At 39.9% G+C, this 144179-nt stretch overlaps 1 protein-coding gene across 2 annotated transcripts; it reads left to right on the top strand.

Moving 5' to 3' along the window:
- Window positions 1–34323: 34323 nt before the first annotated feature.
- Window positions 34324–124539, top strand: LOC137189203 (glutamate receptor 3). Of its 2 annotated transcripts, none has more exons than XM_067598935.1 (16): window positions 34324–34555; window positions 35023–35181; window positions 58436–58675; window positions 83913–84100; window positions 96108–96161; window positions 97179–97340; window positions 98136–98303; window positions 98739–98843; window positions 100926–101030; window positions 102882–103088; window positions 105390–105763; window positions 106302–106500; window positions 114870–115117; window positions 118947–119061; window positions 120521–120768; window positions 122741–124539. In XM_067598935.1, exons 1-15 carry the CDS (start codon window positions 34471–34473, stop codon window positions 120764–120766), a joined length of 2655 nt encoding a protein of 884 aa, XP_067455036.1. In that variant the 5' UTR covers window positions 34324–34470; the 3' UTR covers window positions 120767–120768; window positions 122741–124539. The 2 variants fall into 2 exon arrangements, with proteins under 2 accessions (XP_067455036.1, XP_067455035.1); XM_067598934.1 differs by lacking the exon at window positions 118947–119061 and adding an exon at window positions 115903–116017.
- The last annotated feature ends 19640 nt before the right edge of the window (window positions 124540–144179 follow it).

The raw sequence follows: 144179 nt of genomic DNA, 5'->3' as shown, positions 1-144179 counted from the left end.
TAGACCACTGCCTTCCGAGTCAGCACACCAAAGCTAAATTCAAAGCCAAATTCTTAACACTAGTTTAAAGAAAATCTCCCTCCAACTCCCTTTGAAACCATTTTTTTCATAATAATGTAAATACAGTAGGGCCTAATACTGAGCTGTGCTTGGCATCAGCTTTGCCATAATATATGAAAATGAGCCAGTTGCATCTTTTGATTCATTTAAATGAGCTCAACGAACTGTGCAAAATGTTAATTTTCTTCATGGGGGCCTTTTGTGCTCCACATCCCTAAGGAAAAGGCAAGAATACATTTCAAAAGTTAGACCAGTTTAAACTGGGTTCAAATTCAAAAGTGATGTCACTCTCTGGGCACGGTAAAGCATGTCCTTATTTTAGGTGAGTTTTGCCTCACTGACCTTACATAACGGTTGCCTTTTGAACACATGCTGATACTCAGAAATAGCAGAAAGTACCAAAATGTAAAGACACAGCAGTTTATTTCTATTTAAAGAAGAAGACACTTAAAGTTAGGATACAGTGTAAACTATGTCAGAGAATGTACACACAGGTGTGTATTGGCTGATCAATTTGCTATATTTGAAACTCTATATTCAAATTTAAAAATACTCCTGGCAATACCATAATATCATAAAGTGTATCACCATATGTTGTGCATGGAGGTTGACATTTTCTTACTGCAGATCAAACTTCATACATAACAGCCATGGCTACTGAGTTGTGTGCATTGTGGTATGGCACAAGTTCACCAGTTTTTGATGAAATTAAGATTTAAATAAAATAATATTAAGTAATTGACATATAGTATTTTTGCTTAGATTTTATATTTTTTTCCTCCCACTTTTTACACGCATGCAGTGTAGTGCATAGTTCTGCTGAGGATCAAAGTCTTATTTTCTGACATAGAATACAAAGCACCATACAGCGTACACCCCCTCATATCTGTGTACATTGTAATGAGCAAAGTGTTTAAGCTGTGATTATAAACTATGGATGTTCACGATCAACTCTGACATCTATAATTATCATTATATAATCCATCAAAGAAAATGTGACTCTTCTAAGACCTTTCATCATTTAGTTCAAAGAAACCACGTCAGCCCCATTTGATATGTCTTACACTTTATCTGATGGCTTCGTCTGTAAGAGGCTTTAAAGCTATGTAAAACTCACTTGAGTGATAATGACACTGCTTCTCACTTTAGGTCCTGTTCTCATCACAGTCAAAACTATTGTGCTCTTTTAGACAAACAAAACCCACATTACACACCCTGTACCCTGCAACAATTGTTTTGACAAGGACAGTGAAGTATAAAGAGGATTAATGCGGCAAGAGGCAACAAAAATGGTTGAGGACAGCAGAGGCATTTATTTTACTGATAAATATGGGTAAGCAGTGACTGAGGTCCAGAATTATTGAATTCATATAATAGGCCATCAGCAATATGAAAATTATTGACTATTTTGTTTGTTTGTTTATTCAGTCAAGCTGCAGTTTGTTTAGGTCATTAAAATAACCTTTTACAAGTCTCACTTTTTCATATAATTGGACAAAGGGTAAGGAAGTTAAGGCCATATTTAAGAAAAGGGAATATGAATCTTCTTTTATACTAAATCACTATAAGGTGAATGACTAAATTAATATGACCAGTACAATTATCAATCATTTCATTAGAATAATTGAGTTTTGATTAGTATTAATAAGACACTGTGTAAAATGGACTGGCCAGGCTGTGATGTTCTACTTGCAATACATAACGTACACTTATGCAGACCATTGGTGCAGCCAGAAACAGAGAGAGAGTCATTTGGAATTTGTAGACCCAACTCAACTCAACCCAAGTCCAAAGCTGTGCAAAACCTAATTGGCCAAACTAGACCGTGTAATGGTATTTTGTTGGTACACATTCTGTTCATGTTTGGTACCAGAACTCTCTGCACTAAGTGTTGTGAAAATTGAATAAAAGGTTGAGAAGTTTGGCCATTATGTCACACATTGGATACCAAATTAGGATTAGGTAATATAGCTCATTGGCTATCTGACTGATTGCTACAACAGGTTTACTCAGTTGCCTCTCATTAACTTAACTGTCTAATTTGACAACTGATCACTAAATTATGGCCAGTTATTGTTATGAATAAAAAATAACATAGATAGTTAGATCTAAGGGTTGGATTGTCTAATTTGACAGGGGAATAAGTGTACCATGTTTAGCGTATAAAATAGTTATGGCTGTTGCAATAATGATCTGTGGAATAATGGCATAATACCATATTAATACTGTATTTTAAAATGTATGATGAGTCTGAGACGGAAGTCCATCATTTACTGTCACAGGCTACCCCAAAACCCATACAAAGCAGAAGGAAGACAGGGGTTTGTTCTGCTGTTTTACACTTGAACACTATAAAATTAGCCACAACCAAACTGTATTTTCACCAAATCTTCTGAAACCCAAACAGCCCTCTGCATCAGTGCTTTCATCACGCCAAAACAGCTGGAAAGTCATTAATTTTTTGAGGACAGTTAGTTTCCTTTAATGGAAAAAAGACAAATGACCTTTCTTGTCGGTGAGAATATTAATAGAGATTTATACCTTTAGGTAAATTTGAGTCCAGCAGTCTTGATGAATGTACATCAGACAACCATTCAGGAAAGCGTTGTAAAGGTCTCAGGTTTGTGCTCTTTCAGACTCCTGAAGATGAGAGAGGGTTCATGTGGTGCGGTCTGTGACAAGGCAAGGCATTGATGAAGGAAACAGCGGGGGCCACACACTCTACGTCCCATCTCCATGGTGCAACATATTAAACTCTCATTTACTGACAAAAGACATTCAGCCCTGCTGTTAGTCACACTAGTGCTACAACGAGTAGTGGCAGAATGAGAGATGGCCTCTCTTTGTCTTAATCACTGTTCAACTATATCTGGTCTCTGCTTTAATCTTTTCAGCTCCTTGAAACCTAAAATATCAAATGCACAAATAGTAGGGCACAACATTTCACAAAATTCTTACTGAAACATTTGCAATAACCAGCAGGAAGATAGGGCATGCTGCTGAGTACTGTAATTGTTTTTTTTAGCATGTTTCACATCCAGGAAATGTAAATTTGCTCCACACATTTTGGTTCCTATGTTGATAGAGTTGCTATTTTCCATTTCAAACGGGAATTAGAGAGAGAATCCTTTTAACAGAGCAGTCTAAATTCCTACAGTACAGTAAGTGGTTTAAAAGCTGTGGACAGGGATAAAAAATGGCTGTCTGTTTAATGAGTGGATTTTGACATAGAAACACCCTAATCTGCTGTTACTTCTGTTGTAAACAGAAGTGTTCAAGACAGCTTTGTCAAAGGAAGTACCATCCTTTTTTGCTGCTTCCTCTGTAACTGATCAAAATGCTGTCTGGTATTTTCCTAAATGTATATTTAATAACATAATATAAATGTATATATCAGTCCTTGAATGACAGAGGTTGTTTGTATATTCTAGCAAATTCAAAGCTCAGTTAACTCTGAAGGGGCATACCCAAGACTTGCGTCATGTTTTACTGTCAAAAACACATATGACATAAGCACTTTCCCTTTTATATTTTGCCATATTCAAAAAACATACAGTAGATGGGAGTGCCTGTCAAAAATGCTCACTTACAGAGAAGAATTTGACATAGTGGCCAAACTATGTAATTACAACACCATGTGACACTACTGCGCCCAAAAAGACTTTTTCCAATGGACTTACATTGCAAAAGAGACATCTGTAAATCCGCAGATAATTTTTTTGAGCATCACAACCCCTGAGAAATGACTCGTTTCACCATTCGGTCCGATCACATTTCTAAAGTCTAGAAGAGCTGCACGATTGAATTGTTTTATCCCTTTCAAGTTAGTCCTTGACTGGAAGTTAGCTGACCCTAATGCTAGCTAATAGCTTGGTTAGCACGGTGCCTTTACAGAGTATGGTTAACTGTGATAATGCTAATGCTAATGTTATTTTTTTGCTAGCAAAAAACAGGCTTAAAACCAATAAAATATGATGTACATGCCAGAAAAAGTGAACATCCGACTCCTGGCATCGGATGACTCCTGGATCTTTTAGTACAACCAAATGCTGAACAAGACTTTTTTAGGTGACCAAAATGTTCAATTAACGTTCATGAACTGCAAACACACTTAAATACCACCGGCTACAACTACAACTGTACTCTGTGAATCTGGGGTTATGCCATGGTTACATTAGCTAACCAACATTGTCACCATAGTAGCGACTTGTCAATCTCAATGTAGCCATGCCCTAAAGCATACCCTGCTTTATCATAAAATTTAAATTAAATGTGACCATAATTTTCAAAATGAACATCATGCTGTATTGAGGAAGACTTGAAACTAGTGATTGAGACCATAAACTCATTAGCAAAATGTTTGCTGAGGTAATAAATCAAGTGAGAAGTAAGTTCATTTTCTCATAGACTTCTATATAATCTGACTTCTTTTTGGAGCCAGTGGAGTCATCCACCATTGGCCATTAGAGAGAATGCAGGTTTAAGGCACTTTGGCATTGGCTTCACTTTTCAGACCCAGAACTGACCCACTTTGTTATTCTACTACTTTCAAACACAGCATGAACATGAAATATAAGAAAAAGAAATAAAAAAACTGGAATGCTAATGTAAGTAACGAATCTCCCTTTCTGTAGTCTTCAGATATAAATCTGCTATTTCTGTATAATAAAATTGATTTTTTTAAAATAATATAAGACCCCCACCCCCCAGGATGAGACACTGCATTATGTCTCCAAAAGTCACAAAATGTGATTAGAATCTTCTATATGGTTACAAACCTGGGTGTGTCATGAGTTTATAATAAATGCAAATCAGTCATCATGTGCCACCAGTTTGAAATAATTATTATTTTAGGGAGATTAAAAGAAAAAAAAATCATGAACATAGAGAGTAATGTTTGTTAACTTTCAAGTTCATATTTTTGGACTATTTGTTTTTGCACTGAATGTCTTCATCAAATTATTTTTTGAAAGAACTGCAATAAAACTCATAGCTTTTTTTTCTTAAACCATGACAATGGGTTTAATGAAGGCCTATATATAACAGCATTAGTTCAACCATATTCACTACACACCTGTAAGTCACCATATGTCCAGCTTGTAACCAGCATATGCTGAGTTGTTGAAAGACATTTCAATTTGACTTTTTTACTTTCCTAGAGAAATCTTTTTGGTTACTATGCAATGAGTGGTTACTAAGAGTGGGAATTTTAACATGACCTGCAGCTTATAAATTTAGATTATATAGACAGGGTTTAGTTATGTGGACTTTCAGATTAAAATTGCAGCATGAATTTGCACATTTTAAAAAGAGAGACTCAATAAACCCAAAACAAACAAAACATAGCAACAACAAATTACAAAATGCTTCTGGCAAACTTTGGACCATTCAAATAGACCACAAAGGAGACTGATCATTCAAAGTTTATCTTATCTCATCATGCAGGCCTAAGTCTGCAAGGTCTCTAATTCTGCAGAATAGTGCAATACCAGTATTTTAAAAATGTCTTCAAATGAGTGCCATGTTTTCTTCAACATGAAACAGAAACAAATGTTTTTGCAAGATAAACAGACACAATAGTCAGGTTCAACAATAACAAGCACTAGTTTCCTCACTATGCCAAATGATTACCTCTGGCTAATCAGTATTGAAGCTTTAAGGAGTTGTAATAGAAAAATATAAAATAAAAATGGCAAAAATCCAGACATAGAAGGACAAAGTTGACACAAAGACAAGACAATTTGAACACACATTTGTCAGCTAATGATAATGTAAAAGTTCCAGTTCCAGTAAAAGTCAGGACCTTCGAACATTACAAATAAAAGAAATAAAGGATGTAATGTAAACAAACTGCTCCTTTCGTGACTAAGTCACACTATGCTTTATGTAACATGAAATATTATAATAGGAGAGTAGGAGGAATAGTGATGAGACTCTATTGCAAAAAATTAAATGTGATTTCAACATTTCCTTGACTCAAAGCCCAGTGTAGTCTGTATTCCAGGCTGGAATGATACTGTGCTATTGCCTTGTCTTTACTCATTCACCTTGTTCACAGCAGCTTTGGGTGACAAACCCAAACTGAGCATAACACACGGAGGAGTGTTGCAGGAAGGGGGATCAGTGCCCAGGGAATGAAAGCTGTTCGCTTCAGACACGCTCATGTCAATGAACTGTGATCGCTTAAAGACACCACAGCCCCACTGGACACAGTTTCAACATTGTGAAACCTCAAGAGACCCCACGCCTGATGGTGTGTGCGTGCTACACTGCCAATCTATGCTTTAAGGTGGATGTAAAATTCATAAACATGGATCTTTTTTTGTAAGATTTCATGGAATAAGCATTATTTTAGATTAGCCTGCTTATTATGTGATCCTGAATTCTGATTATATTATGTGACCAGACAAATAACTGAACTCACCATTTTCACCTTTTTGTTAATTAATTATTAATCAACTGCTAAGCTTAGGCAAGTAAACAACTTTGACAAGGATTTAATTTACATATTTAAAATGTTCATTGAGATTACATCAAGGTTTGTTTTATGGCCAAAATTAAAAAGAGATAAATAAATATAGCTGCTGATACTGGCTTATTGCAGAGAAATTGATTTTGTGTTTGTCTTAATTTGTAGTAATTTAGAAACAATGTCATCATAATGTAGTTTGACCATCAGAGAACATTTTTATTTTCAACTGTAAAATGTCTCATTCAGTACATATCTTGGTCACAGTTATTTAAAAGGATAGTTAGAGGTTTGCTTTTGTCGAGAGTTGGATGAGAAGATCGATAAGACTCTCATGTCATGTCAGTAAATATGAAGCTATTGCGAGCAGCCAGTTAGCTTAATGTTGCATAAAGACTAACTGGGACCCAGCTAGCCTCATTCTGTCTGAAGCTAACAAAATCCATCTATGAGCACAGCCTGATCTCACAGAAATACATGAAATGACCAATAAAGTCAATTAAGAACAACATCACGCAATGGGTGGCGGTTAATGTTGTTTTCTAGTCTAGAAAACCTTTATTGTATTTTTATTGTCACTTGACTGAATTTATTATAATACCTTAGTTATGATTTTTTGTTCTCTAAAAACATTGTATTGTTTGTGATATAACTGTCATTTGAAATAAAGAGGTAGGTTTGAAGGAATGACAGCTTCAGCTGTGTCAAATATATTTTCTTTTTATTGTATTACTTTATTGACAGGGACAGAGCATAATAATAACATTTCTGAAAATATATCAGAGTTAGCTAGAAAGGCTAATGAATAATAAATGCATTGTTCCCTTTACTTTATGTTATAAAAAAGATTCCTTGTTTATTATTTTCCTGAATCAATGAATCAGAAGAAGATAAATATTTATAAGAGTCAGCCGTTACCATGGCAACATCATGTGACACATGCTTCTCACTCATAATCACAGCACTTTCATAGACGCCCAGAGCAACTGCTCCTGCCATTCACTGACTCCAGTGTTAACCCAACCACGGCGCTATGAGACGCTTTGAGCATCAGTTCTATAGGAGAACTGAGGGGGGGAGGACCCACCGTCCGGAAGTATTTTCTCCACTGTCATTTCTCATGTTAAGGTTTTCTTTTAATGATATGATATCCTGAACATTTCTCATTACAAATACATAAAAGTCTACTTGATAATTCAACAATACGATAGGTCAATGTTATGGTCATCAGTTTTAATTATTTCTCTTTTGATTCTGAGAAATTTTTTCTTTTTTTTTTTTGGTCAGTTTTGGACAGCGGAAGGCTACATTAGCCATGAATTTATTCCATACCGATTAAGATTTTGTGTGCACCTGTTTCATGGATTCTCCCCTTACAACACACGCACACACACACAACGTTGGAGTGCTTTATTGGATGACGTGGCTTAATATGCATTGAGAAAGAATCTTATGTTTTAAGAACGATGATTTAATATTAAATAACCTCAGCCACATATTCTTGAAAATATATTCTTATATTCTATATTCTTAGCAACTTCCCATTTTACAATCACAGGCTATAAAATGCCTTTTGTCAACAGAGATAGTGACATTTGGATTTGTGATTGCAGCCAACCAGTGGCAATTTGAAATGAAATGAAGCCCACCCACAGCAGACAACTCAAAACAGGAGTCAAAGGCTCCAAGTCCACCTACAACACAATGCCCTTTCCTTAACCCTAACCTGCATTTGCACTAAATTGCGTTCATTTTTGCTCTTGTCACCTTTATATAGTATTTCAGTATTTCATTTCAAGTTTTATATCACATTTCAAAACTATTATTATTCCGATCTGTAAATAGATTTAAAATTTAAAATTTAATTTTACTATACTTCGTTTGTTTCATTATTATTATTACCTTGCTTTTGTCTATCTTTATTCTTCTATGTTGCATTTGTAAGAGCAAACTTCAAGACACATTCTTTGTATGCTTGCATTGGCTAATAAAACTGATTCTCATTCTGACTGAATGGACTATGTCATGCTGACATATAATCCCAAAACCAAGAGTCATAAACATAGAATAAATCTCAGAGGTTGTGTGAACAGCCTATTCATTCCTGTCAGAAGCCTACTGAATATGCTTATATATCTAGACATCTTTGCAGCCTTGTTTCTTCCCTTAACGATAATTTAAGTGATCATAACACTTTATACACTGATACTGATGCTTATAAATTGATAGCATAGCTTCTGACATTTTGTTGACAGCTGGCCATAGTATAGGCAAAGCGGGATAATAAAGTTCATAATAATAAATAATAAAAGTAAAGTCCATGTACAAATAATTTATTCATACTGCTTGTTTTAGTTTATTTGCACACAATTAGAATTAAAAGTACATTTTTTATCTTAATTGCACATATTGTGTTCCAGATGTTTATAAAACAGGTTTGTCAGTTTAAGATAGCGGAAGATTCTACAAAAGCCATGAGCCTCAGCCACCATTGCTATGGAGAAGAAGCCAGTCCATATTGTGGAAACATTTTTCACTTTTAAGGTGAAATTTTCTGTAGCATATGAATACAGAGGACACGTTTCAACCTAGATATTCTCATATGTCACAACCATAGACTGTATAAAATAAGGACGTACTCACCGTGACGTCACGCATTGGTTTGCGAACTGCTGTTTTGAAGCCATCAGTGCATGGATGTATTATAAGAGCTCTTATTGTACATTCATGCTCGAGTGTAGCGATTTGACCGTCACCATCTTGGATTTGGTTGTCGCCATGTTTGATTTTTGGAGCCAGAAGTGTCCATATTTGAACAAGAGAGTGGAGCTGACCATAGCGCTAGCTGCTAGTTTGGTTAGCACGGTGCATTTACAATCTATGGTTAAAAGTAATAATGCTAATGCTAAAAACAGGCCTAAAACCGTTAAAACAAAATGTACTGACCGAAAACTGATCATCCGACTCATTGGAGGGTCTTTTATTACAACCAAACGCTGAAAAAGACTTTTTTGGGCAACCAAAATGTTACAATTAACTTTAGTGAACTGAAAACACACTGTGAGATAGCAGCAGCTATGCCCATACGCAATGGTTACATTACATAAGCAACGCTGTCGCTGTGGTAGCGACCATGGACTGTAAAAAAAATAGTAGCAACTTGTCAATCATAATGTAGCCACGCCTTAAAGCATACGCTGCTTTATTGTCTATTTTACTCTAAATGGGGCCATAATTTACAAAATGAGCATCATGCTGCATTGAAGAATACTTGAAATTAGCAATTGAGACCATAAGCTCATCAGGAAACAGTTTACTGAGGTAATGAATCAAGAGAGAAGTAGGGTCATTTTCTCATAGACTTCCATACAATCGGACTTCTTTTTGCAGCCAGTGGAGTCTCCCCTTGATAGCAATTAGATAGAATGCAGGTTTTTGGCACTTCCACATTGGCTTCATTTTGGCAAAGTGTGGGATGACACCTGGGAGCCAGCACAGCAATATACACAACAAGCCCACAATAACTGTACAAGCTGGAGTTCACATTTATTTTTCTGTTTTGACGGTTCACGGTGGCACAACAGTGGTTTATGTTTCTTTCTTCCCTCCTTGTCACCTGTGTTGTCACCTGTCATGTTTATATACAATTACGTTAATTACACATTCGGAGTTCCTCTCATATTTCGAAAAATGTTTTTTTAATAATTTCAAAAATGTTCACACACTGCTATTGATTAATTTCTTTTTGTGTACTTTTTTTCCCTCAAAATGTCATATCGATTTGAACAGGAATTAAAAAAATATTATTTATTTAGATTTGTACTTTAGCTTTATTCATGCAAAAAGATTTTAATAATAAAGTTTATGCACAAATCATTCACTCATGCTACTTACATTTGTTTATTTGCACACAGTTATCAGTTACGCAGAGACAAATCATATATAAATATAATGCCTCGTGTGTTGTAGGATTTCAGATAAATGTAGTATTTTTCTTATGGAAGAAGATGCAAGAAGTACATTTGTATCTTAATTGCAAATATTGTGTTCCAGATGTTTATAAAAGGGTAGCCTCACAACTGAAGGTCCTCAGCCAGTAAAGTGATGTCAGGGAGTTAAGTTGTTTGTAATTTGTTGTTTATAGCCTGTGTACTCTGTGAGGTCACCTTTAATTATCGTCAAGGGAAGAAACCAGGCTGCAAAGCTGCCTAGGCATACAAGTATATCCAGTAGATTTCTGATAGGAATGCATAGGCTACTGCTTACACAGCCCTGGAGATTTCTTGGATCTTTATGATTCTTGGCTTTGGGATTATTTGACAGCATGACATAGCCGATTCAATCCCGTTTTCATCCCGTTTGTGCGGCCATGGTACAAGATTTGATGCAATTTAGTGCAAATGCATGTTAGGGTTAGGGAAAGGGCATTGTGTTGTGGGTGGACTTGTGAAGCCTTCGACTCTTGTTTTGGGTTGTCTTCCGTGGGTGGGCTTCATTCCATTTCAAATTGCCGCCAATCAGCCGCAATCACAACTATCCGAATCCAAATGCCACTATCTCTGTTAACCAAAAGTGTTTTATAGCCTGTGATTGTAAAATGGGAAATTAGTCTTCCCAATTATTATCATCATCATCATTTTTAAATTATTATTATTGAGGGGAAAATGATAAAAGAGGAATATAATTGCCCTTTTAATAATGTAAAGTAAAGGGAACAATGTATTTGACACAGCTGAAGTTCTGTCATTCCTTCAAACCTACCTCATTATATCAAAATGACAGTTGTATCACACAAAATACAATATTTTTAGAAAACTAAACATCATAACTTAGGCATTATAATAAACTCAGTCAAATGACAATAAAAATAACAATAAATAAACTTTTCTGACTAGAAAACAACATTAACCACTGCCCAGTGCGTGACATTTTTGAACCAGGACTTTCGTGTGTCTACCATGACAATAATATCTATACACAGATATCTGCATATGAGTGTAGAATCTGTAGGAAAGGGACAAGATTTGACGCATTGGCTGAAATGTCATCTGGACCTAGAACACCTACAAAATGTTTGTTTGATTTTAAACTGTTAACTGACTGTAAACTGGTTACTTATGAAACAGTCCAGTTGTAGATGTTGTCTCTCAACTCCAACTCCACTCTCATGTCTCAAGTTGCTAATCAAAAAAACAATGACTGGCGCCCGGAAGAGTCTTGGCCTGGATATCTGTTATCTATTGTCTGGATACCCACTGGCTACACCAGAACCCCCAAAATATTGGCTTTTGCCCTCACAGGCTAAATCATCATCAGACGATAGCTGATGGGTTCTGATATTGCCATGACAAAAGATTCTAATTGACTTTCTATTGGCATTCTTTCCATGGTACTGGCATGTAATCACAAATTAAGACATAAACATGCTACTTTCTTTTAAAATCACATTGCTCAATATTTCTTATTTATTCACCTGCATATAATCCATTTATGGTGGAAAAACTATAATATTTTTGTCAATATGTGTGTTTGTCAAGCCGTTTGGGACATTTTTGAGATGTCATGCTTAATTTGTGGCACCTTTCTGTTTTCGTTATGCAAACACAATGTGCATTTTTCTTTCCTAGAATATACAAGGCATACCCTCCCACTGTGTGCATATTATAGATTTACATGGGATTACATTATGTTTCTAAGCTTTGGATGACTACATTTGTCTTTTTTGAATAAGTACAATACTTCACAGTGATGTGTTACTCAAAACACAACCAAAAAGCTAATTTTAATAGACTGTAATTTGCCTTTTTTCCTCCTATTACATAAAAAGTTACTTTGCCCCGACTGATTTAATGGCCTTAATTTGGAAACATTCCAGTGCACAGCTGTGGGTGACATGTGTCATACAGTTTGAGTTCAGTTACTTCCATGGAATAACAAAAGTGTTGCATTTGGGGCCTATGTAGAAATAAATCATTTTGTAATGTATTTTTGTTTTGACATGAGGGTAAAGCCTTTATTGTAATGTAGGTTCATTATTTAGACAAAAAATTATGCAGCAACTACAGGCAGGGCCAACAATTTATACAAATTATATTACTTATGTTCCTTGGAGAGGCATGAACCACATAAACGACAACATTAAACAGCAAATACGAACATATTTGTGATTATACTGTATTGGTAAGAAATGTCTGAGTACAGAAATAAATGCACAATGCATATTTACAGTGTTTCTTGTATAGTGTCCACTGATGGATATAACAGCTGTATGTTGTAATTATTGTAATACTTATAACACTTATTATTAGGATTATTACTAGCAATTATATGGTCATACAAAGGACCACCATTAGAGACCAAAATTAGAGTGAGATTTAGGATCACATACTGTACTGTGGTCTATGTTTAGAAGTCTTAAGAAAGTCTAGGACTGAGAGGCAACTGTCTGTGCAATATATTCTGCTCTACCTGTTTCAGATTTCATCTAGATAGACAGATTTTCTGTGGCAAGCTGTGTATTTATAGCACAGAGGGGGAAAAAAAGCTTAGCCAGGCCTCAAAAGCATAGACTCAAATATCTTCATATTTAACAGTCCCTGCCCAAATGAAATACAGAGCTGGATCATAGACTGTATACTAAATTTACCTGCTAGATGAAGTTGATCACATTCATCATCAACATGTTAAAGGAGCCTTTGATTCATGGGACCTTTGGTGACAAGAAAAGCCAATGATTCAGAGGTCTTCAGAGAATGAAAACAATAGCATTAGGATTTAAGTTCCAGTTTACAAGTTTTTTGATTTGATGTAAAACTCAAATCTGTGTTGTCTTGATCTATTAAAGTTGCACTGATGCAGAATGGTAGGAGAAACTGCAGTCATCAGTGTTCTATATGGTTTACCCCCTAAACAATTTGTTTAATTTAAAGTTACTTGAATCTTAACTTAAAAATATGACTAAAATACTGATCAGGTGTACATTTATTTTTAAGTCACTATTCAATCATATTGTATGTTACATAACTCTGTCTGAAATAGAGCTTTTTCTAGAGATGTGGCATCATGTCTCAGTATCTATTCTTTTATCACAGCTGTTATTCACCATCATGTTTCAGTATTGAATGGCAATATGGCAGAAGACCGACTGACATTTACCTAAAATCATCATCATAGAGGCTACAATAAGATTAACACTGAAACACAGAGGAGAAAAATAAGAGTTACTCAAACACGTGAACATGTCTTCACTGCATACAGTTACCGTTCACTCACAGGCTTGAAGCAGCCTGCAGCCGTCCCTGTGTCTCTCAACAACATCAGAAGGCTAAGCTCAACAAAAAAATGTCTGCTTTCAGTTTCAGGACATTTTCTGCAGGCAGGTGCCCTCTCTGAAGTTGCAACAGCAGCCTCGATGGTGCTCAGGGCCACTGCATGGACAGATTATATAACGTCTTGATACTGGACAGCGAGGCAAATGAAGTCTCTCAGTGATGGTGTCTGTTTATTCCTTGACATAGATACAATATGAAAACTAATAACATTAGACAAACAAAGGAAATGCCAAAAAATCTAAAGAAACATTATTCCTACAGTGCATTCAGTTGTTGTTAATGGTACTTTATGTTAAACATATGTGAGTCTTGTCATTCATTGACTTTTGAATTTTAAATGAAGTGCGAAATGTCAGACCAACATGCTGAGATTTACTACAGATGGCTGCTGGTAAAATCCTTTATTTCCAGTCACTGAGTATTCCTGCAGAGTAGTGTTTTTATTTCTAGCATCGCTGCCACCAGCACTTTTTCCAGGAAATACACACACACACACGCACGCAACCACACAAGCCACCACACATAACCTCTACTCCTGTGCTCCAAATAGTCAACCACCAGTAGCCTGCAAGGTGACAAATGAATACTGTCACTTGGGTAAACATCCACTTGCACTTTTATTACAGTTATGTTCTATACTTCAATATTTTGTATTGGGTTTTTTTTATTCATGGAATGCTCAAAATAACATTTTTCTTTCTCATAACCTTCTTCCAAATGTTCACACACCAAACCTGAAATCACAAAAATAAAAACTCTATCTTTAGCAACATGGTGAATAGGTTTATGTTAAATTAGGATCTTGTTAGGAACTTGTCTGCTGAGTATCTAAATATGAATACTACAATAACAGGAGACATTGGACCAGATAGAGAAATGGTTGAATAAACCTGTAACCTTGTGCCCTTCACGCCACCCAGTTTGGTACGTCTATCTGTGGGCCATTACGGGAGTCACTGAGAGAGTGAGTGTCACTCTGCATTAGTCCACTGGTCTTGTTCGTCCATTTCATCCTGTCTGATAGGATACAGTCTTATATCATAACCTGCTGTGTCAAATCTGAAATCACCTAGACTGCACCGAGTATTATCGCCCCTGCACTGATCTTAATCACATTAATGCATTATTTTATGCAAAGGCTAGGACACAATGTGTCTGTGAAAATATCAAGATGATTTTCATACATGAGGATCCTGGTTAATCTCTGCATCTGTGGCTGGCCAGTGTTGCTCATGTCCAGACAGCAAGATGAATCTTAGTTCTGGAAATCAGAGTTTATCTTAAATTGAGCAGAAACCACACAAGTGCAAGAGGCCTGAGTAAAACACCATGAAAATACACCAATTTGTTGTAATAATTCTGCATGTGTGACAGTTGGAGGCAAGGTCATAGTGTGGCAATGATTAGTGCGGTTTGTTTGTGTAGGTGTCTGTGAGGAGGGCACACTATGCAGGGTAGGACCTAATATGAGTATGATTAGCTTCTCAAAAAATGTTGCATGGGGTAGGGCTGCAACTAACATTATTTTCATTATCATTTAATCTGTTGATTATTTTGTTGATTAATCAATTTGTTGTGTGGTCCATAAAATGTCAGAAAATGGTGAAAAATGGCAATCACTGTTTCCCAAAGCCCAGGATGACATCTCCAAATGTCTTGTTTTGTCCACACCCCAAAGATATTCAGTTTACTGTCATAGAGGACTAAAGAAACCAGAAAATATTCACATTTGAGAAGCTGGTATCAGAGAATTTGGACATTTTTTTTCTTCAAAATGACTTAAATGATTAATTGATCTAGAATGAGGATAGAATTTCTAATACTGATAGTTAAAAAACTGTAATGAAAATACATTTGGTTATAATTACAGTATTTCCTCCCTGTACTGTATCTTCAATCTGATATGCTGTCACTGATTCCTCTAAAGTGCCTCTAAATGATGATTTAATGTTTGTGAAATATGTCTCCACTATGATTAGCTGATATTTTTTTTTCCTCTTTCAGAAGAAATTATTTAATTAGCTTGCCCTTTCCAGAGAGCTTAACCTTTTAAAATGTCAGGTGAAGAGGTTTTTAAAATAAGTGTGCCATATTCTCAGAAAATTCCTGTTTTAGGGGGCTCATCATGACCTATAGAAGTGAGGCAAAACAGAAGGTCTGACAGTGATGAATCTTACAGCCCAGACCAATTTGTTATTGTTCAGATATGTTTCTTTTAAAGCAGAACTCCCACTGAGCTGGACTGACCTGTCTTTTGACTTGCATGACATGCAACCAGCTGTCCAGACTTTTTAAGAACTTAGAGAATTTGTCACATTAGGTTTGTGCTCAAAAAGGTGCTTTATTTCTACATATTAAACAGAAATCTAGGTTTACTAGCTAAGCAATAGAGGATAAAGTATAACTATTCCCCTCAGTGACAGGGCAATTTGTTTGCTCTGAGGCAGATCAATTCAACTCTATCTTCTCTGGATTTCCTCTGCCTTTGTTGTCACCACTCTAGCTGTCTTTAGTAATCATCAGCTTTCATGTCAAATAAATGAGCTGTTTTATTGCCGGTGTTGCCGCGGCTCCACCACTGGTCAAAATTAATGGAAATGAATAAGGGTTATTTTGCAAGGACATACGTACATGTGGAGTAAATGTGGCCAAGCAATAAAGGCTTCTGTCAGAGTGAATTGGATCACATGGATGACACATCCAGTGCACTTTATCTCTAGAAGAAATGAAAAAAAAAAAGTGAAAATTTAATGACTCTAAGAGGAATGTGGTGTTCAGGAAAAGTGATGTGAGAAGTGTGATAAACAGCAGCATGTCATAGAAATGTCACAAGCACAGGATGTTAAAAATAAAACAAAAATTGTGGTACAAAAAGTCCTCTTTTAGCATGGCCATATTGTGATTTCAGTTTTATTTCAGTGATTTTTAATAATGGCTCTGTATTACAAGTAGATCAATTTTACAAAAACCAAAAACCACAGCATATGCACTCATGGTATGACAGCTCTGCGGTTATCAGTTAAACAGCATGCAGTAATCTAAATCTTTATGAACACATGAAGTGACTCAAGTGCTTATAGAGCAGCTCCTCCAGCTGTCAGGTGTATACTGGATGTTCTAGACATACAGTAGGGCATCTGCATTTATTCTGCTGGCATCAGTAAATAATGCACTCCTGTGTATCTGCAGCCTGACTTAATATATAATTTAAACAACGTATGCAGCGAGGCAACCCTTGTGCCATTCACACAAGAGATGGAAACGCTGCTTAAACCCACCACAATAGGTTGCTGCTGACTTTTATTTGCTCCTTAAAATGCTTTGTGGCAAGTTTGATCAATAGCACCATTATCATCAGCTTTTTGTTATCCGTCACTGATCTGTACACAAACAGTGCACAAATAGAGAAAGTTTTAAGGCTATGTTTATTGTTTTGGTTTCTTTTCTTATTTCACTTTATTTTATCTCACATGAGTCACCACTGATGGAAATCTTTCTGAGATGACTCCAGCTCAGACTATGTTACATTATATTACAGTCACAAGCATGGAAGGCCTTATATTCTGCAGGTGGTGTTTATAGGTTGACAGTGGCCTTGCAGATGTCCTAATATAATTATAGCAATAGTTGTCTGGTGAACTGAATGAACACTGAAACCTCTCTGCGCTCTGCCACCACCTGCTGCCGCCACTGACAGCACACTACATGAGAATATGCAAATATGCGTCAAAACGGAGAGAATTTACATTAGACTTAATATTCTGAGGTGATGTTTCAAATCTAGCCACTGATGATGCACAAGCCAGTGCATTCTTAGTGCTGGTCCCAAGAGGGACGATTGTGTCAGGAAGGGCATCTACCGTAAAACCTATGCCAAATCAAATATGCGGATCATAAATCAGATTTCCATACCTGATCGGTCAATGCCCGGGTTACCAATGGCCGCCAGTGGTACTGTTGATCAGCAGGGTGCTGGTGGAAACTATGCTACTGTAAGCGAAGGAGAAGGAGAGGGGGAGGACATGTCTGGAGGCAGTGGGAGAGGAGGAAGAGTAGGGGTGTGGCGGTGAGAGTTGGAACTTTGAATGTCGGCACTATGACTGGTAAAGGGAGAGAGCTGGCTGATATGATGGAGAGAAGGAAGGTCGATATACTGTGTGTACAAGAGACAAAGTGGAAGGGGAGTAAGTCCAGGAGCATTAGAGGTGGGTTCAAACTTTTCGACCGTGGTATGGATGGGAGGAGAAATGGGGTAGGGGTAATCCTGAAGGAAGAGTATGTTAAGAGTGTGTTGGAGATGAAGAACGTGTTGCACAGAGTGATGGGTATGAAGCTGGAAATATGGGGTGAGATGATGAATGTTGTCAGCGTATATGCCCCGCAAGTTGGCTGTGAGATGGAAGAGAAAGAAGAATTCTGGAGTGAGTCGGAAGAAGTGGTGGAGAGTGTACCTAAGGAGCAGAGAGTGGTGATTGGAGTGGATTTCAATCACCATGTTGGTGAAGAGAACAGAGGTGATAAGGAGGTGATGGGCAGGTATGGTGTCAGGGAGAGGAATGTGGAAGAACAGATGATGGTGGATTTTGTGAAAAGGAGGGAAATGGCTTTGTTGAATATGTATTTCAAGAAGAGGGAGGAGCACAAGGTGACATATAAGAGTGGAAGAAGGTGCACACAGGTGGACTATGTCTTATGCAGGAGGTGCAATCTGAAAGAGATTGGAGACTGCAAGGTGGTGGCACGGGAGAGCGTAGCTAGGCATCATCCAATGGTGGTCTGTAGGATGACTTTGGAGACCAAGAAGAGGAAGAGAATGAAGGCAGAGCCAAGGATCAAATATTGGAAGTTGAAGAAGGAAGACTCTTGTATGGAGTTTGGGGAGGAGTTCAGACAGGCTCTGGGGAGTAGTGAAGAGTTGCGAGATGGCTGGGTAACTACTGCAGAAGTGGTGAGAGAGACAGCTCGGAAGGTACTGGGTGTGTCATCTGGACAGAGGAAGGACAAGGAGAATCGGTGGTGGAATGAGAAAGTACAGGGAATGGAAATGGAAATGTGCGGACTAGCAAGGAGAGTGTGTTGAGAAGGTGGAAGGTGTACTTTGATGGGTTGATGAATGAATAAAATAAGAGAGAGAGAGATAATGAATCAGAAAGTGCGGTGGAATAGCAAGGAGGAAATGAGGGCAGCTATGAAGACAATGAAGGGTGGAAAGGAGATGTTAAGAAGAGATGGCAGTGGAGTTCTTAAGTAGATTGTTTAACACAATCTTGGAATGTGAGAGGATGCCTGTGGAGTGGAGAAAAAGTGTACTGGTACCAACTTTCAAGAATAAGGGCACTGTGCTGAGCTTTAGTAACTACAGAGTTATAAAGTTGATCAGCCACTGCATGAAGTTATGGGAAAGAGTAGTGGAAGCTAGGTTAAGAGGAGAGGTGATGATAAATGAGTACCAGTATGGCTTCATGGCAGGAAAGAGCACTACAGATGCAATGTTTGCTTTGGGAATGTTGATGGAGAAGTATAGAGAAGATCAGAGGGAGTTGCATAGTGCCTTTGTGGATATAGAGAAAGCATATGACAGGGTGCCAAGAGAGGAGGTGTGGTATTGTATGAGGAAGTCAGGAGTTGCAGAGAAGTATGCAAGAGTGGTGCAGGATATGCATGAGGGCAGTGTGACAGCGGTGAGGTGTGTGGTTGGAGTGACGGATGGGTTCGAGGTGGAGGTGGGATTACATCAAGGATCGGCTCTGAGCCCTTTCTTGTTTGCAATGGCGATGGACAGATTGACGGACAAGATCAGGCAGGAGTTTCCGTGGACTATGATGTTCGCGGATGACACTGTGATCTACAGTGAGAGTAGGGAGCAGGTTGAGGAGAGCCTGGAGATGTGGAGGTATGCACTGGAGAGAAGAGGAATGAAAGTCAGTAGGAGCAAGATGGAATACATGTGTGTGAATTGGAGGGAAGACAGCAGAATGGTGAGGATGCAAGGAGTAGAGGTGGTGAAGGTGGATGAATTTGAATACTTGGGGTCAACTATTCAACTAATGGAGAGTGTGGAAGAGAGGTGAAGAAGAGAGTGCAGGCAGAGTGGAGTGGGTGGAGAAGGGTGTCAGGAGTGATCAAGAGCAAAGGGGAAGGTTTACAAGAGGGTAGTGAGACCAGCTATGCTGTATGGTTTAGAGGTGGTGGCACTGACGAAAAGTCAGGAGGCAGAGCTGGAGATGGCAGAGCTGGAGATGCTAAGATTTTCATCGGGAGTGACAAGGATGGATTAGGATTAGGAATGAGTATAGTAGAGGGACATCTCAGGTTGTATGGTTTGGTGAGATTGAGATGGTTTGGACATGTGTGGTGGAGAGATGCTGGTTACACTGGGAGAAGGGTGCTGAAGATGGAGCTACTATGCAAAAGGTAAAGAGAAAGGCCAAAGAGGACGTTTATGGATAGGGTAAGGGAAGACATGCGGGTGGTTGGTGTGACAGAAGAAGATGCAGATGACAGGAAGACATGGAAACGGATGATCCACTGTGGTGACCCCTAACAGGAACAGCTGAAAGTAGAAGAAGAGGAAGATTCTGAGGTGATGTTTTGGTGGTGATTTGTTTATTGAAAAATGCTTCATTGTCATTCCCGTGCAGACAAGATGCCTCGTCTCAGCCTTGTCAAGCTCTCATCAGTATCATTCATGAGAAATGTTGCAGCTGAGACTTGGACGCTGCCCAGCCAGGAAAAAAGTAAAAAGTGGCTTTATTTCAACTTGAGCTGCTAAACTATTCTGTTGAGAGCATTGCATTAGCTTGATTACAGTTTTATCTGTCAAATGAATGCACAGAAATAGCTGACATAACATTATGTTGCAAATCCAATTTTGTATTGATTGACAGTGCGAGATCCATCGGGCCCGTGTTATGGCTTCCTGCACTATTACAGCATATTGCGGTGTTATTTGCATTGGAAAGAGGGGGCATTTGCTGGGAGTAATTAGTTAAGCTCCTCTGACTTTGGAAATTTAATTGCAGGTACAGTAGAACCGGCTAACAATGGGATAACTGAAGCATTACAGTCTGAGGGACTAACAAACAGCGGGAGTGTCCCTCCTGACAAACAACATTTGAACACACACAGACAGACACACAACCATACTAGAGCGGACACACACACCAAAAAAAGGAAGAGGCATACATAGGCTCCTGACCTCCTGATTCTTTGATCCATTAATGACATGCAATATTCATTCCCCCAGCTACTGAATGTTTCATTATAACTGCAGAGATGTGGAGTGCATTATTAAGAACTATGGCAGTATGGTATGTTTATCATTTATCATGCGCTGTTGGCTTAGCATGCTGTTTCTATGAAAGGCTTGACCTTGAATCCTGCTTTCATGAATATGTTGTATGTGTTGTATATTGTATGTTGGAAATCAAAGTATAAGGGGGTGCCATTAGGGTAATATCATGTACTAAATGAGTCTGGAAACCTGTATTTGTGTTATGTAATCCAAGATAAATATTTTCCTTGCTTTTCTAATATGCCTGTGGTTATCATCAGTCACTACAATATTGTGAACATGTACATGCAGTGCTGTTCTGCCTACACAAAACCTTATGTAACCATGTTGTTAAATCACCTTAAACTGTAGCATTTATTTACATACGTTATAATATGTAAGATTGATTTCTCTTTGCATTAGCAGGTTTATCTTAACACCCGTCATAGCTGGGACATCAATCACAGGAACAGTGCAGTAACGTGACACAGTGGACACTGGTAATTATTTAAAAGGATCACTGACTATTAATGGTATTTTGCCTCACCTTTCCCATTATCTGTAGCAACCAGTTTGTTTTCCTCTCAATTAGGCACGCAGGCAGTGAGCAACACCCATCTCCTATTACTGGGAAATGGCAACAGAGGCCATGGGGGAAGGGAAAATAACAGGCTACTGTTGTTGTTACCACCACCGCTGCTGCTGCTGCTGCTTAGGGATTGTATTGAGCATTTTCTTGGCTGCATTTCATTTCTTTATTCTCGTCACCATAACTTGCTCCAGTATTAAACCTTTGTCACTCCCTTTTGGAGGTCTAAAATGATGGATCACTGAAACCTAACCTGGGTCAAAGCCATGATGTGCTGTTTTTTTCTCTTTTTTTTAACCTATTTGCAGTGCAGAGGATATTAAGAACAAAAAAGGCAAACCAGGAGTATAATCTGAAATCTTTTGACTTGAAAAGGAAAAGTGTTGACTTTTTCTTTTAGCTGTAATTATAGGTAGATCTATTTATTAGTAATTTGAAAATGGCCAGACATTCATATGATTAAACAGATCTTACATAACCGCATACAGGATCTGAGAATCAAAGTGTTCCACAGAAAACAGGTTTTGTCCTGTTAGCTCTTGAGTAATCTGTTTATTACTTTCTTGATTAATCAATTAGTCGTTTGGTACATAAAATGTCAGAAAATGGTGAGAGTCCATCACAGTTTCATCCTCAGATGTCTTTTGTCCATAGCCCAAAGGTAGTAAGTTTACTTTCATAGAAGACTAAATAAACATTTTGAATATTTACAATAAAATCAGACAAAATCAGACAAGATAAAATCAGGGAACACTTTCTCTTAAAAAAAATGACTTAAAATGATTAATCGATTATCAAAATAGTTGGTGATTCATTTTTATCAATCGACTAATCGATAAATCGACTAATCGTTGCAGCTATAAATTATAGTATCTGGCAAGTCTTTTAATATTAATATTATCACTAAACATATCAATAAAATATTAGCAGTATTTCATTTGGTTTTCCTATAATATATCTCATTGTAGCTTTTGCAATACAATATTTGCTCCTAGTAACTAAAACATGATTCAACATTTTTATGGCCAGGTCTAGCCACTCACATCAGGTTAGGGAAGGATCATGGTTTTGGTTTAATACAGAAAAAATAGCACAATGACTTGAGGCACAAGACACAGCTTCTTTCAGTAACCTTAACTAAAGTGCTTTTGTTTCATAAACCCACAAGCAGGACTCAGTACACCATCCCTGTCTCTGGTGTCTGTGTGTCCACCATCCATTCTGACCAAATAGTTTCACCAGTAGATTGACCAGAGTACAGAAATGTAGTGCTACCTTCACTCGGAAAAAAAGGTTGCCTGTGAACAGAATCCAGGCAGCAATTACTTACCTGATAATTGGGAAACAGATAAATCTAAGATCTAGGCGACAGTGTTGCCTGATCCACTATAATGACCACATTTGGTCTGAAACAGGGGTTTGTTACTGATTAATCAACTGATTATTTATTTGAATAATTAATTAATTAGTTCATCAATACAATGTCAAAACAACAGCCAAAGAAGCCCATTACAAGTTCCCAGAAATCTTCAAATTGCTTGTTTTGTCCTAAAACAACAATCTAATTGCCAAACATATTCAATTTATAATGATAAAAAGAAGCAAAAAGCAGCACACCCTGAAACAGGCAAATTTTTTGGCATGTGCGCTTGTTAAATAACTTGAGTGATTAATCAATTGTGTTAATCAACTGATCGTTTCTGCACTAGTCCACACCCAATGACCTGTATGACGACTTTTGTCAGTACAATTCTCCACCATTCTTCACGCGGCGAAGTCACCGCCTTCTTTCTGCAGAGTCACTGCAAACCCCTCTCAAAGCGACTGGGGTATGTTTCCTCTCCATACAGACAGGGAAGAAACAGGTCATGCACTTCGTGAGTGTAATCCCTTAACCCCACCCCCTGTTCTTCATGGGGGCGGACCTTCTTTTTAAGCTTGGCACCCAGCTGGATACAGTCAACCAGGTTCTGTGGTCCCAGGCTAGTTCCAGAAAATATCCCCTGACCACTGAACCAGCACACATACTATCAGGTCAGACCATTCCCCAGGCATGTCAGGTTGCCAGCGAAGTCGATTTGACTATTCCCGCATGAATAGCAGGTGTCCCCATCCACCTCATAATCCTTAAGGGACAGTTTGCAGGCATTCTTCCAAACCTCAACTTGACAGTCTGCAGCACACCCCTGCTTGAGTTGAACAATGTATATCAACGTACCTGTTAGTTCAGAATCTGATGCATGTCCCAAAGTATGTGAAGTGAAGCAATCTGCAGCGTTGCTCTGGGCACTGGAGGTGACGTGGTTGTGTACACCCTTGTGACTCAGCCAGAAGATACAACCTCAGGTGGTGACAGAACCTGTCCCCCACCAGAGGAACCTCACCTCACTTTTGAGTCCAGGATTGATCAGCAGCTTGTGACAGGGAACCAGAGAGACACATTTCATTTGGTTTTCCTATAATATATCTCATTGTAGCTTTTGCAATACAATATTTGCTCCTAGTAACTAAAACATGATTCAACATTTTTATGGCCAGGTCTAGCCACTCACATCAGGTTAGGGAAGGATCATGGTTTTGGTTTAATACAGAAAAAATAGCACAATGACTTGAGGCACAAGACACAGCTTCTTTCAGTAACCTTAACTAAAGTGCTTTTGTTTCATAAACCCACAAGCAGGACTCAGTACACCATCCCTGTCTCTGGTGTCTGTGTGTCCACCATCCATTCTGACCAAATAGTTTCACCAGTAGATTGACCAGAGTACAGAAATGTAGTGCTACCTTCACTCGGAAAAAAAGGTTGCCTGTGAACAGAATCCAGGCAGCAATTACTTACCTGATAATTGGGAAACAGATAAATCTAAGATCTAGGCGACAGTGTTGCCTGATCCACTATAATGACCACATTTGGTCTGAAACAGGGGTTTGTTACTGATTAATCAACTGATTATTTATTTGAATAATTAATTAATTAGTTCATCAATACAATGTCAAAACAACAGCCAAAGAAGCCCATTACAAGTTCCCAGAAATCTTCAAATTGCTTGTTTTGTCCTAAAACAACAATCTAATTGCCAAACATATTCAATTTATAATGATAAAAAGAAGCAAAAAGCAGCACACCCTGAAACAGGCAAATTTTTTGGCATGTGCGCTTGTTAAATAACTTGAGTGATTAATCAATTGTGTTAATCAACTGATCGTTTCTGCACTAGTCCACACCCAATGACCTGTATGACGACTTTTGTCAGTACAATTCTCCACCATTCTTCACGCGGCGAAGTCACCGCCTTCTTTCTGCAGAGTCACTGCAAACCCCTCTCAAAGCGACTGGGGTATGTTTCCTCTCCATACAGACAGGGAAGAAACAGGTCATGCACTTCGTGAGTGTAATCCCTTAACCCCACCCCCTGTTCTTCATGGGGGCGGACCTTCTTTTTAAGCTTGGCACCCAGCTGGATACAGTCAACCAGGTTCTGTGGTCCCAGGCTAGTTCCAGAAAATATCCCCTGACCACTGAACCAGCACACATACTATCAGGTCAGACCATTCCCCAGGCATGTCAGGTTGCCAGCGAAGTCGATTTGACTATTCCCGCATGAATAGCAGGTGTCCCCATCCACCTCATAATCCTTAAGGGACAGTTTGCAGGCATTCTTCCAAACCTCAACTTGACAGTCTGCAGCACACCCCTGCTTGAGTTGAACAATGTATATCAACGTACCTGTTAGTTCAGAATCTGATGCATGTCCCAAAGTATGTGAAGTGAAGCAATCTGCAGCGTTGCTCTGGGCACTGGAGGTGACGTGGTTGTGTACACCCTTGTGACTCAGCCAGAAGATACAACCTCAGGTGGTGACAGAACCTGTCCCCCACCAGAGGAACCTCACCTCACTTTTGAGTCCAGGATTGATCAGCAGCTTGTGACAGGGAACCAGAGAGACACACTTCGGAAATTATTCTGTGATTTCCAGCCAATCTTCTCAAAAGACTCTCATGACTGCAGAGTCACCGACCTCCACACAGTTTGCATTTCTACCAATTCAAACAAGCCACCAATGTTTGTACACCATTACAAAATCCCGTCCCAATCTTACGTCAAGTGATGCCTGGTCTGCTGCCAGTTCCAGCTGTCCTGACCACCGGATCGGGCCCAACTCCAAAGCAGAGGGATCATGTTCCTGTGGTCTCACCTCCAAGTTGACTGGATCGGACCAGTCCCCGGGTCCTCATGAGGTAACAAGTACATCCTCACCATCACCTGCGCTTTCACCAAGTGAGTTGAATGCCTCTTAGCACCCAACAACACAGCCGTAACGATTGCAGTCTTGCTGCTGAACCATGTGTTCAGTCACTGGGGACTATCCCTCTCCATTGATTCGGATCGAGGCATCCACTTCACCTCAAACGTCATGACTACCATGTATGAAGTCCTGGGCATGGAAGTCAACTTCCACATCTTTGTATCATCCCCAGTCATCCGGTCAAGTCAAACGTGCCAACCGTACCATTATCAACATGCTCGAAAAGTCCATCAGATCCACGGGAGGCTCCATTGGAGTCACACCCTTCAAAATGATGACTGGGAGAGAGATGACCCTTCCACTGCACCTCCTGTACTGCCCAGAACACGTCAGAGTCATGACCGCCTAAACAGCACTCAAATATATGGCACTTGACTTGCGTGATCATCTTCGGGCCATGTTCACACAGGCCCAGATGAACCTGGAGGCCAGCGTTAAAGGACCCAAAGCCTACTATGACAGGGAAGCATCTCACTGCAAGTACCAAGTAGGCTACAGAGTTTTCTATTTCAGATTTGCCAAACTGGTGGGAATCTCCAAGAACTTTCGAACAAGTTGGTCAGGCCCCTTCAAGATAATGGGAAAGCTCTCACCGGTAGCCTACCGAATCAGGGTCTCAAAACCAAGTCAGATACCTTCATACAAATACTCTTTAAGCGGTTTTCACCCCCTGAAAAGGTGGAGCAGTCTGTACTCCAAAGGAAAGAAGACACACCATAGTAGCACCACAGGAATAACGGCATGCCTCAACTCACCCTTGTGGGCATGCAACTCCTAGCACCATTCCCCTTTTCATACAGTAATCAAACTCGCTGTAAATTTGCATTATGCTCTCCTCAATAACACTTTGCATGCTTTGGGACTTTGTCAGAAGTTGTCAAACAAGACATAACTTATGTGCAAATAGCTAGAGATATAATACAGGACCTCATTAGGGAAATTAGCTCCTCAATCAACAGCTTGGGCGGTGGAAGGATTCCAGTCTATCAGGTCTCCCTAGACTTTGTTGAACAAATCCTTAGATCTGCTACTACCACTGTTGTGCAATCTTCACAGATACATCTGGCATATAGTCTTAGCAGTGCAATTCCCATGTTTTTAAACCCTCAGAACCTAAAAATAAGATTCATCCTCAATCTACCCATCATATCAAGTTAGAAGCTGGCAATCGATCATCAGCACACCTGCCACCAAAGTCCCAATGTCCTATGACCGCCACAATAAAGCCACTAAACAAACCCTACCAAACCAGATGGTGTTCTTAACAGTTCCACATGGAACCATGGTATACATTGACAACATTGTCCTCCATCATCTCAACCCTTACAAACACGACAGAGATTGAGATTATGGATGCTTTCAGATGTCACAACCTCATCATCTACGACACCCTTCAGCAGCAGCTCCTGGCTGAAGGGACTAAATTAGTGAAGTTCAATCTCAAACCTACTGGACATACCACCACATCTCTTAGTCACATAAACAGATCGTCATCTTATCAAGAACACCCCGTTGGTTTGATCACTCTCGGGCTCCTCCTTAGTGGTTGGATTGTCACGGTAGTTGTTGCACATGTCATATACAGGTGCATTCAAAAGCTACAGATTGGCCAGACTGGACTCCTTCCTTCTCATTTAGCCATGTTTTGCACACCAGTCTGCACACATTCCACTGGCTAACTCCAATCTTTTCCAGGGGTAAGCCTATTAACCCCTAACCACCTTTCCCCCTTTCCTTTGTTATTTACCTTTATTTTTTTCTATTTTATGATTTTGTGTCATCACACGAGGGTTCCTGTCCCTGGGCCGAGAGTATAAACACCTGAGACACTCTAAAAACCATGCTTCCAGCTGTTCCCACAGCTAATGTTGGAAGTAACCCCATACTTATGTTAACTCTAACTAGGCCTCACAATCTCAACCTCGCTGGACGAGTTAAGATTTTCTTTGTGTTCAACCGAGCACGTTACTGGATCTGAAAAAGAAGACCACTGTGCAACCCAGCACACATTTTCCTACAGAAGAGAAAAAGGAGGATTACCCCGCATTTCTTCAACTGAGTTGACTCCGCTGTTTCTCCACAACCCCGCCAAGGATCAGCTGCTGTAAAACCCACTGACAGAGCAAGAAGACGGCCCCGTCAGCATCCGAGCCCCAAGGAACCGACTCAGACCCAAAAAACGGACTGAAATACACTTTACCTGCTTCCTTAAGCAACACAAGTAAGAGGCTTAAGTCTGGGCAGAGATAGGTTACTAAGTGTGTTATTTTAAGCTTCATTGCTGTTGTTGTGAAATTAACAGACCGTTATGTGACTCCAGTTATTGGTACTGGTTAATATCATGGAAGTATTATTACTGCTTGCTGCTTGTTTTGGTTATGTTTATCACACTAAGCTCATTTGTGTTTTGCCCAGCTTCACTGGGCTGCTTTGTGTTTGTTTGCCACCATGTGTGAAGCCAGTAAATTGTATTTTATCTGTTAAAAGGCCAGCGACCGCAGCGGACGGATCACAGTCCGTTCACGGCATCTCTGAGTGATAAAAGCAATTATTGCGTCTCCCTGTGGCTGCTAGGATCTCTCTAGCTTTTCGTGCTTTCACCCACTTTCTCCTCTTACTAACCACGCACATACATGCTCCTAAAATCACACACACACACATTTGATGAGCAGATAACTAGGTATTATGTCTCTTTGCCATTGTCTCTGTTCAAATCTCACAGTCACCTCCTCTGATGAGACCTCTCGCGTGACGTATTCCTCAAGAGGGTCACATCCGTCATCTTGCTCCTCCTCTTCTTCTCTCACACACACATACCCACACACACACCCACCCACACACACACACACACACACACTCACTCACACACACACATCTAAATGTGCCATATGCTTGCTTGTTGTTTATAGTTGCTTGTGTTTGATAGTTTGCAGTTGGATGATAGATGTTTATTGATTGAACTGCTATTTATTGCCAATTGATATTGCTAACATCAGTAAACTCTGTTATACCTTCAAGAGAAGTTGTTTTGGTATTATTTGTATACATATTGTGTTAAGGCTGGTAGAGAGAGAGTCAGTGCCTGAATACAAACCTTCACTCTTCACTTTATGAATATTACTGCCTCTCAGATATTGACATTTTTAAAGTGAACACCTCTCTTTGAGACTGTATCCACTGTTTGGTTAATGGTCCCTGACCCCAGGTCGGTGCCCCATTATTATTAATTCTTATTCATTTTTATTGATTTTAATAATTAATAATTATCTTTGATAATCATTAATTAATGCTGATAACCAAACCTGCTCCTTACCAAACCCCAACACCACCCGCAGGTATGTACTGATAGCATGATTAACCAGAAAGGTCTTGTGATTTACCCTGTGTACATGTGCATAAACATGTTTGTCCAATACATATTTGTGTTACGTTTGTGGGTACCCTTCTGCACGCAAATGTAGCCCAAACCTCATGTGGTGAAGATGTCTTCCTGACACGCCGCACTGACTGCTGTGGTCGCATGATTCTGATTGTGCAAAGCCCGGGGCAAGAGAGTGAAGTGTGTCAGCTTGTGCAGCTGATAACACCGCCTCTGTCACACTCAGGCCAAAGAGTGTTTGCTGGGGAGCCAAAGTGCATGATGGGTTTTGTGACGCAGCACGCAGTGGTATTCAAATTGGGAAATTGGGGTACACACTTTTTCTCATCCCTTGAAGTGTGTCACGTGATTTAACTTATGCCACATGATGCGTTTTCATTTTCCTCATGGGGAGCTCACAGCAGTTCAGTTTTTCCATCACTTGACATACACTGAGTTTTATCTTTTTTACACTTTGTTAACCAAATGTGATTTCCACATTGTAACAGAACGTTTTATTCAACTAGATTTGTGGTTTCTTTACATCTGTGTGACATGCTACCACAATGGCAAGTGCTTCTCTATCTCCTCAGGCCATTGCCTTCCCACAGTCTCTTTCATGGGAAGAGGCACTGACAGAATAAAAAAGAGCTCCTTGAGAGCAGTCCCTTATCAGCCTCTAACATCTGGCCAAGACTGATAGGCTGTTGGAATAGCTCTCCAAATATCATTGAGTTTTAGCTGCATAATGCTTGTTTAACTGCATCCTTCCCTACAATGCTAATTCACCCCCTTTCATTATGTGTCTTTCACCAGAGGAACCCATTTCTATGATTACTGAATTTAGCTCCTCAGCAGGGTAGGATTGATGTGAGGCAAGGTACTAAATGGTTAGAAAGAGAGAGATTGAAAGGTGAATCAAGTCATATGTGAGGGAAAAAAAAAGAAATATGATGTGACCAGTCTTGATTAGACATTACAACTCTAAAAAATATTGAATTTCCAAGGTGTCTAATGTTAAAATCTTTGACATGCAATTTTCTCCTGATATGCTCACAATTTGAGCAATCTTTTTGCATAAAAATGAGTCTTGCTCAATTGGAGTCATCATTGTTGATTTAAAGCATATGGCCTTGATGCATTGCAACCTATTAGATTAAAGCTCTGAGGTAATCTGCGCCAGATTTCAGAATTTATCGAAACACCTGCTTCTGTATCTGTAAGTCACTGGATGCCAAGCTACTGATCATACATGAGGAGAATTTTTGAGCAGATGTGTGGCAAGTTTTGTTCTTGTCACATGAGCAGGATGGACCAACTGTCTTGTAGTAATTAGTAGACTTAAAAAAAAGAAGATTCTGTTGTGGTTAATAGATAACATCTGTACGTGTATGTATAATTTAAGGTCACTCACTATATTTTAATCAAAACATTAATAAAACATTTCAAGAATTTATAAGAATATTTTACTGATGACAGGGACTTCTTGGTTGGTTGCAGCTGCAGTAGTCTGTAATAATGTTATCTGCTGATGTTATTTCATCGATAGTTTATTTTTGTGGCATTTTTCTCCCTGTTTTCTCCCACTGGTAAAGGCCAAATCCCCAGTACTGCAGAGCCTACTGTGCAAACTCCCACTGCTTGCCTGGGGAGGGTGTAGACAGCCATGTGCTTCCTCCGATACACATGGAGTTATCAGCTGTTTCTTTTCACCAGACAGTGAGGAGCTTCACCGGGAGGGTGTGGTGCATGCAGAGGTTCAGAGAATCTCCCACAGATCTCCACACAGACACTCTGACCAACCAGTAGGAGTCACTAGTGCAGCTGCAAGGAACACTGCCAAATGGGTTTTATGGAGCTGGAAGCGCTGGGGCCAGGGATTAAACCTGGGTTGCTGCAGCGCTGGGTGAGTATTTTACCTTCGCACCACCCGGGTGCCCGCTGACATTAAATTTAAGTGATAACATAAAGCAGTGGTCCCCAAACCCCAGACCCCAAATTTTTTTTCTTGTAAAATGTTTTTCTTTCACCTGCTCAGGTCTTTGAAAATCCTTGAAAAGGAAAAATGATTTTTCGTTTTGATCCACATCCACATTAATACCATGATCTGTGATATTAAGACACAAGTATTGATTCATTTTAAAGGATCCCGACTAGACCAATATTAAGTTACTGCTTATGGTATCAGTGTCCATGCCAACTGAGTAACAAGAAATGGACATACAGAAATGCCAAAAATATGTTTGAGGTAGTTTAGAAACAGGGATGCAGGTTTATTTTTCAACTGTACAATGTCCCTTTTCTTTCTTTTATAACTAAATTTAAAGGGTTCTTATCAAAACTTTCACACATTTATGAAAAATGAATATGTGCAGATATAACATTATCAAATAAGTTAAAACTCTCAAATATTAATATCAGTATCCACCTCAAAAATCCAGTATCAGTCAGGCTATTATCACAAGCCAAACAATCTGTAGCCAAAATGTCCTTGCACCTGCTGGTTACGATTACCACATTACAATGACAAGAAAACACAAGCTTGTAATGTCAAGATGATTAATTATAGAGTAATCTTGAGAAAATCAAACCTAAAAATAATTACACTCATGACCTCTAGACTCCCACAAGGACAGAGACTGTCATTTTAAAATAAATGTTATAGTTTTCTAACTTATTTGCTCATGTATCCCCAAAAAGGCAAAGATGAAGATTTCATCCTGTTGTGTTAGAAGGAGAAAGCAGGGAGTAAATGAATAATTCTTCCTGGTGAGGCTTGCACTGCTCAGAGCTATAGCCTGTGAATCATCATCATCATGAGATAAAAGGCAACATCTTTTCATCTATTTTTCAGTCTTTTTCATTTTGCCTGCTAGAGTAACACTCCTATGAGTGTTTTCAAATCCAAAAGGCATATCATATAATTATTTGTTTTTGTATAGATCATATCTGCGAATTTTTTACACTTGTGACAAAATTGAATTCCTGCATAGGTTGAGCCGAGAGGATAATGCAGCATGGCCAGACTGTCCTAATAATGGAGCACAATTATCACCATTTAATATCAGTTATATCAAGGCCTTATCTCAACCACTCAGGCTCCCCTTGTAGCGAGTAATGTTTTTTCTTTATGGGTTTTGTTTGAAATGATGCACGATTAGCTAGTTCACACCGAGAACCAGCATGCACAGTAAATGACCAATTAAATTGCTCCTTTGGTAGTTGAAAGGATTCTTTCAGTTAATTGTTTTACACATCATTTTAGTAAACCAACATCACAGGTGGCCTCTCATTTCTTGCTCCGCTAAAACAACCATGGTGATGCACTGACATCTCCAATTCAGGTGTGACGTGAAGAGAGTTTGTGGAAATGAGGGTCAGAGTTTGACATTGGTCATTATGACTTCAGCCATTAAGGTCATGCAACCAACGTCCTACGACTCTGACACAGAGGCTGTGCAGACCAGAGGATCAATGTGATGTCATCCCAGATTCATCCCCAGAGAGCCAGTGAGTTTGGGAATAGGCATCAACTTTGACCCCATTTGGAAAAGGAAATCTCCCCCTCTGATGACTATAGGTCATACCACATCATCACTTGATTGACATGAATGATTAATAGCACCTTCAAGCACATGATCCCAGTTAAAAGGTGTGAAACGCTAGGTTATGCTACATAATAGGTTATTTCTCAGATTTTAAACATGAAGACATAAACAAGGGATTTGTTTACTGATGCTTTCTTATCTTTATTATATCTTAAAGCCCTAGTCACTTGCTCTTACCAGTGAAAACAGTCTGTCATATTTCTTTAAGATCATGTTACTGCACATCTTTTGATGCTAAAAAAGTTTATAACAGGACACAGTCTGTCCTATGTTAAAGGAAACTTGGGGTATCAATAGCCGAAGCGTTAAACATTTGCAATGCAATTAAAAACTCAATTTTCAAAGCGCTTTGCCGAGGGTGATGAATGGGCCAGTAATCCCTTAATTGTTCTCTTTTAGGCAGAATAACAGGAATGATAGATGTTTCATTAGAGACGAAGCAAAACTTAAAGTAAATAAAATGAGATGTTGATTTTAAAAAGAGGTGTCAGTCAGTCTTTTATCATCAAACCTCCAAAGAAAGTGTCTGTATGTTTATATCACGTGACAACTTTCGGCACAGTAAAAGGAAAATACAGTGAGCCAATGTTTTTGTTCAGTCGCTTGATCATTTTCAGGACCATAGACAGTTCTGTCGGCTCTGTGTTCCTGCATTCCCCTCTGCAAGCTTGTGTGTGTGTGTGTGTGTGTGTGTGTGTGTGTGTGTGTGTGTGTGTGTGTGTGTGTGTGTGTGTGTGTGTGTGTCAGTGCTTGTTCGTTTGAACTAAATTTTACAACTTTTCATTTAATTCCTGCGACTCTTTCAACATGAAGATCTTAACATGAAGATCTAACATGAAGGTTTAACATGAAGATCTAACATCCAAACATTAAGCTCTAACATGGAGTCTGGTGAAGACAAACTTTTCAGACATGCTCCCACTGTGGAAAATAACTGCAGTTCGTGCTTGCCTCATATGGTGCAAACGCAGCCTCTCCGCGGATCCTTAAGATATGCAGCAGCTGCCGCAGCTGGAAGTGGTCGGGCTATTCGGAGTCATTGGCCACCTGAGATTGCTGTGTGCTTCTATTGATTCGTCCAACAGTAAGCTAATATTGACAAGTGCAGCGCTTATTCCAAGCTGTCGTAATCTAGCGGGTTGAGGCTGTTTTAATTTAACGTCAGATCAAGTTTGACCAACATTGGCCCGCCGCGGCGGGTCCAATCGGAGTTCAGATCAGCTCCTTCCCCCCACTCGCCCACCCCTCCCCTCTCCTTCTCTCTCTCTCTCTCTCCTTCTCTCTCTCTCTCTCTCTCTGTCTCTCTCTCTCTCTCTCAGTTGCAAAAAACGCTCTGCAGCTGGGCTGCACCTCAATGAACCTAATTGGCGCACTGTGAGCGACCATCATCTATCCTCTGGATTTCCATCGTGCCCGGCTTTCATCCAGAACATATGAATTTGCTTAGACAGACCCCTTTAAGGAGTTGAACAGAAATGAAAATGGCACAACGCGTGGTTTTGTTTCTACTGTGGCTCTTTGGCAGATCATCCGCAGGATTTCCCAATCAGATCAATATCGGTAAGTGTTTTGCTATTAACGCTGCAGATTGTGAGAAATGTGAGATTGCAAAAAAAAAATGTACCGGTGAGATCTGTAAGGAGCGCGGAGCTCTGCGCTATGATAGAGACCAACTTGATTTTATATATTCTGCAAGCTTATAACCTCTGATTCTAGAAACTATCTATATGAAAGGTACAGCTAGTGATAATGTCTTGACTGTGCTACTGTAATCACTGCCTGAAAATAAGTGGAGTGTATAATAAAGAAGACGGGAGACGATCAGTCCCCCCGCTCGATCTGAGGAGTTTGAGACAGGCGCACTGGTCAAGTGCTAAAATACATGACACTCATTTTCACAAGTAACCAATATCCACCCTTATAGTTCTATTGGTTTAGAGCTCTTCCTCATAAATAAAATGTAATCTTAAACTGGTACAGAGGCGACAGTGAAAGCGTTGTCTGATCTTGGTTTTCATCTCTTCAAGGGGGACTGTTCATGCGTTCCACGGTGCAGGAGCACAGCGCGTTCAGGTTTGCTGTCCAACTCTACAACACCAACCAAAACACCACTGAAAAGCCTTTCCACCTCAACTACAATGTCGACAACCTCGAGTCGTCCAACAGCTTTTCAGTCACCCATGCGTGTAAGTGTGCTTCTATTTCAGTCATGTCCGGATTCCCACCACTCCTGTCCAAGCAGAATGAGCAGAATTATTTATGTCAAACTCATATGGACCTTATAGAGGCTTACAGCTCAATCCAGGGGAAGCAGTCAAGTTCAATCAAAGATGGGGCCATCTCACCCCGCTCACTGGTTCATGGAGTCTCTGGGAATACAATTACCAACAGTATTTTTATAATGTAGCTATACATTGTTCTTCCTATATTCAGCTCACATAATATTCTTGGGTTTTACCACTTTACGTATAAAATTGTTATTAATTTATTCATTACAGCCAAGAACATTTTACAGACAGTGACTATGGATAGAAACCACAGTGCTGTTGTCACATTTACAGTATTTTTTTGCCTGTCTTGAGTTTTACTGAGGTGATATTTTACAAATACACGAATTCCATGCTGTAAAATAAGTTCCCTTGGCAACATGCTGTATACATGCTGGCCTTGAAAGGAAAATGCAGCCACTTACACAAACGCTGTGTCAAGGATTGCTGGAGGAGTGCATACGTTGTGGTGGGAAAAAAAAAAAAAATTGGATGGATGGATGTGTTTTGTGAATGTCTTTAATTTCAACACATTCATGATTCACTGGAGATGAAATGGTACAATATGTATATTATGTATTATGTATATTATATACAGCACCTTATTTCCATGTTTCTGTGTGGGCCCTATTATGTGTTTATGGTCTTCCCATGGTGCAACTGGTGCACAGAGCTGCTTTGATTTGTGGCTGATCCAACAAATAACCTCTATACCCCATTTTGGCTGCAGTTTCTTGAAATCAGCAGAAACAGAGTGGACTAACAGGGAGGAAATAGACTGTCATTTTGTGATGTCATTTTAAAGGATGAGTTTAGTTTGGCTGAACAGACGACTTTAGAGAAACACAGCTCTTTTTGATCGGTGTGGTTCAGTCCATCTAACCTCTGTGTGGCACGCTCATAATGGCCCCTCTGACTCTCCGTGCGCCAGAGCATCTCCGCCTGCTCCGTCCTCTGACTCCCCCTGTGTTACAGAGCATCTCCCCCAGCATTGCAGAGTCAGCTCATTAGCACCCAGCCCTCATAGCACCTCACCGTGCTGTCATTGGGTGAAAGGGGGAAAAAAATCCATAGCTCCCCAACCAACGCCAGCAAATGAGTTGGGCTCAGACCTGCAGAGGAGGTGGGTCTGAGCAGTGAAGGAGATGAAGCAGAGCGTCATATCACAGGCAACAGAGCTGCAAGCACCCTAACGAAGGCATCCATAAGAAACAATAAGCAAATGAGAGTGAATAAATAATAGATAGTGCCGTGCAATTTCACGCATGTCGAAGAGGAAGGGAAGCATAGGAGGAAAAGGCTTGATATCAAAATCTAATTAAATTCAGGGGCAGACAGAGCTTTGGTGAGAGGAAGGGGTTCCTGTGGGAGCCATGGCCCCGTTTCTTGCTGCCATGTCTTAGCATCTCCATCAAGAACACTGTCTCAAGACTGCCTTAAACTTCACATATGAGAACTACGAGCTTTTAATGATGCAAAGAAACCGATGCTCCATGGATGTTTATCGCTCAGTAATGCAAAAATAGGAGGGCAATTGTCAAATTCTTTCTCCCTTCTGATGTACGTATTTATAATCTGCTCTGCTTTAAAATTCTCTTCTGTGCTGAATGTGTAGCCTGCTACATTACACAGACAGACGTGTTATACATACACACTAAAAGTCTTCTTCATTATAAGATAAGCATTCAAATTTGAGCAAAAACTGCACCTGAAACAGTCTGAGATGTAGGTTTCTTTCTGTGTAACGTATGATCTGAGATATTTTTTCAAGGCAGTGCCCTGAGACGCTCGTCAAGCTGAGCTCAAAAACCACAGACAGCTCATGCTGAGCTCACAACAGTCCACAAGCACCTCAGATTGTCTCTACCAATGTAGCGAACAAAACAGAGATGACGGTTATTAAATATCACTTATCTGCTGACTTCCAGGCCTTTGAGGCTTTGCCTCCAGTGAGTGAAGACCTCCTGTGCTGCAGAGTTTTTGATTTGTCAGCGCTGTTTGTTCCACAAGCTGTCACAATTATTTAGTGGACATTCAAATTTTCCTTTGTCATCAATAGCCCCATGTGGATGACTCAGACCTTTGTCAGCAATAGCACACATCTGTTTTATGATGGGGCAATCTGAGCTAAGATTTTACAAAAGTGGCCTTTATGTGGTTTTGGGGAGTAAATCTATTTTGAGGCGAGCTTCGTCGCTTGGATCAAGATGAGATCTGGCTCCGGAGTTGTGGAAATTACAAAAATGTTTTTGTTCGGACTCCTCTTTTCTTGAAGCTGATGTTGTTTTGCTTTCCTGTGCAATGTTCTCTCTTTACTCTGGGACAGACACTGCCAAAGCCCTCTACTCTGACTCATCATGTAGATCACTCCCCCTCATTTGCTATACATCCTTCAAAAGTAATGTAATAGAGGCAGAGGGACAAGAGGACGTGCACACAGTAATTCAAATTAAACTTGCTGGAGTTTATTTTGCTTTTTAGAAACAAAATATGGAAATCCTTAGGTATAATGAAGGAACAGTCTTGTGTCAGAACAGTTTCTTTCAAGTCAGTTTAAAGCCTTTTGCTATTAATTGAATTAGTGACCGGCAGCAAAACAATGTGTGGCTCCAGTAATCCTTAAGGCTTGGCTTTGTACTACAGCAGCGTGGTTTATGCTTTGGTGGCAAGACTGTTGTTGCTTTGAAGTGACATCAGAAATCATGAAATGTGTAATTACCAGTGCAGGGTCCATAATAGCTGGGGAAGCTAGGAGTCAGGTATGCTCACAGAGAAAACAGGGGTAGTTCAAAGCAAAGGGTACCAGTTTGAAGAAAGCAGAGCAGACAGCATTAATGTTCCTGATGGTCACAGCTAGCCAACTTAATGACACCGCCATCCTTTTCTCCCCTGTTTACCCATCTTCTTCTCCTTCCTTTACCTGAGGCGAGAAAAACATCAAGCCCCCCTCCGCCTCTCCTTGCCACGCTATTTATTAGATTACTTGCCTTGATTCCTGTTAAAGGCAAATTTTGCAATGCTTGGCTTTTGAATCTCATCTCCCTATTCCTCATTCCTCATTCTGTCATTAGGCTAATGGTCTGTGTCCCTTCTGCCAGCCTTGTTACATGTGCCTACCCCTCTTTTATTGAATCCTCCAGGTCCTTAAACCCTGGCAGTAGCAGATGCTTCTTTGGCTGCACTGTTCAGCCACCTTCTTCCGCCGCTGTTAGCTACTGTAGATGAAACTGCCTCACTCCAGGAGCATGAGAAAAAAAAAAGACAGGATGAAACAAAGAGTCGCTGTTATTGCATTTGTCATTTCTTAAAGGCATGAAAGAGGAGAGGGACAAGAGAGAAAAGCAGACTGACTGTGAGGTGTAGTGTATCTCATGGTAAACAGTGTGGAGGTGAGGTTAACACAGCTCTAAGTGTATAGAGGATGACTTATGTGATGCTAGAAGTCCATGCTGCAGTATTAGCATTGTCGTTGCTTCAAAATGAATGATTATTTCTGGTTGGATGTTGTGTTGCGCATAAGGCAGGATGATCTATGGTGATAATAAGTGGGTACAGCATTAGGATCAGAAAGTATATGTAACAGTTGGGAAGAAAACTCCAGCCGTTGCTTGAATTTACACCGGTACTGTATTGGATATCAACATAATTCATTAGGATTATCATAAACATTCAGTAGCAAGCCTAACGTTTGTCTAGACGCAACACATCCTTAAAAGCATCTTCTTCACTGACCTTAACACCCACCCAAAGAGTGTGAGCTGTGCACATGTTGTTCAGAAACACCAACGGTCTCTTTGCACCGGCGGCCTACGCTATGACTGAGTGTATGTGGCAAATGGCATATGTTGTGAAGCACAGATGAAAGGGCCCCTTACCGAATCTTCGCATGTATTGTTGTGCATAGCTGTTGGGGCTGTTGTTGGTGGTGTGTGAATGGATGGTAAACAAAGTGATAGGGAGACATGTTTTTGCAGCGTATGGCCTGACAGAGACAGGCCATGGTCAAGAAAAGCTCCTCAGGTGATTGTAGCGGTGCTACACTTCTTATCCTTGCAGGCTGTAACTCAAACTCAGCTTGAAAGGTGTGACCAGAGAAACATGGCAGAGGGAGCTGGAATAGAGAGGGGGGGGGGGCTTGGTGGCGGGGGGGATAGAGATGAGGAGTGCAGTAAGAGAAAGCATGAGAATAAAGAGTTTTATTAAAGGATGTTTTAGAGGTTGCTTATATCAGAGAGAATATTTTGCATGAGTGTGTGTGAGAGAGAGAGAGTGGGAGAAACTTCTCCAGGCTATGGAGGGAGGGGGGGGGGTGTATCGGGACATGCCATCACAGTCCAGCTGTGTTGAAGGCACAGATGGAGGTTTGTTTATGGACGCACATGCATGTGCATATGAATGCATGTGTGTGTACATATGCACATAGCCCAACACTCATCAGCAGACAAACATACACACACACTGTAGGCGTATAGAGTCACACGCAGCCGATCTCCCCCTTCACTCATTTGTTAATGAGTAAATATGGCTGTTCTGTAAAAAAACTGCCATGACACACTTCATCATTAAACCAAAGCAAAGGTCATGGTAAAAATATTGCTGGCTCTCCCTGTCTCTCTTTGTGCAAACAGCTAGCACAATTTTAGGAAATTTTAATTTTTTGAATATATGCCTCACTCTTCAGCAGTAGGATGGTAAGATGTGAAAAAAACTATGCACAGTATAAGAATTCTGAATAATAACAAAATAGAATAAGAACAGAATATTTGAGATGCACCATGACTGTGCAGCAAAGTCTCTGGGAGAAAGATGAGCCGCCGTACAGTAACGTAATGGTCTGATTTTGAGGCCAGCAGGCCAGGCAGTCTCAGGGGCCTGTTGAGGTGGCTCGGTGCGGGCCGCAGTCAGATGAGTGGTACAGTAACGGCCCTGGATGAGGTTACATGCTCTGGGAAATACAAGGCCTCTGAGAGGGGAGCAGGCAGTGAGCAGAAAAGGGTGATTGACAACACAGTTCAGATAGAACAGCATGAGGCACAGAAAAAAGGGTCAGATACAGTCACATGTTTTGATTTGACTTGAGTTTAAAAATGTTATTATTTTGTATGCACACTAAAAGTGCTAACAGTGACTACATTACAGCAACATACTGCACATATTGCTGAAACTTAGTTCTGATGAAATACTAAGAACTTAGCCTACATTTCCTACAGTTTTCTTGAATTCTTGCTGGTATGGTTACATTCATTAGTACTGTTTGTTATGGTCACATGAGATTTAAACCTTTTTCATATAGCAAATGCATAAAAGGGTGAAACAATTCCAAAGGCCAAATCTCCAAAGGGAACATTATTTTTGACCTAATTTTCTGGCCATGAGATGCCCTCCACTGTATTTTCATTTATTTGTTTCTTTAAAGCCAGGCAGAGGGGCTGAAGCTGTAATGAGATTCAGAATAGAAAACATAGAACACACTCCAAGGCAGATTCAACACAATGAATTTTTAATCAGAATATCAAAAGATCCTCTTAAACCCAACCTGAGAAGTGTTGCTGTCGGGGTGTTATTTGTCTTGGAATCAATGACGCTGGCAGATGTTGTTTGATAAAACAACAGCTTTCCTGCCTCGCTGCTGTGTTTGCTTCAAATCTCCATATATCCTTCACAAACACTGGGCATTTGGCCATTTCAGCATCCATGGATTATAAAAAGCATATAGTGTAGGAACAGATTTTTGACTTGGGAGATCAGTAAATCAGCATTCACAATATAGATTCATTGGTACCTTGAAAGATTTCTGTGGTCATGACAGTTATCAATCTTTTGCGGTGTGTTCAGACCTGCAGTGGGGATGTTGGGGTCTTTGAATTTCCTATTGATTTCCCTTATCTATCTAGTCAGTTTTCTGGGGCAAATGTGATAAATTGTGAGTTGAGGAAAGGGATTAAGGTGAAATGATTATGAATGGGCTGTCACAGCAGCCTGAAGATTTCATCGCCCTACAACACACAATAATTGCAAATAGAAAACAAAGCCAATGTAGAAAAACTGTATATTGTTTTAACATTATACGTGATCTTGTGATAAAATGCATACAATGGTCATTCTGGGACCGCAAGAAGTGCTTTAAATGTATTGCTAGATATATTGGATTCCTCATACAGCTTTAACAGTTTGACAATAAAAATTTTCACAACTATTAAAACTATTTATACTACTGCTGAATAATCAAACCTCTAATGCTACCCTTAAGCAACCAAGTAAAGGCTTACGAATAACATGTGGAACACTGACCCATATGCGAGCTTCATGGCAAACCCATGAATGCAAGGCGTAGATCAAGCCCCTTTTTCGTCAGGAGACATGATGCAACATGACAGCCCATCTATGCTCCACACATCTGCTCACCACTGTTCAAATAACAGGGTGGTTTCTGAACTATAAGTCAACAATGACAGGATAAGTCTGTGTTCCCTTATTGAAGTGAGATCAGCACTGCGTTGCGATGAACAACAAGAGCTGGCTGACCATAGAAAAAGCAGCGATAAACACAATAAAGGAACACACAGGAGGAGACACACAGAATCTTACTGGTGCATTAAACACATTCGCCTCTGTGCTCTTTGTAAGGAAAAAGTGTTTTTATGCTAAGAAAAAAGCCAGTACATGTGGTGCATTTTAAATAAAAACGAACAGGGGGCAAGCTGCTATTGTGAACTATTCATGTCAGATGCATCAGGGATATGATTGCCAGCAGCCGAGCTCCATGTGACGGCTGCTTCCCATTTTGTTTTCTCAATGAGCAAAAGCTCTCAAGGAGAGTGGGGTGCATTGTTTGTGGCAGAGATTATTTTTCATTTCGAAATGTCATTTACCCTTATGCACCAGTTGTGAAAAGGAATGTAGGTGAAGCTAAAGAAAGGAAGTGCTTTTTGAAACTTGTCACTTGTAAAGATCTCTGACATTGCAGTCAGCGTTTTTACTTCTAGTCTCTTTCTCATTTCTATTTCTCTGCCTTTATATATATTTAATCTTTCCCACAAAGCCCATTATAGCTATGTTCCCACAGCACACTCAGCAAGCTATTGGCCATTCACTAGACTCCCATACAATACCCGTAATCATTGAATCAGTAATCCCCTACTTGAGCTGGAATAGCACATCTGCATCGTGCCTCATCGGAAGTTGCTGCATTGGTCTGGCTTCACTGGGTCCAAAAGAAAAAGAGGGTACTCTGTATTGTCTTCCTCAATAGGAGCTACTCACTGCATTGTCCTAACCAAGGTCAGACAGTTTATGAAAAGAAAACACTTCCGTGCCTTTTATTATTCCTGAGTCAGTCAGAGAAAGCAGTATTGGCACCTATGTGCTGTCTAATCTTGTCGGTCCACTTGGACCGTGTTATCAGTTGTTTATTGTTTTGGCTTCCCCTCTGTATGTGTGTGGCGGAGTATAATTTCATTGCTAAAGACAGTCAAGAATGAAAAGGACATCAGACAGTGTTGTGATGAATATAAAGCATCAGCAGGGAGTGTCACGATGTACACTCCCAACTAGTAAATATTGGATCACAGTGCAACGGGGCTTCCAGCTTCCAGCTCTCCGTCTGCCGACTGAGCAGACTGATCCGCACGTTTCTGGCCTGTTTCAAAAGAGGCAGTCGCTAGCAGAGCCCTGCCAAAGCTGCATGTCTGTGCAGAAACAAGGGCTCCATCATAACTGATTGCTTGTGACAGTTCACAGTCGCCGGGCCACTGAAGCATCATAACCTTGTGAAACTAGTGTATGGGCACTCTAGCATACAGGCTGAAGGAGAGAAGGAATATATATAAAAAATACATATTAGCATATTCCTTGCAGTGATACAGAGATGCAAATAAGACATGTGGTGCCATGAATATCCTCTATGGTTAATATTAAACACATCTTATGTAATGAAAGACATAATGCAGACCAACAACTCTGGAGATAAGGGGCGGATTTATAGATAATTACTGCAGTGTTTGCAGTTGAAGATTGAAGACCCCAGCAGTGTCAGGGAAGGGTCTGTTGATGTGTTGGAATAAAGAGCTGATGACACTGAAACAGAAATATCTTCTGGCAGGCCTGAGGGACAAACCCAGTTGTGTTCTCACCATAACAAGCGCTAATATATTTCGGATTGTTCAGTGATTCACATTAGTTTAATCAAATCTGCACGAACGCTGTAAAGAAGAGAATGATAATCAAATGATCATGAATAATATGCTGGGAATTATTTGGTTGTAGGCGACTAAAAGGGCTTCAAGGTGCTTTGACTCATCCGCCGCTTTGTCGTCAAGGAGGCGGTTGCCATTGCTGTCCAACTCATCCAATTACTGCAAACAGTTATTAAACAGATGCATTTCCAGGTGTGAAAGAGAAAAAAAAAACATTTAAATGTGATTTAGTGGTGAGGTCTTACTTTACATGAGCCGTACCGTGGTTCTCCTGTCCTCGGCGCTTACTATCCCCATGAGTGAGAATTAAGTGAACATGATGTGCTTGCTCAACCATGACCCTCCTCTGTTTCTTCCTCCAATGGTTAATTCGGAGAGTGCTGTTGTGTGGCTCTTGCCATTTCACACATGGCTACGTAAAACCTGTGGGCGGTTGCTCCCAGGCCACTGTCCGTGTTTGTGTGTCCATGCATGACTGTGTGATGAAATATTGAAGTGTTCTATCATCGACCATTGGGTAGCCCCCGGCACGACTCCTGTCCCTTAATTTTATTTTTCTTCCCGTCTTTATCTCAGTGGTGTGGCTTTATTTTCTGTGGCATGGCGTGCTAGATCAGGAAGGCAACCTCATCTGGACCCATGACAGAGCTAATCCATCGCAGCTGCAGAATGAAAAGGCCGTTTGGAGTGAATCCATTCCAAAGGCCTCAATGGAAAGCTTCTCTCAGATGCTGGTGCCCTTTGCAGCCCTGACAGTGCTAGAATATGATGAAAAAGGACTTGGGAGAGATCAGTGGCTTAGCGATGTTTATGAGAGAAGGGAATAGTGAGGAGAGAGGCACAGCACTGAAGATGGAGAGATGAAGTGACCAACCGCTGTGTTTGTGTATGCCAGTGTGTGTATGCGTGTGTGATGTGAACTGGATTGTAACTAGATAGCACAGGCGCTTCCCCTTCATCTCTCCACATACCTGTCTTCTATACAGAACTGAGACGAGCTGAATGGCCTGAATCCGCTCTCTGTCGATGTGTGAGGCTTTACACGCCTCTGCAGATGAGCTGCACATGTTCAATAGCAGAACCACAATGGCAGTGAAGTGGACAGTGGCCAAAAGTAGCATGATGTCCACTTTGGAATTAACTCACCATAAAGGAACTCACAGTATGTGTGAATGGTTGAAGAGAAATAGCGCCTTGCTCTTTCTTACTGTAAATGGGCAGTGACATTGGATAACATACCTTTCTTAAATATGTCAAGGGCACAGAGAAGTCTCACAGGACTTGCTTTATGTTCTCCTGCTTTCTACTCAGGACTTTGTGTTACATATTTTTTCCTGCCTATGCTGCTGCTACTCTACAAGTCCCACTCCTAAGCTATTAGCTCTTTTACGCATAAAGGAGCTTAAGTTGGAAAAGTGCTCTCAAGTGGCCAAAGTTTGTGAAAAGTCAGTGAACATTTCACTCCTGTTTTCAGTTGTTTGTCTCACAGTAAAGCTTTTTAGCCTTAGTGCGCCTAACAGAATAAAACATGTAGGATTAATAATGAAGACTTGACTTTTGAAGAAGTTTCTTTTCATAGAAGTTGCATAGCTGCCATGTTACTTTCACAGTCCACCAAGTCTGTGATGAGCACACATTGCAATTATGGTTTAAATGGTTTATGGAACACAATTTAGATCTCAAATCTGCATTAACTGATTTAAACTGATTTTCTTAGCCTATTGGGGGTAACAGAACAAGCTGTAAACACAACACTGACACACATATTATCAGCTGATAAAGTTGATATGGCAAACATGTTAGCAAACAGTCGCTTATTTACTCATCCAGCAGATATGGTGCAACATTAGTTTAATTTGGTGTTGTGCTTCTGTCCATGAATATAAGTCCAATAGTCAATCTCCTGCTAGCTCTGCTTTGTTTTGCACCAACTCCTAAGGGAAATACACGGCTCTTCAGCAACTAAATGCTCCACTATGCTCACCAGCTAGCTTTGGTGCTTCCCTTTAGGAATGACCATTTTTATATGCTTAATAGTCTGATTGCATTTTTAGAAATAAGAAAAGCGGGGCCACAGAAAATTGTATGTTTTGTCTCATGCAATATGCATTTAAAGGCATTCCTGTTTAAAGAACAAAATATGGGAGGAGGGAATGGAAATATGTACAAATCATGAATGTATAAAGAGAACTGGATACAGCTTTGGAAGCGGGGCCCTGTACATTCCTATGAAAGTTGCTCAGTGGCGCATGAAGCCAAAAAAAACACTTCCCACTGTAAAGAAATTACCTAGATTAATTTGCTCACTAGAGACTTCCACCGAGACAGTTAACTTCTGGATTAGCCTTCCGCCTAAAACAATTCAATGTGCGGCTCTTTTAGACTTCTCAAATGTTATCAGACTGAATGGATCAAATTCTGATAGTGAAATGAATCATTCTGGAGGGTTGTGAGGCTCAACAAAATGTATCCAACATTTTACAGCCGCTCCTTTTGCAATGATTGTGTGTTGGAAAAATGCTTTTTCGGCCCCTGTCGAACCCGGAAGTTATAATTCTACGATTTGGCCACTATGTTAAATGGACTTTAAAGTCTGGTGCACTTCCTGGTGCACTCTCAGATGAAAAGGCATCTGAAATTTAACATCTGAGAAAAGCAGGTGTAAAATCAATGCTACAGCCTGTTATTTTTCAAATGACTTTACCTTTCTGTTTCCTTCAGTCACCTGCTGCTTATTTATCCTGACTTTTAATGGCTCATGTAAGCCTCAGTCCAGTGATTGTAGCATCCAGTAATTAAGTAGGCTGTTAAATTATTTTTTTATCTGTGTAGAGAAATTATATTGTCTAAGAAGACAGTCATTCAATCACTGTAATTTTTGGTGAGCTGACAACATCAGGCATTTCTTCACACACAGCCTTCTTTTAGTGGGATGAATGCACACTTCCAGTTCCAAACGTGTTTTCTCTTCTCCAGCAGAAAACTTTATTAGATGCTTTATCCCCTGCACACGTTTGATCTATTGTTGATATGAAATTTTTGAAATATCTATCTCTGACATTTCTGCCTCCACCCCAATACAAGAGAAATGAATGGAATATTTCTGTTACTCTGGATAACCAGGTATTTTGTGTTTGCTGATCAGTTCAACACATAATTCCCATTTATTACAGTGACAGATATCTCAGTAGGACTTGCTCTGACTTGACTACATTGCAGTATGGTGACCATTCAGACAAGATATCAAACTGCCACCAAATGACAGTGAAATTATTTTATTGGTGTCGGTGCCCAGTGCACATATCCAGACAATGAAAGGTCCACAGAGAGTGAGACAGAGCATATCTTTTCATCTAATGTGAGAAAACTTCTTGGTCTCTTCTCTTCAAGTGGCTATATGAAGTGGCTCTGAAGTGAAACCCCTTGCTGAGATTTTTTATTGTTTTTTCTATGGGAAAATTTGCTTTAGAGGAGTATGGTGAGCAAGGTATATTCAAGTTTTTTTTTTGCCGGGGCCCAGAGATATATGGGATTACAGTTCACTCATTGTCATAGCCTTCTGTTTTCCATCTCTCTCTCTCTCTCTTTCTGCTACCTCCAGTATTATCATTCAGGGACAGAGCCCTGTCTCAGCAAGGGCACTAATAAGATGAAAAGTGGCGCTGGACTCTACATACTTAACCAGGTCTGGATTGAGGCTGAGAAGGAGAGGGAATTCTTTAAGTGATGTCTTCAAGGTTAAACAACTGGTCCCATCTCCCGTCCTCATTGACGTATTCTATTATTCTTCGTAGAAAGGCAAAGAATTGGGAGAGACTGGTCCTGGAGAGGTGCTGTTTTAAAATTCAGCCCTGTAATCAAGCTGCACAATGCAAGTCCCTCAATGACTTGGCTCGGTTTGTTTCATCGCCATAGGATATGAATTGTGACATGTAATTTGATTAGTGACACCCGGGGCAAAGGCTTAGTTTACATGCGCAGGAAGTGGACCTCGTGAGAGTGGCAGATAGTCATCCCCTCCTGGTGGTCCTGCGTGGCAGACTTTGCATGTGCATATAAGCCACAGATGAGACTCAGAGATCTGAAATCCCCCCTAAAGGACAGAAACAACCAGTCAGGAAGCATTATCCTCATAATGGTTTTCACTGTAACTGGAATATGGAAATTCAAGACTCCTTGCTGTCCTGTCTTGCAGATGAGGAAAAGAGAAAATGACTAGTTTAGCAGGCAAGACTGAATAACAGATATAACTGATGTATACAGATGGGCAGGAAAAACAATCCAGCATTTTGACATTGATGGAAAAATATATGTGCCTGCCCTGCCAGAAATCCACAAAGTTTACGCTGCGTTTTTTTTTTTTTTTCAATCATCCAAATAAGAACAGGAACATGAAGGGGTTTTCAGCTGCCAGGTATTTCCCCTGCTGTGCAGAATTGGATTCAAAACAAGTCAGTTGGGTGCGGCACTCTACACCTGAAATATCACCACAAATCTTTACCCAAGCGAGCCCAGCTCTCCTGCAGTCAGGTCGAATAATTTAGAGGCATCTTCTTAAACTATTCCTTTAATCTCTTTGATGGGGCTGAGAGTTTTGTGTCTCATTTTCTTGAAGGCGTCTGTCCAAGAGTGAGCTGTTTCCTGTGATTCAGCAAAGCTAATCTCCCGTGTTTGTTGTGAAGGCACAGCCCCAGACCACATCTGACAGCAACAGTTTGAATGTTTGCTGTCGTGGTCTGACATGTTGAACTCTGTCTCGTTTGTTCCTTTCGCAGCTGTCCTGGGCGCCCTGCCTCTTCTAACTCGTCTCATTCCCAGCACTGAGATGCTGATTAGACTGTGTGTTAGAACATGTTGGCACGCCTTCAGTGCTGTCCGTCCTTATGCAGTCATGGCACAATCCACACCCCTCTTCATCTGCGATCCCTGCGTTCTCCCTCGCTTCACGCTCCATTCTCTTCCCTTCCTCCATATTCATCTGCAACGAAGAGCGTGCTTTAGGCCTGCAGTGCTGATTGGGAGGATTAGTGGTGTGTGAGGGACTTTGTCACCAGCTTTCTGGGAAATCCAATTACCGAATATCATAAGCCTTACATGTTTCATACTCTGTTGAATCCTCCTTAAAAATGCATACAGTCATACTCAAAGGGTCAGTGTTTAGCAGCTGTCTCCACTGTGTACTGTAGTCACATCTTCCTGGAGGTGTGAAGAGAGATCATCTTTTAGAGGATAAGACAAGTCCTGTAGCACTCCTCTCGCCTCTGCATTGCAGCAAATGGTGGACTGCACAAGCCTGTCAGAGAAGGGATTGTTATTTGTTCAACGTGATGGGCTGGGATCTCAGAGCGCGGCTCTCAAGGTGAAGCGAGGGCCAAGGGTTTTGGTCTGTTATCTGCCCACATAGATAGCCCTTAATTGCATGTGTCAAGGAAATGACATGCAGCGGATGAGGGCATGCAAAGTGAGATTTCTGCATGTATCATCAAACTGATGTTCACCCCGAGGTTTTCAGCAAATCTTGCAGCTCCCATCAGAACGCTGTTATCTGAACTTTTGAAAATGGCCAACGTATTGAACATTTGAACAGCGTTCTTGTTCAAACCTCCTGCTCTTTTGCTCTGCATAATGATTTTTGTTGTTCAAACAGAGGGCATTTCAGTGACGATCAAGGAATCACCACATGCGCAAGTCCTCAGTGGTGTGTAGGTCTGTTTGACCTGCGCAGTGTGTGTTGCTCTGTGTTCAAACAAAGCATGATGGTAAGACCTTGAAGGTGAAAATATCTGTCAGAGGGAGATGGAGTTGAGAGCCATTGACTCCTTGGGGATTGCTCACCAGCCACTCTCACAAGTACAGGACTATATCATCAAGATGGCAGGTGGAGAGGAGAAAGAGGCGGTGGTTGAAGGGCTGCAGAGAAAAACAAGAGAGGAAAGAGAATAGTTAATGAACTCCAGTGAGGGAAGTAGGAGCTTGTGGAGCCACATCTGACCTCAGTAACTCTGATCCTCGGGTCAGTTTCTCATCTACAGCATACCATATACATAGTAATTTGCAGCAGTCAAACCCTTCGATACACATTATTAATGATGAAACAAAGTTTCAACAGAAGTAGATATGTGCCTCATTTCAAGGAGTCTTTTCCATCTTAATTCACTACAGCTGCCATAAAGTCTCTGTTATATTAATATTAACTGTCTTATTTTAAAACATGTAAAATTATATTAACCATGGTTGATGAACAAAAACTTAAATTTACTGACATCTCAAAATTGTTCTAAAACATCTTGTTTAATCAGAATATTGTGTCAATTTAAGAAGCAGACAGTTCTAGTTTGCATAAGTAATCTTCCCTCGGCTCACTCTGGCAAACCAGTAAAGATTTGACAAACAGAATCATATCACGTAATTCAGATGTGATATCTCAGCTTTTAATTCTGCTTTTTTTTGCCAACAGAGCAGAGGTCTGGGCACATTTTATTAGAACTGACGGGGGGTTTTAGATTGTATGAGCCAATAGTATGGTATGGGATAAGTGGTTTTCTTACGGATGTCTTTTAGGTCTAATTCTTGAAGCTTCAAAGGGAATGTAAATCACGCTAACTAGAGTTTGAATTTTATGCTTTCACACAAATTTCCATAATGTCCTTCTCAATTGGATACACTACTCTACATTGAGCTCTGAGAAAATGTTTTTCTCCAAACTAGAAAGTGAATTTTATACTTTTACACACATTTCCATTAATTAATTCTTAGAGGAAAAAATGTAATTATAATTTTAAGTACTGTAAAAATTACAATAAGGTATTTTCATTAGAATATTTGACTAGTTACCTGATAACTCTACAGTTCTATGAACATGTTTTCAATTAAAATATATCAGAAATTCAGACAAAATTTACCCAAACTAACATAAAATGTTCAACTAAGGTTTAATTAAAACTGAATGCAATGCCATTAAATGTCTATGCCATGCAGTCTTGCTACACACTGCAAAACATTTCAGTTTGCTTATTCTCACAAATGACTCCTACCATATTTTAAAGTTGTGTGCTATGTAGTGGGCTTCATGTGTTCCACTAAAAGTATGATCAGCAGGGGTGTCAAAATTTTACCCTTGTTTAGGTATTAAATTGTTCCATATATTTTTAGAAAAATCTTTGTGTTGTTTCTCACATTATATTTGGATTAAAACTTGTAACTGTGAGTTATGAAACTTGACAAATATCTTCACACATGCTCTTTGTTGCCACATTGGAATAAGATTAAATTTCTTCTAATATTTGACCTGTTCTCTATCCATCCAGGTAGGCAGTGGAGAAACAAAGGTTTATATGCTCTACCTTTGTGTAGAGCCAGCATTACAGTATTACAGGCAGCCCCCTCTTTGATAGAGACAGACTAATTTGAGCCATTAAAGTTACTGGCCAGTAACCTTTTTTGATGTGACTTTTACTAAGGTATCAAGCAAAGAAGGGACTGTATTGGATGTTCGCAGTCTGTAGTTGTATGCACTAGATAGATACAATAGAACTTACGCATCCATACTCAAATTTATGCATACTCTCTTGAGGCCACATGCCTACAACATAATCTTTTCACAGAAAGAATACTTTATGTGAAGGTTATAGAATAATGCATGCACATAGTGAACATGTCTCAAGGTGAGTTTATTCACTCACAAAATAAAAGTTTAAAATAATAGATACAGAATGAGCTGAGGGCCTGACTCAAGTACACTAGGTTGCTGATTTCTTTGTGGATGAGCTCCAGGCTAACCAGCCTTGGTGACAGAGCATCCCCAGGCCAGGCTCCTTCCCCACCCCCCACCATCATCCATTATACACTCCAGCAGTCAAACAGAAATGCACGTGTATAAAAAAGCATGCATGCACAAGCACATACACACACAATTATGTTTTCATCACTTCAGAGGCATTACATTGGCTAAGATTCATTTCCTGAGACTTATCTTAACCTCAACCATAACAACTACTTTCCCTAACCCTTACCTTAACATAACCCTAACCTTAAAGTAACCCTGAACACCCTAGTGAAAGATTCATGTTAAGGAGACTTGCTTTTTGTGTACATAAAGGAGGTGAGTCTCCACAACATGACTGTGTAAAAACATTTACATCCCCACAACATGAGGAATACCTGGTACACACACACACACACAAATGCACCTCTGAACTCACTGGTGGATTGCTTGTATATTATTTTTCCAAACCCAAACAGAGGACGAGGTACTTCATGGTGGGGATTCCCAACCTAGCAGGGTGAGCACAGGGCAGGAGAGATATGCAGAGGTAACTAAAACAGAGCCGCTTTATTAAAAAGTGAATTTTAGATGTTATCACTTGTAAAATAGCTGCTTTGCTTTACTTTCATTGGCTTAAATAAACTTTATAGTGAAAAATTTGTATACTTTGTGAGCAGTTACTTGTCATTGAGGACAATATTTTGTGTCATAGCCTATGACAGCTGGCTATATGACTGAAATTAATTTGACAATATTAAAAAGAATGTTTTTACAACATTAATATAAATCATTATATGACAAATATATGCAAAAATTACATAGAAAATGATTGCATTGTATGTGTTATGCATAACATCAGAAAACACTGTTCACGTGTATTGAACCACTCATTTTGTTAGTTAATTAGTATTTGCCTGGAAACATTTATTTAGCAGATGTTTTATAAAACAATAACATGATCATTATGTCATAATGTGATTCCACTGAGAGTCAACACATAATAATATTGAATTATAGTCCCAGAAACTACTGGATACATTTGCTGCACTGTAGTAAATCAGATAAAGTAGTACAGCAGATAATTTGAAGTGTACATAGATGTGAGATGTTGATGTTGTGGGAATAGTAACAGCTTCCTTTTAACGTTTCATGGCAACCATTGCAGTTGAGTCGTTCTTGAATCTGGGTCTGCCATTTGAGGTAACAGTTTGAAGCACTTCACATCTCTATATCAGTGGTTCTCAAACTCCTTCACATCAAGTACCCCTAAACTGCCACAAATTAGACGGCGTACCCCCATTTGATAAGATTTTGTCCCAGGGTCCCCATCTGATAAGATTTTTGCTTTTAGATGTTTTATTACAGAGAGCATATGAAACCCGTGACCAAAACAGTCACATGTTCTGTCATTGTCTTACTTATGGATGGATTATAGTCAAAATAAATGATTCCCATTTTTGCTGGGGACCCCCTGGAACTCCCTAAAGGACCCCTGGGGCTCTCCGGACCTCACGTTGAGAACCACTGCTCTATATGACAAGAGCTGATGCAATCCCCCCACGGCACTTACGAGCTATCTCCCCGTGACAGCATCCTCTCTTCAGAGCAGGACGGGCTGGTCCTGATGTAGGCTGGTGGAAAGCGGGGGGAGGGAGGCGGGGAGGGAGACGGTACCAGCTAGAACAGCTACGAGGACCAGAGGGAGAAGGAGCCTGAGACAGAGGCAGGAAAATGGAGGACATGTGGCTGAGAGGAGAAACAACTGAGCCAAAGAGAGAATGTGGGTTTTATGAAAAAGAATAGGAAAACAGCTAAAGAGATACAATCATCGTTGACATTTAACTGTTCCCGGCCCCCTTCCCAAGGCAGTGCAAGGCTCTGGCTCGTGTGCCATGAAAGAGCATGGAAGTCCAAATACTTTGAGTGCATGAAAAGGTTTTTTTTTTTATGAATTAGCCCAGTGTGCCTGCGGGATAACGCATATCCCTCTGAACTAGCATTCCAGGCCAGCCATCTCAAGTGATGCATCAGAAATGTAACATCCCCGTAGCACTGCCGAGTGTCCTGATTATAGAAGTGAATGAGGGCGGCACACTGTGTGTGTTTGACCAGTGAACTGAAGATGGGATGCATGGTTCCCTGCAGCAGGAAGGGGGAGGAGGAGGTGGTGGAGGAGGAGGAGGCACGGTTAGCTGCAGAGGAAGGAAAAAAAAAAAGTAAAAGGGAAAATGACATTGGAGAAGAAGGAAAAGAGAAGAAGCAGATGAGGGAGATATCTTTGTGTTGTTTACCATTCAGTCTTGGTGCAGGCTCCTGTAATGACTTTGTGTTCATGTGCATGGTTGTCTGAGGACTTGTGAGTAAATTAGTAGTATTGAAATTCAAAGTGACACTCACTGAGTCACTGAATTATATTAACTGATGTGTTATTTCTTCAGAGTTGGAGACAGGTTCGGTTGCTTTATTTCCTCTCTTGCAGTACGGCATTTGTTTCATTTTTATTTAATTACCGAGAGGGATGAGGCAGAGGCCAGGGCGTTTCTCTACAGTTCTCTCCCCTGACTGTACCGTGCAGAAGAACACCAATCTCTGCTCCACTGATTCAGCAGGGTGATATTATGGGGGAAACAATCTGAGTGGGGAAAGAGAGAGGCACTCAGGTGGAGAGAGATACTGCCACGCTTGAAGAGGATGTATGCTTTGGGGGATGACCAGATGGCTGAGGCAAAAGACAGGCAACAAAAGGAGAGGTCAAATAGAGTGGTGAGGATAGAGGAGAGGAGAGCGGAGAGAGACGGCGAGGCATTGAAGAAGGAGGCGATCAGTACTGCATGGAGAGACATTTATGGGAGAAAGTGAGTGAAGTGTAAGAATACATATATATACAGAGTGTGGCTCTGAACTTTCCACATGTGCAACTTTTCAGCAAAAGTTCTGAGTTTGGCTCTTGTTCCAGCCTCCACTTTACGTTAAGAATCACAAAATAAAGGAGAGTCAATACATAAAGGCTCGTAAATGAAGATCCAACCAGTCTTTCGTGCTAAAATTGTAAGCATTTTTCATTTATTGAAGCTATTAAGTGTTGCTTGGATTAACTTTCCATTTCATTGCAAAGAAACTTTAAATTCCTCAATTTGACTGGTCAATATGTTTCAACTGATTGGCTTTTTTTCATTGCTGTTTACTTTTAATAAACTTGCCAGAGTATATGCTCTGCTCATTCACTCTACTTCCTTGCTATTCACCCTGGACTAAAGGAATTAGAATTTATTACATTTTGAAAAAGTTAAAAAGTGTACATGTACAACAAATTAGTGAGGTTCAAAACTGGTGCAGCTTCTGCCAAATGTAGATCAATTTAAATAATATTGCAATGTTATCCATAAATATGTGATGTAGTTTTAAGGTCTACTGGCTCATTTCGCACACAGCTCCTGGTGATAAAAGTCAACACGTGTTTGGTTGAAACAGCAAGTTTCAACCAGTGTGAGCTCATGTTCCCACAGCTGTTTGCACAAGTGATGATTGTAGCTGCCTGGCCAAAAGAAGCTTTATTTTTTACTGATGTGATGACACATTTGCTTAATCAGTCATGATCAGCAGCACTGCTAGCTCTACTTGAAGGTTCCTGGAACTCACTTTTAGTATCACCTTCAGGCTGTATAAACACTCATGAAGCTTCAACATGTGCTGTGGCTTGTTAGTGATTAAGAGTGAGAAAACAAGAGGTTTCAGCACACTGCAGCTTATGGTACTCAATTGAAAATCAATAACAAAGCTTCCATTATTTGTATGTTGCGCTAGACTAACTGTGGTGGTGTCTATTTATGGCAGTGCCGCTTCATGTAGCTGTGAATGCCAATCCTGTAACCATGTAACCTGTCACAAATGATGCTTATGCAGGCAGACTTTGGCGAGGGAGTAGGTGCAGGTGGAGAATGGAATGTGAAGAAAGGGGGAGTGCAGCTCTTGTGGCAAAGGAGTTCGGGATGAATCACAGGATGCTGGCAGATCTGGTGCACCGAGACAGTCTAGTGCATGCCCCCAACACAGAAGAGGTCATTCTTTGTCTGGAAGATCCCTATCAAGCCTGCCACTATGGGAGAATCTACCTGAAGATCATTCTAGATGGCATCGCTCATTGGATCGCTGGAACACACGAACCTGTACACTACAATAAGGTAGCAACACAGAAAAGGGTGCAGCGCAAAGACACTGCATCACTAACGGGGGCAAGATGAGAGAACAAAAGGCGAGGGCAGGGAGCGAGATGGGGCGTGTGTGCGGGGAGGATGGGAGGACATATTTGTTACTGAAGCCCAGGCTTGCTCAAAGCTCATAATAATCAGAGGACAGCTGAGCAGAGAGAAAGAGGCTGCCAGATCTGCTCCCCTAGGATAGGTTCTGTGTCAGTACTGGCCCAAATTAAGAGGGAGTGCAGAGAAAACTGGGCCTCGTCGAGGGCTGGAACTCCTACTGGCTCCCATTCAGTGTGGGAGATTGCACCACTCACCCTGCAGCACTTACCCACAATACTGCTGTCCATCTGTTGATTTACTTATCAAGAAGCTGTGTTGTGTGTGTGTGTGTGTGTATGTGTGTGCATGTTTGTATGTGAGCATCTTTGTGCATGTGAGCCTGCCTGTTTGTGTGCTTGCTGAGAATGGATGCTTATACCTTGGGAGAGGTGTCTGTACCAGGACAGATAGGGAGGGAATTGAATTAAAAAGGATGAGGCAAATCCCACCAGTGACTAGATCTCTCATTCACGCAGCAGTTGTGCTTAAGAGCCAAATACTGTACGTGAGCACTGTCATGTTGTCCTCTGAGTATCAGAAAGCTTTGCGCATACTGTAACACAGTTCTTCACAAAGACAGATGAATTCTCATGGGCAGAAAATAAGAAAAAAAAAAAAGGGTGTTGTGTGTGCGTATGTGTTTGTGATTGCATCTTGTGCTTGATTAGGATGAACGTACAAAACACAAACTGTCATGTCGGTGATGAATTGTTTCCAGTTCGGCATCAATAACCTCGGAGAATGCGGAGAATCTTCACTTAGAGCAGTATTTAAACTGTGAGAAACAGGCTCGAATGGATAGCCGTCAGCCAATCAGAAACAAATATTTAACAGACAGTAGCTATTACATGAGATCGGATAGAGCCGTCCTTCCTGTCATCCAACCATTGTGCTGGAATATTCAAAGTGTTTACAGATGTTAAGAATGCTTGATTACCCAGCAGGAACACTTCAGAGTCAATCAGAATAAGTGAACAGCCATTCATGATAGGGTAGGAAGGCAAAACACACCTGTAGCTCTGAATATTAGTTTACACATTAATGGCTTCTGACTGAATGGAAGTCGCTCTGCCTGACAATTTACGCTGTCCCACTAGAGTGCATGATGAATACACAAACAAATGGAAATGTTTTTTGCCTCTCAAGAAGTGTCATCAGATGCAGATGCAGATTTAAAAAAAAACAAAAAAAAAAATGCTTGTATTGCTGAGATGTTCATTCCCCAAAGTGGTTGTTATAGATTTGTTACAGTGAAAAATATTCAAATGATTGATGTAACTGTCGCTTCAAATAGCAATTTCACTGAACAGTCTAGTTTTTGTGCAGGGCTGTGATTACTTGTCGTTTTTTTTTTTTTTCCCCTTAAGAGTGGACCTTGCAGTTCAATCTTGTGTTAGAATGTGATCTTTATCGATATACAGTAACACAATCTATGCCTTTTTGTTTGCTTTCTGTCCTTATTGTGCCCAGATCTCCTTTGTCATTCACACTACACAAAGATATCACGTACGTCGCCGAAACTGACATTGTCAAAAAACAAATCTTGTGGGTATAAGATCATTGAAAGTGAAACCGTGTTCACTTTTCACTCCAGGCAGAAAGAGTTGTCTTCTTCAGCTCTTTCGTAGGAGGTAACTGAAGCGGCGATGGTGCAGCTGCGAGTGCTGCAGAGAGCCGTTCACTGTGGACGAGGGAACAAGGCGATAACTGGTGGGAGCTCCTGTTGGGAGCTGGAGACCTTTGGTGAATGGCGTAATGTTTCTATTATTTGGCAGCCACTTTCCTACCAACGCAAACACAAACAAACACACACACGCATATACACGTCAGGGACTTTTACCAACATCCTGTGAAAATGTGAGCCAGACATCACCAGATTCATTCACTCTCTGATGCAGTGCATGGTGTCCTTTCGTATATTCTCAGTTTTTTTCTGTAGGTGAGCTTTTAAGATGTAAAGATTAAATGTTAATACCAGGTGTAAATGTTTATGTTGGGATCAAGAGGGCTTGGTATCATTTAGGTCTGCAAGTAACGATTTTCATCATTGATTTATCTTTAGATTATTTTCTTCATTAATTGATTCATTATGTGGGATATAAAATATTAGAAAATAGTGAAGAATGCCCATCACAATTTTGGAAAGGCCATCATATTGCTAGTTTTGTCTGACCAACAGTCCAAAACTCAAACAGTTTCAGTTTACTATCACAAAAGACAAAGAAAGGCAGCAAATCCTCACTATTAATAAGCTGGAAAAAGGTGATGTTTGGCATTTTTTTTTTGGCTTTTACAGTTTACAGCTTAATTGATTATCAAAATAATTGCCAATTAATTTTCATTTCAGGTGATTATTGGGTTAATCGACTCATTGTTGCAGCTCTAGCATAATTTCTTTTGAAATTAAACGTCTTCAAACAAGTGCTGATACAAGTTTCTTTACAGATACCAAGACATTACTTTTTTGATGCCTCACTTCAAGGAATATAAGCAAGTTTATCCAAAACCCTTTTTTTTCATTTAACCAAAAAAGCTAAATTTGTTATATGTTAAATATCTCAACACAAAGAGCTATAATTTGCCTAAATAAAATTAGCAAAATATTCATTAAAATCAGGAACCATCTTATCAAAGAATAAGAAAGCAAGCCTACTAATGATCAGACAAGATACATGACTAACATCTTATATTTTAATTTATTTTATGTCCCAGGATATGCTGTCAATGCTTTATCAAGTGCATTGGGGGTCATTTAGAGTCATATGAACCCTTAATTGCCCATTAGTGGCAGGTCAAACAACCCGATCGATCTACTACCTAAAGTGATGAGACACACATTTGTGAACGTGCACACTCGTGTTTTGCTGACTCACATCTTAACACTCATGTCCTCTTGCCCTCTGATCTCCTTGCAGTTTGCTCCCAGTTCTCCCGCGGAGTGTACGCCATCTTCGGATTCTACGACAAGAAGTCCATGAACACCTTGACCTCGTTCTGCGGCGCTCTGCACACCTCCTTCGTCACACCCAGTTACCCCACTGACAATGAGGTGCAGTTTGTCATCCAGATGCGCCCCGCCCTCCGGGGTGCTGTCCTCAGCCTGCTCTCCCACTACAAGTGGCAGAAGTTTGTCTACCTCTACGACACAGAACGAGGTAGGTGACAGCGCAGGATTTGAGTCAGGACTTCAAGCTTGAATTACAGTGTGAAACCACAGGAAATGTTACAGTGACTCAGAATAGCAACTGCACACCGGGGTTAGCGGAGGATAGGTTTACCCTGTAATACTTTCAGAAAGCCCTGTAAATGCTTGAACTGTTAACACTGCACTATTTTATACAGTAGTTTGGTGTTATGTAAATCTGAAACGTATTCACAAGTAGCTTTTAACACTTGTAATAACACATTAGCACTTAAAGAAATGGCATGTCTTATGAGCTCTAACCTTTGGATCCGTCAAACAGTTGGGTGGTTTCTGTCAGTTAATCTTCTGTTTAATCATGTTGTTGATATTGGCTCGTCTTTCATCTGAAATGAGGTATGTCACAGCTGCTACTAAAATGTTTTCCGCAGAAATCAGAGTCTCTGCCTGCCTGTGGGGGCTGCTTATTGTGTTGCATCAATGTGGGTTTTGTGTAGTTCCCAGATTGTATTGCCTTGTTGACAATAGACACTGGTTTAATGCGCAGTGCGCCGCATGTACGACGACCTGTCAACATGTCGAAGTGTTCATTTCTGGGATTTCTAATGTCAAACGAGAAAATGAGCTCATTATCTCACAATAGAGTAATGATCCCCGCCTCCTACAGAAACTACAATTTGCTCATACAGCACCTAGGCAGGAGAGAAGGATATGTTCAGGATATGACAGACAAAGCCAAATTATGTCTTCCTCTTTGAACAGGAACAATATGAGGGTGCCAAAAAGGGTGGCTGCGTACTCCTCCCGCACTGTACACAGCAGCTTGGATTTGCTATGTTTATTTGCTCATTATAGAAAGGTCCTGACCTGCAGATATGCTTCAAGCAACCTGTCTTTTTTGCAGCATGCTCTCTGCTCTGTTTGGTTCTTTTTTTTTTCTGGTCCAGCCTCACGCCCCCACCACTCTCTGTTTGTTGCTTTGAGGCAGAATATGAAGTGTGAGCGCAGAGTCCTCTGTCTTTGGGTCTCCAGGCCTGCAGGGTCCAGAGCTAAGGGCCTTAATCCTCCACACAGCCTGCAGATAATACGTGGTTAATTAGGGTCACTCTGACTAGAACACTCATTGGATCTTCCCTGCGGATGCTAGCAACCCACACGTCCTTCAGCACAACCAATAGTGCCCAGCTACCAGTCCCCATCCCTCTGCTTTTCCTCTTCTGTCTGGCAAGCGAGACTGTCTGGGGCAGAGTTGGATGCACAGCGGAGGTGGGGAAAAGAGCCTGAAATACGAAAACAGAAGAGGTGTTAGAGAGACAGAGCTATGACAAACAGACATTTACTTTTAAGAGAGAGAAGATGGGCAGAGGGCAACAGAGGGAGGGAAAGTGAGGAGGAGGAGGAGGAAACAAAACACCAATCCAGTCCAGCAATTAAGGCAACAGCAGGCACGTGTGATTTACAGCCTGTTATGTGTGTACAGACAATTCCCTGTGTAAAGTACATCCCCATGCAGGAGCCCATGCCAAGCCACTTTTACCTCTCTCCTTACTGCCAGTGGTGTAAGACGATCCCTTATTAGTGGGAGGACATTGGCCCCAGGAGGGGATTAAAGTCGTTTATTGATGCACTCCATCCAGCACTTTGGGGGGCTTTGACACTTGGCTCATCAAGCAGACAGATGTGTCAGAGAGCCTCTACCTCCGCTTATCAGGTAGTGCAGCTCCCCTGGCAATATGGACACTGACTGCTGGCTAAACCAGGAGGAGTGACAAGGGAAAATAGTCGACAAGGGAAAATAGTCTTCAAGGGTATATGTTTTTTTTTTTTCCCTCTCACTCTGAAGCAAAAGAAAATTTACTGACAACTTCTTTCGTCTGTATTCAGGCGATAAATCAGATTTGAGTTATTTAACTATTCTTTGATTGTCTTGTGTTAGTATTGTCTGAGCAAGACAAAGAGTCCATTGTCAGCAGGTATAATGTTTACCATATTCACTATCTTAGATTAGCGTGTGACATTGTGCAAGTCAACATGAAGCACAAAGTACAGCTCAGGCTAATGGGAATGGGATTAGTTTTGAAGGTATTTTGCCAAAGTTTCAGACCAATTAAAAACTTCTCCTCATGGTGGCAATAGATATAAAGTCAATAGAACTCACCAACTGGCCACCATGAATGTGTGTGCAACATTAAATAGCAATCTATCCAATAGTTGTCAAGACATTTCACTAAGAAACAAAAATGTCAGCATCATGGTAGTAGCAGAGGAAAAGTCAGGGGATTACCAAAGACAGTAGACTTTATCCTCTGGGGACCATAACTGTCTGTACAAAGTTTCATGGCAATCCATCCAATAGTTGTTGATATTTCAGTCTCGACCAAAGTGGTGGAATGACCAGCCAACCTTTACGCAGACATTGCCATCCTAGAGTCAATGATTTTGGGGCAAAAAACAGAGCTTAACAGACACTCTGAGAACAGTCAGTGGGTGATCTCTGATCTTAAATGTAAATAATCTTAACATAAACAACTGACAAAGATCAAAAATATGTAATTCAGCCTTGTATGCAGGTGGTTCTGAGAGACTTCTGATTTTGCAGTAATAAACAGTGAAATAAACAAACCAAAATAACAAATGACTCTCTGCTCATGATGTGAGACACAGAGCACCTGTTGCAATGTATTATTTTCTTGAGTGCCTTTTCGCCTTTTCATTTGTGTTTGATAAAAGCATTGATCATCCACAATACTGGAAGCAACTTTGCAATTATTCTACAAACTCTCCTATTAGGGAGGGAAAACACAGCGCTACTGAAAAAAAGCATTCACTAGTTGAGTTCCATCTAGAGGTTTTATTCAGTCAATAGAAAAGATTAATTACAACCACACTATTCATTTGGTTCTGTTATTGGGCTGGCAAAAAATGCTTTTAGGCCTTAGTGCAGTGCTTTCAGTTGCAGAGTGATGGTCCATATGCGTCAGGCTCAGATGTATTGGACGGAAATGGAGGAAAATTTGTACCCTAAATGCCAATATCAGACAGCTGTTTGAAAGCAGACGTTATGATGAAGGAACTGCACTGCAAGCAAATGGAGCCTCTGTAGGCGGTGTTATACCAGCTTAATGAGGGGCTACTCTTCTTTTGTCTGAGGTAATATATTGACAGTGTACCTTATGTGTGTGTGTGTGTGTGTATGGTTTATACAATGTGTGCGTGGAGTGAGATGAAAGATATTACCGCTCATTCTTCTCCCAAAAATCACCATCACATATGGCTGGGAAAAAACTACTGACAATCCCCCTCAACCAAATCCTCCATGTTCCCGATTTTTAGTTCTCCAACAGTGAATGTAGTTTTTTTTTTTCCCCTATGCTTTCACTTTGCATCAGCAGTTGAATTTCCCCTTTAAAAAACTGGAGCTGTATAGGGTGAAGGTAGATGGATCTTGCCCTTTCTGTTCTGGCGGTCAGGTATGGGCAGATAATTGCCAGGTCTGTGCAGCAGAGACAGATGATTGCAGGCTTTATTGTCTCTCCCAGGCACAATCAACCCTGATTCAGCAATCTCACCTCTACTTGATTTATGAGTCGCTCTCTCTTTCTTTCTCTCAGTCTAACCCTCTATACCAATTCCTATATGTTTTTACCGTTCTTTTATGTCCCTTCTTGCGGCATGTCACTGTGACTGTGGTGCTACAGCAGTCACAGCCTTTTCCTCTGTAAATACAGCAAAGTTGTTAAATTGGGAAAAACAAATTGACATGAATTTGACAGCTGAAAAGAACTTTGAGTTCTCAGGATCTGTTAATCCTTAACTGGAACATCAGTGCTATTTGTTCACCAAGAACCACTTGCCTTAGTCACTTTTGCTAAACCTGTCAAGCTTACTGTAATAACATAGATATTTTACAGTGATAATGATGGCATATTTACCTCTCAGAATTCTTTTTTATTATTTTGTGAGTATTTTTTAAAACAATGGGTCCTTAAAGCAGGCTTTAATTTCTAGCCAGCGACTATTAATTTTGTTGGCTAAAATGACAACTATAACTGGCTGATTTTATCAGCTGTAGCTAAATAGCTAATTTTGCTAACGCTTGCTCCATTGGTTGAAAATTCTGTCTCTGTCTGACTTTTTGATGTTTTCAGCTGACTCGTTTTAAAACTGGAAGCAAACGGGTCTTAAATATGCACTTGATAGCTACACATGATATCGTACTAAAAGACTGAAGCTAAAGCTACATGTCCCAGACAAAAAGTCAGCATCTCCACCAGTTCATGATCCATGTAGATGACATGGAAATGAAGTAGAAGCTTTGTTTTTGTACTGCAGGGTAAAGCTAGTTAGTCAATGGAAGGTCAAAAGGATAAAGAAAGAGTAAAGATGTTTTCACAAGTTGTGAAAAGCAGTGTGAAAGCACTTATATTTTACATTGATATTTTGTGAATATCATTCTGGAGAGAGCAATGCCAGTGATATTTTGTGGTAAGACATGAAGCTGCCACCTCTTTAAATCCATGATGTTGTTGTGAGCAACAGGATTTGAGCCCATCTCACAATATTCATCGCCACACCATGGCGTTGATGACATATTAAGAACAATGCTGGGCCTCCTGCCGTCTTCTTCCATCACCTTCCTCTACCAATCAATATTCTGAATGTGATACAGTTAGGAAGAAAACGATCCAACACATAGCCGCTGCACAGAAAGCACAACGCTATTTACTTTTATCATTTAACTGCTGACAGGTGAAACTACAGTTGAAATAGTGTTTTATGTCATAGCCTCATTATAGCACCAGGAAGTCAAATGCTCTTTGAACAAAAATCTGTCAGGTGGAAGCTGTATTCCAGCATTCAGCAAAAATATCTCCAGGGCATTTCTTTCATTCACTCTGTCAATATTTTCAATGACCCCAACTGCAGCTGAGTCAATTCAACAAACTTATGTGGAACAATAAATTGCATGTACATGTATTGATCATTAGAGGTTGCTGCAGTATTTATAACTATGATGGGAACAGCTTATTATCATTCTTACATGCAAATATGTGCAAATTCAGACCCCCTATATGGTCTCTAAACTGTATATGTAGACATGCTTACAGTATTTATTTAAGTGACTTTGTCAGATATATAAAAATGAAAAAGTTTTAAAAATGTAAATATTATTGTTTTGACAAGCAAGCAATGGCAGTGCTTAAAATGGAAAGGCATTTAACTACACCACAGCTGTCCTCAATTTACTTTCTTAAAGAAGTTACTCGCTTCCTTCATTATCACTCAGGCATCTGTCTCCCAGACAACAGTCTGAACCTAAATCCATATCAAACAGGATCATTGGGATTTCTCACAGTAGAAGCAATGATAAGTTTCTGTTGTTTTTAAACCTAAATCAGCTGATTAAAATTAAATTAAATCTGTCCACCATGGAAAAAAGCAATTATGCAAATATCTGCAAATATAATATCCATTCTTTTTCCAGTTACCAAATATGTAGTTGCAGTATGTAAGTGTAAGTGTAAATAAAAAGGTAATGTACTAAAAAGGTAACAAAGCCAATTAGAGCAGATAGTTGCCTATGCATGAGGTACAGTATGAAACCTCTTATCATACTGATATACTGTAATTTGTTCATTTAGCTCACAAATTAAATGTCTGATAACACTCAAGATTTTTTGCAGTTGCAGAACAGAAATTTTTAAATTGTAACCAAAACTACCATGTACACAACTTAAAAGGTTGCCCCTTCACACTGCAACCTGTATCCTTTTACACTGAATGACGTTTTTTTTTTCTTTTCTTTTTAAATAATGCATTAATGTTCTGTCTAAAAATAACTTAGTACACATTTTAATCATTCAACACAAAATCTTTGACCAGACACATTTTACATGTTTGCTGTCAGCAAATTTACTAGAATTCACAGTATTCATTACCTTTTTTTTTTTTTTAAGGGTCCTTTTTAAGTTCCTTTTTTGTATTGAGGGTCTGGCTTCCTCAGTCAGAAGATCTTGACTGCATGTGACAGAAACGACTGAGTGGAACCAGTGTGACACTGACAGAGGACATGCTCATGCTGCCTGTGTGATCTGTAGAACATGTAGCACCAGTGTAGTCTAGACAGTATGTCCATAATTGATTAGAGCCTTTCAGGAAATTCAGATACAGCACTATACTGTAGGCTACTTTTGTTTTTGTTTTGAAAGGCTAATGTTCAGCTAATGTGTATTACTCAATGCAGTGCACTCATTCAAGTTAGTTAAACTTCTCTTCCTATTTATCAGGTATTAGGAATAAAACATCTTAAAGGGGACCTATTATGCTTTTTTTTTTTTCCTTATTTTCAGTCATATATAATGTTACAGTGTTGGATGTTCATATTAAATGTGGCCAAGTGTCAAATAATGAGGTAAACATTTGTAGAAGTAATCCTCGTGAGCAAAAAGCACTGGCTTCAGACTGCTCTGAACACTTGGTTTCCAACAGTTTTTTCTACTTTCAGCACAAGCCGACGATTTCTTTATATGGTCATCTGCATTTTTCCATTGTTTGGGGGGTAGTCGCGCTGAGCTGTGAGTTGAGCTGGCACGCTGTGAGTGTTTTTCCATTACACAGCAGGGCAAAGTAAAAAAAGTATTTTACCTGTTGGAAGTGTGCTGGTTGTCTGCAGCTCTTCATCAAACATCATCACTGTGGCTGTTTCTGCTTGTACGATTCCTCCCTGTATTATTTCTAACTGATCTGCTGAAAAAAAGAGCTCCAAATATCTCCATATCTTGTTCTGTCTACTGGTTTTTAGCCCCGTTAACAAAGCTCTGCTAATTTGGTGAGGAACACATTTCATTTCCTGTAAATTCGTCACAATAAAAGTCTCCCATTATTTAGTCATTTAAAAGGTTTTAATATGAAGCAGTCAAGTAGGAAATGTTGGGTTTTCATCAGCAGTAACTTAAAACGATTCTGATATGGCTACCCCTCAGCAGGCTTCCAGAAAGCTGGCCAATAAGAACAAAGAGGGTTCATCGGGAGGGGGCCTTAAAGAGACAGGAGCTAAGACTGCCTGTTGAGAGACAGAGGCTGAACTGAGGGGATGCATAAAGAGCTGGTATAAGTTAAATAAGGAGATTTTTGGACTATGAATCATGCAAAGCTACTATAGTGGAGTCCCAGAGCTGGAAATGGTCAAATAGGTCCCCTTTAACAGTCTTTAAATTTATTTGATTTTCATTGTATAAGTAATTGATGGACCAAATCTCCCGTCTTAGCATGTTATTTCAATTTCATTTTTTTGGCTATTTCATTAACAGCTCTGTCTGTGTAGGGTTGTAATTTCTATTCTAAATAGCATTGGTACCTGCAGATATCAAGTCTTTTTGCTCATCAAATTAATAGTGCAATTAAAATAAATTCTGAAAATGTGCATCATAGTCAGGCCCGGTTCCAGAACAAAATGACTTATGGTGCATCTGAAATTAGTGGAGTGCACTAGTTGCTATATTGCAGGTAATGAAAAATAATGTAGGTGTTACAGGCCCTGAGTGTGGTCCCCAATGAACAGGTTATGCTTGAACACCGCAGGAAAAAGTAAGACAGTATGTTGTTCCTTTTCAGCAACAGTTCACTTTATGCGTCAGAGGAAAAAGGCAAAAGTACCTTCAAACTTAAGTCCTTAGAGAAATCATGACTAAATACTATCTCCTACTGACATAAAAGAGCATAACAGGACATAAAATGGACAACCTGAACAATACTACTGTGGTGGTCCCAAATTTCTCTTTGTTCTCCTTTTAAGACAAACAGAAAATAACTTATTTGTATATGAATTAACTCATAAAATCCCTTTGTTTTTGTGAGCGTCACATAGACTACCAATACAGTAGTTTATCAGGCCCAAAGCATCTTACAAAATGACTGCTGATGCACAAACCTTCCAACAAGTGGCAGTAGAATTGAAATTATATCAGTTTACTGTTATAAATCAGTAGATTTTTCAATGGCCCAAAATTAACACACAGTTATTCTGAATTTGTTTTCTCTCTTGATTAATTTTATAAAAAATATTATTTGGGCCATGCTAAAATGACATTGAGTAAATAGAAAATTTGTTAAACTACATAACTGAAGTGATATGCTTTTTGACATGATTTTTATGTTTTGAAACCATGAAACCAAGTGTATTCCAAGTGCTTTACTGAAATATTTTGACCATATGATGAGAATACAATTATCTAAACCATAAAAGGTTACTTAGAGGTGTCAAAAAAGCACAGAAATTAACAACATTAAGATTTAAGATTAAACAGTATGTAGCATGGACACAGCAAAAGCCTCAAAGGTATCTAAATATGTCACATTTAAGAGGCTCAGGTTGCCTCCAGTCCTGTAGAAAAAACATCTTAGAAAAACATCATAGCTTCAGCTCACCAAGGTGCTAAGACTTTTGAATTTTGTGTGCTGTCACGTGCCATAGCAAAGTCTTAGTTTTACTCTATTTTGTCTCCTCAATAAACATGCCACTGTATAATTCAGTCATCTTCCGTCCTTCGTTTCACGGGTAACAGTTCCCTTTTCAGCTGTCTACCATGCCCTTTTCCCCTTCTCTCATCTCTGCCTGTGTCTCTCCCTCTTCCTTTCCTTCTCCATCTGCTCCACTGCACCACACACACAACTGAAGACGAGGCAGGACTGCACACTTGCTTATGAGCGAGCTCTCCAATAGCAGAGACATAGAGAGAGAGACAGAGGAGGGGCTGTGCTAGTGGATGTCAGCAGTGATATCAAGCGTAGGGCAGAATATGGCCAGCAAAAGGCTCAAAGGAAGAGGCAGCAAAAGGTGCAGACTTCATGGAGTGGAGACAATCCTGTAGGAGCCTCCAAGATGGTGGCAGTGGCACCACAGACCAGCCAGCACAGGACCCTAACTGAACAGCGATGGCAAAGGTTAAACTAAGCCCATAATACGCAATATTTCATATACAGTAAGACAGGATTATATTTTAAATAGATAAACTAGGCATTCCCCACTCAGTGGTTTAATACCATTACTTGATCAATAACAACTACAACTTACTGATGGTATAGGCTACAGAATCATGTAATTATGAACATAAAACTTACCATAAAAGGCCAACAACAGCAATAAAATCACAAAAGTGATACAAAAAACTTGTTCTTGCCCTCATTCAGAAGAGCCGCAGTCTCTTTGAAATTGTGTTGAATTTTCTCAGCAGTCTCTCTTTCCATTCTCCAGTGAACTTTTTGGTAAGGTCTGTCTCAACTGCAAGCTGAATAGGATGAGCTTTTCTTTTGTGCAGTATGCTCTTTCAGTGTTCACTGAGCACATTCTTCAATGTTGAGAATTAATTTTCACATGTTGCTGTTGATACTTCAACACTAAAGCTGAGCTTCAGTGTTTCTGTCACAATAGACATAGCTTCCAGAGACGTTGAAGTATCTTCTCAAAATGTCCTTTGTTGTCCAGTTTTTATCTGATTGAGTCATTTCATCCAGCAGAAACCACTGCACCACAACAAGCTCAGCTTCCTCAAACTCTGTCCCTGTTAAGTCCAGCAGTGGTCTCACTTTGTTTGCATCCATGAAATATTTGCTCCCTGGGTGGGTGTCACTGAATCTCACTGACATTTCTCCCACTACAGCATCCAGGGTACTGAAATACCGTCTTTTACAATTTGTCTACTCTCCCACTTCTTTCTGACCAACTGTTGTATCGACCACATAGTCTCTCAAGTGACTAATTTCTCTTTGTCGTTTCTGTGGAGGGGCTGCAGGAAGTTCTCTGGTCTCTCTCTCTTTTGTGAATTTCTCCCAGAGTGTGTCAAACTGACTGTCGCATCTCGTTCCTCCACACATGCCAGGGCACTTTGGACCAGTCTGACACCAGTGTAGAGGTCAGTGGCTTGTGCTTGGAGTAGAGTGTTGGGGGGATCCAGCAAACTCAATATTTGATGTGCCATACAGGCAATCAACTGAAAGCTGGGCTGGGTAATGGCCTTCAAAAGCCCTGTGGCCTCAGTTCGAACCTCTCTACTACTGGTTTGGGTGCCTTCGATCTCATGAAGCAGGTGGAGAATGTTGTTAAAGGAATTCATGATCACTGTCACTGTGGCCAGGTGGCCAGTCCACTGTTGATCAAGCAACCGTTTCAACTTCTCTCCTGTGTAGAGTGCAGCTACAATAGGTTTCCTGAAGTACTTGTAGAGAGAGTTACATACACTGAAAAAGTTCTCCAATGTGTTCTCAGATGACATGGCATGCACTATTACCAGGTACAGTTGGTGATTAAAACAGTGCACATAAGGCACTTCTCTCTGTAATTCTTCCTGTAAGACTTTCTGCATCCCTCCATGTACCTCAAATATGATACTTGCCCCATCATAACACTGGCTGAGAACCCTCTGAGAACCTGAGACTTGGCATCACATTGTTTACTAGATTCCATCGCTTAAAGTCTCTCTTTCACACTGTTACTCTTATCCACATAGTGAAGCACAGTCGAGATATTTTCATATCCAGTGGGGTCTTTGGTGCCATCCACTTTTAATGTGTACCACATGAAAAATTTCTTTCAAGCTGTGCTACATTGACAAGTGTGTAAATCTCATTTGCATCTCTATACATCACTCCTTCCACAATGCCATTGATTTCATATGCTCTTTGCTTGCCCTCCCAGTACCTTATTACGCACCAGAGCATGACGCCAATTGTTGTAACATCTGCATTGCCATTTGACCCAAAATTTCTACAAGTGTAGCAAAATATGGCGTAGTTTTTGCAGGAAGATTTTAGCCTTTAACTTTTTTAAACCATTAGCTACAAAACAAATGTCTTGCCCCACTGCATAGACAAGCTGGGCATTTATTTAGACACACGTGCACAGACTCTTCTTAACTGAGGTCATCTGCTACTTGTTGAAGTTTCAGGCCAAGGGGTGAGGGCAAGTCAGGCGGTGGGAGTGAGCTGGTGGTAGGTGCTAAATTTGAGATGGCTAGGTTAACTTTGGCTGGAGTCTTTATAACGACTTTGTTACTGGTAACGTTACTGTTATCTCCATGATCTGCCTTGGTGTCTGCAGCTGTGGACGCAGACTGATGCAGTTGCAGACCTGCGCAATGTTGATCGCAGTCTTGCTGAGTGAGAGTTCCCACTCACCACTCAAAATTAAATGACAACACATTTATTATTCAAATTTCAACTGAGGGTGCAAAATATTAAATTAAGGGTGCAGAACTTTTGCACCCCTTATAGAACAGGGCTTGATCATCATCATACATGGGCTTGATAAACAGGTGTTTCAGGTAAATGTCGCAAATTATATTAAAGTATGTCGAGACTGCACATGTGGTTACCTCCAGCATGGCTGCTCATGTGAATAGTTGTGTAATAACATCATTTGCAACCATGCTAATAAGTAGAAATGATCTATAAAGTTGATAATGTTTAGATTAGATTAGAGTAGATTAGATTGACTTTATGCTCACCTCTGTGGAAATTTGTCTTTGGTTTCTCCCAAAGTACAGTAAACGTATATACACTACACATAGCACAATACACCATTAAAAAACAAGTAACATACACAACATGCAATAGTGCAAATGGGCAGGTAGAGCAGACAATACCAATAATACCAGAGAGCAAATCTTATATAAAAACATGTGTTCCCTGATGTAGTCAGTCTGTGTTCAATGCCTGCATGGCATAGGGAATAAAAGACTTCTTGTATATGTTCTGGCTGGTCGCTGGGGCCTTGAATCGACAGCCAGATGGGAGCAGCTCAAATGCTGAGTGTAGTGGGTGTGAGGTATGTGCAGTTATATGTTGTGTTGACTACATCAATCAAAGACCATTTGGCTTTGTATTAACCCTCACACCTCACCTTAGACACTGTTGATCAGCTGTTAAACGGGCATACAAGATAACTCCATCCTGGCACAATTGGCAGAGTGATGTGCCAACAAGGCCAACAGGCTCGTGAATGGGAGGATTGGATGACTGCACATAGTTAGCCTCATCTCTTCTAGCTCCTGCCAGGCTAGATAGAAAGATAGAAAGATGGGGGGGGGGGGGGGGGGGGGGGGGGGGGGGGCAGAGTCAGATGCTCTGTAACTAAAGCGAACCTTGCTCCCTATTCTTCAGCAATCCCTCTAATTGGCTATCCAGAGACAGTTGCCTTTGTTTCTAAAAGAGTCAAACAATAAATGCCTCCCGCTGCTCTCCTGGATGCCTTTGATGGCAAACCCAATCAAGTCTGTCCTTTAATTTGATTGTAGTGTTTTGGCATTGCTCTTACTGTTGTAAACAACATAGCAAAACAAGTGATGTGATGCACTACTAAATATTATTAAGCATAGTCCAAACTCCAGTGATTAAACACATGAAGACAGACATCAAATGACTATGGCTTTTGCTTCAACATAAGCAGTTAAGAAGGTGTTGTGACATGTTTTCATCTGCAGTGTCTCTGTAGTTTGCATATTATCTTTTAACCACCATTGGTCTGCGTATGTCTGCTAAACCAAAGCAATATTTTTCCTTGTGAGACTGCAGACCATCAGCTGTTTTTTCCATTTCAATTTGTTATACGAGTAATTTTTATGCCATTCTGACACATTTCACACAAATAATGTCTTGTCAAGTGCAATATTGTCAGCCACAATTGTTGATTTATACTCTCCGCTCACAATGTGAGATAATAAGTGTGAATGCCAGCTCCCTACTGCAACCATGTCTATATCATAGACCGCAGCTTGTTTCCTTGGCTTTGTGGTCTCATCACAGCCACTATAATGGCACATCAGCTGCACCCAGCTGAGACTTTACACACACACACACACACACACACACACATGCCTCTTGTGCTTTAGTGGCCCTCTCCTTCACGCCGGCTTCATAACAACTAAATTATGCATGCATCAGGAGAATAAATCAGCTTGGACACGCAGACAAGAAAGGGCACATCAGAGGACTCATAAAATGCACAAGAAAAATAATATTAAAGAAATATGGATGAAGCTATGCATCACTGACACTTCTCTCTCTTTCTATTTTGCACACATAAACCGGTATCACTGGCAAAGTGACAACCCAATATACAGATAGTTCAACCTGCAGGAGCCACCTTTGCAATTGAGTAACCCCTCGAAGAACTACAAGTCGAGTACCTGTGCCTTGAAAAAAAGTGATACGAGTGCCATCGTCTGTCACAATAAGCACACAATAAACCTCTATGATCTCTCAGTGTCCTTTTTTAAACTGAACCTGGAATAAAGCCATTTTACCACCTACTCACCGCTAGCTTCAGCAGCCATGAAATTACTGCTGGGAGCTTCTTTTTTTTCCATTATAACAAAATGTCCTGGACTTTGCTTCAAGCAGCCGTAGTATAGTCTGATTGCTTTAATGTTACACTATGTCACAGGGCCAGTTTGTTTGTTGAAGCATCAAATAAAACATATATGTCTTTCACAAGAGTAAACACAATAGTAAAATAATATTTGGACTTTTTTTTATGACAGGTAAGTCTCTCTTTTTGTCATTTTTTCCTCATTTACAGCTGTTTAGCTGAAGCTTTGCAGCACTTGATCAATCCCTCTGTGTGTTTGTGTGTGTGTGTGTGTGTGTGTGTGTGTGTGTGTGTGTGTGTGTGTGTATGGGCTGATATGTCACAGTATGTAGTGTGTGTGAGAGGGACACCAGGGAACAAAGACAGACAAGGAGAGATGAAGAAGCTCTGAAAAGTCTGTGGGTGGATTTTCACAGTGGAAAAGAGCTACTCTCCTCCCTCCTGCATGTATGTACTTCTAAAGATACAGACAGCATGCTGCTTCTGTTTGATTTGACATGCGCTGTCTTTTTGATTAGGACAACACTTGGCAGTGAAACTGTTTTGGTTATAGGCCTACTGTAAACACCACATCAAAGCCTTGGCTATACACTTTTGGGCTACTTTGGCATTCACTTCACGGTGAATGCTCCTTCTCTACCATCAGGATAAACGTTTAAAGCTGCCTTCTTCCGTGGGCAGGGAGAACTGGAGCTCATACTGTCGCTTGAGCTGCTTTGACATACTACACGTAATTTTTTTTTCCCTTCTTTAAGTTGAATGGACTTGTTTTTCAGTCTTTATTTTCTTCGCCTTTTAATTGTCACTTCCCTTTAAAGGCAACTCAATTGCCATTTTTTTTTTACAGGCACTTAGAGATTTATCAGACATTGATTGCACTTCTCCGAGTTGTTGCAACTGTATATTTCTTCTAGAGAAGTCAAGAGCACAGGTCATATAAACCACAGCCTATTTTATTCAAACTGTGGGTCTATGCCAGATGACTAATGAGAGGAAATATAAAGCCTTGTTCATCTCCCAGCCCAGGATTTTGATCTCCACTGCACAAACATTGGGGGGATCCTCAGAGCCCTCTGAGCATAACTTAGCCCAGAGGCAAACACTCACCAGGCCCTAAATATTGTAAGTATTTATTTTGGCTTCCTCAAAAGACAATGGAGACAAAGCATCTTTGGGAATATGTATGAATTGGTACATACATAGAGATGCAGTTAATGAAGAGTGTCTGTTGAAGCACACGGGGGTGAAGGCAATTATTTTTATGACTTTTACAACTGTTCATTTCGTTAAATCTATGAATTAATTATTATGAATTTTGAATCAGGGTTTTTTTGATCCCAGCATTTGGACATGCAAATCTTATTCAACAGATATAACACAGGTCCATCCATTTCTGACTTGATGTCCGATTCTGTATGATATGCTGTTAACACAATATAACAAAAGCTTTCGTACACATGCACAATAGATCACTTGTCATAAATAATGAAAATATATATAGGCTGCCTGTATTTTATCACACAAGGAAATAATACAAAATATAAAATTAACTTTACTACAGTTCATCTACAATATACTATTCAAAATATCCATAAAAATATTAAATTAACTTCAGTGATATCAAAACATATATAACACGATAAATAATTTACCAAATACATGCTTCAGTGGCTCTTACACCCCTCATCGTATCAGCATATGATCCACTGTAATATAAATACAAACGTCAGAAATGTAATCTTTAAAAACATGTACAGTACCTAACCTTTAATGCCTAACCCATACCCATCGGACAGTGTCTCTTAGCTGGAAAAAAAGAGATTTTAGATTTTTTTTTTCTTTTGCCCATGTTTGAAGATGTCCGTCTCTGAGATTTCTGCCTCCACACCAGTACAACTGGAATTTTCTAAGTTACATTTTTGAGACAGACATCTAAAAAACCTGGACAAACATGGACAAGTAAAACCAAATATATCTCCATTGCCTGACACTACTAGAAATGACTGATATTAAAAAAACTGTACAATAATATGTTTTTTGTAATTTCAGGGAACTGCCCACATAAGGAAATATTCTATTTCAGCAACATGCAGCAGCAGGGAAATCACTGTGGTACTATTACAAATATGCCAGTGTCAACAAATGTAAAGCTCACTTTCCATCTTTCTCTGCAAATGTTAAACTTGATATCAAGCCAATCCTACAATTATGAGTCACAGCCATTATCTTTGTGGTTTCAATTCAAGTCCCTTTGATGCCCTCTGAGACCCTGGACAGTGCTCAGCAGGGTGTTGCGGCTCGCCAGAGACCTTCATTTACCAGAGGATTGGCAAGTTTAGAGGGGAGAGCAGCCACATTTACACTTGGCTCAACGACCACAGCCTCTTTTTCATGTGTGTGCTTTAGATTCTGATCCTTCGGGAATGAGTTCAGATCGTGTTGTTTGTGCCATTCGTTTCTCACTCTTAGCTGTTAGCTGGTAGTTTGTGGTTCTGTTTTATTCATTGGGTATTGCAGTTTAGCTGATGGTGACTTATTTATTTATATTTATTTGATCATATTAGTAGATTAGATTTTGGAATGATGTGGATTAGCGTAATCCCAATGATGATACAGTGTAATGATACAGTGTAATGTGAGCAAATAGTATAGCTGTGTCTCTAAAGCGGACTGTCAGTCAAGGTGCCAAGGTGTATGCTTAGAGAAATTTGCAATACAGTTTCTCTGATTTGTCTAGTTAGCCTGGATCAGCTGCGAGATATGAAAAAAGGTTGTGAGTAAGAGAGAGAGAGAGAGATGGAGGCCTGTGACACTCTGCACCAAACCCTAATGAGAGGCAGGGAACCAAAGGAGCTGGGCAATGAGATTAGATGCAACTCAATTCAATTACTGCTGAGCCGCCACGGGTGACGCTTCAAAACTCATCCTGTTAAGATCCGGTTCACAGGCGAAGAAGAGGACTGCAGCTCTCACTCAGCCACTGCACTCTACACTGCCACAACATCTCATTCGCAACAGCTCTGATTTATAAGCGCACGGGGCGTCATTAGGCTCCGTCAGGATTTGATAGCAGACTCTGCAATGTTCTGATATAAATTTAAAGGAAAATGCAGAAATACTTGAGTTTTCACCCAATGCAGCAGTTTATACACTGCTACACAAAGTACAGAGTTGTTTCAAGTGTGTGTGTTTGAAATTAACAAGCAACTTTACACACAGTTTTAGCTTGAACATGTCCCCCCCCCCCCCCCCCGCATACTCAGAAAGTGTATTCAGATCCAAACACACACACCTTCATCTTTGTTCACCTCTGACTTGCAAGCATGCAGCCAACAGAAACAGCGTTGCGCTGTGTTTGGATATGGAGATGTCATTGTTCTAGCAGTCTCTCATCACCACATGGCATATAGTACAAGATTTTTACAAAAATGTTTCTCTCAAGTCAAACAACTACTACCACAATGAAAACTATAAACTGGGATCAGAATCAATTGATAGTGTAAGAGAACAACTTTACATATAATTTACTAACTTAAAATAATAGATTAAAGGGGATGTATAATGCACATTTCCAGGTCTATATTTATATTCTGGGGCTGTACTGATATATTGTTACATGAATTACTGTTCAAAAAGGGTTGTTCTGACCATCAGACTACCCTCAGTGCAACATGCTTGATACCTCCACAGCAACTCCAGCCAACTCCTCAGATGACAAAACAAACCCAGCCAAAGGGAAAAAAATAGACTCTGCCACAGACAAGGACGATCTGCTCACAAATGAAATTGAGGTCAGTGTTTTATAATCCATTAACTGAAAACTTGACCTGCTCATTACACTTCAATCCAAAATAGAAGACATGCAGTCTAACTCCCTCCAAACCACCGTGGAAATCCTCACTTAACAAGTGGACATTCTGACAAACGAAAATAAGCACATTAAAGAACCCATGCTGGACACTCAGACATGGAGTATGTGCGACAACCTGATATTCTCTGGCATACCGGAAAACAACACATCTGACAACCCAGAAGCTCTGTTCAAAACCCTCATGCACTCCCAGCTCAAAATTCCCTCAGATACTGCAAACAACATAACTTTCCATTGCATTCACAGAACAACTGCAAAACTGACTAAACATTATAAACACAAAGAACTCATAAAAAGCAAGGTGAAGGAACTTAAAGGAACAAAATATAAAGGAACAACAATCATTTTCCCGGAGAAATAAATGAACAGAGAAAAATCCTGTACCCAATCATGAAAGAACACCAAATGAAAAATATAAGAGCATTTATAGTGGTGGACAGTCTCTATATAGATGGACAGCTGTACCACAAGTCTACAACTACACTATGATTATTTCAAGCAGTATAACATAAAACACTCTTCAATTGATTTTCCTTCAACAACAAAAAGTCTTACTAAATCGCTCCATTAAAACCCTCCAAAACCAATAAACAAAGAGATGTCGCCATTCTGATCCATGAAAGAATACACTTTACTCACAATAACTCAATATTAGACCCAGAAGGAAAGTATGTTATAATCGGTACCTCAATCAACAACAAACATTTACTATTGCGAACCTGTGTGGCCCCAACAATGATGACCCTTCATTCTATTGCACATTTTTCTCACAAATAACCAACCACACCTCTAACTCTATAACCATAATCAGAGGTGATTTCAACACTGTACTCAATCCGAACAGTAAACAGATCATCGCAGTCAATTCAAGAATTTCTTAAGAGCACATGGTCTTTGGTCTTGGTGATAGCTGGAGGTTTAAAAATGTAACTGCAAGAGAATATTCCTACTTTTCTCTCCAACATCAGTCATTTTCACAAGTTCACTTTTTCATATCCAGCAATTCTATCACTCCAAATATCCTAGACATCAAAATCAGCTCAATCATAATTAGCTCACCCTGAAGACTGAATCATCTGTTACATCCTGCCCTACATCGCACTTTAATGCTTTACTACTTAAACATCCTCAGTTTGACAGCTTAAACAGGGAGGAGTGGGAATCCTTTATGGAAATGAACAACTCTCCAAATACCTCTCCAACACTACTATGGGAAACAGGTAAGACGGTAATTAGAGGGAAAATTATTTCATACTCTTCTCATAAGAGAAAACAAGAGCAAAAACTACAAAGTAACTTAGAAAACAACATAAAATAATAACAGATAACTATGCAACCAACCCCACAGAGCAAACTTGGAATAACAAACCATCAAATTTCAACTAAATAATATACTGACAAAAAAACTGAATTTCTTCTCCAACAGCTGAGATACAAGAATTACAAACAAAATAATAAATTAAGCATGTTTCTAGCAATCACTCTTAAAAACCAGTAAGGAATTCAGCAGGGATTTATATGCAATCTCCTCAAGCCGTAAATTATACTTTCCGATTTTTTTATAGCAATCTATATTCCCCTGAAAATGATCCCAACCCTTTTCACTGTTTTACAAAAGCTCAGTTTTGGAGAGTCATTCATTCACTGGATAAAAACACTATGTAATAAACCCACGGCCACTGTCACCACTAATGGGATCACATCACAAAGGTTCACACTGCATAGGGGCACCAGACAGAGATGCCCACTCTCTCCCCTGCTTTTTGCTATTTCGTCGAACCCCTTGCTTGTGCCATCTGAAAAAACCATAAAATGAAATTAATTCAGGTTGCAAACGTAGAACAAAAAATTAATTTATATGCTGATAATATCTTACTCTATCTTTAAGATCCGCAAAACTCACTGCAGAAAGTAATCAATCTCATTAACAACTTCTCACAAATCACAGACTACACCATAAACTAGTCCAAATCAACTATTCTTCCTATCTCAGTGAACTCATGCCACCCTGCAACTCAAGACACACATCATTCTTTCACCTTTGGTAATATAAGATATCTGCATATTAACATCTCCACCAGGCTGTCAGAGTTAACTCAGCTCTATTTCACCCCACTATTAGAAAAATCAGCAATGATCTAAAGCGGTGGTCTAACCTTCCCATCTCTCTAAAAGGATGAATAGCAACCATTAAGATGAAAGTTCTACCTCAGCAAAATTACCTCTTTTCAATGATTCCCATAATACCTACAGCCAAATGGTTCCAGTTACTGAATTCTGTCATATCACACTTCTACTGGAAAAATAAAAAAGAACAAAATCAGTACTTCCCACTTTACAGAAAAATAAACTCAGGGGGGCCTAGATGCACCCAATTTTCTTCACTACTATCTGGAAAACCAATTACAGTATCTCATTAAATGGATCCACTCTAACCTGGCTCATATATCTTGGATTAAATTAGAAAAAGCATAATGCAACAACATAAAAATCTCTGATTTACCCTTCACTGGCTCAAACATCAAACATCACAATTACTTCAAAAACCCACTCATTTCCTCAGCCCTGACAGCCTGGTGGAAAACACTTGAAATTAGCAAAGCACAGTTGACTCCTCCTTCACTTCAACACATGGGAACAAAAAGGAATCACACATCTCCACCATCTATTTGAAGACAACTCGTTTATCTCATTTAAATACCTGATTCAGAGGTATGGGGTCGGAGGGGGAAACTTTCTCCAATACTTACAAATCAAGTCTGTCATTAAAAATAAAATCAACAGAAGAAATAATCCACTCCAACCTCCCTAACCATCAGAACAGATTGTGAAATATTCTACATCCACCAAAATTCTTTCAAACTTATATAAATTAATCTCCAGTATAGATAACAGCATCCACCTGCCAACTGCTAAATGGGGAAGAGATTTATCTCTCCCCTCTGACACCCTGTGGACACAGGTCGACAGAAATTCATTTGAAATGACAAAGAATAGAAATCTACAACTAATCCAGTATAAAATCCTCCATAGAACACATGTCAGTCAAAGCAAAATGCATGAAATGGGTCTGTCCAACACAAATAAATGTTCACAGTGCACTCTAGGCACCACAGATGACTACATGCACTCCTTATAGCTCTGTCCACCTATACAACACTTTTGGTTTAAACTCTCCTAAGTCTTGGGTTCCAGCATTCCCCTCTCCCTCATTATGCATAGTTGGTGAGTTATCCTCAGTTGAACTTCCACCAAAACACACAGAACACACACTGGTTGCCCTATATATCACCAAGAAAGTCATCCTTACAAACTGGAAAACCACACAAACAGAAAACATCAATCACTGGTGAAATCTTCTCACAGAACATATATCAATGGAACAAATAACTGCTTCTCTAAGTCCGAATGTCACACTTTTTGAAAACTTGGACTCCATTTATCACAAATCTCAATCTTAATTTTGATTTTGCCTGTTAGCGAATGCCACTAAACCAGCCATATCTCCATACTCAGACTTACCAATACAGTACATACACACGCAGTCATATACACGTCATATACTCAACATTTCATTTTATCCCTGAACATCTCACTATTAACACTTTGCTCATTTACAAAACTAATTATCTACCTCCTCCTTCCTTTCTTAAGCCCTTTCTTTTATTTATTATATGTGTGCATCATTTGTCAATTAGCTCTATACTTACTCAAAGTATTGCTTTTTTGTTAGTTTGTTTTGTTTTTATTTATATCTGTCTTTATTATTATTACTTTAGTATAAAATGTGTTCCTATTATTACTGTTATATTATTACTACCTGTTATTATGATGATGATTTATTGTCATTATTACTTATCGTTATCATTATTATAGAAATAATTATTATAAAAGCCATTACACAGGCCATTATTGACATCAGGAGAAAAAATATTGATATTATTATTATATAGACTAGTATTGTTAACATATCTACATAAGTTTATAGAATAATGATTATGATGTTGATTACTGTGGATAATTTAGGTAATAATGGACTATTAAGTATTGCATAGATCATTATTTAGATGAAAAAGATGATGAAATTATTATTATTATGTCACACATATTAATAGGATGATGATGGCAACAATGTTATTTATCAATACGATTATTAGAATTTGATGGTTATTATTATTACTATTATGATAATAATATTCATTTTAATATCATAGGTAAGAGGAGGAACTTCAGTCTCTTAGGATGTTAAGTTCAGTTACTGATCTTACTTAACTATTTTCATATCTACCATTACCACTTCCTCACTCAACAACCCACTCTGCTCACCCACGTTTTCTTTTTTCTATTCCCTTTTTTTTTTTTTTTTACCTTTTATTATTTATCTAAAATGTATTTTTATTAACTTGTTTGCATACTCTATTATCTATCTTTTGTTATGTTTTATTCTGTTATGTTTTATTCATTACTTCATTCCAACCACATCTGAATGATGGGACCACCTCGGTCTTGGCCCTGGTGACTGGTTTGGCAAAGCTTGGAGTCAGAGGACCTGATCCCTGCTAAGCCCCTCTCCAAATAGAAAGCTGCTCCTCAGACCCAGTTGAACAGACCCCTCCTGTAGGGGCAAAGACTGTTCTAAAGGGGATCTTACCTGCAACAGGCCAGCTTCCTCCTACAGGCCTGGTGGTGGCCTAAAGCAGATGAAAGGAAAGAAAGCAAGGAAGAGGAGAAAGGGAAAAGAGCTAAAAAATTAAGAATAAAAAAAGGATAACACAAGCAAACAAACAAAAATAAAAAGAAAGTCCTCAGAGCCCAACCAGAGATGCCCTCCAAGAGAATTCTAGCTTTGTTATTTTTTCTATATTCTTTCTTCCTTTGATTAATAATGTCTCCCCCTTTTGCTCTCTCCTCTCTATATCTTTCACACAGAAAACCCACCCACCCACACAAATACAGACACACAAATACAGCACCTACCTACACACATACATACTACAGTAAGAAAATCAAGCCAAACATTATGCTTTTGTTTGCTTTTTTTGTTGTTCCTATTGTTGCTGCTGTTTTTATTTTCCTTTTTATTTTGTTTTGGTTATATATATATACACATACATATAAATATCACTAGAAAAAGCATTTATGAGGTTGATCGGCTAAAGCTCAAAATGGACTCTGGTCCAAGGAAGGTGACTGGCAGATGTAAATCTATGCAGACTAGCATGCAATAACAACATATACATTATCTATCTAACACTATTTATTCTTTTTACTTGCTGGTAGAGATTAAATGGGGCTGTCAGATTACATTTCGCTCAAAGGATTTTGTCCATTTTCAATTCTGAAGTCTAAATCAGGAAACAAACTTTTCTGCTGACTTTAGGAGAAACAGGAGCAAAAGTAATCCATTTCTGGACAGACTATTTACCACTACCAGATTCCATCTCTTAATTTCCATACAAATGTAAAACTAGGCAGGCATGGAATCTTCTGTGAATCTTAAATGAATCCAATTGTTCCCACACAGTTCAGGGTTTGCCGGAGGAGATGAACGTCGCACAAATCAGCAATTTCAAAATAAAAGCCCTCAGTGATTCTAATCTGATTGACAGCACATTGTTTCCCCCTCTCACTGAAGAGTTAGCATAATTTCTCATTTCCTTGCACCTCAGAAATGAAAATAGGAAATGTGCAGTTTTTATTTTAGACAGATCACTACAGATACTTACATATATGAAGCTTAAATCCCCAGAGTTTGCCCCTGAGTGAGTAATTGTATTTGAAACGTTCTTAGACATGTTATTATGTCTTTCACGCAGCACAGGAATCAGTGATTGCACTGCAGTAAACAAACAGATATTTGCAGCCCTGAAACAAATACCCAACCTATCATTTTAACCCATATGCATGGCATGTCAAACACCCAATGTGATTACTGAGTGCAAAATGGCATTTTTACCTTTACCAGCCTTATTCTCCACAGTTTTCTAAACCAACAGAGAGCATTTTGACCCAGTTAATCTGCATGACATCTCTTAATGTGAGAAGCTTTTATTGCTGGGAAGACTGCCATGCTATCCAGCTGGCTTGTGGTTGTTGAGGTTCTGAGCATATGCCTCAGGAAAATGAACAATGCATCCATGTTATTCAGACCTTCATCCTGTAACTTTTGCTTCAGGTACAGGAGATGTGAGGAGGTGCAGTACATGAGAAGCTGCTGCTGCTGCGCTCATGTAAAAATGATGATACTTCAGAAAAGCTTCAGATGTTTTCACTTCACTTTTTTTTTTTGTTTTTTGTTTTTTTTTTTTTAGTCAGGGGAAATTTTGGCTTTTGTCCAGATGAAAACTCCCAACTCCATTTTGACAATTTTAACTGCACATATGCTCCCTCTGTATTGTTATTATCCTCCTACATTGTGTTGACTCAGGCCTTGTGGTCCTGTGCTCTTAAACAGCTCTGCGACCCAGAAGCCACAAAGGGACTACACGTGTACTCATACATGCCCTCAACATATCATCTGAACCCACTGTTGTGCTACAAGTAACATTCATAAACTGTAGGCTTAACTCCTTGGAGATGTGACCTGATAACCATGTTGCCAGATAACCTTGAGGTCTGGCAGGCTGATGTCTCCAGGCAGTATGCCATTGCTCCTCTGGACAGATGACACACTGTGCATCGGTCTTCGCTCACTGTGCCGCTCGCCAAAAGGTCATTTGGTGGAGATGTGGCTATGCGCTGCAGTGGGGGAGACACACCAGGAGCTCTGACACACACGGCACAGCAGTCTCAGAGCATTTACGAGAACTGCTTCTCAAGAAAAAGGCTACTTGGCCATTCAGATGGAATGGGAAAGAAGGGAAATGCAGAAGCAGAGAAACGAAGGGAGTCGCAAAGTGGTTTTCTTGTTATAGCTGTTGTTGTGTCTTTGGTCTCTATGCTTGCTTTGTTGGCTGTCTGCAGCCGGTTCATAGAGATAAGGTTATACAGAGAAATGGCTCACAGTGAAAAAAATATATGACAAATGTTTACTTTGCCTACTGCTGTTCAGACAATTTGCATAATACCCAATCACATATTAATCGCCATATAAAATCTGTATATGTCTGAATGTGTGCCAGAATTTGCTGTTGCTGCAAGTTTTTTTTTTCTTTTTCATTTTCTGTATCAGTTAACCACATGATGAATGATGAAAAATGAATAGAGTTGTGGAAAAGAAGCTTATTGTACACTCAGTTTGCAATTGCATTGTCCGTGGCTTAATGAAATACCAGCACTGTGCTTGATTTTCATTAATAACCTTCATGTTCATTCTTGTCCGTTACATTGGAGAAGAGTTAAGCCATTTCTATTTCGTCTTGCGGTATGTGCAATCTATCCCCCCCAGAAATAGGACTACATTACTCATTCTGTGGTATATGATTTGACCATAGTGTTTCTGAGCGCTCTGTTAAATGAAAATATTTCACGTGTGAATTAATCATTAGAAGGACTCATTCTCCATTCTTCTGGTAGCATAATGATCTCTTTCTACCACTGGCCTGGATGAATCTTTCATTGTCTTTATCTTTAAATGAGTTGGCACAATCCTCCAAGGAGACACGGGCCGGGATGTGTTTCACCGCACTGTCAGAGTTAACATGTAGCTGAGCTAAATGCCATAGTTTAATTGATGCCAAGCGCAATAACATCACCCACTGATCTTTTAATAATATGGAGATACATTTCCTGTCCTTTCACTTCATTATGATATTGGCTTCCCAACATGCAAATGTAAATTCACACACACACACACACTGGCACACAAAGTCTAGACTCTCGACAATATTTTAGTGGGCCTGCAGACTTTGGAATGCTATTTTAGATTGTAATGAGATGGCCTTTAACCTTTGAATTCAAGTAAAAACCTCTCTAGAATAAATTAGCAGCCACTCAGTTCTTGCATAACTGTTACTGTGTGTCAGTCTCTTTTGTGTCTAATCCTCTCAGTCACTCTCTCTATATCTGTCTCTCTAGGTTTCTCTATACTGCAGGCCATCATGGAGGCAGCGGTAGCTAACAACTGGCAGGTGACTGCTCGCTCTGTTAGCAGCACAACAGATGCAGCAGAGTTCAAGCGCATCATTGAGGAGATGGACAGGAGGCAGGAGAAGCGCTATGTGATTGACTGCGAGGTGGACAGGATCAACACCATATTAGAACAGGTGAGCCTCAGAGTCACTGTACATGTGGTAACACACTTGTAGATTACTTAACCAAACATTTACACTGTCTATCCAGCCCTCTGCTTTAGTCACATAATTGCCAAGCAAATTTAATTTACAAAATAACAAATATTAAAAGGCCACTCCACCAATTCTACATGCCAAAGTCAATTTACTAATCATGTTGAGCACTACTCAGCCTGTGAAAACAGTTGTAATGTCCTCTGTGTCACTGGAGGAGCTTTGACAAAAGAAAATTACTCAAGTAGCATCACTTGAGTGAGCTTGGGTTAGACTTTGAGACCACAATTTTTTTAAGAAACAGGGAACGTGGAGTACAGTATGAAGTTATGAGCATTATTGGACATGAAGGATCCATGTTTTTGGAGCTTTTGGAGCCATAGTAGGGACTAAAAGCAGCATCAGTTTTGACCATTTTTAAAGCTGCTCTAATCAATATTTTTATATTAACAATGGATCAAATGACTACAAGTAATGTGAAAAGGGTTGATTGTAGGAACAAGCCCACAGAAAATTATTACACAACTCTGCAGTTCCGCTCAGCTCTACGGAGCATTTTAGCTTCCTTCAACTCATTGTTTTGGTTTTCTGGTTTGCAACTTGACTTTTTTGGCTCACTCTTACCACTCTCATTGTTGTTTTCAGCAGCAGCAGGCAGCTGTTTTCAGAGAAAACACTTTAAACACCCACTGTACATTACATGTCCAGCACTAAACTGCACACTGACAAAGTTAGCAAATAGCTAGTAGCCATAATGGGGTATTTATCTGCTAACATGCCAAACAGAGCTGCCAAGTTTCACACTTTGACCATGAGACTCACGCAATTGACACAGATCTCACAACCTCACGCAGACACATGCCTGTCTCTCATGCTAATTTTTTGTCTTCGCTTCCTCTGCTGTAAAATTTGTGATTTTTAAGCAAAGAAACAGCAGGTTTTTCTTTTGCTTTTTTCCCCAAGTTCAGACAGGGTGAGGCATAGAGCATAACAAGGTTAAAGCAGCACTTTTCACAGATTGTCCGTGAACGCAGCGATCATCATCTATTTAAACTGAAAGCATGCAACAACAAATCATTGCAATGTGCATTCTGGTGGAGCTGATCAATTAATCAGATATTACTTCTATTTGGATAGAGAGGGGAGTATTGGATGACGGGAGTGACTTGGTGAGGAACATAGATCTTTCTTACCCTATGTTTTGAAGAAAAATATGTGTAATATCTGGAGTGTAATATAGTAATAAATAGTATAGTAATAATGCTCATGATAATGTTCTCAGTGGGAACAAACCTCACTTCAAGCTGGAGCCAAAACCTCAAGCCAGATGATGTGCCAGGAGATGGTGGAGACCAAAACAGACCCCAAAAGGAGAGTGAATATAGGACGTACATTTGTCAAGTCAATTGAAATCCAAATTCAAATGAATGCTAATGCTGCTCCGTGTCTGCTAGATGTGTGCACGCGCAACTGTTTGCTAACATGTTGGACATATCAGCTTTATAATGTAATAATGTGTCGGTGTTGTGTTTACAGCATGTTCTACTGTCACCAAGTGGCCAAAAAAACAGCTCATGCAGGATTAAATATGTCTTGTGAGTCCCTTAGCATCATTGAATTTCTGGAGTGCACCTTTAATTTTAGGAACAATTTCCTAAAATTATAATCATATCTATAATTAACTGTCTTAGGATGTTAGTATACTGTGAACTAAGATCTTCTGTAAGTTTTTGCATTACTGCTTGTTTTATATGTACATTTTTACAAGTGGTTACGAGTCAGTTTTTGCAGCCTCCTGAAGGCTTAACAGTATGTTCAATTGCATGGGAGGAACAGCAGTAATCCCACCTGTTTGAAGGGTTCAGTTTGAGACTGTTTGGTTGCCGAGTTTGAGGCCAACTTGTTTTAAAATCAGTGTGTCGAAGCTGCCCGAGAGCCTGAGGTTGAGAGGTCTGAGGGTGAGCAGCCATTTGGAGAGACCACTGATGATGCAGCCTTTTTAATCCTCTTCTAACAACCCCAAACCCCTCCGTTCCTCTATCACGTCCACTGCCTGAGGAGGAAATGAAAGGTCCACCAGTCCTTGTAGTAGGGGAAACACAATTACCATGAATAGATGAGTGGCTATTATGCCATGCATCTACTCTGTTCGCCTGCTCCGCACTGCCCTACACCCCTCTGCTTGCTGCTGCTGCTGCCTGCTTATAAGGCAATCAGCTACCGAATTGGATTCTGCTCGTTAACATTCATTTAGATATTGGCTTCTCTCTGCCTAACAATATCCCCTCAACGACTGTTAGTTTCACTTGTTTTTTATGAATCTAATTTGATCCCAGAGTCATAGTTTAAAGCAGAATTGCTTTTAGTATTAATTTGCTGTGTCTAATTTAATTCTTGTGCTGCAAATTTTCTCCCTTTACAATTCAGGGACTATACTGAAATCTATTTCCTTTTTGTGCAAAGAATATGCATCAGCTTTTAAGAAAAGCTTAGAATATTCATTACAAATCACGTGAGACATATTAATGGGTGCGTCTTTAATTATTTTCTTCCCCTTGCAAACAATAATAAGGATATAGGCAATAATCTGTTTGATGTTCTCCTGTTCCTGTCTTTTTTCCCATTAAGATTTTTATTTTTTTACTTCTAGAGGGATCTCTTTCTACTCCTCCACCTTCACCATCATACATTTCTGTTTCTGTTTAAAGTTTGTTTTAGCTCAGAAGGGGAAAATAAAGCTTTAATAACCGCTAACCTTCAAAGCAGCAGTGTGCTCAATTTTACCCCTTGTTTCAGTGACAACCTCAGCGTGGGGCTTTTTTTTTTGTTGAAGCTAATTGAAATAATCTGGCTAGCTCTGCCAATATGGATGAGTCACAGACATTCAGGGAAGCTGCTGGACTTCACTCTGCAGCTGCCCCCTATTGGGGCATACCATTATACACTGAAAGAGGGATGGACTGTCTCCCATGAGGGCAATCACACCAAAAATGGCACCCAGTGGTAGTTATGTGGAAACCTGCTGCGTCTACCTGCTGATATACTTCCATTAAACAAAAAAAAAAAAAAGAAAGAAACTCTACTCTGTAGACAGATAGAGTTTTGTCTCTGGAGGATAGCAGTTTAAACTGGAACCTGTGTGCTGAGGCCAGTGTCTGTGTGTCGCAATGTCGACATGTCACTTCAATCCGTCAAGGTCGCTGCCTGTTGAGAGAGGATCATGAGGCAGGACAGATCCAGCTAGCTGATTGCTGGGGGAAATGGGAATCAGCTCAGTGGCTTAGTTTTATGATTTCAGTCTGAGTAATTCCACCATAGAATGAATGTCTTTATACCAGCCAATGAAGTTCATAGAGTGTAGAGTTATCTTGAATAGGCAAGTGTCGAGCCTCCACAATTTGGTACAATTGTTGAACACAAAGAAAACCCTCCGTGCTGTTCTTCATTAGCACCACTTTTGAACCAGTCACTGCTGCTAATGCTTTGATCCGCCCGGGCTTTTGTTGCTCTACTGGTTCACTGCACTGTTGTATTTCTGTGTTTCAGTAATATTCCTGAATGGGTAAAGAGTCATCCACTGGTAGTAGCCTACATTTACTCATCAATCGCACCATATTACGATACGATTTAGTGGTAGTTCCATCTTATGCTACTTAATACTTCTACTCCAATAAAGAGAAAATATTATGTTTAAAGCTACATTTAGAGCTGTAATACCACATTTCTGTGCATATTAAGATTTTTTTTATTCAAAACATACTTTATGAACTATGAATCTACTCAATATATAAAGCAATTAAAATTAGCTCAACTTCGACGGGCTACAGAACTGAAATCCTGCTTACATGTTAATGCAACAATGATGATAATATAATAATTCAGCAATATACAGAGAGGGGTCATTCTGTATATTGAGTACTTTTAGATTTGATACTTTTCTATTAAAACATCTCTATTATACATTATTATATTATTATTAAATTATGAAATATTTTATACTGTGTTATTATTGCTTTTACTTAAAGGGATCTGAGTACTTCTCTACCACTGGACACATTTCAACAAGGGCTGCAACTCATTGTTATTTTCATTATCATTTGAACTGTCAGTCATTTTTTCCAAATACCTAATTAATCATTTTGTCTATGAAAAGTCCAGAAAACAGTGAAAATACGTTCAAACAATCCGAAACCCAAAGATATGGAATATCTATAATATATTTAAATGATATAAAACACAGAAGAACTGAAAATAGTGACATTTAAGAAGCTGGAAGAAGCAAATATTTGGCTTTTTGTTCTTGACTAAACAACCAAAATGACTGCTAAATGATTAGAATTAATCTTTTTGTTGTTGTTGTTGTTCTTTTGGTGATCTAACTGATTAATCACTTGTTTCAGCTCTGGCCCTACCCTGTGCTCAGGTGTGGGACAACAATTCATTTAAATTGATGAGGGGTTCATCATACAAACACAATAATACTGGATGTGCCCATTCCTTAGTTGTGAGCACACTCAGTTGAATGTCACTTTTATTAGCTCCATTTATCACTTGACATGATGTAGAAACACGGTAGGAGAAGTATTTGCATACTGCTGCATCAGGCACAGTTGTGTTTGCTCGTATAAGAGCAGAGTGAGTCTCCCACCAAATTTGTTCTGGGATGCTGAGGAGAATGCTACACCCGGGCCATTATCATTTTATGCTGTAACAACCACTCAGGATTTATCACCCATAGGACTTTTCCATCAATACACTGCACTGCAGATAAATTAACCCAATGGCAGTCCTTCCCTTACGACAAAAATGGGAGAGCCTCTGCCAGCTCTGCTCTCTGAATCATATCCAATGAATGTGTTTCATTCAACCATCTAGTTTAACGGTATTACATCTTTAAAAAAAAAATGTTTGTGGCAATTAAAGAATGGCAGTTTAAACAAGAACTATGATTGCATATAAGTTAATCATCCTTGTATTGCTACCACTTGTCATAACAATGATTTTTTGGAATGAATATACGTGTACCTCTCTGCCTCTGAGCGTATATGGCTGCATGTGAGTTACACCGTATACTGCATGTGCTCACGCCTAATCTGATCCATCTATGAGATTGCACATATAGCCTCATCTCGGCCTTTATGCTTCTTCCTGGCCCACTTCCCTCCTGGGAATTCTGTGCTGGAGTCTGCTCAGAGGCAACAACCTGCTCATCACTAGTGTAAAGAGAGGCAGGCAAAAAAAAAAAAAAAAGAACAGTGTCTGGGACAGGCCCAGGGCATGCAAGCTGTTCAAAGACAGGCAGGCAGTAAGCACTCTACCAGACGCAAAGTGCATTTTCATGCAGAAAAAAACAATAAGAAGTGAAAAGGATTCATAGAAAAAGAAAAAAGAAATGAGAGGTGCATCTGGAGATTTGTTAGAACAACATTCTGCCGCCTGTGGAGGCATGAGGGGTGGCAATATTGTCTTCCCATGGAGAATTGGAGATCCTCCATATCCCTCTTTCTGCTCTTGGATGAAGAAAAAAATCCACAGTTGGATGCATTATAGAATCAGAAATCTTTGTGTTTTCAAATTCAAGGAAAGGAAAAGAAATCTAACCATGACAGATAAGAGGTTGTGGGAGAGAGACTGGATAATAGATTGCAAGCAGCAGATAGAAAAATGTCCGCAGTAAAAAGGTCCTCAATCAATGTTGAATGAAAATCAGGAGCAACATCGGCATTCTGTAAACCAGGGGATGACATTTGTATGCTCATGTTACATATTGGCAAGCATAGATATAACTAGAGGTATTACAAACTAAAATAACATCAAGATAAAAAATGAAAATGTACTCTGGCACTCTTTGATTTTCTTAAGATACATCATAAAATCTGCCACATAAACCCTCTCAGGCACTCAAAGCGCCTTGATTACTTTGACTCTGTTTTCTAGTAACACTTCCTGGCATGTCTCTCAATTTGTTCTGAAACATAGAGGAGTAAAGTGGGAAGAAAGTCAGCTAAGGTCTGATATGAAGGGTGCCCCTGATCTCAACATTACAGTAGCTTATTGTCCCCGGGCTGCTGAAAGGAGGGGTTGACAGAAATATAGCTGAATCCTTTCTGCTCGATGTAAAGCCGGGGATACGTTGTGCTTCCAAATCCTTGGCACCAACCTTGGATGTTGAGGGCCATTTACTTACTGCGATTATAGAATTAAATGGGATTAAAGTGTTATCATTAAAGAGAAAGTGACCTGTTGACTCCGCGACTGAATGTGAGGCTGGGACCGGTGTGCTGCCACTGTGATGATTTGCACACGTATCAAGGATACAGTCCTACAATACTACAGTCTATAAACCAGAGAAACTTATTTCCCTTATCAATCAAGGCAAAATTACTCCGGTCATTTTCAGTGAAATCAGAGCATATTACTGTTTTGAAAGCCAGAATTTGGCACACATACACGAGGGTGTCTCAGCCACAGTGTCAGTGATTCCTTCCTCCCGAGGTGTCAAGTCTCAAATAGTTCCCGTATCTCATAGCAATGATAGACATAATCATCTGAATATGAGTCAGGTGTTTCTAAAATGTTCTACATTTGGGGGAAGGCCAGCTCTTGTGCTATCTTCAGGGGGCATATATCGCGGCTGCCAAGAAAAGCATCTCAGCCACAGCCACTACTGGCTGTTAATTAGAGAGTGCTCCACCAAGAGCACTTCTACCAAGAGCCTTGAAGCAGAAATGGCAACCAAAGTCTCTCTGTATCAGAGCATACAGCACTCAAATTCATCTGTCCCATCGTGTGTGAAGTCGAGCATTGTGATATCTCTGCAGTGGAGTGCACCATTGTGACAATGACCCCCGTAAAAGATTAAATGTCCAGGCACTACAACCTCCCTATGCCCAATTATCCCCCATAAATTCAAGGGCAGGATCAATGCTGTTAGCAAGTTTCTCATTTTTACATTTTATTAGCTGTATCAACATTTATTTTGTGGGTTACACGAACTACAAAATGAAACTGTTGGCTGTTACCTACTGAAGTAAATGTCCATTGCAAACCAATATCTGTATAGCTAGTCAAAGATGGTTTGTTAGAAAGAAAAGCCTGTATTGTTTTAATATTTTAAAGAGTTGGCAAGGAGTCTGTCAGTCAATAAGCAAACTTGTGTTAGCTTACTGTGCACATCATTTTCGTTATAGCTAGACAGCAGTCGAGTATTGCCCAACAGCTAACACTAGCAGATAGTAGATAATAGTTGGTATCCCTCGGTTACATTATTAAAAAGATCACGTCGATATCCCAATCACCTTAATCAGGATCACTGACAGTCATAGCTGAGCAGCAGCTTGTCTTGTCTGTGAAAAATAGAAGAAACTAAAACAAAAAGAAACTATAACGTTAGCTAATGTTGGCTCAGCAGCAGGATCAATTTACATCAATGTTGACAACAACATAGCAGTTACCACTAATAATTCTGCTTTTGAATGTAATGATGTAATGATTAGAATAGGAATTTTTAGGTTTCTTCTAGAATTCTCTATTGTTGATTTCAAGCAAAATACTGATTAAAATATTCATCGGTGGCACAGGTAATACCTGGGTGTACAAAGGGTGTGCTAACCCAATCACCCTATTTTTTTATCTATATGATTTTATAATTAGCTAAAAATTCTCATTTGTTTAATTTGTTTATTGTCCCCCTTGGATGGGGTTTTCAAGATATGAACCCTTACAGAAAAGTACCACTGGGCCCAATAGATCCCTTCCTAGACCATCATGGCCCAAAAACTGAATATCAATTAGTGCTGAAATAATTAGTTGACTAATGGAATAGTCAATTGACAGAAATTATCATAAACAGTTTTGAAAAATTGATTAACTGTTAAAATCATTTATCAAGGAAAAATTCAGTCATTTTTCCTCTATTCCTCTATTTTCAGCCTCTTCAATATGAAGACTTTCTTTTTTACATCATAATAAACTTAATATCTTTGGGGTATGGAGTGTCTGTTGGACAAAATTATGAAGGTTATTGTTTGTTTGTTTGTTTGTTTGTTTTTTCAAATCTTTGATATTTCATACACTATAGGATTAATCCATTAATTGCAAAAATAACAAACTAATAAAGTGATAATGAAAATATTCATTACATGTAGCCCTAATGCCAAAAACCACACCTCAGGTTAGGATTTTGTGTGTTTTGGACTCCGTGGTTTTTAGTAGTTCAGGAAGAGGCTAAAAATAATTGCATCATTATTTGCTGGTCTTTTATATGCCTCAGTGAATGGTATGATATTTACAAACTATAGGGAACCTATCATTTTCAGTCTGCCTCTCCCTGTGTTGTGGCAAACTCTGCAGTGGAAAGGTCAAACTAGGAGGAAAACGGTCTGGTGTTCATTGAAAATGTGGCTGTAGATTTACATTTAGGGCTGTCTGTCTGGCGGGCTGAGGCACAACCAGTGTGGATGACGGTGAAGTCAAGGTCATCCTGGTTGTCTGTCCCCATCAGGCTTTAAAGAAAACTCCAGTCTGCAAAATAGAGGCTTTCCTTCAGCAGCAGAACAAAAGGTGGTGGAGCCAGCTAATGGATCGATGAGGGTACACTGTATGAGAAAGAAGAATCATATTATTGGAGGGGTAGACAAACTAAATACATTTCTTCTCTTCAGTGTCATTGGGAAACAGAATAATTGGTTTGTGTTTGTGTTTGTATGTATGTACTCTAATAGGGATTTATAGCAACAGGAATCAATTCAAGGAGAATGGGATGCCAAAAATACAGGTTGATGGAAATTCAGTGTGTTGAAAGCTAATGCAAAATTAGCTTTCAGTCTGTGCTTTTGGTACAACTATCCATTTTAAGCCAAAAATGATGAGCAAAATTATATTAGCATTGTTAAAGGAATTCTTCAAGATGGTGGAAAATTCACTTATTTGCTTTCTTGGAGTGAGATTAGAAGATTGAAACCACTCTCATATATGAGCGTGATTAGTGTAAAATTAGACTAGGCAGATAGATCAGCATGAAGGTGAAGATAGACAGATTAGCATGAAGGGAGGAAAGCTAGATTAGCTCTGTCCAAAGTGAAACAAAAAAAAACCCTACCAACATCTCTAAAACTCAGTAACACATTCTATCTCATTTGTTTAATCCATTCACAAACAGAAATGACAATTTGTGTTTTAAGAGGGAATTACCTCTACTGAACTAGTACCATCTAGCTGTACAGATTCAACCAATATTTATCCACCGTATCTAGCAACCTGCACTAGCTGGAGACTGAAACCATTTTTCCTCACGAAACAGCTCCCTGTAACTCCCCCTAAAATCACAAGTTGTTGTTTTTATTTGTGTGTCGTGTGTCAAAACACGTTACAACATGTTAATTAGTGAGCTTTAAGGGTGATGGTGCATAGATTTTTCAGACATTGGATAGTGCTAGGCTAGCTGTTTCACCCACTTCCAGTCTTTACGTTAAAGTAAGCTAACATTAATCATGTCCCAACTCCAGCTCCAGCTTTATCAATCACAATCTGGCAGTCAGACCACATTGCATATTTGCTTGAATTAATATATTCATATATAAGTATAAATTGATATCCTAGACAGAAAATTAATAACATTTAACCTTTTTAACCACCTTTGGAGGGCACCCATCATTTCCCACTGGAGGCAAATGTTTAGCCTTGATATTAATATTTCTGTTTGTTTGCAGATTGAACCAAATAAATGAGGTACAATGTTGTTAATTACTGAGCTTTAGAGGTGTTGGTAGGTGTATTTTTGTATTATAGACAGAACATTGCTGTTCCCCATGCTTCCAGTGCTAAGCTAAGCCCATCACGTCCCAAAGCTCTGTAGTTTTACATTAATCTTCTAATCTCTCCCCAAAAAAAGGCAAATAATATTTAAGCACTTTAGACTCATTCATATACATAAGTAAGCTAGAATGGTTTATATTTTTCTATTTTTAATCTGACTAAATGTTGTTTCTGATAATAGGATGTTTATTGCTCAAATAAAAAGAAATAAAAGAGAATGATTTTTCATCAACACCATTAAAAGATAGTTATCATTCCCTGCAGTATCTAAGGGTTTGTATGGACAGGGCAGTCAGCGGTGCATCACCACTAGTAACAATGAAATCTGCCTGTCTCTGGGTCTTGCCGTCTGCCTAATTAAGGAGGTTGAGGGGAGAGGTTGGTGTGTTCTGGCCGGAGGTTCTGTGTATCTCTGTGTCATCAGTGTCTTGCTGTGCTCCATCCCAAGGTTGCTGCTTGTAGCTGATGCCAGGCTGGCTGTGAGCTGCAGGGTGCAGACGGGGGGTGAGGCCTTTCTCTGCCCAGCTCCGGGGCAGGTGTGATGAGGCTTACGGCCAGAGTCAAGGTTAGCACATGGTGAAGGAGTGTGGAGCTGTGGGGTTTGTCCAAGAAAATGCAGCGGGGCTTATAGTCCGAAAGTCAGACTTGTGAACAATTACAGTGGAAGTAGCCATGATCTGTCAAGCTCTTATATCACTGCAGTAGCAATCTTCACAGAGCTTTCTGTCACTTAATCATTAGATACAGATTGATGGATTCTAAAAGCCAACTCCTGCTATTTCTGCATTATAATCAGCTCATTTTCTCTTTGTTTCTGTTTCACTTTCTTGGTTGCTTCCCTCTGTCTGACATCCTGCAGTGTTGGAAGTTTAAAGCCTTAATGATGTGGAAGTTGTCAGAGGATGCTGAGCAGCTTGATAGTGTGAGTGAAAGGCTTTGTGTGTTTGTGCTCCATCATGCGCAATCCTTTTGTAGAGAACACTACCAACTTTCTCCCCCTCCGTGGACAACCTTCAGATGTCCCTGAAAAAAGGAGAGAAGCGGTTTATTTAATTTGTGAAGGAGCTCTATCCAAGCAAGGATAGAGCTCTAATTGTTTAGTGCTACTGTATACTTGTGCTCCCAGGTCAGCTAAAGTTCAACATGGCTAAATGAGATACTGTAATTGTAGCTGAAAAGGTTGAAACTGAAAACTTCCTTCAAAGATATATTTTTTTTCTTTTTTGCATTCTGAGATGTGAAGATACAAGTTTGCTTTTCATCACTCTCTACTACTCAGCGAGAATGTCGTAAATGATCCACAGAAACAAATATCTAACGTCCCCCAGCCTAACACGCACACACAAACAGATGATAAACTGACAGTTTGTTTTTGTGATAGAGCCAAAGCCAGAACATGTGCAAACATGCTGATTTTGCTGTAAACTTGTGTTGCTGTGTTTGTAGAACGCAGATGAAAACCGAGACATGGTTGACAGGTTTCTGCATGGCAGCCACTCAGAAGTCCATCCACAGCAGACTGGAAACTCATAAATAACAGACCTCACAAGGCCAAATTGAAAAGCATGTCCAGCATGTAATGCACAGAGAGCCAGGACAATTTAGAGTTTCACTATTGGATTTATCTGCAGGCCAGAACAAAAGGAAGAAGAAAATGTAGAATAAAAGGCAGCATATGGTTGGTACCTCAGTGATGGAAGGCTTAGAACACCACTTACTATTTTCAGACAGGCTGCGTGGGTTGAAACATGCTGTTATGCTCCAAAGGTGTGATATTTTCAAAGCAGAGCGAGATCTACATCTTACAGTCTCACTGTAAATTTCTTTGAAATATTTTTTTCCTGTTTCTACCTTCTGTACAACAGTTGCTGAGGACTCACATCCCTGCACCGTGAATGACTTCAAAGTGAGCAGAATATTCAGGGGTGTTCCACATTGTTTTCTGTTTCTCTCTCATTATCAGGTCTTCCTTAATGAACACTTCCTCTAACCACTCCCGCTCTCTTTTGTTATTCCATAGGCGACTTCACTTTGTTTCAACTTCAGTAGCATCCCGCGCACTCGCAGGACGCCGCTGCATTTATAGAGATTGTTTTACCACTTATACGAGCCGCAGCTCTTAGCTCTCATCTCATGGCTGGTTTACTGTATCGATGTTTTTCTCCCATAGGTTGTGACCCTGGGGAAGAACAGTCGTGGTTACCACTACATTCTGGCCAATCTTGTGAGTAATAACCGAACCGCTCCCCCGGGAGAGAGTGGAACCTGCTTTTGGCTGCACGTGATGGGACTAAGTCTCAGCCATGAACACAAATGTGCATGCACAATAAATTGAATATGTGCTTTTGTATGAAATCAGAAAAGAACAGGCCTGTATATGTGTTTTGTTTGCAAATGTAAGTCTTTTATTTCCCCTCTCTATAGGGCATGTTTTGCATTTCATGTCTTATCAATCAAAATCTGGCAATCTGTCAGACTACATATGCATATATGCCTGTGAATTTACTCATATTAAAGTATAAATTAAAGTCATAAATAAATAGCTTTTAACCTTTTTAATCACTATTGGAGGACAGCCATCTTTCCCTCCACCCCACCCCGACTCTGGGGAGGGAAATGTTCATTTAGCCTTGATATTAGCATGAGAGCTTTTAGGTGGAGGCTGGCCCTGCTCTCACTTGATGATCCCCCGCTGCTGTTTCCCAGACTTTAGAAGATGTGATTATGCAGCAGGCAGACACATGTCCTTGCACGCCATGACACAATCCTGCGCTTAAAAAACAGCAATTTGACCATAAAAAGAAATAACTCCATGGAATGGCTCTAGGTTGATGAAAATGAAATTTAAATGCAGCTGGAGCAACAGAGGTTTGTGAAATGCATTAGAATTTTTTTTTTTTTTACATGGAAAAGCTATCAGGATGAAAGTAGGTCAGCTGGTTCAAGTAAAATATTTTGTCTTCTGCATGATCTGACAAATTCCTCAGTATAAATTGGCAGGTTGTTTGTCTGTAAATGAAGTACACCACAAAGTGTGAAGAGAGATTGTTGCCTCAGTGTAATAGCAAACACATGTTGCTTTCTCATACAGCAAAGAGTTCTTAATAAAATGCACCTTGCACATGGCCAAAATACTGCTAATATTTTGTGGTGCTTAGCCCCAGGTCATACTAAAAAACCTCAAAGAAAAACAAGTTACACGAGTCTTCTCCTCCCCCACTTCCCCTTTGTCTCATCTCAGGGATTTTCTAATGTGAGCTTGGACAAAGTCTTCGCGGGTGGAGCCAACATTTCAGGGTTTCAGATAGTCAACCCTGAGAACCCGATTGTGCAGCAGTTTATGCAGCGCTGGGAGCGGCTAGATGAAAGAGAATTCCCAGAAGCCCGAAACACTCCGCTGAAGGTACTTTGCTTGCAAGGCCTTTCATTGTGCATGCAGAATACAACGATCACTCCCTCTGAAGTGCTCTTTATCGGTTCTTCCCCTCCTCTCATCCTCTGTTTGCCTTTGTCATTCTCTCATCCTCCCACCCCTCGCTTCCTCCTCTTTGCTTTGCATCCATCCCAGCGATCAATATATTGATAGGCAGTGCAAGGCAAGGTTATATCGTGGCTTCAATTTACATCTAATTAAACAATGATCAAGAAAGAAATGGATTTTGAATGGCATTTAATTAGATTTTGTCATGGTGCAGTGGTCAACAAACAAGTCAGCCCAACCCTCACTGGTGAAAAGGTCAGGCTAAGTTGGAGGGAAAGTGCGTGGGAGATAAAATCACGCATTAATGCTTAGGTCTGCTTCTAACTCTGCACTAAAAGTTTTGAAAGAGGTCCTGACCATTAGACAAGTCCTGCCTTTTCTAATCAAATCTGTCTAATCAAACTATTTTTATCACAAGCAAAGTGACAGAGATTGCACCCATTCCACCCACACTGACCCGACCCCGAGGCACTGAGAATAATGAGCTGAAACTGCCCAAATTTTCACTGGGATTGTCTCTTTTTACTGCGAACAAAAACTTGCATGAACAGAATAATTTGAAAGATGATACAGTCATCACACAGTATAAATAAATTTAGCCTCAAAGAACCTGTAAAGGTTTTACTACAAAAACAGTAATATCCCTGCATATCTCTTTATCTCTCTCACCACATGTTTGTCTCACTGTGTGTTCTGGGTTTTTTTTACGTTATACAGTACACTTCAGCTCTGACCCACGATGCCATCCTGGTGATAGCAGAGGCCTTCAGGTACCTGCGGCGCCAACGTGTGGATGTTTCTCGCCGGGGCAGCGCCGGTGACTGTCTAGCCAATCCTGCTGTACCTTGGAGCCAAGGCATCGACATCGAGAGAGCTCTCAAAACGGTAGGGGTGTGAGGAGGGGAATGGAAAGAGAGAGGGAGAGAGAGAGAGAGAGAGAGAGAGAGAGAGAGAGAGAGAGAGAGAGTGGCAAGCTGATAAGTAAGAAAAGGCTAGAAGAAGTGAAGCAGAGATAGCGAGTGAGAGTGTGATAAAGATGGAAAGTGACAGAGAGAAACGAAGAGAGCGCAGAGCTGTTCTCCTCCCTCTGCCTCCAGATATCTTTGCACAGAGCTCACTCAAATCCAGGCCCTCATTACCATAAAACTACATCTTTTATTAAAGCGTATCCAGTTCATCATTTGATTAACAGACTGAGCGCACTCCAGTAGCTCCGTGGACATGAGCACCTTAATACCAGCTATATACGGTATGCAAAGTGAATGCTATTACACATTTCCCCGTGTCTGTGTGTGTCTGTCTGTCTGTGTCACATGGCAGGTCCAAGTGCAGGGTATGACTGGGAATATCCAGTTTGACAACTATGGCCGCAGGACCAACTACACCATAGATTTTTATGAGATGAAAACAGGTGGGCCGAGGAAGGTAAGACGGAGCGAGTGACCTCCATCAGCTTTCCATCCATCAAATGTCAAATCCAGACCTGATCAAAAATCCTGGTCCATATCAAAACACAGCTTACAGCTGGCACACAACAAGGTTTGGTTCGTTACTTGTGAAAATCATGGAATTTGGCTAATATGTAATATTGAATGATTTATTGATCGTCTGCACCAAAGAACAGAGCTCGGCAAATGTTGATCACATGTGTAGACTTGCCAAGACTTTGCCCTGAATCCTGTTGGATGATCGTGTGACATTTTCAAACAAGCCCGTACCTCAATTTATTAAAGTACAGAGGGCTTTTGCAGTGATGTGGGACCAGCAGGGCTGAAAGGACGGAGTAGAGTAATGCTGATTGCTTTTCTCTACCTCTGTTAGGTAGCAGCGTTGATGAGCTATGCCAAGCATTACAAGCCCCACAAATCACACACAGTCTGCAATCTGATAGCTAAAACTGCCCTATCAAAAGAATGATATAAGACTATTTCTGTGCCGGGGGATAGCACAGATATGATTTTTGGTCCTTTCCTGACAGTAATTACCATTCAAATAACCAATTACTATAAAGGGGATCCAAGAATTCATCTGGCTCCTCTTCAAAATGGTAATTCCCAGTGGTACATTCACATTATAACCGGTACCATATGATGACCCCTGGTTTTATTTCATAACCTTACAGAGTTCCAAGAGACAGCTGTGAATTTCTCGTTAGCTGGATAAGTGTAGGATCAGTCTGATATGACGCTTGATTATGCTGCCTGCCTCCCAGGCCTCTGAAGCCCACACTTCAATTAGCATCACACAGCCCTCACAGCCATCACCGCGCAGCCAAACAGAGAGGAGAGGAGCAGGGAGAGGGATGGAGAGAGGGGAGAAAGGAGGTCAGGGGGAGAGAGTGAGAGAGCAAGGGAAGATGAGACAAACCAGGCAGCAGTTTGTCAGGAACTGGAGCCCCAGTCACCCCAGTGACAGTTAGAGGATGAAGGTTCTTAGCTGTGACTGTCACAAGTGATGTATGGGCTGATATCTGTCCCAGCTGCTCAGGGTGACATCAGGACTTTGCCTCTAGAGCAGCACTCCATGACACAGCTCCTCACAGCCTCGTCCCCCCGAGCAGCGCTTCTCAAATGCTGTATCACTGTCGGGAGAGACCGGGGGGAATAAACATTTAGAGCTTTCTACAGTCTGGCAAGTGCACTAACTACATCCCCAACTGTAACCACAGTTTGGAGCCCAAAGTTTAGAGAAGTCTGCTGCTATCTAGCGCCTCCACTTGGTGTTTAAAAACTCTGCACTCTTGTACACCTGTCTGGCTCAAACATTTAAAGATCTAAGGGGGAAAAAAATGCAGACCAGATGTGAAGGGGAAAATCCTAGCCAGCAACAGTTAGACTATTGGCAGCAACATATGCAACACGTTTCATCGTGAGCCAGACCAACCCTTATTTCAGATGGGCAAACAAACACTTGACATTGGTTTGACTTAAGCATCTGTACAGCAGAAAACAGAGCAACTGCAATGGCAGGATTGTGCCGAAGAAACTGTGGAGCCGCTGGAATATTATGCTAAATTATTAAAGGTGTATGCAGTTCACATGCCTGAATATCAATTATTTACTGTAAAACCTGGGAAGCTGAAGGTGGGAGGGATTGAAGTTGTCTGCCATATGCTCGTCTGCTGCACTGGAGCAATTTAATTTCTGCACAGTTGGCTGTTTGAACCGTAGATTACTAAATTACAAAAAAAAAAACAATAGTATATTTTCATAATAGCTGTGATCATGATGTTAACTGCATGTTGAATGTAGAAATATCAACTCTGTTTATTCCACGCTTAGATTTCTGAGCCACTTCTATTGTTTTAGTATTCTGCTCATTCGCTGCTATTTTGGTCGAACTTCAGCAGGCCTCTGGGAAATGCAGTGTTGTTTTAATGAGCCCTGCATCGTGGCAGATCCCAGAAGTGTCCCTGTTATACTGTATGCTCACTTATATATCATCTGTGGGTATGAATGCTTAGTTCAAAAGACTGCAGCATCACTAACCACTGTCTTCTCTTTGCAGATTGGGTACTGGAACGAGTACACGCGATTTGTAAATATTATGGACCCGCAGGTCACCAACGACTCCTCAGTGGAAAACCGAACGATTGTGGTCACTACTATTATGGTACACTTTCCATGCAGTTTTAAATGTTTCACGTATTCTGCCACTCAAGGTCATGGTGTTGATTCCAATGAGTGATACATTCTGTCCTGGGCGGGTAGAACCACATCTTTTTTGTGTTGCTTTCCATCCACTCACTACATGTTGAAACAGTCGATCCGAAACCGGGGGAGTGTTTCAACTGTATCCGTGTGGGTGTCAAAGCATTTTGATTTTCCATACTTCAGTGGCCTGTCGTAGCAGTGACATCACAATAATGGTATAAATGATAATGGTTGACTCCATCAATTACAAAAGCATACAAAAGCATAATAAACGCATACGTAAGTAGACCTGTCTGTCCTCATCAAGTAAATGTTCAATGACACTTGGGATAGACTGGCCGAAGAATGACTAGAGGATGATACTGCAATGGTTTCTCCAGCTGGGCAAAGCAAAATAATCAGTATTGGAGGAGGGATAAGAGGGGGTGGTAATTTTCCTTGTTATCGCCTCTCCAGTCTATTTTGTATTGCTCCTCCATGTGTTCTGTGTTGAAGTATAACCTCCAATCAGCACTTTAGGAAGGATCATTTTCTGGGCATTTTCCCACATTATGACAAACAAACAAAATATTTAGATTTATTTATTTTACACCGTATTTACTCAACTAAATGTTTCAGGCCTATGGGATAGCTTCCATTGCAAATAGATTTACTGACTGTATAATGGCATTATAATTACCTGACGCATCCCCTTGTTCTCTGCAAACAAACATTTTAAACGCTAAAGAAAAAAATGATAAGGATCTCCGTTGTTTGCGCACAGTTAGATTTCTATTTGTATTCCGATGCGTGAGCCAACGTCACTCAATAGCGAGAGGAAATATTTAAAGTCTATAGATGAGAAATACAGTCAGGAGGTAAACATGTGTTAACTGGAGGAAAAACACTCAATGAATCCAAGGTGAGGGGATATGTTCAGCACAGAACAAACAAACCATTGCTCTCCTACTTGCACTCTAATTGTGTGTGGCTGTAATGACAATGCCTGCTCTCCTGAGCGGTCCTATTGTTTGATAATGATGATGTGCTCAGTAAGAGAAAAGACAAGCTGCACCAGCGTTTTGAAAAGGAGAGGAAAACTAGCACGCTCCTGCTCTCCTGATGTAATTATTTTATTTATGGAGTATTTTTTGCATTTTTTCTGGATAGCAAATAACAGCTCATTTTGTTTTATTTCTTTTTTTTTTTTTGGAATGAAACAGCCTTTAACTGCGCATTGGTGCAATGTGCTTGAATATGTTGAGATACTATGGGCACTCTCTGATCCCTCTCCTGTCACTGGCATTTACTTATGAAACCCATCCCCATTCCCATCCCCACCCACCTCTGAGCTGACCCACACCTTGCCTACCAATGACTCCCAGCCCTATTAAAATGGTTCTGGCCCTCTGTTCTCTCCCACAAAAATACAAAACTCTACTCTCCCTTGCTTTATCCTTCCTTTACTACGAGTTGCACCCCTTGGCTTCAAATTGGGTTGGGTGCATTGGGCTTGGTGTCTGCTGGCTGCCACGGCTTGATGAAAGCAGTGTGACCACATGATCACGCTGCTGATATCAGTGCATATTTGTGCATTCGCGGGGCATCATCTCGTGTATGCATGACTGCATGGATGTGGTCATAGCAGCTTATTATATCTTGACTCTCTGTTTGTTTGTGTGTGTGTATGTGTGTGTGTGGGTGTGTGTGTGTGGGTGTGTGCAAGTGTGTGTGCACGGGCACAAATGAGTGCATGTATGCATATTTCTGTATAACTGAATGTGTGCTAGGGCATGGGAGTGAATAAACCAGCGTGTGTTTGAATCAACAGGAAGCTCCTTATGTGATGTACAAGAAAAATTATATGCATCTGGAGGGGAATGACAGATATGAAGGCTACTGCGTCGATTTAGCATCTGAGATTGCCAAACATGTTGGAATTAAGTACAAACTGTCTATAGTAATGGATGGGAAGTACGGAGCCCGAGACCCCGAGACCAAGACGTGGAACGGGATGGTGGGTGAACTGGTCTATGGGGTGAGTACTGGGAGCCTCGTTTTCGCTGATTACATGACAGTTTGCAAGGAACTTCAACATGAGAGGAGATCTCATTTTTCTGTCTTAAGGTTATCACCAACCCGTTATGAACTCATCAGCTCTTGCCCAGTTCAAAGTCTGATGCTGTCTCAGGAAGCTCAGCTGTGAGTGAATTTGTCAAATGCAGCCTCAAGCATTGGGGAGTTGGTGATCATCTTGAGACGGAGAAAATGAAATCATTTCTCAGTGCTGTTCATTGCAATTAATCCTTCTTGCTTAGCCTAGAAAGCTCTCTCTCTCTCTCTTACAGACGAAAACAGAGGTAGGTACATGAAAACAATGAGTCCATATGGCAAACACACTGTAATCACTTTGATGAATGAAAGATTGTATGCCTTTGAAGTGATTGTGTAATTATGTTCAATGTTTGATGTGTATGATGAATATGCCACATTGTAAATTCACAGCTGAGAAAATCTGCTTTAGAATCAACAGCTAAATGGTGGTTTGCGGTTAGAAACAACAAGATCCATATGTGTTGTGCTCCATAAAGGTTCAACCTCTCACATTAGCAAAGGGTCATGCCGTGTTTTACATCTGACAGAGCGCGCAGGCTTTCTCGCAACACCTCAAGCATTCCAAAATTACCCCCCTCGCCACCTTTCTCCACAATAGTTGAACAGGGGCCAAATACAAAATGCATGAGGGTTAGGCTTCCTCATCTGTTCAATTTCCCAACTATCAGCCTGAGAGATTGCCTGGTTTGATGTGCTATCGCCACCAAATTATCTTTCAAATGGGAAAAGTCCACTCCCTGCAGATGGAAGGGGAAAAAAAATATCCCCAATCACGTCGCTGTCAAGTCTTTCCAGGCCTGTTTACAGCAGGTGGGCCGGGACTAATACTTTTGTACATTTTGACCTTTTGACCATTAAATTAATTTGATTTTAATTGTCTTTTAAAGGTTAGGCCCGAGGCTGCTCTTTATTGCTTTGTTTCTTTCAGCATTGATTGAGTGCTGCTTACGCCTGCACGAGGATTAAATGGTTATAGCCCTTCACAATGTCGTGTTGACAGGGTAAAGAAAACAGTCATGTTTATTGGGTCTATTTGTGTTGCTCCTAGTTTGACCTTGTAAAAAAAAACATTCTCTGTTTGTGCCTGCGTCAATCCAATGTTTTCTCAATTTCAACATAAAAAAAGACAATACAGCACAATGCAAATAATTTTCCTTCACAGTGCGGCTCCTTTGAAGAGGAGCATTTATTTAATTAATCACATACACACTCGCTGCAGTAACACTGTCTAATGTGATTAATTATTTTCTTCTGCTTTTACAAAGAAACCCATTGTGATTTCTAAAAAGGCAGCACCACCTCCGTGGATGTGTTTAGATAATATAATGTGATTGAAGCAGCAGAGCAAAGGAGGAAGATAAAGAGAAACAGCTTGGAAAAAAAATAAGGCTAATGCCAGAATAAGCTGTGTTTGGGAAATCCAGCCTACTGAATGGCATGTGATGAAGTCTACGCAGCCACAGCTTGCTGTTTTCTGTACAGCAGCCTTTTTACACCCAGCAGTTTAAATTACTGCCATTTGTTAACGCAGGTTACTCTGAATGTTTGCAGAGTTTTAAGGACATCAGACCACTCACTACTTACTTTTTCTTTGTATTTTAAAGCAAACAGTTAAGTTATTGAAACAGCAAGATATACTCTGAAATTGCTTGTTCTTCAAAATTGCTCAACTTATTTATTTTTTCCCCTCTGTATCTCCTTGGGTCCTGATTAAGGAAGCATTTGGTCAAACATGATTCAAAACACCCATCTGCCTTGGTGGATTTTTTCCAAGCTGTCTCTGAAAGTCTTGCAGTGCCTTCATAAGTTTTCCCTTCTTCCTACCTCCCACAATGTGGCCACATTTCAATAAAAAACTTTGATTAATTTTACAGTATGAATCTCAGATGTATTAGCTGCCATCCCAGGTCATAACACTGTGCAAATTCTACTCTGTTTTCCTCTGTGTGTGTGTGTGTGTGTGTGTGTGTGTGTGTGTGTGTGTGTGTGTGTGTGTGTGTGTGTGTGTGTTTGTGTGTGTGTTTTCAGCCTGCCTTCAACTGTCGCAGTTGGTGGCTTATTTGCTATAATCATATGTAAAATGTGTGATAACAACATTGTTTAATACTCCCTTTCTCTCCTCTAGCTAACCATCTGCTCCAGTCATTCACACACACACACACATTTAAAATGAGTCTTTATGCAGGTTGTAACTAATGCTTGCTGTGCATGTCCCTGTTTCCAGAGAGCAGATATAGCTGTTGCACCTCTCACCATTACTCTGGTTCGAGAGGAGGTGATAGACTTTTCCAAGCCGTTTATGAGCTTGGGCATCTCCATTATGATAAAGAAGCCCCAAAAGTCCAAGCCTGGCGTTTTCTCCTTCCTGGACCCGCTGGCCTATGAGATCTGGATGTGTATTGTGTTTGCCTATATTGGGGTGAGCGTGGTTCTGTTCCTGGTCAGTCGGTTCAGTCCTTATGAGTGGAACCTCGAGGAACAGGACGAGACCAAAGACCCACAGACACCACCCGATCCCCCCAATGACTTTGGCATCTTCAACTCCCTCTGGTTCTCACTGGGCGCCTTCATGCAGCAGGGCTGTGACATCTCTCCCAGGTGGGTCAGCTCCAATAGTCACTAGTGGACAGCAGAGCAGAATAGAAAAATATAGACTACTACATGATATGTTAACTCCATGTGATGAGAAGTACCCAGAGTCACTCAAGCGTGTCCATTTCACGTCTTTTTCCTTTAGGTGTTCGTTATTTGAAGCTAAACTCATTTCACATTTATTGCTGCTATTGTATGTGTAATTGACTTTGTCAGTTTGTGCACTGAAATTATCATCACCAAAATGCTTTTGTCAATACTCTCTTCACGCTATGAAATGAACTTTGACCCTGATTGTTTCACAGCCAGTTAAAGGCTTATATTAGAGTGTATTTTCTATAATTTTTACTACATTCCTTGGTAGTGTGCTGTTTTAGGGTGCTGATGCAGTGCCAGGTTGTTTTTATGATTTACAAGGAAATTCTGATGACCGATGTGATTAGTCACACTAAACACAACTGGTAGATCTTAGTGGATGATAGGGACCACATGTCACCATGTAATTACATTCTTTGTTTCCCTGTCATCAACCGCCCTCTTTCAGGTCTCTGTCGGGCCGTATCGTCGGTGGTGTGTGGTGGTTCTTCACCCTCATCATCATCTCATCCTATACAGCCAACCTGGCTGCATTCTTGACAGTGGAGAGGATGGTCTCTCCTATAGAAAGTGCTGAAGATCTGGCCAAGCAGACAGAGATAGCATATGGCACTCTGGACTCAGGCTCCACAAAGGAGTTTTTTAGGGTGAGTAATGCCAGAAAATGTTCTGGTTTCACACACACACACACAGACACACACACACAGCAACTGACTAATCAGCAAGTGGCTCTTTTGCTTTCATCTCAAATGGGCCTAAACATTTTGAACATCAGGCCTGTTGAACCATAAAAAACACTTTGTATAATGTCCTTGATGAACTCCTCCTTGCAGCTTTTCCATTTTGTACCTTTAATACAGCATTCTTGACCTGCACAAGATTGCTCCAAATGAGGCATGTTGACAGCGAAGCAGTTCTTGAACTCTTATGACATGAATGTGAAATTTATGCGGCAGTACTGCAGTGTGCAACCTTGAGGCACTGGGGCTGTCAGCAGAAAGTGTGATAACAACGTGAAAGACGCAGAGGTGATAAAAACAGGAGGCTAATCAAAGCACCCACATCAGGCTCAAACTCGGAGGGGTCAGCTCATGAAATATAATTAGCTAGCTGGCCATGGCTGGCAAATTGGACCTGATGAAGAAGAGCCCTGTAGGTCAAACAGAGCAGCCTGAAAGACGGTTCAGATAGAATAAGCAATATGTCCATTGGCATGAGGGACTAGCCTGGCAATTAAGGCATAAATTAACTAAAATCTGTAACGAGAGTGTGTTACTCTCTGAAAGTCGAGCACATGCTCCCTACGCAGGAGTTTAACAGCGCTGCATATTTTGCTGTGAAATTCATAGATGTCTTTGCTTTTGGCATGGCTACATCGGTAGTCCAATCCTTTGCATTTGCAGAGCAATAAGTTGAAAAGAATTAATGAAACAGCACTCTGCTGGTGATGACGAAAAGGCAATATTACAGTCTTTTATCTTACGCTCCCTCATTACTCATCAGCAGGAGAGAAACAATTCATATGTTTCACAGCTGCAGCCTGTTGGCAGAAAGAGCAATTCATTTGTGTTACCCCTGGGTTGAATTGCTCAGGACAACAAAATGCACAATCAAATACACATTTTTTTATTTAGACAAAGAAGGACAAGATACTGTCTGCAGTTTTAGATTTGTAAAAGACTTTTGTTTTAAGTCTATAAACTCTTAGGAGACGGTTGTAAAGGGGGACTGTGAAGATAATATATCCTGGGAAACATGGCATGTGACTTGGATGACAGCAAGACATTATTCTCCGTGGAACAACTCACAAAACCTGTCATCACTTTCCCTTTCATCAGAGTTGCTGCACAGGTGTATACACCATACAGTATATGTCTCTGTGTCACTGAGATGATGGATGCCAATTACAGATTAGGTTTCCAGCCTGACAATGGAGCCACCGCAGGTCTGCAGGTAGAACAATCCGAGAGGTGGTCGGGGAGTCGCTGTTTTTCTGTGTTCTGTATAATGAGTGTCCTAGTTACATCCCCAAGTCTTCAAATAAGAAATGACATGTGTGAGCTGCTATTCCAAGGGACTTTTAATTAAAGCTGTAGAGGGCTGACAAGGAAAAAAACACACTGATTAATAGGAGTTCAAGTTCTATTTCAGATCTGTTTTTCAGGAAATACATTCAGGCTTAATTAGACCCATACGGCATCAGCCAGCTGGAAATTTTGAATCAAGTCCGATGTTTCAAACAAGACATATGTCATCTTCACTGACACCCCTGGCTTTAATTTTTGATGATTTCACCTGGTTTGTTTTACAAAGCTGCCTGACAAGTAGAGCAAACTTAGTAATGTTATACGCTTGTAAATTTTCCTCTATTTCTAATCAGAGAAGACAAAAATTAAGACACAGCAATACAAATACTGAGCTTCCAAACAGACAAATAGAACATATAGTATATATATGTTCATATATTAATAAACTCCTAATAAAACGCAAATTAAAACCATCGTCTTCTGTAATTTAAGACAATTCTTCAACCCCCAAGCTCATGAAATGCACAAGGCATTTGTTTTCAGCTCCTGAAAAATTGACAGTTTGAATATACGGCTTATTACCTGACTGTGACAGTATTCGCATAACAGTCTGTGTCTTCATTTGCTGCTGGGAATGAGGAGAAGCTCTGCAGGAATTTTCAAAAAGAGAAGCATTTGAGTAGATCTCCCAAAAAACCATGATTCTGCTGCTCACAACCAACTAGGACAGCTGGCCTGGGAGCCCGCTGACGTGCCCAGCGGAAGACTGAATGGCTCTAGGCGCTTGGCAGTGCGTCTCTACCCGCTCTTGGCTCCTCTTCCCCAGACTACCCTGCGTGTTTGGGGACCCTCTCTCCTCTGTCTCCAGCCTGTCTGTTGCTTTACCTTGAGACAATGCAGGATAGCTTCAAGCTTTGTGTTGCTCTTCTTCAACATAGCAGCTGTCATGCACCGCTGCACCGCTGTGGTTTGTTTCATCATTTTAATTCCTGTCATGGATCTTTTCATGCAGTCAGCTGAATATTTGTGTTTTGGATGATTAGAAAATGATGAGTTGTACCAGTGAGGCCATGTTTATCCTCTTGATGAGGTTTTATTCCATCAAAAAAGCCTTGGCTCAGTTACATTTTGAAATGTACATTGTAGGAGAAGCTGGATAGTAATAATGGCTAAGATGATAAAATGGGCTGATGTGGCTGTTTAATTACGTGTAAAGACCGGGGTGAGACCATCAAAGACAACCACGCTGCTGTCCCTTCATGCACCTCATTTAACAGTGTAACAATGAAACAATGATAATTGCGCAGAGAAATGAGACTACAGCATTGTTTTCTCTTCCCCTCAAAAGATTATACATTATCCAAAGTCTCAACAGCAAACATCATGCATCTTACTGATCTGCAGATGTGGTGAGGATAGAAACAACAGCTTGAGTGCAGTCACCAATGCATTTTACAAAGCATGAAAATCAATTTCACGTCTCAACTATTGTGGCACAGACACTATAGCTTTTGCATGGTCCAACACAATGTTTAGTAAGTAGCTTTTTTATGCATAGCAGACCTGCATTAGTCCAGGGTTGCATGAAGAGGAGCCGGCGAGGAGATTTATACAAGGAATCCTAAGGTTGCCCTGCAATCTTATGCAGCACATTGTAACACAACTCCCTGAGCTCTTGTCACTTTGTGTTTCAGAACAGTGTTGAGTGAAGGGGAGGCTCCTATAAAGATTAGAGGCTGTTTGCATAAAAGAGAAAGCTGACAAAAGTGATGATAGACTAGTGTGAGATAGGCGTAACCTCTAAGGGGAAGCAGTGTCCTCAGAGGGCCTCATGGAACTTTAGATGAGCAGCAACAGCAGGCGCGGAAGGAGCTGTTGGAGTCCAAGAACAAGCATCAAAGACGAGCAATTGGTATTCAGGGCGTAGCATTTGGCACTTCAATGACAAAGTACACCCCCAGAGCCTCAACTTTCATTTCTGCATACTTGAGATACAGGTAGTCCTGGCATACAGGATATTGAGGGAAACTGGTGATGTCCACAAACAAAATGGAGAGGAAGTAAAGTAGAAGGAAAATGTACTGGTGGGTATTTGGAGATGGCATTTAGATATGCAAGCAGTGGAGCGTATTGGGGAGAGGATGTAATGAAAGCAGCCTGCCATGCTAAAGGAAGAATAAAAAACAAGCCGCAGTTTGGAGGGCTGTGGACAGAGGTGTCGAAAAGCGACGTAACTCAGGATCAATACAGATTAAGTGGTTATTTAGAATGGAGAGGGCAATTTCTTTGACTTCACACTTTAATCACTTGTCCCTTTTCAGACCTTTCATCACACATTCTGGAACAAAATCTGCAAACTATAGATTTACCAATGATCTTTTAATATATTGAAATTCTAAGGCAACAACAACAACAAGAAGTGCATTCATTCAACCATAACTTTTTTTTATTGTGTGTGGACAATGTATCAATTAAATCTCCTTTTCTTGTTGTGTAACACAGAACACATGTTGTCCTCTGATATAGTCCTAAACTATTTCTATAAATCAATGTTATTCATAAATAATTTAAAATAATCATTAATTTAAAACAGCTATAATCAATATTTTTACAACACTGGATAAAATGAGCACATGTAATGTGAAAGGTGTCACTCAAAGTGACAAACCCACCGAGAATTATCACCCAACTGCAGTTTCCCTCAGATCTACAGAGCATTATAGCATTTTTCAGCTTATTGTTTTGGTTTCATCACCTGCACCTTTAACGTTTGTGACACAAACTTTAATGCGCTCTCACTGCTCTCATACTTTTTGACCAAAACCACTGTACACTTCCTGCCTAGCACCAAACCAGTAAACAGTTAGTGGCTAGCTGATGAACATAGTGCAGTATTTAGCAGCTTAAGAGCCAGATATTTCCCTCAGGAGATGGTGGAGACCAAAACAGAGCTAAAAGGATAGCAAGTATTTGACTTGGTGGCCAGAGACATGATTTCAAATTAAAGTCCAGATGAAACGGCATTTCGAGAGTATCTAACTTCCATATCGTGACATATTTCTGAGTGAAACAGGATAGACAGGCAGGACATAATGTTGGGAGGATTTTGATTTGAACGTTGAAAAGTGGGCGTGTTACAATGTATCTTCATTCTGTGCCGCTAAAAGTTGAAGATTGATTGATGGGTGGATGTCATGATATTATTGGTTGAAATTGGTTGGTTCAAGCCTACGTAAGCACATGCCATATTTTGTTTTACAGGAAGAAAACATGATGGGATGGATTTTGATATAAGAATACAAAGATATCGATTTTTTGCATATAGGTGTACAGTATGAGTGGGTATATGATCTCAAAGGGTTGAAAAGGCATTTTTCATTTCATCTTGACTCTAATGCTAATGTTGGTGAATGCTGGATGTGTAAATTAACAACTGTTTGCAAACAAGTTCGCCATATCAACTTAAAAGCTAATGATATATCAGTGTTCTGTTCACAGCTAGTTTCCGCTGCCCCCAAGTTGCCAAATAAATATGTTATTGCAGGTTTAAGTGAATTAACAATAATAATTCATTTAAGAATAAAACATTTAACAAAACATATTTCAAACATACAGGCCTACATCTGCACTGCACCCGCAAAACTATGTTGTTTCCCCATTGAAAAATGCTAATGGCCCATGGTTGAACCTAATTACAGTGTCCCGATTAAGAGAATCTGCATCTATAGTCTCATCCTATGCCATCACCAAGAAAAAGAGACCTGAATTTGTCATCTGACTATTATAAAACAGTAGGAAATCCAGTGCTTCAGACAGACTTGCAGGAGAAACACCTACACAGATTATGTAACTGTGTCGCCTAGGTAGGAGGATTGGATAAGATCCACTATTAAGGTGCTTCATAATGAATAGAGCATCATTATGACTGCTTTAGTATAATCTAAAAAGATATTTAAAGCAGGAGGGTAATGCCATTTGCAAGTTACCCAACATACACTCCTGTTTCTTTTCAATTTATACAATAGCTATCAAATGTAGCCACTCCCTGTTAATCGTCTGGGAGCTCATTTTGAAGACAGCAGTATGTTCCAACAGGGCCATTATATGGTTTTGAAAGAGAGCCACATGAATAAAGCTGTATTTATGGCAGTATATAATTGCTCAACAAATTGTCTGTTCATTGATGATGGACTTTTGCAGTCATTGTTCCCTAATTGAATTTTAAATGACCACCATTGACTGGGTGTGAATGATTACATTTTAAAGGGGATAAGAGTAGACGTTCAATGCAGTTATGGTGTGTTCATGTGTGGAACCTACAATATATGTGTGTGTGTGTGTGTGTGTGTGTGTGTTTCTGTGAGTATGCACAATTGTGTGCCAGCAGTCAATAATCAAACATCTCTCTTTCCCTGCTGGGCTTTGTTTTTTTCTTTCTATGTCAGAATCCCCTTAAAGCATCTCAGTGGTGACTTTAGTTGCAATGGAATGGTCCTATTTAGGTTTTGGTTGCACTTTGTTTCCCACTCTGATATTGATGAATTGACTTCATAAAGCACTGAGGCAGCACACTCTGTCGTCAGTAATCAATGCCCAGATCCATAATTTTCTCTTCATTTGAGGAGGCGTCTGGAGCTTTCCCACTGCCGAGCAGATGAGCCCCAGGTCTTTGGGGAAATTGTCCTCCAAAACTAGTGTCCTTTCCATAATGTCTGACACATGCAAATTGAACACATTTAACAGGCTTGTCAACAAAAACATCACATCTTACTATGACTGTTTTCCCCCCATCCCTTGTATTTGCACGAAGATACAACAACCAATGTCCCAACTTCAAGCTTTTCCATCTGAGCAGGGAACATTCATCATGCAGACTTTTTAATTTGTGTTATGTTTCTGTCTCATCTCATCCTCACCCTTGGCCTGATGCACCATGACAGATGCCTACAAACAAACTGAATGTGATTACATAAAGCCAGTAAAGCACTTCCATTAGGTCAAGGTTAATGCTTTTGTTTATTAATAGAGATGCATTAGAGATGGATATGCTCTTGTTAAAGGGGCTTTTACCAATTCAGTATACTGATGAGTCTGTGTACTGATCCGTATGTGTGGACATAGAGCTCAGTATGCATGGACAGTTATTTAAGTGTACTTTATTTTCAACTTCAGTAGATGAGGTTTACAATACAGGGCTGCGACTAACAATTATTACCATTATTGATTACCTTGTGGTTTGTTTTTTCAGTCACATGTTAAGTCTGTAAAATGTCAGAAAGTTGTGAAAAATGAATCACAAGTTTCCTGAGGCCAAGTTGACATCAAGCTGCTTGTTTTGTATAACTAGCAGTCCAAAAATCTGAAGATATAAATTTAACAATGGTATAAAAAATACTTATATTGAAGCTGGACACAGCGGTAGCATGGCTAAAAAGAACCATCACCAGGTCAGTTTTCAGCCATGCTAGCAGCGTGGCTTTAGTCATGGCCTTCTCAGCCTGTTGGTCAGTCCACCACTTTGGTCTAGACTGAAATATTTCAACAACTGTGAAATGGGTTTCCTTGGAATTTTGAACACACATTCATGGTCCCCATGGAGGATAAATCCCTCAACATCAACTGGATGGATTGGCATACAGTTTTGTACAGTCATGGTTCCCAGATGATGAATCCTAATATTTTGGCATTTAGCTCAAAGCACCACTGTGCCTAAGTACAGCCTCTCAGAGCCACTAGCATGGCTGTAGACTTTTTGATATATGACTTAAAGGATAATTTGATTATCAGAAATTTTGATTATTTGTTGATTATTACTGATGATTATTAATCATGTCATTGGTAACCTAATGACTTGTGACCGTCTGAGTTAAGATACTTAACTAACTAGGAAGTATCTCTGACCGATGTTGGTGTATCAACAGTTTGTCCATCTTCCATCCTCAAAGCCTTTGGTTAGTAGTGGGTGTTTTTATTCAGCCAGTTCTTGAAAATTATCCAACTCCAGCAGTTTCTCTCTGGCCTTTACTGAAAGAAAGTATTTTTTTTATTTATGTGGGATCTAGTCTGCAGTACACACAGTGCCACTCGGGAACTGGCTCATCACTGCTTGGACCAGGATCTGTTCAAAGTGTGAAATGCCTATGCCAAAATAAATCCAGCGGCATTGAATAATTTAATTGATGCTTATTATAGATAGCGCTCAACTCCCCCAGATTTTACAGGCTCGCTAAGCCTGACCCAAGGCACTGGGAAAATGCTCATCTGTGTCACTTTGTGATGAGTTGCCTTGTATCTGTGTAACCCGCTTTCTTGTACACTTCTCTTGCTTCTTATGCACATTGCCTCTGAGTCACAGTTTGGATGTAACATCAGTGGCAGTGTTGTTGAAATGAATGTCTGTAATAACTTCTATAAGTTAAACTGAGTCTATAAACCATGGCTCAAATTCACTCAGCTGAATTTTCAGCATATTGATCCACAACTTTTGCTTTTTTCATATAAATGATCATAACCCGCAATTCACTGTCACAAAAGTTTAATTATTGAGGATATTTTTGTGTGAACAGGTCAACAAATCACTAATACATATATTAGTGATTTATATATATATATATATATATATGTATGTCAGATTTTCTGATACAACCCATTGTGCACTTACTGTACAGGTGATGTGTGATCCTCCTTCACACTCAGTGAATTTGAGCCTCAAGCGGCAAGATAATGTTTAAATAGTACATTTATGCTGATGAAGAGAAATGGATTTTGTACATTTTTGTACCTCATGATCTTTAAAGGTCCGCCAGCTATATTTTCTGGAAGTATTTAAAGATATCACACAGCCATATTAAAAGATGTCTATAAATACTTCATGATGCCAGTTTAAATCAAGTGATCATTAAGCACAAAAAAATCTTACAAAATCCATTAAACGCTTATGATTTTGGGGTTTCTAAACTACTTCTCCTCTCTTTTTCCTCCCTGCACAGCGATCCAAAATAGCAGTGTATGAGAAGATGTGGTCATACATGAAATCTGCTGAGCCCTCAGTGTTTGTTAAGACCACACCCGATGGCGTAGCCCGGGTACGAAAGTCAAAGGGCAAGTTCGCCTTTCTCCTCGAGTCCACCATGAACGAGTATATCGAGCAGCGGAAGCCGTGCGACACCATGAAAGTGGGCGGGAACCTCGACTCGAAAGGCTACGGTGTGGCGACGCCCAAAGGCTCAGCATTAAGGTGGGTGGAATAATATAACAATATCATCCATGTTGTTATAGTATTCCACCTACCCTGATGTCCCCCTGTTGTCATTCTCTTCTCTTCCTCTTCTTGTTTTCTTTTTTGTGGACACGGCGGTAACGGTAGTATGCCTCAATGCACTTGGATACAAAAGTTAAATAATGATAATAATGTCTTTTTAAAGATTTTTATATATGTGTTAAGAGTTGTTACTTTACAGTAGAGGAATCAAATCCAGATAATAAGGCTAAGGCTAACAATCATTTCATATTTATGTCTCTCTTACTGTTGCTTTTCTCTCTCCTTCAATCTCTCCTTCTGTCCCGTGTGCTGTCCTACCTGACTGTTGTGTTGTCACTTTTAATTTAACAGTTCAATGGTTTTTCAATTTAGCCTTTAAAAGCTGCGCTGTCACTTGTGACGAATGTTAATTGCATGATGTTTGTTGTTGTTACTTTTCTTCTCAATGACAAGTGTCCCCATCCCGCACACTTCAGTTCTAAACTACGTAACCCTTCATGCCACCTTTTCCAAGATTTAACACTGTCTTTACCTTATATGAGCCTTTCTTATCTCTCCATATTCCTTAAATTCTTAAACAATTTGTCCTTTCCTAGACCATTCTGATTAACAGATAGTATTCTGTGCATAAGCCCCTGCATTGACAGTGGTAGTCTCACTACCATTACCTATCATTATGATGCTTAATACGATTATTACTTTGCATTAGATTTCTCACGGACCTGTGCATTTTCTTACAAGTTATGTTTTATCGTTTCAAGAAATGCTGTTAACCTGGCAGTTTTAAAACTGAATGAGCAAGGCCTCTTGGACAAATTGAAAAACAAATGGTGGTACGACAAGGGAGAGTGCGGCAGCGGGGGAGGTGACTCCAAGGTCAGCCTCGATGTCACCACAATCGGGTACCATAGTGCAGAGTAATCGGCAAGGCTGTTACAACAACCCAACCATAACCAAACCAACTGTCCACTCCAATCAACCTGCTGCTGCCCTACGGCAGATTACCAAATTAACTGATAGTCTGACCAGACTGTTTAACAGCTCAGATCAAACTAAGGAGCCCTTGCTTAGCTAACATTACAATGTGGCAGTTATTGAGATTGTAGTATACAGAGACTTAAATATAGTGAAAATAAGATTTAAGGTAGGAGTTTTCTTTCTGTATGACAATGTTGTAGTTACTGGAAATTCTTAATAAAATGAGACTACGAGGTGAACGTGCTGCCCTACAGTTGTGAAAGGTTGAGCTTTGTTTAATCATCCTTTCACATCTGTAGGGCAGATCACCTGGTCTCATATGTCAGGACTTTGTTTAGGTAGCTTTAATAGTTTGAGATGGAGCATTTAATGAATTTGCAGGCATGTCAATCAACGAGAAGATATCTTTTCCTTTGCCAGTGAATATTAGATTATTTTGCATCAAAAAAGACAAAATCTCCAGCTTTCCCTCACAAAGCTGAAGCTCTCTTATCCTGTAAAAGACGGCTTTGCAGTAATTGATCATACAGCTGCTTCACATCCATGACACTGGCCCAGAACCTGTGAGCTCTAAAGCCAACATGATAAATTCTTCTTAATGGCAAAAGCCTCAAAATGGCTGCTCAGCGGAGGCCGACAGGAAAGCAAGGGGAACAGCGGCGTCTTGAGGGGACTAAGCATTGCAGGAAAACGTGAGAATTCTAATTAAACAATAGACTTGTGATTTCTCTTTAATGGGTCATCTGATAATCTACCTGTGGTTTGATTTCACTACATGCAGTTCCTACCCCAATTCATTTATAACCCAGCTGTGACCCTTTTAACCATCAGATCTCTCCCTCTTCTTCTGTGGTTAGATGACAAATGATTTTTCCATTATGTAAGCTAATGGTGCAAAGTGTGAAACCCCACCCAACTATGACAATTAAGTATGCTACTTACAGTAGATTATGTGCCCTGAAGTAAATTACATACAAGCCAGCAGCATTATGTTCTTTACAATGCAGGTCAATTTAATGACAAATGATGCTGTCATCACACATGTGATAGCAGGTCAGGTAATTGGCTAGACTACAAGCCGCAGTGTCCTGTGGACTGTAGATTGTGTCATTACACTCTTACTGTCATTTGTCATGGATTGGCCTGGACCACAATGAACAGCTACACAGCAGAAAATCACATTTAAAATAGTATCACCACAAGCATGTCTTCCTAAATGACTGTGGTTCATTTGTAGAGAGGATTTATATATATTTTTTAAATGTTCAAAAGTCACCCTTTTAAATGTTTGCACTGCTAACATTGCTATGTCGTGTAGTGACTGAGCTCAGGAAGCCTCCCTGTGCTACTGAGAGCGTGTTCAGGAGCCATTTGAAAGCACCTGTCTCTTGTGCCGTCATTGATCTTTTATGATGCACAGGTATGTACTGTCTGCCTGTTTCCTGGCTTGTTTTGGCTCTCCAGGACTCAGTGGAAAGGCCTGATTAGGCGGAAAAAAGCGGCCTGGAGCGCTCTGTTCCAAACAGCACATCACTTGGCCCCGTCCCGTTCACAGTTCCATGCTCCAACAGACATCAGGAGATGCATATAACCATACACACAGCTGCATGCACACCCACTCACACACAGTTAACACTTTCTTGCCCTCCGGCACAACACAGTGCAGCCTAGATTGAGTTTCAGACACAGAGCATGTTACAGTGTAATTGCATTGTTAATCAATGTCTCTCTGAGCCAAGACAATGGTCCGGTCTTCACAATCCGTTTCTCAAGATTGGCTATGAGGGATATACAGTGGTGTAATCTTCTCTCAGTGCATTATGCATTGCCTGGATCCCCTTGGGAGACATTGTTCCCAGGGAGTAGTCGGGTCACTATTTATCGATGGACTATTTTTCTTTGCTTCCAATTTGCTTTCCAGCGAGATTGACCTGAACCGTAAATGATCCAGGGTTAGTTTATGACTACAAAATGTGATCTTTATTCCAATGTACAATTGTTTTTTGTTTCCTATAGTAATTTAGTTCAATAAAATATTTTTTATGTTGACATACAGTACAATATAACATCATGTTATGATTGCTACAGATGTCAAACAGCAAGAAACAGCAGGGTTATACATTATGCAGCTACAGGCACATATAAGAGGCATTATTCCACTGATAGTTCTGAGCTTTGTCCTGCAGCTCTGTGCAGTTTGGTTGGGACACACTCATCTGACACTAATCTGGCGTATTTTTGAGATAAGGTTTCCTTAAAATGTTGTGATAAAATATGTAAGAATTAATTAAGCTTTCACTTTTGGGCATAGTTGCTTGGATATGAAATTGGTTGTAGAACCTGCAGAATTGATTGCTGACATGCTATTGACAGTAATATTGGCCATCACAGGATTTAGTTGATACAATGTATGTAAAGGTAGTGTCTATGAAATAAAAAAAAAAGCAAAAGCTCTATTTTGTTTGTCAAGACAAAGCTCCTGTTGGACTGAACTTGTTAAATGCTGTTCAGAAACCCCTTTTAATTCATGACCTGCCCCCCAAACCAATGTACCCCAGTGCTTTTTGATATTCATAGACCTGCAGATCGTACTTTCAGTACCTGCTTGTCGCCCTGCTAACAGCGTCTGCCGATTACTCAAAGCGATATGGGTAGGTCCTGGCTTTAGAATAGGGGTTATAAAGGTAATAGGTAGAATGCCTGCTCTCTGTGATGTTGACATAGCCAGGAGCCCTGCTTTATCGCTTTGTAAAGTATGTAGTAGTTTAAAGTTGAATAACATAAAATAACATAATATAATGTTATTTATGTTATTTCCCACGTGAAGAACTCCTGTAAACCTTGCAGTATTGAAACTCAGTGAACAAGGCATCTTAGACAAGCTGAAAAACAAATGGTGGTACGATAAGGGTGAATGTGGAACCAAGGACTCTGGAAGTAAGGTCAGTCGCTGCAGGTCTTTTGTACTGATTCCAAATTGCATTTTGACGTACTGTTCATATGCAAGACAAGACTTCTCTAACATCTATAGTATACATTTTGTTCATTTGCTACACATAATTTTTCTTTTTTTTCTTTTTTTAGTGTTTTAGTTTTTGTCCTGCCACAAACTGTAATACAGTGTATATGTGGCTTTAATACAAGGCACTGCTTCCCCAAATCCATTTTTTTCTTTTATGCAATAGAAATTAGACACTTTTTTATGCAATATAAAATGTAGAAACTCTCTTTTTTTTGTAAGAACTGTAATGATAATGCTGTGGGGAAATTGTTAAAGTGCCTTCAAGATACACAATTTCAATTGAATCACAGCAGTTACCAGTTGTTGATAAATGCTATTTTTGCTCATTTTCACTCTTGACATTCATGATACTTTGACCATTATGCTGCTGTTCCTATTTACCAAACTGTTAATGAAAATTTGATTTATTTGTGTTGTTACTAGTTTGCATAGAGATGTGTCTATTAGATTCTTTGGCCTCCTGTGGTGTGATGCACAAGCAAAGCCTCTCATTGTGATGAGTTAGTCAAATTCAACTTCTCTAAGCAGCGTGAGTGCCGTGGGGTGTCCTCTAAATCTTGCGGCTGCTCGGAGTTGAGGTTAGAGGCTCTGTTTGCACATTACAAGAAGTTGAGGAATGTAATAAACCCACTATTTAACCCTCTGAGATACAGCCAAGGCCTCAGATTATAGGTTTGGATCATCAGATAGCGTTAACACATGTCCATGCTCATAGGGTTAAACTGCAAATAGTAAAACTCTAATGAACAAATTTTTAATGAATATGTTTGGTAGGTAAGCAGCAGCAAAATGGTTTGATCTCTAGTGTTTTTTTTTTAACTTTAATGGAGATATCCTTCATCTACTATGAATTTGACTGTACTGTATGACAATGTTGCCATGAGAGTTATACGTACATGTCGCTTAGAGGATTGAAAAGACAGGGATTTACAGAGCTGTCGACCTATGCGATACTGACCAGCTTCCTAACATGGTCAAGAGCAGAAGCCATTTTACATACATGTAGTGTAAGGAAGGGAAAGCTCTACATTCACCAACAGATAGCGCATTTAAGAGTTGGCTTCTTTCTCCTTAGTGGAGAATGGTTTGACTATGGCAGTCTGAAGTTCCTCTTAACTTTGTGACAACCATAGGAAAATCAGTTCAGTCGAAATTATATATGAGCTAACCATAGCGACCTCATTATATCTTCAATTTTGTTGCTTGTAGCTGTTAGTATCCATAATCTGCTATCAGTAGCACCAGTAACATAGAGTATGATGATTTACTAAAGCAGTCGAGGCTATGTGAGGCTCAGTTTGAAGGATACAGGCTGCATTTTATTCTGCTGCCCTTGCTCCACTGCAAAACTCTTAACTATGTTGTTCACTTTCCCCCAGGACAAGACAAGTGCTCTCAGCCTAAGCAATGTGGCTGGTGTCTTCTATATTCTGGTTGGAGGGCTGGGGCTGGCCATGATGGTGGCTCTGATAGAGTTCTGTTATAAATCACGACAAGAAACCAAACGGCTGAAATTGGCCAAGAATGCCCAGAATTTTAAGCCGGCTCCCCCGACCAACACCCAGAACTTTGCCACATACAGAGAAGGCTACAACGTATACGGAACCGAGAGCGTTAAGATCTAGAGGTACGTCGCCTCTCCTTACTGCCCCCCCGAGTGCTGCGAGAGATGAATCATTTAGCTTCCTGTCATATCAGTCAGAGTAAATTATTCATTTGTATGTGTTTGTGTGAGGCTGCTGTTTGTGAAATTGTTTGGCTGTCATGTTGGACACAACGGAACACACATGCCTGCTAAAATACAAAACTCTGAGATACTTTTTTGCACCTTGTAACGTATAGCTTCATGGATAGTGCCTCAGGCTGTATGAAGGCTAAAACCAGATGTTACCAGATATTACAAGACTCTTGTTTTGTGCTGTTTTATAAAAATGCAGTTATTTGTATAAGAGTTTAGTATGTTACTACATTATCCTGTGGTTGTAATATTACCTTTTAAAGGGTAAATTCTTCAAAATTACAACAAAAAATTCATTTGTGGTGCTCACGTCATTAAAAATGACATTTAAAGCAGCATGTATTGATTTTTTGCCACTTGGGTGCAGAGGAAGAACCTGTATACACAACATTGACATATTATCACCTTATAAAGCTGATATGGTGAATGTGGCAGTTCCTAATTAAACATCCAGCAGACACAGAGCAACATTGCATTCATTTAGAGTAATTTTCTGGCTCGACAAATGTCAGTCCAATATGCACTGGCTAGTCGTCGACTTGATCTTTCTTTGATGCTGGGTAGGCAGCGTATAGTTTATCAGAGGTTTTTTTCCCCTGAAGACAGCTGCCTGCTTCAGCTGGAAACATTGACGACAGCTGTGAGACTCAACCAAAACAGTAAAGTTAGGGGCTGGAAATCCAAAACAATAAATTTAATGACACTAACACATTCTGTAAAGCTGAGGGGAAGATCTGACATGGGTGATAATTCTCTGTGGGACTGTCACTATGAGCGATCACTTTCACACATAGTTATTCAACACATCGTTAATTTAAAATATTTGTAAGTGCAGCTTTGAAAACTGGACTCCCCATTCCTCTGAATAATCCACAGAATACACTGTGAACAGGGACTATTTCTTCTGCAGAAATTTCATAAGAAGTTCCTCTGAAAGCTCACTTACTCTGATACCACTAACAGTAAAATAACTACAGCAATTCTGAAGCATTGCACTAGCCAGAGGGGAGTATATACTGTTCAGAACATTGTTAAATAAATAAATAGTCTTGTGTTTGATTGGATGTGTGTTCTATTGTGTCTTGTTAAATGTGCAACATGTCTGTTTACAGAAATACAGCTGTATGTACAGCAGAATTTAAATCTGAAAACATATTTTCTCAATCAGCTTCATACTTATTACAAATTTGATCCATCCACACCCACTGTCCAGATGATGTTTTTGAGTGTTAAATTCCTAACAAGGAATACTTCAAGATGTTATTTTCTTAAATTTAACTTTTTGTTACTTGTTTAATCATGAATGTTTGATGTTAATGAAAAAAACCATAAGATATTGCACCAAGTTTTCAGGGGCTTAAAAGACAGTTTGAAAAAAAAACACCTTGTTTGTTTCAACTTATGTACTTTTACTGATTTATTCTTGAATTTTTAGTTGAAATGTTTAATTCGTCACAGATATTTACGTACAGATCCCCCAAAGTCCCAAAACATAACATATTTTATCCTGCGTGCACAAGATGTCATTTACTTAATATATTGCGTGCACAAGTTAACAAGATATTATCTTGTGCACACAGTGTATTATCTCTTATGCACAAGATAGTTGATCTATCTTGTTTGCACAAGTTATCCCCATCTTGTGGGCACAACAGATCTAATTCGCACAAGATAATAACTTGTGCGAACAAGATAATAACTTCTGCGTGTAATATATTATCTTGTACACACATATAATCTTTCAGGACTTTGAGGGATCCGTATTTACCCAACATGAGTCATATGCAGATGTAGGTTTTCCTGACAATCATATAAATCTCAACTCTTGCCATGTTTGCTTTTGCTCTGTATGTTGACACAGGTTTAGGAAACATTTCCATTGTCCCTTACAACTGTGACTAAACATATATGAAAGGACAGGATCACAGGGATTGAGCTTAGAGCCAAATCCTCTCGGGCGGACACGGCATGATAATCTGCAATGACGACACGACTGGACTGGTCATGGGAAGAACCGACGTGGTTCCCTCCCCTTAGTGCCTTATGGAACTCCGAGTCCAATCAATGCAACTCACTCACAATGATATTGCTTTTTGCTTGAAACTCATACAAAACAGAAGACTGGTGCAGTGATAATATATATGTATACATATATATATATGTATATATATATGTATACATATATTTATAGTATATAATACGTTTGACGTGTTACAATGAATGAGAGAACTAAAGCCATCATTTGCAACCCTAAGCACATTTTGAAGTGCCAGACAGAAGACGGATCTTATATGACAAGGGTCTAATTGGTTTCTTGTAATCAATATGATCAGATTACTCTTCATCCTTCTGCTGCCAGATTTTCACTGGTTATATGTGTTAAAATAAGTTTATTAGATCTCTTCAGTGCACTGTAAGACACTGGTTATTAGACAATAGCTTTTATACTGCTGTAAGTCACTCATAGTGACCTTGTTCTTGTTTTAAAAGACAGATTGATCTCATTGGAGTGGAAATGCCATTTAGCCCAAAAAACAATTATGAGTGTGTTGTTTGTACTCTAAACTCTGGTGCTGCTGCCATTGTCTTCTGAACGTTTGATGGGACTCATGAAGATAAGAAGATGATCTGGTTTGGCTTCTACGTACTACGGAACCAGGTCATAATTCGCACTTCCAATACTGCCAAGAGTGTGTTTTGTATGACAAAGAGTGTGTAAAGCAAAGTGTTCATGCTTGATTATGAAATCTGTTTGTGATTTACAGTTTGTAAAATATCAAAGGAGCACTAACTCACAGAGGTTTGTCGCTCCAAACAGTCTTTCCCTGAAGTCCAGAGTCATTCAAGTCTTCTGTACATGAAAGTAAAACCAAACAAAAAGGGTAATTCAATTGTAGATTAACTGCAATCCAATTAAAGGATAACAGTAATGGCTTTTAAACTGTAGTATTTTGGATTACCTTACCGTTTTCTTTAACAATTGCACATTTTACAATGATCTGTGGTTTGCTTTTAATTTGATTTCCTTTAATGAGCATTACAGTGTTTGGTGACTATACTTAGTAAATGAAAATGAAAAATATATGAATACAACGGAAAATAGATTTATACAAGGTTATACCAGGGAGAGTCCTGAAGCTTAGCACATTTCCATATTGCTGTAATAATTTCTTTTCTTTCAAAAAGACTGTGATTCCATAGGATTTAGGAAGATAATTATCTAATCACCTGAAACCATGGGCAGATAGTTTTATATAAAAAAAAAATGAAACTGATAATGTGAAGAAAAACAATGACTTGAGAAAGATGTGTAAATTTAGATAAATCAGAATTATTTATATTACATGATGAAAGATTGGTTTCCCTTTTTTTCTTGATTCTTTTCTAAGAAATTGCATGTGAAATCAGTGATGCTTGACGAGCTCTGCTACTCACAAACTGACCTTAGGTTAACGTTAGAAATCCAGCCCTGGTTATTTTTTTGTAAGTCAGTTTCACCTTTTCTTTTTTGTAGGCCTCACCTTCTGCAAAAATAAAATCACCAGGCGTAGTAGTGGGTACAAAAGAGCAAGAGATGCATGCATAATTTGCTGAACCTCATTAGTGAGGCGCTGTACAGAGAATTTTAATACATTTTGTAAATAAAATGTACAGAAAGTGTCCTGTGTCTGTGGATAATTTTTATGGCTTGCAAGGGATTATCGGAGCACATATCAGCTCCAGTTAAACATGCTGCATATTTTGACTCCAGTGTGTTGCCGATGAAGTGCCAGTGGCCTGACCAGCCCCTTGCAGACATATACACAAAGAGAGGAGTTTTTCCTGTAACGGTCCAATATTGAGCCGTTAGTCAGTGGAAGTGTGGTGTGCATGTTTTGGATCAATAGAAAGCACCATCTGCCTCACTCTGGCTCTCCTGCCTTGCATCCACTGATTGAGGGCTCCATTGACAGCTTCATCTGGCATGTGATCTTTCTCTCTCACTCTGTCTTTATAAGATGCTTTGTGACACGATCAATAATGTATTATTATAACCACCAACTGCTTACAAAGCATACTGCACACGGACGCTGTATAGCTTATAATTCCAGCACAAGTTTCCAGCTATGAAAGCTATATTTTAGGGAAGGCGTTTTCATCAGGATTTACTTAAATAAATAAAGCAAAGGGACGGTTAATCATTTAAACCCTGCTTATCCCCACAGTGTAAATTCTCACATATACTGTATAGTAAATCAACACAATAGATTGCCCAGACTGTCTGTGTCATTTTACTGGTCTCTGGGTCTGCATTGTGTGGTAAAAATTAATTCCTTCTTCCAGAGATCCAGCCTGCCACAGCTCAAATAACAAATCCAACAAACATGGCAAAAGACCAACATTTTTGCTTTTTTTTTTTCTTACATTTCTGGATGCAGACACTATGATTCAGGATTTATTCACTGCACCAGTCCTGTGGAACAGACTCAGGCTGTAGAAATGCTACTGTACAATCCAAACAACCCATTTCTGACAAAGCATGAAAGGATATTGCTTTTTGTTCTTCCTTTGCTTCAGTGCCTCTCTTTTTTTTTTTCATTGTTATGCCTGGACTGCTTTCAAACAGGAACAAGACAACGTGGGGGAGTGATGCGCGAGGATGGCACTGCACTGCAGTATATGATGCTCATGAGACTATTCTGTGGAATAGGTTTACTCACCTATCAAAGAGGGCAGCACAGTGGCAGCTTTTGTCCTGCAAGAATAGGAGGAAAAACAAGAGGCAACAAGCAATTAGGGTGAGGCCTTTCATTCAGAGAGTGACATGGGGAAAGGGACTGTTGTTAATCTAATCACGAGACCAGGAGAGTACATTTCCTTCCACCAGAGGACAACTAATCATCCCCCACTGCGTATGTGTCGCTGCACACTTCTTGCATGTGTGCAACTGCAAGACTAGGCTGGCTTCTCGTGCTCGCTGCCTCTTCGGGCCTGTGGCTGTGAAAGTTAATCTGATCTAACATTGGCTCTACCACTAAGGGAAGGATGGTCGTATATGTGTGTGCGTGGTGGAAAAAGAAGAGAAAGAGAGGGTGCGTGAGAAAGAAAAGAGGCGAGAGGAAAAACTCTAAAGGCTGAACGAGGACGTGTCATGGGCAGGTTACTTTGATTACCGCCACAGAAAAAAAAAAAAAAAAAGCTTTCTGGTTCACTAGCTCCCTCACTTTGCAGCGTACTGCAGTCTTTCACCCTATCTCTCTCTCCAAGGACACGATGAATAAATCAGATTCTACCTCAGTTGTTCCATTTCCCTCCTTTCTACACTTTAACTCTTCAGCTATCTTCAAGTGCACCTGAAAAAGATTGTCCAGGCAATTCAAAACTGCACTTGACATTTAAGTTCAGGTGACATTGATCAGCTTCCCAAACACTTACAGTGCTATTCAAAAAAACCCAGCTCAAATGTATGATAAACAGAGCATTTTTATGCATTGACTTTTGACATAAGTTTCTTACAGTTAGAGCTGCAACGATTAGTAGATTAATCAATCAGTGAATTGACAGAGAATTACATCTGCAAGTATTTTGATAATCATCATTAATCATTTTAACCATTTTTTAAGTAAAAATGACAAACATTTGCTGGTTGCAGCTGCTCATATGTGAGGATTTGAGGCACACACACACACACACATATATATATATATATATATATATATATACATGATAGAAAAACTGAATATTTTTGGATTTGAGACTGTTGATCAGACAAAACAAGACATTTGAAGACATCATCATGAGCTCTAAGAAATTAATACAAGCACACTGACATTGACAAACTGATTGAGAATCATCTGCAGATTAATTGATAATGAAAATAATCGTGAATTGCAGCCCCGCTGTGATTTGTTCTATGCGCTGTTTTTCATACTTTCATTATTTGCTTTTTTGAACATTTCCAATTTCTGGCTTGCTGCTCTTTCAGCTCTTTAAAGCACATTTTAATGACTACAAAGACAATAAAGATGTAGCGAGAAGACACATGGAGATCATATGTGAAGCCTCTGGGGCAAAGTTTAAAGAATGAGATATGAAAATACAAAACAAATATTAGCACAGAAACACCATTAGCATTCTGTGCTGAATAAGAGATGACAATTTACATGAACTCTGGCCCACAACTTGTTCTTTAAACTTGAACAAGAACATCAACAGTTACATAAAAGATTTACCATGTTTTGCAGCCATGTCTCTCATTTATGTAAAACTTCACCTCTCCAGACGATGAGTAATGCTGGTGTGACTCATGGATACCATGTCAGATAGCAAGAGGAGATCCTGTTACGGTTTGACTTAACCTGAAGGGGCAAGATGCATGATGTGACTTTGAACACAGTGTGATCCCTGCCGATAGATGTGCCAGTTTTAGCCTCTCAGAGACAGCTGCCCTCGTGAGATTTTTTTTTTTTTTTTTTGCACAACAGACTCAGGGTCTAGAGTTAATATAAAATGAATGCAGCTATACATAAAACACATACAGTCAACTGCAGCTCTAATGACAAAAACAGCTCTAATTGAGAGGTCAGGTGAGAATGGCAAAGGTCGCTTAGGCTGACAGGCAGACTAAATGTAAGTGAGTAACAGTAGAAGTCAGAGTAAGCACTCTCCGGGTTCAGGAATGTAACAGCAGATTAAAGAAAAACTCCACTTTCAACTACTCCGGTTCCATAACATATCGTCAGTGTTGTATTCACTCTCCCTTAACCTGCCTCTGTGATACCTCAGGTCATAATTTTCCTACATTTCTTTCATTTCAATCCAAAAAAAATGGAAAGTTGTGCTCAGGGAAGGTTTTATAGAAGATGTTGAACCCCTTGCTCAAAACACAAAATATCTCGCAGCTGCATTACATTATTAATTGCTGAGGCTCTGTGGAGAAATTGACTTCTCTTCCTCTACAGCAATGATTTCTCTCAGTATTAGTGCTGATGCAATATGCTGAGTTTATTAGATGATTTTGAGGGCCAGAAAGTAAAAAGTAATAATTTGATATTGTTCTCTGATTAAAAGCCATTGCAGCTGTCCTCAGTCATCATAACATCTATATTTTGCCACTTATCTTTATTGTCAGAAATAAAAGAAACACTGGTTGCACTTCACTTTATCACATAGCATTTGTAAGCAGTAAATTAACACTTAATAAATGGTTTATAACAAACAATTTCAACAGAGTAAGGAGTCTTCTCCAGTAAAACAATCTAAACAATCTCGTCATGTTAATTTCGGGGACACATTCTTTCATATCAAATGTATAATAAAATATATATAATATATAATATTATATAAACTTTATAATAATATATAAACTTTATAATTTTGAACAAGGACCTGCAGTATTGCAGACCAAGTACATCTGGACATCTTTTATTTCAACCCTAATCCATATTTAATCAACATATAAGTACATACAGAACCCGTCAAAAGTTTGGACACACCTTACCATTCCCTTGAATGAGAAAGTGTGTCCAAATTTTTGACGGGTACTGTAAGTAGGTACCCAATATTAAAGGGCCAAAATCCTTGATCAAGACATCTCTAATTACACATTATAAACATTTATTAACATTATCCACAGGTACAAATCATTCACATGCCGGTTTAAAACTATTCATGTGTAGCTTGAGGGTTCATTCTTGAAACATGAGTTTGAAGAAATACTCCTAACTCAGGGTCCACTTATTAAGTTTCTTCCAGAGCTTTCATCCACATCTTATGGCCTTCATCAGCAGACAGAGTTTGCTCAGTTGTCATGGAGAGTTAAGAAGTGTTTATAAATAAATAAATACTTCATTAAGAAATACAATTATAATACAGTTAAGATAAAATGTCTACATATCTGCTTATACCTACATCATTGCGTGTTATAAACCATTTATCAATTGCTTATATACTGCTCATAAATGCAAAATACACCACCAAAACATCTAAATGGACTCATGGTTGAAAAGTACATGCCTGCAGCTGTTCAAATATATGAATTTGTTAGGATACAACAGTTACAACGGATTAAGTTTAATTTTTATTTAAATCTGATCTAATGGTCCCCAGATTTCAACTCAATTCAGCACCCTATGGAACAAGATGTTCACAACATCGATGAAAAATCTGCAAGTACTGCATGACAGCTCCAGTAAGCATGGGCTTACAGTATATCCCTGTGGAGCCTTTCTAGCATCTTGCTGAATCCATGCTTTGATGAATTCTGTTGCTGTGCAGGTAAAAGGAAGTCCCGCTAGGTCCTAGCCAAGTGTTCTGGACAAGATACTGATTTATGCCATCTTTGACTGTTCATGTATGTAGTTTTGTACTTTTGCTACACATGTGAAGGACAGCAGATGGTACGGAAGGGACTTGCAGTGTTGGATCAAGAAGAAATGAACAAAAAGTAGCAGGGGTTGAAGTCCTGCAGTGCTTCATTAATACGCCCCATTAGAACTGACAAGTAGCTCAGTGTGAATTCACATCTGGACATTGCATTTCTTCATTATAGCTCAGAGTAGCAGGCATTTATAATAGATTTGGCTTACAGCTGACTGCAGACATATCATATTGAATGTGGACTCAAATATATTTGTTTACATTTATGAAGTAAAATGATCATCAGTCATCAGTCATCAGTTGCCACTGTCCAGCAAGTTGTTTTATTTCTCAGAAGAGGTAATTGCTTTGGTTGCTGTTTGTTTGAGTTGCGCTGGTTGCTGGTCTTCAGCTTGGTCTTTTTGAGTCTAATGTGTAATCCAAACATCATAACAGTTTTTCTATGATGTTATAATTGCTCCACACAATAACAAAAGGGAATATGAGTCAGCTGTGGTCGGTCCCTCTAGAAACCACTGATTGGCTTTTGATGAAAGTTCAGGGTAAGATGTACTGCATGTTGTTGCTCAACTGCAGCATTTTTAAAATCACAGTTTGCCCTGTAGGGGGCATGGATTTTTACTGTGGGGACTGATGAGTTCTCATAAACAGATCAGCCAATACAAAGGCCACTATGTAATTTGTTGACTCATCCGTGAGTCATATGCAATAATATCTAAGACAGATCTGGGCCATGGGCCAATTTTCAGCAAAAATGCTTTAAAAACCCACTGTACATTTCCTGCTCAGCATCAGTCAACAGACACAGTTAGCATCTAGCTGGTGAACATAGTGGAGCATTTAGCTGCTAAAGAGCCAGATATTTCCCTCTGCAGTTATGGAGACCAAAAAGTGAATATTGGACTAATATTTGTTGGGAGACACAATCACGACTAAATTAATGTTAAAGGATAAGTAACTGTTGCTCCATAACCACTGGATGTGTAAATAAGCAACTGTTTGCTAACATGTTCACCATATCAACATAAAAGGTGATGATACAATATGTCAGTGTGGCATTCACAGTTTGTTTCTGCTGCCCCCTGGTGTCCAAAAAATCAGTTATTGCAGATTTAAAGAGGATATATTATGTTTTTTGTGATTTTCTTTTATTTATATACTGTTACCAGATATCTATGTTAAACATGGTCAAAGTTGCAAAGATTAGGGTTAGGATTCCAGCTCAAACATGTTCAGATGTAGTCTATTTGAGAAGTTGACATTTGGAGTAAAGAACGAGAAAAAGTAGTGAAATCCTACCACTATAGTTTGTTTCATGGTTTGTTTACGTAGCCTCAGAAGCCGGCAGATGTCTGTAGAGGGGCTGCTTCCGAAAGCTGGCCAATCAGAACAGAAACAGGAGCAAAACCAGCCATTCACTACAAGATAAAAGAGTCAGTGTAAGATAAATAAGTAGTTTTTTTGAACTGTAAATCATGCAAAGATATTCCAGTAGAGCCCCAGATTTTAAAAAAAGGTAGTAATAGTAAAAAAATAGATCTGGAAATGTGCATAATATGTCCCCTTTAATTAGTTAAGAGAACCTTATAAACATTACCATAAAAGTAGATTAAAGTACATTGAAGCACATTTCCAATGGGACTAACACCCATCCTGTGTTAAAGTGAATATAGACTCTGGTGCCAGTCCATTACAAGCTCAGTGTATCAAAAAGGAAAAGGCTCTGTCAGTACCTGACGATGCATGAAGTGGCATCATTGTTTTGAAATACCAGGCTTCCAGTACAACTCCTGCAACAAATAGTGAACAAGGTACAGGCCAAGACATTACTTGAATAACAAGGATGAGCAGAGTCAGAGAAGTAATTTTCACTCACCGAAGCATCAGAAGACAAAAACAGAGTGTGTTTATGTGTCTGTGAATGAGTGTGAGAGGTAGAGGGAAGGATGTGTTAATACTGTGGCTGTTTGATGTTTCTATTCATAATTGACAGCAGTTACAAGATAATGGTAGTGCTTTTTAAATTTGACAACATCTTACAGCCCTTGCACAAATAAATAAGACGTACACTCTGAATGTGAGATAGTAAAAAAAACAAAAACGGCATGAGGCAATCAGACAGGATGTGTTAGGGGGGAAAAGTGTCTTTACAGTAGATGAGCGACAAAGTCCAGGTCTTTGAGCAGGAAGTGATGTTCCTGTCACAGACGCGCCTCTGGAACCTAATTAGAGCTCTAAAAGCAGAGCGGCTCATTCTTTTCATCCAGGTACTGTATGTGCTGTAGATGTACCTCAAAAACACCTTTGAGAAATATCAAAAGTTCAATCAAAGCTTCACTTTAATATGGTTTTCTACACTACCTTTTAATGACACACACCAGGTTACAGTGGATGAGATATAAAGAGCAAATGCCATCCGTGCTACGTGTTTTGCATACAAAGTAATGAATCACACTGAAAACATTAACATAAAAAATAACCTATTCCAAAGAATTTCCACATATGTGTTTCTAAAATGTATTTCAGATGAGGCGGCACATGATTTGTTACCATTCTGCAAACATATTGGCATAGTAAGGATGCCAGTGGTCTTTTAATAAGATATTCAAGCTTCTGCATGAATGTTGATGTTGCTTAATGCTAAAATGCCTTTGGTTGTGAATGGAAAATCAATGAGGTACTGTATGGAAAATCAATGAGGTACTGTTTTATTCTGACAATATTAGTAAGTGGATGGTGTTAAGTTGCTCTTAACCCTAAATAAAAGCTTTATAGTTTTGTAGCTCAAACAGCAATAAGGTAAGTGTAACAGTATTTGCCAGGAACTGTGCATGACTTGGTTTCCTCTCAGCGTCAGAATTGTTTTAGTCTGTACAGTTGATGTTGTTGTTGTTCTATAAAATGTTCACAGTGTTTATGTATTCCCATGTTGTGTCGAGCACTGACTGAAACAAACAAAAAAAAAACTCAAAGTATTCAGTATTGTTTGAAAAACACTGCTGTAATGTGGTCTCAAACACACATTGTATCCATTGCCATGGACAACATCGTTTCACATCATCTCCAAGGTGAAATCCCTGCCAACATCATGGGAAACCTTGAGAAGGAGCCAGGGGGACTGTGATGGAAACACTGCCTCTTCTAAATTCTGAGGAATTGCTGTTTCAAGTGGCATCATCAGCATATTTTCAAATCCACTGTCATTTCCTTCATTGGCCATAACAGCAAAAACACTTCATCTGCTCCACTGCTTGACGGCGATATTCAACAGGGACTGGCTGAATGGAAGCGCGAACCTGCAAGAAGGCCTTGTCCAATCGCAAGGCGAGGACAGGCATACCAGCCAGAGAGAGAGAGAGAGAGCTGGAGCAGTGGGAGAGATATTGTTGCCCAGAAATTGCATTACAGGAATATGTGATATAACAATATAGGTTTGGCCAATATATTCCATCTAAATGTCAGAGAGGCATTCTTGGTTACCCCATGCAAAGTTAGGAGTGTAAGGAGAAATAAAGAATTAGCTGGATTTAACTGTACTGTGGGCTGAGTGTTGCAATCTTTTTCCTTAACACAAAACATTTTCTGCACTCAGAAGGTAATGAAGACAGGGGGAAAAAAAACTTCAAAGACAGAATCCTTTAGGAAAAATGTTTAACAGCGCCAAATTTATGGGATTTTTCAATTGTCTGCACATAACACCCATGTCTTATGTGGAAGGCTATATTTGAGCCATCTCCCTCAGCAATAGCTCAATTTAATAGAACAGTAACAGGATACTAGCCTAGAACACTGTTCAATTTGATTACGCAGTTCATAGGGACTGCGGACTTTGATAAAGGATTGATTTATTTTGCAGGGAGCTTGAAATAATAATCCTCTGCTAAACCTTTATGGCCTCCAGGCACAAACTTTTAATAACGTTATGAGAGAGATGAGAACAGTGCATCACTCCAGGCCTGGTGCGGCTTTGCTTAGCCGTCCTGTACGATAGGCTCTTCCCATAGCTGTTGGTGCCTCTGGATGATAGGTTGTTTGTTTTTGTTTGTTGGTAGGCTTCTAAGCCATCCATGAATTTGCCCTTGGGTTTATCATAAAAGTCATATGTGCACTTAAAAAACCTGTGCCATGAATCATAGTGCTGTTGAATGTTAACAAAGACAGTAGTTCTTTGTAAAGGCTACAGAACCCTTATAATAGTTGTGGAGCTTGTTATTAAAAAGCAGAAGAGAACACAGAGGTTATAGGCTTCACAGGCTGTAACCAAATGTGAAATTAAGAAAGGCTGGGATGAGGGCACATAAGGAAGATTGTGATATAAACAGGCTGAAACTGCCTTGAAACTGCCACTGGGGGCTCATAAAAACTGAATGGAGACTGTGCTTTGTGTGAATTATTTAAATCTGGAGGGCAAAGACCATACAGATGCTGCATTCTCAATGAGTGCTTGTGGGCAAGAACAGGAATAATCATTAGAAACATATAGATTTGGTGATTTGCAGGTAAAAAGATATTTAGACATCAATGTTAGAGCTGCGTTACATTTAATTGAGAAGTCGGTTGCATAATTGCATTTAAATGACTAATGCTGTATTTCAACATGTAGTTAGGATATGCTTTATACCAAAATACACTTATGCTGTTGGAAAAACAGTTACATGTAACAAAAAAAACACTGACTTCTCAACCAAATTCAGTCCGGTTCTAGATCTACTTCAAACACTTACACATCCAGCAGATATGTAGCAACATTAGCATTCATTTGGAGTTGTGTTTCTGCCCTTCAGCATCGAATGAAAGTTCAGTGTTCTCTTTTAGCGAGCAACAAAGTTAGCAACCCAGCTAACTGCTGACTTTGTCAGCTGTTTGGTAATAGGCAGCTAGTGTAAAGGTTTAGAGCTTTTTTACTGAAAACTGCCTGCTGCGTCTGAAAATAACAATGATGAGACAAATGAGAGTGAACCAAAACAGATGTTTCAGGGCGTAAAACCAAAAATTGAGCTGCAGTTGTAGTAGAGCTGAGGAGAACTGCAGAGTCGTGCGATTTTGTCACAACAAGCAACACCTTTCACATGCAAGTAGTGTGATAAAAAAAATATTAACTAGTGCAGCTATAAGGAAATGAACTCACAGATGATATCAAAAAGAATCACTGTCAAATGAAATATCACAATCCCTATCTCAATATAAAAGGCATCACAGTGCTGATGTTTCTATGCTATGAGATACGGTATGCCCATACTACCTCCCACACAAATGCCATCATATCATTAGGGCGGGATGAGATAGGTGTCTGGCCTTACCCGCTATCATCAGACCAAGATGTTATTATTTCACCAGCCGGCGCCCGTCTCCCACGGCCACAAAAGCTCATTACGATTGATAACTGATAGCATCTCTTAATCATGACTGGACAAAGGCCGCGGCCATCCCAACTGGTCCCTCGATTGAATTAATGGTATTCATTAAGCCCCAATGAGAGCCTTTACAGATGCCGCGACCTTATCCTGCCTCTTCATCTTCTTGGGGATTGACTGAGGTAAAATACAAGCACAGGGAGGGAAAGGAGGAAGAAAAAAAAGAAAAAGAGAGAGGGAGATTGAGATTAGGGGAAGATGAGAGAATGAGCCCCCAGACAAGGGAGAAAGACAGGACTGTAAAGTATGAGAGGTGTTCATTTCACTGCCTGCAGATTGACACATTCCCACTGGGGGAATGGTGCCAGCACAGATTGTCCCAGAGCAGATTACCATCAGCTTTGCAGTGACTTGAGCATGCATGGACTAATGGCCCTCTGATGCCACATTTCATCAAAAGTATCCTGAAACATATGTGAAACAGCATTATAGAGAGGGGGGCAATCACTTCCTCCTCATTAATAGGACTAACCTGAGGCGTAATATCCGCTCAGGGACCCCAGACCTTGAGTTAGAGGACATCATTCAAGCTGCTGCTTTAAAAATCAGCACTAGCATGATCGTGCCTGCCTGTTCAGTATGAATCATTTACAGCCGTGCTCCAAGAGCTTGCTAACACGCTGCTGTGCTCTTGGACTCTCCCAAGCCATTCTGAACCAGCAGCCCAGGAAACACACAATGATTTTGACCCCCGAGGTCCATGCAGAGGAGCAATGTTATGTAGTTAAGGCAGCATCGCACACTGTTCACCTCATAGGGAGAGCTTAGTGTTGGGTCAGGGCTGAGTGTACTCTTCCTTACCTGATGGTGCTTTGGAACTGTTTTAGGCTTGGCTGGTTAGGACAGAAGCACATTAACTTATCAGTGGTCTTGTCACACATGTGATCTGTGATCCCAGGAAACAGACTGAGACCTTCAGAGAGTTAGAGGTAAAAAAGAAAGACATGTAAGCCTGTTTGAAAATGTATTTGTTTGCTTTTAGATAGGGAATGAAGATGCTAATGTGACAAAATCAAAATGATTACAAACTGTGATGTCTGAGTCATATAAAATCTGGCAACAAATTTTAATAACAACCCATCCATTTTCTCAGTGTGTGTGCAATATTTCCTCCCCTTTCATTATCTCTGATAAGTTACAATGTTTGTTACATTGCTGGCAATCTGCTGAAGTGATGGCTTTTTGTCATATTAGGTGACCTTTACATAAATGTTCTGTATGGCTTCATTCAGACATGACAGGTTACAGAAGGAGCCACAAGACTTGGGTGATATTTGGTATCTTTCAAGAGAGACAGAGATAACACAACACAGGAAGTTACATATAATGTATAAAACCAGGGTTTGTTTGCTGCAACATGGCAGACGAGAGGGAGCATGCTCTGTGATTGGGAGGACATTTTCTCCTAATGTTATTGCTACTCAAAATATGTTTTTTCATTTGCAAGACAACATGCAAAGATGCCTGAGAAACATTAGCAGATGACTGGATGAAAAACTGGAACAGAAAAGAAGACTTGTTTGATGGCTAATTGTGCAGTTGAATATATATGTGGGAGCTAGAGAAGGCACACGGATGAATGTTCTGGTCTAATGTGCTCAACAACTTTGACAACATTAATGTGACAGCATTCAGTACAGACTTGTGCCATATTGGAAGTGTTATAGAAATGTTACATTCAAAAATCAGACATGAGACCAACATGTTAAATTGCCATCACATTTACGTTGCAAGGTGATTGTCTGAAAGGAGCTATTAAAAACCACACCTTAACTGGACCGAAGTGTGCAGCACCCACTTTCAATATCACATTTTTGGCCTTCTCAAACAATGTTGTGACCCACCCACTCAAAACATGAAATGCTTCAGTTTTATACAGATATTCATGGAAGTTGTGAATAGAAAAGGTTTTTGGATGTGACATGATGAAGACGACTGCATTTAAAACATTGATAGGTCTCTGCAACACAGATAGCACTAAGAGGCAGTCATGTCAGTAATCATTTATGCAATCAGCTTCATTAGTAGTCCAGCGGCTCTACATGCAGAGATATGGGCCAGGACCTCCTTAAAATAGCGCAGTATGTCAGGTGAGCACAGTCCTGCCACAAAACTAACAATCCCCCCAACACCCACGCAAAATTTGCTACTATCACCAACCACTGCAGAGATACACATCTGTCTCACAAGCGAGCTGGTTAAATTGAATACATCTGTACTTCTGTACTGTACTGTTGCACATTGCTCCCATGCTGTGCCTTCACACTGGAAAAACTGGCATATCAAATGAGTGTGAAGTACTCTGCACCACACATTTGAGAATCTCTCAAAGTATGGCAGTATGGCGCCCTCTATTAAAACAGGGTCACTCCACTGCTGGCTTTGTCTAAATAGTGATTCTTTGAAGCGAATACATTTCGATATTATTAAGCACTTGATGCACAGAGTTTCACATATGAGAACAGACAGAGAGCATGTGTATAACACTTGTGACAAACAAGCATAAGTATATTGAGTTTGTAAAATGTTGCAAAGTGTGTGCATATACATACCATTTAGGCTTCCAGATTCCATACTTAAGACTTGGGTACAAATTGCCTAAATGGGTACTATAGCTATTCATTGAGGTCTACGTCAAGTCTGTGCACGAATAGCACTCCATCCCACTCCACCCCCATTGTGAACCATATAGTTGACTAATGCATGTGCGGTAAACACACCATTTCTTTCATTTAGTCACAGCTCAGTAAGTAATTACACAGAGGGATTGCTATCAGAGTAGCACTCATTGTGTAAAGCTTTAGTGGGTCATCTGCAGTGAGACAGAGATGGGGAGAGAGGGAGGGACATGGTCCTGCGTAAACCTTTCCGGATATCAGATTTGCAAGCAATGTGTGTAAGCGTATGTAAGCCCTGTGGAAGAGCTGCTAAAAAGTGTTTGTAATTATCGACTGAGTTGTCAAAATGCTGTCATTAATAAACAAACATGCTTGGAAAAATTGCAGTAATTTGTGAGTGCAGTTTTCTGGCGTTTTATAGCTTTTGTCTCCTTTTTTGTATGTACGTGTGTGCGCGTGAAAGTTAATGAGTGAGCCTAGCGTTTAGGGGCTCTGAAGTTCACAGGTCAAGCTACTTTACTTTTGCCCTCTCCTTTTTTTCTCTCTCCTTTTTCGCCCTCCTCCACTGTGACTGGGTAAGACAGCCGCGGATCATCTGTGAGCCTATTAATTAGTCCAATCACTGGCAAACAGGCCCGTGTTATCACTGCAGCACGACAGTCTTTCAGAGCTGAAATTAAACCATGCACACTACTGTTTCAGTGCCAAGGGGAGTAGAGATTTAGCTCCATTGGCACCGCGTGTGGATAAATCACCACCACTAAGCAGACTGTAGCAGTGCCATGGCAAAAAAGGAGAGGGCAAATAAAATGTGCTGCTGTTTTTGACAAAAAAAGACTATTATATATGATGACAAACCAGTGATGAGCACTTTGGTTCAAAGAGAAACCGTTCTGCTGCTTCAAAAGGAGGGAATGTCTGTCAGAATAAAAGTGGAAAGACAAAAGAAAAAAAAAAAAGACTGAAGAGCGTGAGTAACTGAGAAGAAGGGAGATGCCAAAAAGATCTTCAGCAAGCCAAGGTCTTCTTTTATTGAAGGAGAAAGATGAATGGCAAAATATGTGAGAATTAAGTGACAGAGAGAATGAAAGACAGGGGACTGGAAAAAAAGGCAGTGATTGGAAGTGTGTGCATTGATGTGTATATGTAATAGGCATGTCAGTGTCTGACTTGTCTATGTGCATGGCTGTGTGTGTGTGTGTGTGTGTGTGTGTGTGTGTGCTCATATGTGTTTGGCCCAGACTTTGGATTGTGGGAGTATCATGAAACTGTGTTTCCCAGCTTAGGCCCTGTTTACTCCCCTTAAAATGCAGATGTTGGTAATAAATCCTGCGTTTGCTCATTTATTTGGGGGGACTGCACCTTGCTTTATTAAACCCATCTATCACTCAGGGCTCCTGAATCAATGGGATGCAGAGGAAAGCAGTGTCAGCACAGAGGCACGCAGGGAGAATACCAGCAGCCTGTACAAGTCAGAGGAGAGAGGAGCATTGAAGCAGGAATACATCAAAGCATCTGTCACACATTGTGAATGCATGGTGACAGAGGTCAGTTTCTTGTGTGCATTAATATAGAAAAACAGACTCGTACTTTATGGGATCTGTGTGCCATGCAGTTTAGAGTAGAGTAGATAGTGAATGTAGTTTCAGTACTGAATTCTTAAGAGGACATTATAAAAAGTATCAGGTGCAGTATGTAAATAAAGACCTAAATGCAGTCAGGTAATTAATTACACTGAATCTGCATTTAGTATTCAGATATGCAGTGTTATCCCGTATGGGGTTCATCTAGGGGATCCAGGGGTGAACTGCTTCAAACTGAGCCCATCTGGAGACTCCCTCCCAGGGATTCACTCTCCTGTGGTAGAGAGGGCCACATCAACCCTCTTTTCCACAGCTGCCACATCCACCACCCTGCCTGCCAGGCGCTTGTTAAATAAGTCTGTCTCAGCCTCTAGACTTGAGCAAAAGGAATATGGAAGAGATCTGGCTCAGCAGAGGGGGATGAGAGAGTGCGGAGAGAAGAAAGTTAGAGAGCAAAGTGAGAGTGGGAGGGGATAAATGGACAGGGGGGAAAATAGGAGTCTGTGGCGAGAGGTGAGAGTGTTGCTATGCAAACGGACATCAAAGGCTCAAGATTGGTTTGTCCTCTTCTAAGTGTTGCTGCTAATCTGCTAATAGCCAAAAGGAGCAATACAGGCTTCTCTTTGGATAGAGGGAGCACTACCAGTGAGGCAGAACTTTCTCAAAGATGTTAGGAAAGCCTCCCTCCATCATTCATCCTGAGCTGGGAGTGAGCTGTCAGTTGCTGCAGTCAGTGTGTTAAGTAATCTGTCAGTGGCTTATATATCTGTCCACCTGAGTCTGCTTGTTTATTCATCCACAGAGAATGGACAGATACAAACAAGTGTACACTCTCACCGCAGCTGTCGACTTGAGAGTTGACACTAGAGTCAAATACAAATAGATTTTCTGACCGCTTGGGGACAGCACCGCAAGCTGTAAACATAACACTGACATATTATCGCCTTCAAAAGTTGTTATGGTGATCGTGTTAGCAGACAGTTGCTTATTTACACATCCAGCAGACACGGAGCAACATTAGCATTGGTTTGGAGTCACGTTTCTGTCACTTGGCCTCATGGTGGGCCCAGTATTCACTCTCCTTTTATCTCTTTTTTGGTCTCCACCTACTCCTTGGGGGAAATATTTGGCTCTTTAGCAGCTCATCCACTGTATTCACAAGCTAGCTGCTACCTTTGTCTGTGTGCCATTTGATGTGGGACAGTTGGTTGATGAGCATGAGGTTGATTAAGATCAGGTAAGACTGAACAAATACAGTAAAGATGCATGATGTAAAACCAAAACACTGACCTGAAAGATGCTAAAAAAGCTAGTAGAGGCTAGTTGAACAGTAAAGTCAGGTGTCTGGGCTTGTCACTACAAGGGACCCCAGTCACATTACACTAAATCATTTGAACCATGGTTAACATAAAAAACATTGATTAGGGCAGCTTCAAGTCACAAAATGGCTGCCTCACATATGATGAAAAGTAGCTACGTACATTTAGTCAAGTACTTAAACACCCGACACCCACACAGGTGTTTCCACTTACTCTGATTGATAAGATCTCTGCTCAGGTTGTACTTGGGTAGAACTAATGTGTGCTGGAATCAAAAGGTCACCAAACTTTAAGAACCAAAAATGGTGTAACTTCATCAAACCAAATGGGTGCAACAAAACTAATAATTGGCTCAGAGAGATATCACTGAAGTGCGCTAACCTACACAGTCCTGAGAAGGAGTCTAATCAGGTAAAATGAAAACACCTGTGTGGGTTCAGTAACCATGGGTATATAGGTCCTTGAGAATAATATAGAGGTTTACTTGACTACTCTATACTTTACTTTTACTGCACCAATTTTCAGAGGGAAATATTTTACTTTCTACCATAACTACTATTTACTTTTCAAATTAAGTAATTAAATATTAAACAATCAGTTAAAAAAACATTCATTGTTATGGATTAAATTTCCCAAACATACAGCACATAAAATAGTTCAAATTTTAACCAGCTAAAACAATACAATTCTGATAATAATAATAATACTCTGTTCTGCATAATGAGTATTTGTACTTTTAATATTTCCATACATTTGCTCGAGAAGAAACTTGAATGCATGACCTTTATTTGTAACTGAGCACTTACATTGTGGTATCTCCATTGAAAAAGCCTGAATACTTCTTCCACTACTAGACACACCAGTGTCAGGTTGTTGCTACTGAAAGGCAGCAACTGTGAAGGAAACTTGGTAGGAGCAGTAAGCAGACCAGTGCATCATCATCTATCAGAACTAACAGGAAAACTCTAGGGCACGTTGCAACAGCCACACACTCTCAGGCTGTCTGGGAGGCCTTGTCTCTGTTTATTAAAGGGTCAACAGCCACATGAGACAAGCTCACTGGAAGGTCAATGCACACATCAGTCCTGTGACTCTCATATAACCATCAATCATCGTCCTAATTCAAGTCTATTGCTGGCAAGTCAGGCAATAATGACAGCCTAATTGCAGGTAATGTCAGTGAAAGCCCAAAGTCAAACAGAGACATGCAACAAACTGAATACTGAATGTAGTCTGAAGGAAACATGACAACTTATGTACAAGCATTTTTGGTAAATAATCCATAAACAAGCCACTGTTATCTTATACTTCCACGTTAAACACTTTCCGTCACATTTCAGAGTGGCCCTGTGAGTGATGTAGTCGAGTGCCTAAAACAAACATTTTGAGAACAGTGACAAAAGCTTTAATTTCAGAATTTCAAGGAGTTCTATTGGGCAGGATAGACTTAAGGTGCCATGACGCTCATGCATAAATCATGCAATCATCATCAATGCATATTCAGAGAGGCTGTATCGCTCTGCTTCTCTATGGGAGATTAGAAGGAGCCCGGACTGTGACAAAACCCAGCTGATTGTAATGAGCTTTTTTGTGGCTTCCTGCGCTGACAAAACAAGCCTAAATTAATCATGATACCACCCTCCTACTGCGGCAAGGAAGCCCTAAGCTTCCATCGGCACTCCCTGTTGTAAATTGGACCCTGAGACAGAAAACTCTATGATGCAAAGTGAATTAGGCTCCAAAACGCTTTAATTTAAGTCATTCATAGCAAATGGGTGAAAGAATATGTTTTCAATAATTGGCTTTCCTTTATGAAACATGACTCAAACGGTTGCAGTTTGTTTGTTGCACCATCTGCAGTGAAAGGCGTTAGATAAGTGAGAAGGATGAGGGAATAAACAGCAGCAGACACACACAGTGAAACCTACAGCTGGCGTCACAGGAAGCAAAATGTGAGTGTGTGTGTCTGCGTTGATGTGCAGGCAGAGATTGGTTATTTTTAGATTTTTTTACACATCTCTATTAGCTTGGATTGACTTTCCATCTCCCCCTGACAACTTAAGCTCCATCCATTACTTCAGCATAAATATTGGATTTTCCGCTAATAGGCCTGACTGGAAATTCAACCAAAGTTCATCTCTCCTCAGGTAAAACTTGTCATCTGTTTAAAAATTTGTCACTTCATTTAGCACATTGCTTTGTGTATTGTTTGAATAAATTCACCATTCTTCAGCCCTGTCCACATTACTGTTGCTAACAGTTGTTAAAGTGGGCCAGAACGATCCGGAACAACCTTCGATTATTAAGTAAATAAATCTGATTGGCAGTTTCATACATAATAATGTCAAGCGAGTTCATTTCTCGTGTGCTGCAGCCTGGCGTTCCTTCCAGCTGATGCCATTGAGATACTCACTCAACAAATCAGAAAGTAATGTCACCCCACAATCCCGCTCCAGACCCAACACACATCCTTTTTCCATTCATCACTTCCCTTCAGTGGGTTAATGCGTGCAGATGTTGATAAACTCGCAATCGCTGTACTTCAGGATCTAGCTAGCTACACAAGGGGAGTGAGCCTGAACGGAGTTGCTTTTTTCTTAAGTGGTAGGTAATTTTGAACGCCACATTTCAAACAGAGCTCAACAAATATCACCAAACACACAAACTATTTTATGTGCAACTTGGCTATCTGTCTTGCTAGCTACCAGTACAGTGATACCCCCTAAGGGGGTTCCTGACTGCAGTGATGTGCGGTCAGGGCAGGGTAGGCAGTGCCTCACTTAAGCTAAAAGGAAATGGTGAGATTACATGATAGTTGTATCTATTGATAATTTCTTCATATTCATAATTCATAATTTTATGAATTTAATTCTAGATTTTCATTATTCATAATTTGTCTCAGGATTACACATACTCCAGTAAAACTGGTCAGAATGTTTTTTTAAAAGTATAGTACACTCCTTTTGCCACAGCTTGCTCCTAAAATCTACCATTCCTGAATGCTGAGGCATAGGCTATCTATGCTTCTGTCTGTACTGAGGCCGATGTTTTTGTAGATTTGGGCATTCGTAGTCGGTTCTCACACTGTGTTGAATCATCCAGTTGAGGCACAGACCGACCCTGCCTCAGCCCTATACGGCTCTTCCATGTCACATGACATCCACTCCTTCTCGCTCCAGGCCGCGCACTCCCCAGGCTAGTACAAGGAAACTATAAAAGAAGGAAGGGTCATTACATCACCGTGTAGCGTGTGAACGCACATTGGTGCCACACTTGAAAGCTCTCGGCATAGTAAGCGTAGTGGTGAATGGGCAGACCACTCTTTCATCTCTCCCTGTAAAGTATGCCTATAATCATCTTTGGATACTGTTTGCAGACCAACAGCAAATAAACAAATGCGCATATTTGGAAAAATCAGTCAGTATTCTCTGAAGTGTGTTCTTTCATTTAGTGGAGGCATTTCTTCATCAAAGGTCATACGACTTGGGTATGTTGGGTTTTAGTGTGCTTCTCCATGCATCTCCCATAGGCTTCAGTAGAACTGGCACCAAAGTCTGGCACCAAGCAGAGCATTAGAGCATTGGTATTATGACGTAATGAACCTTCCTTCTTTTATAGTTTCCTTGGGCTAATGCACCTGTTGTCTGTTACAGATGTGAGTGTGTTAATGACCATCTGCCAGGGCATCATGAGTGAGCTAACCAGTTAGCTTGTTACATGTAGCGATGGCTATTAGGTTTTAAAGACCAGTAGCATCTATTAAAAGGACATATTGACACCATGTGGATATCCACAGTTTAAGACTTTTTTCAACAGTTTGACAGAATATCTGAGGAACTAACACCACAGTGATTGCACATAGCTCCCTTCCCCAGCTAGCTGCTAGCAATTAGCACAGATAGCTTAATGGCGCCAGTCAGCATGGATATTTCTGACATAAAAAGTTTTTCAATATTGTCTTATGAACAAACTTTTTTTTTTTTTTAAACCTTTTATTGGCTTTGTGTG

This window comes from Thunnus thynnus, chromosome 9 (assembly GCF_963924715.1).
Source record: "Thunnus thynnus chromosome 9, fThuThy2.1, whole genome shotgun sequence".
In the NCBI taxonomy this organism is placed as follows: Eukaryota; Metazoa; Chordata; class Actinopteri; order Scombriformes; family Scombridae; genus Thunnus; species Thunnus thynnus.
The sequence above is the reverse complement of the archived record's forward strand: the minus strand, read 5'-3'. Positions and strand labels throughout refer to the sequence as shown.

Coding starts and splice junctions, on each gene's coding strand:
- LOC137189203 (XM_067598935.1), top strand. CDS start 34,471: ATGAAAATGGCACAACGCGTGGTTTTGTTTCTACTGTGGCTCTTTGGC. Junction 84,101..96,107: donor TCAACACCATATTAGAACAG/GTGAGCCTCAGA, acceptor TTTCTCCCATAG/GTTGTGACCCTGGGGAAGAA. Junction 115,118..118,946: donor CCCAAAGGCTCAGCATTAAG/GTGGGTGGAATA, acceptor TCCCACGTGAAG/AACTCCTGTAAACCTTGCAG.